Below are 144,179 nucleotides of genomic sequence, written 5' to 3' on the forward strand. Positions count from 1 at the left end.
GTATTTTGTTTAGAAATGCTATTTTTAGGAATGAAATGCTTTATTTTTGAAAGAAAATGAAATTTTTGCAAGGATAATTAGTGATACTTCAGTGATAACTTTTTATTTCTGGTATGTGTAGTGATATTCGTGTGAAAATTTTTAATGTTTTGACAGAAATTGATATTTCGGGTGGAACTGTCCTTATTTTGTAGAGTAAAACTGGTGTTCTGGAAACAATGTGTCATATTATGCTCCTAAGTATCATTTAGTAGAGAGAATATCATCTTTTGGGAATTAAAAACCATATGTTGTTTAGAACATACTATTCTCAGGAATGAAAAGCATTTTCTTAGGTAAGAAATATGTATTTTTGCCAGAATACGGAGTGATACTTAAGAGAGAACTTTTTATTTCTGGAAGAAGTGGTGATATTCATGTGTAAATGGTAAAAATTTTAACAGAAGCTGTCATTTTGGGTGGAAATGTCCATAATTTGTAAAGGAAAACGGGTATTCTGGAAGAAATGCATCCTATAATGCTACAGTGCATCATTTTCTAGAGAAAATATCTTCTTTTGGTTATGAAAACAGGTATTAGGTTTAGAAAATGCTATTTTTAGTGAAGAAAATTCATATTTTCAAAAGTAACTCAAATATTTGCCAGGATAAATGGTGATGCTTTAGAGAGAACTTATTATTTCTGGTCTATGTAGTGAAAGTCGTGTGTAAATTTCAAAAATTAGAACAGAAATTGATCTTTAGGGGGAAAGTGTCCTTATTTGAAAGAGGAATTCCGGTATTCTGTAAACAATGTATCATATTATGCTGCAAATATTCATTTTTTAGAGGAACTGTCTTCTTTTGAGGATGAAACCCAGTATTTTGGGGAGAAAATGATATTTTTAGGGCTGAAAAGCATTGTATTTGTTAAGAAAAATGTATTTTTGCAAGGATAAGAAGTGATACTCAAGAACGTACCTTTTTTTTTTTTTTTCCTGGGATAAGTACTGCTATTAATGTCAAAGTTCTCTAAATCTTGACAGAAATTGATATTTTGGGTGGAAATGTCCTTATTTTGTAGAGGAATATAGGAATTAATGAAACACTGTAATTTATTATGCTCCAAAGGAACATTCTGTAGAGATAATGTCTACCTTTGGGGATGAAAACCAGTATTTTGTTTAGAAAATGCTATTTTTAGGAATGAAAAGCATTAGTTTGGTAAGAAAATGAAATATTTGAAAGGATAATTAGTGATACTTATGAGATTCCTTTTTATTTCTGAGATAAGCAAGGATATTAGTGTGAAAGTTTTCTACATTATGACACAACTTGATATTTCTGGTGGGAATGTCCTTATTTTGTAGAGGAATTAGGGAATTCTTGAATCACTGTATTCTATTAGGCTCCAAAGCATCATTCTGTAGGGATAAAGTCTTTCTTTGTGTATGAAAACCAGTATTTTGTTTAGAAATGCTATTTTTAGGAATGAAATGCTTTATTTTTGAAAGAAAATGAAATTTCTGCAAGGATAATTAGTGATACTTCAGTGATAACTTTTTATTTCTGGTATGTGTAGTGATATTCGTGTGAAAATTTTTAATGTTTTGACAGAAATTGATATTTCGGGTGGAACTGTCCTTATTTTGTAGAGTAAAACTGGTGTTCTGGAAACAATGTGTCATATTATGCTCCTAAGTATCATTTAGTAGAGAGAATATCTTCTTTTGGGAATTAAAAACCATATGTTGTTTAGAACATACTATTCTTAGGAATGAAAAGCATTTTCTTAGGTAAGAAATATGTATTTTTGCCAGAATACGGAGTGATACTTAAGAGAGAACTTCTTATTTCTGGAAGAAGTGGTGATATTCATGTGTAAATGGTAAAAATTTTAACAGAAACTGTCATTTTGGGTGGAAATGTCCATAATTTGTAGAGGAAAACGGGTATTCTGGTAGAAATGCATCCTATAATGCTACAGTGCATCATTTTCTAGAGAAAATATCTTCTTTTGGTTATGAAAACAGGTATTAGGTTTAGAAAATGCTATTTTTAGTGAAGAAAATTCATATTTTCAAAAGAAACTCAAATATTTGCCAGGATAAATGGTGATGCTTTAGAGAGAACTTATTATTTCTGGTCTATGTAGTGAAAGTCGTGTGTAAATTTCAAAAATTAGAACAGAAATTGATCTTTAGGGGGGAAGTGTCCTTATTTGAAAGAGGAATTCCGGTATTCTGTAAACAATGTATCATATTATGCTGCAAATATTCATTTTTTAGAGGAACTGTCTTCTTTTGAGGATAAAACCCAGTATTTTGGGGAGAAAATGATATTTTTAGGGCTGAAAAGTATTGTATTTGTTAAGAAAAATGTATTTTTGCAAGGATAAGAAGTGATACTCAAGAATGTACCTTTTATTTTTTTTCTGGGATAAGTACTGCTATTAATGTCAAAGTTCTCTAAATCTTGACAGAAATTGATATTTTGGGTGGAAATGTCCTTATTTTGTAGAGGAATACAGGAATTCATGAAACACTGTATTCTATTATGCTCCAAAGGAACATTCTGTAGAGATAATGTCTACCTTTGGGGATGAAAACCAGTATTTTGTTTAGAAAATGCTATTTTTAGGAATGAAAAGCATTAGTTTGGTAAGAAAATGAAATATTTGAAAGGATAATTAGTGATACTTATGAGATTCCTTTTTATTTCTGGGATAAGCAAGGATATTAGTGTGAAAGTTTTCTACATTATGACACAACTTGATATTTCTGGTGGGAATGTCCTTATTTTGTAGAGGAATTTGGGAATTCTTGAATCACTGTATTCTATTAGGCTCCAAAGCATCATTCTGTAGGGATAAAGTCTTTCTTTGTGTATGAAAACCAGTGTTTTGTTTAGAAATGCTATTTTTAGGAATGAAATGCTTTATTTTTGAAAGAAAATGAAATTTTTGCAAGGATAATTAGTGATACTTCAGTGATAACTTTTTATTTCTGGTATGTGTAGTGATATTCGTGTGAAAATTTTTAATGTTTTGACAGAAATTGATATTTCGGGTGGAACTGTCCTTATTTTGTAGAATAAAACTGGTGTTCTGGAAACAATGTGTCATATTATGCTCCTAAGTATCATTTAGTAGAGAGAATATCTTCTTTTGGGAATTAAAAACCATATGTTGTTGTCATGGTTTTGTAATTTTGTAATTTTGCTATCAGTATTCCACATCATAACATCATGTCAAGTATGGATACTTCTGTTGAATGTGCAGTCCACAGAAGAAGACTACATATCCCAGAGAACAACAGGAGTGACAATAAGTTACGGGACCAGGACTCTATATAATCTCGTTCCCAGGCTGGAGTGCCCTCCTTCTTCTCTCGAACTTCTCGGAGAGTGGGAAGCGTTCCAGCCGTGTCGCCTAGAGTTCACAGTAGGCCTCTCGGTTTTCGGAGACTCTCTCTCTCTCTGTTTCGTTCGATTTTGTTAGCCTTAATTATATTATATTGTGTTATCTTGTATTTCGATATCATATTTAGTAAAATAAGTTTTTCCTCCTTAGATTGTTGCTGTTTTATCCCACTCCCCTTTTCCCCCTCCTTTCCAGGCCCCCGGGGGGGGGGCGTGGGGTGGCTTCCCCTGTCACGGGCATAGGTAAATCTAAGTAACCCGTGACAGATTTTTGGTGGAGGATGCGGGCATAGAGCTTTTTAGCTTTTAGAACAACTCTCTCTTTGCTCTTAAAGAGCTTCGTTACGGGAGTGTTGGGAGTGTTATCTTTCCATAGCTGCTCACGGAGAACGTGACCTTGAAATACCAGACAAATTGTCAACATTAAGGGCTGCTGCACATTCTCAGCATTGCTATCTAACTTTTGTGTAGAAAACAAAGGGATTTCTTTCTCCCTTAGAGCAAAGCTAGCTAGCTCTGACTTTTACAGAGCCTGCCAGCTATGAATCCACTCTTCATCCCAGTTGCTCTGTTTAAGGGATTGAAAGCAATTATGATCTTCTTAAAGTATTGGTCAACTATTAACACCATAATTTGGTGTTGTGGAATTGTGCAGATATATAGCCTAATAAGGTGGATACTGATGGAGACACCTGCCTGGTACTTTTACGAGATGTGGTATGGTCAGAATTTTGGCATCTACACCTCAGATGGAATTGTGAATCTTACAAACACTTGCATCCCAGATGGAACAGGCAATTTTACAAACACCACCATGTTTAATTCATTGTACAGGCTAAAAAAACCCTTTTTATTTAGGTTGTACTCTCAGATTTCCACACGCTTTTCAATAACTGAGATAGGGTTCATACTTGCATTCATGTTATCACTATCAATGCATGCATATATGTTCCTATGCATTCGTTCTATGCGGAAGTCTCCTCCAGAACCAGAGAATGATGACTGGCAGGGAATATGGAAAGGTTTATGAAAAGTCTGAGAAGCATGGGGACCCGCAGTGTCATGGGATTTCACTCTTGAACACCTAAGGGACCCTAAGAAATTAAGTGAGTATTTGGGTCAGAGATCTAAGGAGGTAAACCTTATGTGGGGTTTGGCTTATGCATACCGTGCTTTGTATCATACTATTCTGGAGAGAGAGAGTTTCCGATCTGAGATTCAAGCCCAAGTTAATTCTGATCAGTCACAGGAGGCATCAGTAGCAATATCAGTTGCCCCTGTGGAAGGCAAGAAATGGAAACGGGTGTCCATGCGTCTAGAACGAAAAGAAGGAGAAGCACAGGGGGGGGCAGCAGAAGACCCAGGTGCCGGGCATGGAGCAGTACCGAAAAAAGCAAAGGCAAAAACCAAGAGGCATGAAGAAGAGACTGATGATGAGGAGGAAATCACCTATTGTCGACCTCTGAAGCTGACTGAAATCCAAGGCTCAAGAAAGGAGTTCACACGGCGTCAAGATGAAGGTATCCTTGCTTGGTTGCTTCGCTGCTGGGACAACGGGGCCAACAGCTTGTCTCTAGATGGTAATGAAGCTCGCCAACTAGGAAGCATTGCCCAAGATGCAGGTATCGACAGAGGGATTAGCAGATGTTCGGATGGAGCTGCCACTCTCTGGTTGCGGCTGTTAGAAGCCGTGAGAGAAAGGTACCCCTATAAGGATGCTTTGAAGCCTAAATTTGATAGTTGGAATACCGTCCAAAAAGGTATTCAGCGCCTGAGGGAATTGGCCATGGCGAAAATGTTGTACAGCCCTGATCCAAGCGAACTTGACCCTGAGAGAGTGAGGGCCGATCCTGACATGTGGCAGAAAATCACAAGTACAGCACCAGAGAGAATTGCACAGTCATTGGTATCAGGATCTAAAGGATTCGTGGACAGATGGCCCCGAGTTGTTGAGCTGATTATAATGCTTCAAACCATCGATCAGCAGCTCCCCCAACTGCATGCCGCAGTTTCTGCCATCTCACGGCTAGAAAACCGAGTAGATGAAATGTGCAAGAAATTGTTTCCATCAACTAATTGTAATGATCCTGTAATAGTATCAGAAACAACTGATGAAGGTCAATCCTCGTACGGGCCACCAGGTCTAATGAAGGATCTGATCAAACTAGTCCAGTCCTACTCCCCACCTGCATCATCAAAAGTCTCAGCTGTTAAACGCACACGCTTCCCAGCTCGAGCAAAGAACAACAGTACGATTGCACCGCGTGTTTCCATGTGGCGCTACCTACGTGACCGTGGAGAAGACATGAGGAAGTGGCATGATCAGCCCACGTCTGCACTACGAGCACGGGTGAAAGAACTACTAGACATACCAACCACCAGTGGAGTTGCTCCAGTCATCACAGGTAACCAATAGAGGGGCCCTGCCCTCAGTCAGGGGAGGGAAAGGGATAATAGAGTTTATTGGACTGTGTGGATTCGATGGCCTGGCACATCAGAACCACAGGAATATAAGGCGCTGGTGGATACCGGTGCACAGTGCACCCTAATGCCCTCCAGTCATGAAGGGACAGAATCAATCCATATTTCTGGAGTGACTGGGGGCTCTCAAGAATTGACTGTGCTGGAGGCTGAAATAAGCCTCACTGGCAAAGACTGGCAAAAACATCCTATTGTGACTGGCCCAGGGGCTCCATGTATACTGGGTATTGATTACCTCAGAAGGGGGCATTTCAAGGATCCTAAGGGGTATCGATGGGCCTTTGGGATAGCTGCTGTAGACATGGACAACATTAAGCAGCTGTCTGTTTTGCCTGGCCTGTCAGAGGACCCGTCTGTTGTGGGGCTGCTACGAGTAAAAGAGCAGCAGGTACCGATTGCTACAAAGACAGTGCACAGACGGCAGTATCGCACCAACAGGGATTCCTTGCTCCCCATTCATGATTTGATTCGCCAGTTGGAGAATCAGGGAGTGATCAGTAAAACTCACTCACCTTTTAACAGTCCCATATGGCCAGTGCGTAAAGCCAGTGGAGAATGGAGGCTGACAGTAGACTACCGTGGCCTGAATGAGGTCACACCCCCATTGAGCGCTGCTGTGCCAGACATGTTGGAACTCCAGTACGAGCTGGAGTCAAAAGCAGCCAAATGGTATGCCACCATTGACATTGCCAATGCCTTCTTTTCTATTCCTTTGGCCGCAGAATGCAAGCCACAGTTTGCCTTCACCTGGAGGGGCATTCAGTATACTTGGAACCGTTTGCCCCAGGGGTGGAAACACAGCCCAACCATTTGCCATGGGTTGGTCCAAACTGTACTGGAACAGGGTGGTGCTCCTGAACACCTGCAGTACATTGATGACATTGTTGTGTGGGGCGATACAGCAGAAGAAGTTTTCACAAAAGGAGAGCAGATAATCCGGATTCTTCTACAAGCTGGCTTTGCTATTAAGCGAAGCAAAGTAAAAGGACCTGCCCAGGAAATTCAGTTCTTAGGTATAAAGTGGCAGGATGGACGTCGTCACATCCCAGCAGATGTGATCGACAAAATCACCGCCATGTCTCCACCAACTAGCAAGAAAGAGACACAATCTTTCCTGGGTGCAGTAGGCTTTTGGAGGATGCACATTCCAAACTACAGCCTCATTGTAAGCCCCCTTTATCAGGTAACGCGGAAGAAGAATGATTTTGAATGGGGCCCTGAGCAGCAGCAGGCTTTTGAACAGATTAAACAAGAGATAGCCCGTGCTGTAGCCCTGGGGCCAGTACGGACTGGACAGGATGTAAAGAACATCCTCTACACTGCTGCTGGAGAGAAAGGCCCCACTTGGAGTTTGTGGCAAAGAGCCTCAGGAGAGACCCGAGGCCGACCCCTGGGATTCTGGAGTCGATCATATAAGGGGTCTGAAGAGTGCTACACTCCAACTGAGAAGGAGATCTTAGCCGCGTATGAGGGGGTTCGGGCTGCTTCCGAAGTAGTCGGGACTGAAACACAGCTCCTTTTGGCACCTCGACTGCCAGTGCTGAACTGGATGTTCAAAGGACAGGTTCCCTCCACCCATCATGCTACCGATGTCACCTGGAGCAAGTGGATTACGCTGATTACACAGCGAGCGCGAATGGGAAACCTCAATCGTCCAGGAATCCTAGAGGTAATCATGGACTGGCCTGAAGATAAAAAGTTTGGAACATCACCAGCAGAAGAGGTATCACGTGCTAAAGAGGCCCCACCATACAACGAATTACCAGAAAATGAAAAGAAATATGCCCTATTCACTGACGGATCATGTCGCATTGTAGGGAAGCATCGCAAATGGAAAGCTGCTGTGTGGAGCCCCACACGACAGGTTGCAGAGGCCACTGAAGGTAAGGGAGAATCAAGTCAGTTTGCAGAGGTAAAAGCTGTCCAGCTGGCCTTAGATGTTGCTGAACGGGAGAGGTGGCCAATGCTGTATCTTTATACTGACTCATGGATGGTGGCAAATGCCTTATGGGGGTGGTTACAGCGGTGGGAACAAAATAACTGGCAACGGAGGGGAAAATCTGTTTGGGCCGCTGAACTATGGAAGGACATTGCTTCCCGAACAAAGAATATGGTTGTAAAGGTGCGTCATGTGGATGCACGTGCCCAAAAGTCGGGCTACTGAAGAACAACAAAACAACCATCAGGTAGATAAAGCTGCTAGAATTGAGGTGGCTCAAATCGACTTGGATTGGCAGAATAAGGGCGAATTATTTCTAGCTCGATGGGCTCATGAGACCTCAGGCCATCAAGGAAGAGACGCAACATATAAGTGGGCCAGAGACCGAGGGGTGGACTTAACCATGGACGCTATTGCGCAGGTTATTCATGATTGTGAAACATGTGCCATAATTAAACAAGCCAGAAGGATGAAACCTCTCTGGGAGGAAGGGCGATGGCAAAAGTATAAATATGGGGAGGCGTGGCAGGTTGATTATATCACCTTGCCACGATCTCGCAGTGGTAAGTGTTATGTACTCACTATGGTAGAGGCAACCACTGGGTGGCTTGAAACATACGCAGTACCCCATGCAACTGCTCGAAACACCATATTAGGTCTTGAGAAACAAGTCCTGTGGCGACATGGCACCCCAGAAAGAATTGAATCTGATAATGGGACACATTTCAAAAATTCTCTTATAAATACTTGGGCCAAAGATCATGGCATTGAGTGGATTTATCATATTCCCTACCATGCACCAGCTTCTGGTAAAATTGAACGATATAATGGGTTGTTGAAAACTATGTTGAAAGCAATGGGTGGTGGAACATTTAAGCACTGGGAGAAAAATCTGGCAGAAGCCACTTGGCTGGTCAATACTAGAGGATCTGTCAATCGTGATGGTCCTAGTCAATCTAGCCCCCTACACACTGTAGAAGGAGATAAGGTCCCTGTTATACATGTAAAGAACATGTTGGGAAAAGCTGTTTGGGTCCTTCCAGCTTCTGGAAAGGGCAAACCTATTCGTGCAACTGTCTTTGCCCAGGGACCTGGGTGCACTTGGTGGGTAATGCAGAAGGATGGGGATGTTCAATGTGTGCCACAAGGGAATTTGATGCTGGGGGAGTGCAGTCAATAATTTTATGTATCTATATATATATATATATATATGTTTGCATGTGTAGTGTATTTTAGTTATTATAGTACATTTAGTTATGTTACATGCAATTCTACTATTTAGCTATCACAATTTTACATATGTGTATATATATGTATATATATGTATATATTAACCATGATGTAATAATGTAGAATAAGGGGTGGAATGTCATGGTTTTGTAATTTTGTAATTTTGCTATCAGTATTCCACATCATAACATCATGTCAAGTATGGATACTTCTGTTGAATGTGCAGTCCACAGAAGAAGACTACATATCCCAGAGAACAACAGGAGTGACAATAAGTTACGGGACCAGGACTCTATATAATCTCGTTCCCAGGCTGGAGTGCCCTCCTTCTTCTCTCGAACTTCTCAGAGAGTGGGAAGCGTTCCAGCCGTGTCGCCTAGAGTTCACAGTAGGCCTCTCGGTTTTCGGAGACTCTCTCTCTCTCTGTTTCGTTCGATTTTGTTAGCCTTAATTATATTATATTGTGTTATCTTGTATTTCGATATCATATTTAGTAAAATAAGTTTTTCCTCCTTAGATTGTTGCTGTTTTATCCCACTCCCCTTTTCCCCCTCCTTTCCAGGCCCCCGGGGGGGGGGGCGTGGGGTGGCTTCCCCTGTCACGGGCATAGGTAAATCTAAGTAACCCGTGACAGTTGTTTAGAACATACTATTCTCAGGAATGAAAAGCATTTTCTTAGGTAAGAAATATGTATTTTTGCCAGAATACGGAGTGATACTTAAGAGAGAACTTTTTATTTCTGGAAGAAGTGGTGATATTCATGTGTAAATGGTAAAAATTTTAACAGAAACTGTCATTTTGGGTGGAAATGTCCATAATTTGTAGAGGAAAATGGGTATTCTGGTAGAAATGCATCCTATAATGCTACAGTGCATCATTTTCTAGAGAAAATATCTTCTTTTGGTTATGAAAACAGGTATTAGGTTTAGAAAATGCTATTTTTAGTGAAGAAAATTCATATTTTCAAAAGAAACTCAAATATTTGCCAGGATAAATGGTGATGCTTTAGAGAGAACTTATTATTTCTGGTCTATGTAGTGAAAATCGTGTGTAAATTTCAAAAATTAGAACAGAAATTGATCTTTAGGGGGGAAGTGTCCTTATTTGAAAGAGGAATTCCGGTATTCAATAAACAGTGTATCATATTATGCTGCAAATATTCATTTTTTAGAGGAACTGTCTTCTTTTGAGGATGAAACTCAGTATTTTGGGGAGAAAATGATATTTTTAGGGCTGAAAAGCATTGTATTTGTTAAGAAAAATGTATTTTTGCAAGGATAAGAAGTGATACTCAAGAACGTACCTTTTATTTTTTTTCTGGGATAAGTACTGCTATTAATGTCAAAGTTCTCTAAATCTTGACAGAAATTGATATTTTGGGTGGAAATGTCCTTATTTTGTAGAGGAATACAGGAATTAATGAAACACTGTATTCTATTATGCTCCAAAGGAACATTCTGTAGAGATAATGTCTACCTTTGGGGATGAAAGCCAATATTTTGTTTAGAAAATGCTATTTTTAGGAATGAAAAGCATTAGTTTGGTAAGAAAATGAAATATTTGAAAGGATAATTAGTGATACTTATGAGATTCCTTTTCATTTCTGAGATAAGCAAGGATATTAGTGTGAAAGTTTTCTACATTATGACACAACTTGATATTTCTGGTGGGAATGTCCTTATTTTGTAGAGGAATTAGGGAATTCTTGAATCACTGTATTCTATTATCGTCCAAAGGAAAATTCTGTAGAGATAATGTCTACCTTTGGGGATGAAAACCAGTATTTTGTTTAGAAAATGCTATTTTTAGGAATGAAATGCTTTATTTTTGAAAGAAAATGAAATTTTTGCAAGGATAATTAGTGATACTTCAGTGATAACTTTTTATTTCTGGTATGTGTAGTGATATTCGTGTGAAAATTTTTAATGTTTTGACAGAAATTGATATTTCGGGTGGAACTGTCCTTATTTTGTAGAGTAAAACTGGTGTTCTGGAAACAATGTGTCATATTATGCTCCTAAGTATCATTTAGTAGAGAGAATATCTTCTTTTGGGAATTAAAAACCATATGTTGTTTAGAACATACTATTCTCAGGAATGAAAAGCATTTTCTTAGGTAAGAAAAATGTATTTTTGCCAGAATACGGAGTGATAGATAAGAGAGAACTTTTTATTTCTGGAAGAAGTGGTGATATTCATGTGTAAATGGTAAAAATTTTAACAGAAACTGTCATTTTGGGTGGAAATGTCCATAATTTGTAGAGGAAAACGGGTATTCTGGTAGAAATGCATCCTATAATGCTACAGTGCATCATTTTCTAGAGAAAATATCTTCTTTTGGTTATGAAAACAGGTATTAGGTTTAGAAAATGCTATTTTTAGTGAAGAAAATTCATATTTTCAAAAGTAACTCAAATATTTGCCAGGATAAATGGTGATGCTTTAGAGAGAACTTATTATTTCTGGTCTATGTAGTGAAAGTCGTGTGTAAATTTCAAAAATTAGAACAGAAATTGATCTTTAGGGGGGAAGTGTCCTTATTTGAAAGAGGAATTCCGGTATTCTGTAAACAGTGTATCATATTATGCTGCAAATATTCATTTTTTAGAGGAACTGTCTTCTTTTGAGGATGAGACCCAGTATTTTGGGGAGAAAATGATATTTTTAGGGCTGAAAAGCATTGTATTTGTTAAGAAAAATGTATTTTCGCAAGGATAAGAAGTGATACTCAAGAATGTACCTTTTATTTTTTTTCTGGGATAAGTACTGCTATTAATGTCAAAGTTCTCTAAATCTTGACAGAAATTGATATTTTGGGTGGAAATGTCCTTATTTTGTAGAGGAATACAGGAATTCATGAAACACTGTATTCTATTATGCTCCAAAGGAACATTCTGTAGAGATAATGTCTACCTTTGGGGATGAAAACCAGTATTTTGTTTAGAAAATGCTATTTTTAGGAATGAAAAGCATTAGTTTGGTAAGAAAATGAAATATTTGAAAGGATAATTAGTGATACTTATGAGATTCCTTTTTATTTCTGAGATAAGCAAGGATATTAGTGTGAAAGTTTTCTACATTATGACACAACTTGATATTTCTGGTGGGAATGTCCTTATTTTGTAGAGGAATTTGGGAATTCTAGAATCACTGTATTCTATTAGGCTCCAAAGCATCATTCTGTAGGGATAAAGTCTTTCTTTGTGTATGAAAACCAGTATTTTGTTTAGAAATGCTATTTTTAGGAATGAAATGCTTTATTTATGAAAGAAAATGAAATTTTTGCAAGGATAATTAGTGATACTTCAGTGATAACTTTTTATTTCTGGTATGTGTAGTGATATTCGTGTGAAAATTTTTAATGTTTTGACAGAAATTGATATTTCGGGTGGAACTGTCCTTATTTTGTAGAGTAAAACTAGTGTTCTGGAAACAATGTGTCATATTATGCTCCTAAGTATCATTTAGTAGAGAGAATATCTCTGGCTAAAGGCGACAATATCTCATCTCTGGATAAAGGCGACAATATGTCATCTCTGCCTAAAGGCGACAATATCTCATCTCTGCCTAAAGGCGACAATTTCTCATCTCTGGCTAAAGGCGACAATATCTCATCCCTGGCTAAAGGCAACAGTATCTCATCTCTGCCTAAAGGCGACAGTATCTCATCTCTGGTTGAATTCGACAGTATCTCAACTCTGACTAAAGGCGACAATATCTCATCTCTGGCAAAAGATGACAATATCTCATCTATGGCTAAAGGCGACAATATCTCATCTCTGGTTAAAGGCGACAATATCTCATCTCTGGCTAAAGGCGACAATATCTCATCTCTGGCTAAAGGCGACAATATCTCATCTCTGGCCAAAGGCGACAATATCTCATCTCTGGCTATAGGCGACAATTTCTCATCTCCGGCTAAAGGCGACAATATCTCATCTCTGGCTAAAGGCGACAATATCTCATTTCTGCCTAAAGGCGACACTATCTCTGGCTAAAGGCGACAATATCTCTGTCTAAAGGCGACAATATCTCATCTCTGGCTAAAGGCGACAATATCTCATATCTGGCCAAAGGCGACAATATCTCATCTCTGCCTAAAGGCGACACTATCTCTGGCTAAAGGCGACAATATCTCTGGCTTAAGGCGACAATATCTCATCTCTGGCTAAAGGCGACAATATCTCATCTCTGGCTAAAGGCAACAATATCTCATCTGAAGCGAAATGAGGCAATATCTCATCTCTGGCTAAAGGCGACAATATCTCATCTCTACCTACAGGCGACAATATATCATCTCTGGCTAAAGGCGACAGTATCTCATCTCTGGCTAAAGGCGACAATATCTCATCTCTGGCTAAAGGCGACAATATCTCATCTCTGGCTAAAGGCGACAGTATCTCATCTGTGGCTAAAGGCGACAATAACTCATCTCTGCCTAAAGGCGACAATATCTCAGCTCTGGCTAAAGGCAACAATACCTCATCTCTGGCTAAATGCGACAATATCTCATCTCTGGCTAAAGGCGACAATATCTCATTTCAGGTTAAAGGCGACAATATCTCATCTCTGGCTAAAGGCGACAATATCTCATCTCTGGCTAAGGCGACAGTATCTCAACTCTGGCTAAAGGCGACAATATCTCATCCCTGGCTAAAAGCAAAAGTATCTCATCTCTGCCTAAAGGCGACAGAATCTCATCTCTGGCTTAAGTCGGCAGTATCTCAACTCTTACTAAAGGCGACAATATCTCATCTCTGGCTAAAGGTGACAATATCTCATCTATGGCTAAAGGCGACAATATCTCATCTCTGGTTAAAGGCGACAATATCTCATCTCTGGGTAAAGGCGACAATATTTCATCTCTGGGTAAAGGCAACAATATCTCATCTCTGGCTAATGGCGACTATATCTCATCTCTGGCCAAAGGCGACAATATCTCATCTCTGGCTAAAGGCGACAATTTCTCATCTCTGGCTAAAGGCGACAATATCTCATCTCTGGCTAAAGGCGACAATATCTCATCTCTGCCTAAAGGCAACAATATCTCATCTATGCCTAAAGGCGGCAATGTCTCATCTCTGGCTAAAGGCGACTATATCTCATCTCTGGCTAAAGGCGACAATATCTCTGGCTAAAGGCGACAATATCTCATCTCTTGCGAAATGAGGCAATATCTCACCTCTGGCTAAAGGCGACAATATCTCATCTCTGGCTAAATGTGACAATATCTCATCTCTGGATAAAGGCAACAATATCTCATCTCTGGCTAAAGGCGACAGTATCTCATCTCTGGCTAAAGGCAACAATATCTCATCTCTGGCTAAAGGCGACAGTATCTCATCTCTGGCTAAAGGCTACAATACCTCATCTCTGGCTAAAGGCGACAATATCTCATCTCTGGCTAAAGGCGACAATATCTCATCCCTGGCTAAAGGCAACAGTATCTCATCTCTGGCTAAAAGCGACAATATCTCTGGCTAAAGGCGACAATATCTCATCTCTGCCTAAAAGCGACAATATCTCATCTCTGCCTAAAGGCGACACTATCTCTTTCTAAAGGCGACAATATCTCTGCCTAAAGGCGACAATATCTCATCTCTACCTAAAAGCGACAATATCTCATCTCTGGCTAAAGGCGACAATATAACATCTCTGTCTAAAGGCGACACTATCTCTGGCTAAAGGCGACAATATCTCCGGCTAAAGGCGACAATATCTCATCTCTGGCTAAAGGCGACAATATCTCATCTCTGGCTAAAGGCGACAATACCTCATCTCTGGCTAAAGGCGACAATATCTCATCTCTGCCTATAGGCGACAATATCTCATCTCTGCCTATAGGCGACAATAGCTCATCTCTGCCTAAAGTAGACAATACCTCATCTCTGGCTAATAGCGACAATATCTCTGGCTAAAGGCGACAATATCTCGTCTCTGCCTAAAGGCGACAATATCTCATCTCTTGCTAAAGGCGACAATATCTCTGGCTAAAGGCGACAATATCTCATCTCTGGCTAAAGGCGACATGATCTATGTCTGGCTAAAGGCGACAATACATCATCTCTGGCTAAAGGCGACAATATCTCATCTCTGGCTAAAGGCGACAATATCTCATTTCAGGTTAAAGGCGACAGTATCTCATCTCTGGCTAAAGGCGACAATATCTCATCTCTGGCTAAATGCGACAGTATCTCAACTCTGGCTAAAGGCGACAATATCTCATCTCAGGCTAGAGGCGACAATATCTCATCTCTGCCTAAAGGCGACAATACCTCATCTCTGGCTAAAGGCGACAATATCTCATCTCTGGCTAAAGGCGACAGTATCTCATCTCTTGCTATAGGCGACAATATCTCATCTCTGCCTATAGGCGACAATATCTCATCTCTGCCTAAAGGCGACAGTATCTCATCTCTGGCCAAAGGCGGCAATATCTCATCTCTGGCTAAAGGCGACAATACCTCATTACTGGCTAAACGCGACAATATCTCATCTCTGGCTAAAGGCGACAATATCCAATCTCTGGCTAAAGGCGACAATATCTCTGGCTAAAGGCGACAATATCTCTGGCTAAAGGCAACAATATCTCTGGATGAAGGCGACAATATTTCTGGATAAAGGCGACAATATCTCATCTCTGGCTAAAGGCTACAATATCATCTCTGGCTAAAGGCGACAATACCTCATCTCTGGCTAAAGGCGACAATATCTCATCTCTGGCTAAAGGCGACAATATCTCGTCTCTGGCTATAGGCGACAATATCTCATCTCTGGCTAAAGGCGACAATATCTCATCTCTGGCTAAAGGCGACAATACCTCATTACTGGCTAAAGGCGACAATATCTCATCTCTGGCTAAAGGCGACAAAATCTCATCTCTGGCTAAAGGCAACAATATCTCTGGCTAAAGGCGGCAGAATCTCTGGCTAAAAGCAACAATATCTCTGGCTAAAGGCGACAATATCTCTGGCTGAAGGCGACAATACCTCATCTCTGGCTAAATGAGGCAAAATCTCAGGCTAAAGGAGACAATATCTCTGGCTAAAGGCGACAATATCTCATCACTGGTTAATGGCAACAATATCTCATCTCTGGCTAAAGGCGACAACATCTCATCTCTGGCTTAAGTTGACAGTATCTCATCTCTGGCTAAAGGCGACAATATCTCATCTCAGGTTAAATGCGACAATATCTCATCTCTGGCTAAAGGCGACAAAATCTCATCTCTGCCTAAAGGCGACAATATCTCATCTCTGGCTAAAGGCGACAATATCTCATCTCTGCCTAAAAGCGTCAATATCTCATCTCTGGTTAAAGGCGACAATATCTCATCTCTGGCTAAAGGCGAAAATATCTCACTCTGGCTAAAGGCTACAAAATCTCATCTCTGCCTAAAGGCGACAATACCTCATATCTTCCTAAAGTAGACAATACCTCATCTCTGGCTAATAGCGACAATATCTCTGGCTAACTGCGACAATATCTCATCTCTGGCTAAATGCGACAATATCTCATCTCTTGCTATAGGCGACAATATCTCTGGCTAAAGGCGACAATATCTCATCTCTAGCTAAAGGCGACAATTTCTCTGGCTAAAGATGACAATATCTCATCTCTGGCTAAGGGCGGCAATATCTCATCTCAGGTTAACGGTGACAATAACTCATCTCGGGCTAAAGGCGACAATAGCTCATCTCTGGATAAAGGCGACAATATCTCATCTCTGGATAAAAGTGACAATACCACATCTCTGGCTAAAGGCGACAATGTCTCATCTCTGGCTAATTGCGACAATATCTCATCTCTGGCTAAAGGCGACAATACCACATCTCTGGCTAAAGGCGACAATGTCTCATCTCTGGCTAAAGGCGACAATATCTCATCTCTGGCTAAATGTGACAATATCTCATCTCTGGCTAAAGGCGACAATAACTCTGGCTAAAGGCGGCAATATCTCTGGCTAAAGGAAACAATATCTCTGGCTAAAGGCGAAAATATATCTGGCTAAAGCCGACAATATGTCATCTCTGGATAAAGGCGAAAAAATCTCATCTCTGGCTAAAGGCGACAATATCTCATATCTGGCCAAAGGCGACAGTATTTCATCTCTGCCTAAAGGCGACACTATCTCTGGCTAATGGTGACAATATCTCTGGCTAAAGGCGACAATATCTAATCTCTGGCTAAAGGCGACAATATCTCATCTCTGGCTAAAGGCGACAATATCTCATCTCAAGAGAAATGAGGCAATATCTCATCTCTGGCTAAAGGCGGCAGTATCTCATCTCTGTCTAAAGGCGACAATATCTGATCTCAGGCGAAATGAGGCAATATCTATGGCTAAAGGCGACAATATCTCATCTCTGGCTAAAAACGACAGTATTTCAACTCTGGCTAAAGGCGACAATATCTCATCCCTGGCTAAAGGCAACAGTATCTCATCTCTGCCTAAAGGCGACAGAATCTCATCTCTGGCTTAAGTCGGCAGTATCTCGACTCTTACTAAAGGCGACAATATCTCATCTCTGGCTAAAGGTGACAATATCTCATCTATGGCTAAAGGCGACAATATCTCATCTCTGGTTAAAGGCGACAATATCTCATCTCTGGGTAAAGGCGACAATATCTCATCTCTGGGGAAAGGCAACAATATCTCATCTCTGGCTAATGGCGACAATATCTCATCTCTGGGTAAAGGCGACAATATCTCATCTCTTGCTAAAGGCGACAATATCTCTGGCTAAAGGCGACAATATCTCATCTCTGGCTAAAGGCGACATGATCTATGTCTGGCTAAAGGCGACAATACATCATCTCTGGCTAAAGGCGACAATATCTCATCTCTGGCTAAAGGCGACAATATCTCATTTCAGGTTAAAGGCGACAGTATCTCATCTCTGGCTAAAGGCGACAATATCTCATCTCTGGCTAAAGGCGACAGTATCTCAACTCTGGCTAAAGGCGACAATATCTCATCTCAGGCTAGAGGCGACAATATCTCATCTCTGCCTAAAGGCGACAATACGTCATCTCTGGCTAAAGGCGACAATATCTCATCTCTGGCTAAAGGCGACAGTATCTCATCTCTTGCTATAGGCGACAATATCTCATCTCTGCCTAAAGGCGACAATATCTCATCTCTTCCTAAAGGCGACAGTATCTCATCTCTGGCCAAAGGCGGCAATATCTCATCTCTGGCTAAAGGCGACAATACCTCATTACTGGCTAAACGCGACAATATCTCATCTCTGGCTAAAGGCGACAATATCCAATCTCTGGCTAAAGGCGACAATATCTCTGGCTAAAGGCGACAATATCTCTGGCTAAAGGCAACAATATCTCTGGATAAAGGCGACAATATTTCTGGATAAAGGCGACAATATCTCATCTCTGGCTAAAGGCTACAATATCATCTCTGGCTAAAGGCGACAATATCTCATCTCTGGCTAAAGGCGACAAAATCTCATCTCTGTCTAAAGGCAACAATATCTCTGGCTAAAGGCGGCAGAATCTCTGGCTAAAAGCAACAATATCTCTGGCTAAAGGCGACAATATCTCTGGCTGAAGGCGACAATACCTCATCTCTGGCTAAATGAGGCAAAATCTCAGGCTAAAGGAGACAATATCTCTGGCTAAAGGCGACAATATCTCATCACTGGTTAATGGCAACAATATCTCATCTCTGGCTAAAGGCGACAACATCTCATCTCTGGCTTAAGTTGACAGTATCTCATCTCTGGCTAAAGGCGACAATATCTCATCTCAGGTTAAATGCGACAATATCTCATCTCTGGCTAAAGGCGACAAAATCTCATCTCTGCCTAAAGGCGACAATATCTCATCTCTGGCTAAAGGCGACAATATCTCATCTCTGCCTAAAAGCGTCAATATCTCATCTCTGGTTAAAGGCGACAATATCTCATCTCTGGCTAAAGGCGAAAATATCTCACTCTGGCTAAAGGCTACAAAATCTCATCTCTGCCTAAAGGCGACAATACCTCATATCTTCCTAAAGTAGACAATACCTCATCTCTGGCTAATAGCGACAATATCTCTGGCTAACTGCGACAATATCTCATCTCTGGCTAAATGCGACAATATCTCATCTCTTGCTATAGGCGACAATATCTCTGGCTAAAGGCGACAATATCTCATCTCTAGCTAAAGGCGACAATTTCTCTGGCTAAAGATGACAATATCTCATCTCTGGCTAAAGGCGACAATATCTCATCTCTGGCTAAAGGCGACAATATCTCATCTCTGCCTAAAGGCGACAATATCTCATCAATGCCTAAAGGCGGCAATATCTCATCTCTGGCTAAAGGCGACAATATCTCATCTCTGGCTAAAGGCGACAATATCTCTGGCTAAAGGCGACAATATCTCATCTCTTGCGAAATGAGGCAATATCTCACCTCTGGCTAAAGGCGACAATATCTCATCTCTTGCTAAATGTGACAATATCTCATCTCTGGATAAAGGCAACAATATCTCATCTCTGGCTAAAGGCGACAGTATCTCATCTCTGGCTAAAGGCTACAATACCTCATCTCTGGCTAATGGCGACAATATCTCATCTCTGGGTAAAGGCGACAATATCTCATCTCTGGCTAAAGGCGACAATTTCTCATCTCTGGCTAAAGGCGACAATATCTCATCAATGCCTAAAGGCGGCAATATCTCATCTCTGGCTAAAGGCGACAATATCTCATCAATGCCTAAAGGCGGCAATATCTCATCTCTGGCTAAAGGCGACAATATCTCATCTCTGGCTAAAGGCGACAATATCTCTGGCTAAAGTCGACAATATCTCATCTCTTGCGAAATGAGGCAATATCTCACCTCTGGCTAAAGGCGACCATATCTCATCTCTTGCTAAATGTGACAATATCTCATCTCTGGATAAAGGCAACAATATCTCATCTCTGGCTAAAGGCGACAGTATCTCATCTCTGGCTAAAGGCTACAAAACCTCATCTCTGGCTAAAGGCGACAATATCTCATCTCTGGCTAAAGGCGACAATATCTCATCTGTGGCCAAAAGGCGACAATATGTCATCTCTGGCTAAAGGCGACAATATCTCATCTCTGCCTAAAGGCGACAATATCTCATCTCTGGCTAATGGCGACAATATCTCATCTCTGGCTAAAGGCGACAATATCTCATCTCTGGCTAAAGGCAACAATATCTCATCTCTGGCTACAGGCGATAATATCTCATCTCTGGCTAGAGGCGGCAATATCTCTGGCTAAAGGAGACAATATCTCTGGGTAAGGCGACAATATCTCTGGCTAAAGGCGACAATATCTCTTGCTAAATTCGGCAATAGCTCATCTCTGCCTAAAGTAGACAATACCTCATCTCTGGCTAAAGGCGACAATATCTCATCCCTGGCTAAAGGCAACAGTATCTCATCTCTGGCTACAGGCGACAATATCTCATCTCTGGCTAAAAGCGACAATATCTCTGGCTAAAGGTGACAATATCTCATCTCTGGCTAAAGGCGACAGTATCTCATCTCTGCCTAAAGGCGACACTATCTCTGGCTAAAGGCGACAATATCTCTGGCTAAAGGCGACAATATCTCATCTCTACCTAAAAGCGACAATATCTCATCTCTGCCTAAAGGCGACACTATCTCTGGCTAAAGGCGACAATATCTCTGGCTAAAGGCGACAATATCGCATCTCTGGCTAAAGGCGACAATATCTCATCTCAGGCTAAAGGCGACAATACCTCATCTCTGGCTAAAGGCGACAATATCTCATCTCTGGCTAAAGGCGACAATATCTCATCTGTGGCCAAAAGGCGACAATATGTCATCTCTGGCTAAAGGCGACAATATCTCATCTCTGCCTAAAGGCGACAATATCTCATCTCTGGCTAAAGGCGACAATATCTCATCTCTGGCTAAAGGCGACAATATCTCATCGCTGCCTAAAGGCGACAATATCTCATCTCTTGCTAAAGGCGACAATATCTCTGGCTAAAGGCGACAATATCTCATCTCTGGCTAAAGGCGACATGATCTATGTCTGGCTAAAGGCGACAATATATCATCTCTGGCTAAAGGCGACAATATCTCATGTCTGGCTAAAGGCGACAATATCTCATTTCAGGTTAAAGGCGATAGTATCTCATCTCTGGCTAAAGGCGACAATATCTCATCTCTGGCTAAAGGCGACAGTATCTCAACTCTGGCTAAAGGCGACAATATCTCATCTCAGGCTAGAGGCGACAATATCTCATCTCTGCCTAAAGGCGACAATACCTCATCTCTGGCTAAAGGCGACAATATCTCATCTCTGGCTAAAGGCGACAGTATCTCATCTCTTGCTATAGGCGACAATATCTCATCTCTGCCTAAAGGCGACAATATCTCATCTCTGCCTAAAGGCGACAGTATCTCATCTCTGGCTAAAGGCGGCAATATCTCATCTCTGGCTAAAGGCGACAATACCTCATTACTGGCTAAACGCGACAATATCTCATCTCTGGCTAAAGGCGACAATATCCAATCTCTGGCTAAAGGCGACAATATCTCTGGCTAAAGGCGACAATATCTCATCTCTGGCTACAGGCGATAATATCTCATCTCTGGCTAGAGGCGGCAATATCTCTGGCTAAAGGAGACAATATCTCTGGGTAAGGCGACAATATCTCTGGCTAAAGGCGACAATATCTCTTGCTAAATTCGGCAATAGCTCATCTCTGCCTAAAGTAGACAATACCTCATCTCTGGCTAAAGGCGACAATATCTCATCCCTGGCTAAAGGCAACAGTATCTCATCTCTGGCTACAGGCGACAATATCTCATCTCTGGCTAAAAGCGACAATATCTCTGGCTAAAGGTGACAATATCTCATCTCTGGCTAAAGGCGACAGTATCTCATCTCTGCCTAAAGGCGACACTATCTCTGGCTAAAGGCGACAATATCTCTGGCTAAAGGCGACAATATCTCATCTCTACCTAAAAGCGACAATATCTCATCTCTGCCTAAAGGCGACACTATCTCTGGCTAAAGGCGACAATATCTCTGGCTAAAGGCGACAATATCGCATCTCTGGCTAAAGGCGACAATATCTCATCTCAGGCTAAAGGCGACAATACCTCATCTCTGGCTAAAGGCGACAATATCTCATCTCTGCCTATAGGCGACAATATCTCATCTCTGCCTAAAGGCGACAATAGCTAATCTCTGCCTAAAGTAGACAATACCTCATCTCTGGCTAATAGCGACAATATCTCTGGCTAAAGGCGACAATATCTCATCGCTGCCCAAAGGCGACAATATCTCATCTCTTGCTAAAGGCGACAATATCTCTGGCTAAAGGCGACAATATCTCATCTCTGGCTAAAGGCGACATGATCTATGTCTGGCTAAAGGCGACAATACATCATCTCTGGCTAAAGGCGACAATATCTCATGTCTGGCTAAAGGCGACAATATCTCATTTCAGGTTAAAGTCGATAGTATCTCATCTCTGGCTAAAGGCGACAATATCTCATCTCTGGCTAAAGGCGACAGTATCTCAACTCTGGCTAAAGGCGACAATATCTCATCTCAGGCTAGAGGCGACAATATCTCATCTCTGCCTAAAGGCGACAATACCTCATCTCTGGCTAAAGGCGACAATATCTCATCTCTGGCTAAAGGCGACAGTATCTCATCTCTTGCTATAGGCGACAATATCTCATCTCTGCCTAAAGGCGACAATATCTCATCTCTGCCTAAAGGCGACAGTATCTCATCTCTGGCTAAAGGCGGCAATATCTCATCTCTGGCTAAAGGCGACAATACCTCATTACTGGCTAAACGCGACAATATCTCATCTCTGGCTAAAGGCGACAATATCCAATCTCTGGCTAAAGGCGACAATATCTCTGGCTAAAGGCGACAATATCTCTGGCTAAAGGCAACAATATCTCTGGATAAAGGCTACAATATCATCTCTGGCTAAAGGCGACAATACCTCATCTCTGGCTAAAGGCGACAATATCTCATCTCTGGCTAAAGGCGACAATATCTCGTCTCTGGCTATAGGCGACAATATCTCATCTCTGGCTAAAGGCGACAATATCTCATCTCTACATAAAGGCGACAATATCTCATCTCTGGCTAAAGGCGACAATATCTCATCTCTAGCTAATGGCGACAAAATCTCATCTCTGGCTAAAGGCAGCAATATCTCTGGCTAAAGGCGGCAGAATCTCTGGCTAAAAGCAACAATATCTCTGGCTAAAGGCGGCAATATCTCTGGCTAATGGCGACAATATCTCATCTCTGGCTAAAGGCGACAATACCTCATCTCTGGCTAAATGAGGCAAAATCTTTGGCTAAAGGAGACAATATCTCTGGCTAAAGGCGACAATATCTAATCACTGGTTAATGGAAACAATATCTCATCTCTGGCTAAAGGCGACAACATCTCATCTCTGGCTTAAGTTGACAGTATCTCATCTCTGGCTAAAGGCGACAATATCTCATCTCAGGTTAAATGCGACAATATCTCATCTCTGGCTAAAGGCGACAAAATCTCATCTCTGCCTAAAGGCGACAATATCTCATCTCTGGCTAAAGGCGACAATATCTTACCTCTGGCTAAAGGCGACAATATCTCATCTCTTGCTAAATGCGACAATATCTCATCTCTGGATAAAGGCAACAATATCTCATCTCTGGCTAAAGGCGACAGTATCTCATCTCTGGCTAAAGTCTACAATACCTCATCTCTGGCTAAAGGCGACAAAATCTCATCTCTGGCTAAAGGCGACAATATCTCATCTGTGGCCAAAAGGCGACAATATGTCATCTCTGGCTAAAGGCGACAATATCTCATCTCTGGCTAAAGGCGACAATATCTCATTTCAGGTTAAAGGCGACAGTATCTCATCTCTGGCTAAAGGCGACAATATCTCATCTCTGGCTAAAGGCGACAGTATCTCAACTCTGGCTAAAGGCGACAATATCTCATCTCAGGCTAGAGGCGACAATATCTCATCTCTGCCTAAAGGCGACAATACCTCATCTCTGGCTAAAGGCGACAGTATCTCATCTCTTGCTATAGGCGACAATATCTCATCTCTGCCTAAAGGCGACAGTATCTCATCTCTGGCTAAAGGCGGCAATATCTCATCTCTGGCTAAAGGCGACAATACCTCATTACTGGCTAAACGCGACAATATCTCATCTCTGGCTAAAGGCGACAATATCCAATCTCTGGCTAATGGCGACAATATCTCTGGCTAAAGGCGACAATATCTCTGGCTAAAGGCAACAATATCTCTGGATAAAGGCGACAATATTTCTGGATAAAGGCGACAATATCTCATCTCTGCCTAAAGGCGACAATAGCTCATCTCTGCCTAAAGTAGACAATACCTCATCTCTAGCTAATAGCGACAATATCTCTGGCTAAAGGCGACAATATCTCGTCTCTGCATAAAGGCGACAATATCTCATCTCTTGCTAAAGGCGACAATATCTCTGGCTAAAGGCGACAATATCTCATCTCTGGCTAAAGGCGACATGATCTATGTCTGGCTAAAGGCGACAATACATCATCTCTGGCTAAAGGCGACAATATCTCATCTCTGGCTAAAGGCGACAATAACTCATTTCAGGTTAAAGGCGACAGTATCTCATCTCAGGCTAGAGGCGACAATATCTCATCTCTGCACAAAGGCGACAATACCTCATCTCTGGCTAAAGGCGACAATATCTCATCTCTGGCTAAAGGCGACAGTATCTCATCTCTTGCTATAGGCGACAATATCTCATCTCTGCCTAAAAGCGACAATATCTCATCTCTGCCTAAAGGCGACAGTATCTCATCTCTGGCCAAAGACGGCAATATCTCATCTCTGGCTAAAGGCGACAATACCTCATTACTGGCTAAACGCGACAATATCTCATCTCTTGCTAAAGGCGACAATATCTCTGGCTAAAGGCGACAATATCTCTGGCTAAAGGCAACAATATCTCTGGATAAAAGCGACAATATTTCTGGATAAAGGCGACAATATGTCATCTCTGGCTAAAGGCGACAATATCATCTCTGGCTAAAGGCGACAATACCTCATCTCTGGCTAAAGGCGACAATATCTCATCTCTGGCTAAAGGCGACAATACCTCATTACTGGCTAAACGCGACAATATCTCATCTCTGGCTAAAGGCGACAATATCCAATCTCTGCCTAAAGGCGACAGTATCTCAAATCTGGCTAAAGGCGACAATATCTCATCTCTGGCTAAAGGCGACAATATCTCATCTCTGGCTAAAGGCGACAGTATCTCAACTCTGGCTAAAGGCGACAATATCTCATCCCTGGCTAAAGGCAACAGTATCTCATCTCTGCCTAAAGGCGACAGAATCTCATCTCTGGCTTAAGTCGGCAGTATCTCAACTCTTACTAAAGGCGACAATATCTCATCTCTGGCTAAAGGTGACAATATCTCATCTATGGCTAAAGGCGACAATATCTCATCTCTGGTTAAAGACTACAATATCTCATCTCTGGGTAAAGGCGACAATATCTCATCTCTGGGGAAAGGCAACAATATCTCATCTCTGGCTAATGGCGACAATATCTCATCTCTGGGTAAAGGCGACAATATCTCATCTCTGCCTAAAGGCGACAATATCTCATCTCTGGCTAAAGGCGACAATATCTCATCTCTGGCTAAAGGCGACAATATCTCATCTCTGCCTAAAGGCGACAATATCTCATCAATGCCTAAAGGCGACAATATCTCATCTCTGGCTAAAGGCGACAATATCTCATCTCTGGCTAAAGGCGACAATATATCTGGCTAAAGGCGACAATATCTCATCTCTTGCGAAATGAGGCAATATCTCACCTCTGGCTAAAGGCGACAATATCTCATCTCTTGCTAAATGTGGCAATATCTCATCTCTGGATAAAGGCAACAATATCTCATCTCTGGCTAAAGGTGACAGTATCTCATCTCTGGCTAAAGGCTACAATACCTCATCTCTGGCTAAAGGCGACAATATCTCATCTCTGGCTAAAGGCGACAATAACTCATCTGTGGCCAAAAGGCGACAATATGTCATCTCTGGCTAAAGGCGACAATATCTCATCTCTGGATAAAGACGACAATATCTCATCTCTGGCTAAAGGCGACAATATCTCATCTCTGGCTAAAGGCGACGATATTTCATCTCTGCCTAAAGGCAACAATATCTCATCTCTGGCTACAGGCGACAATATCTCATCTCTGGCTAAAAGCGACAATATCTCTTGCTAAATTCGGCAATAGCTCATCTCTGCCTAAAGTAGACAATACCTCATCTCTGGCTAAAGGCGACAATATCTCATCCCTGGCTAAAGGCAACAGTATCTCATCTCTGGCTACAGGCGACAATATCTCATCTCTGGCTAAAAGCGACAATATCTCTGCCTAAAGGCGACAATATCTCATCTCTGGCTAAAGGCGACAGTATCTCATCTCTGCCTAAAGGCGACACTATCTCTGGCTAAAGGCGACAATATCTCTGGCTAAAGGCGACAATTTCTCATCTCTGGCTAAAGGCGACAATATCTCATCTCTGGCTAAAGGCGACAATATCTCATCTCTGCCTAAAGGCGACAATATCTCATCAATGCCTAAAGGCGGCAATATCTCATCTCTGGCTAAAGGCGACAATATCTCATCTCTGGCTAAAGGCGACAATATATCTGGCTAAAGGCGACAATATCTCATCTCTTGCTAAATGTGACAATATCTCATCTCTGGATAAAGGCAACAATATCTCATCTCTGGCTAAAGGCGACAGTATCTCATCTCTGGCTAAAGGCTACAATACCTCATCTCTGGCTAAAGGCGACAATATCTCATCTCTGGCTAAAGGCGACAATATCTCATCTGTGGCCAAAAGGCGACAATATGTCATCTCTGCCTAAAGGCGACAATATCTCATCTCTGGCTAAAGGCGACAATATCTCATCTCTGGCTAAAGGCGACAATATCTCATCTCTGGCTAAAGGCAACACTATCTCATCTCTGGCTACAGGCGACAATATCTCATCTCTGGCTAGAGGCGGCAATATCTCTGGCTAAAGGAGACAATATCTCTGGGTAAGGCGACAATATCTCTGGCTAAAGGCGACAATATCTCTTGCTAAATTCGGCAATAGCTCATCTCTGCCTAAAGTAGACAATACCTCATCTCTGGCTAAAGGCGACAATATCTCATCCCTGGCTAAAGGCAACAGTATCTCATCTCTGGCTACAGGCGACAATATCTCATCTCTGGCTAAAAGCGGCAATATCTCTGGCTAAAGGTGACAATATCTCATCTCTGGCTAAAGGCGACAGTATCTCATCTCTGCCTAAAGGCGACACTATCTCTGGCTAAAGGCGACAATATCTCTGGCTAAAGGCGACAATTTCTCATCTCTGGCTAAAGGCGACAATATCTCATCTCTGCCTAAAGGCGACACTATCTCTGGCTAAAGGCGACAATATCTCTGGCTAAAGGGGACAATATCGCATCTCTGGCTAAAGGCGACAATATCTCATCTCTGGCTAATGGCGACAATACCTCATCTCTGGATAAAGGCGACAATATCTCATCTCTGCCTATAGGCGACAATATCTCATCTCTGCCTAAAGGCGACAATATCTCATCTCTGCCTAAAGTAGACAATACCTCATCTCTGGCTAATAGCGACAATATCTCTGGCTAAAGGAGACAATATCTCATCTCTGCCTAAAGGCGACAATATCTCATCTCTTGCTAAAGGCGACAATATCTCTGGCTAAAGGCGACAATATCTCATCTCTGGCTAAAGGCGACATGATCTATGTCTGGCTAAAGGCGACAATACATCATCTCTGGCTAAAGGCGACAATATCTCATGTCTGGCTAAAGGCGACAATATCTCATTTCAGGTTAAAGGCGACAGTATCTCATCTCTGGCTAAAGGCGACAATATCTCATCTCTGGCTAAAGGCGACAGTATCTCAACTCTGGCTAAAGGCGACAATATCTCATCTCAGGCTAGAGGCGACAATATCTCATCTCTGCCTAAAGGCGACAATACCTCATCTCTGGCTAAAGGCGACAATATCTCATCTCTGGCTAAAGGCGACAGTATCTCATCTCTTGCTATAGGCGACAATATCTCATCTCTGCCTAAAGGCGACAATATCTCATCTCTGCCTAAAGGTGACAGTATCTCATCTCTGGCTAAAGGCGGCAATATCTCATCTCTGGCTAAAGGCGACAATACCTCATTACTGGCTAAACGCGACAATATCTCATCTCAGGCTAAAGGCGACAATATCCAATCTCTGGCTAAAGGCGACAATATCTCTGGCTAAAGGCGACAATATCTCTGGCTAAAGGCAACAATATCTCTGGATAAAGGCGACAATATTTCTGGATAAAGGCGACAATATCTCATCTCTGGCTAAAGGCGACAATATCATCTCTGGCTAAAGGCGACAATACCTCATCTCTGGCTAAAGGCGACAATATCTCATCTCTGGCTAAAGGCGACAATATCTCGTCTCTGGCTATAGGCGACAATATCTCATCTCTGGCTAAAGGCGACAATATCTCATCTCTACCTAAAGGCGACAATATCTCATCTCTGGCTAAAGGCGACAATATCTCATCTCTAGCTAAAGGCGACAAAATCTCATCTCTGGCTAAAGGCAACAATATCTCTGGCTAAAGGCGGCAGAATCTCTGGCTAAAAGCAACAATATCTCTGGCTAAAGGCGACAATATCTCTGGCTAAAGGCGACAATATCTCATCTCTGGCTAAAGGCGACAATACCTCATCTCTGGCTAAATGAGGCAAAATCTTTGGCTAAAGGAGACAATATCTCTGGCTAAAGGCGACAATATCTAATCACTGGTTAATGGCAACAATATCTCATCTCTGGCTAAAGGCGACAACATCTCATCTCTGGCTTAAGTTGACAGTATCTCATCTCTGGCTAAAGGCGACAATATCTCATCTCAGGTTAAATGCGACAATATCTCATCTCTGGCTAAAGGCGACAATGTATCTGGCTAAAGGCAACAATATCTCATCTCTTGCGAAATGAGGCAATATCTCACCTCTGGCTAAAGGCGACAATATCTCATCTCTTGCTAAATGTGACAATATCTCATCTCTGGATAAAGGCAACAATATCTCATCTCTGGCTAAAGGCGACAGTATCTCATCTCTGGCTAAAGGCTACAATACCTCATCTCTGGCTAAAGGCGACAATATCTCATCTCTGGCTAAAGGCGACAATATCTCATCTGTGGCCAAAAGGCGACAATATGTCATCTCTGGCTAAAGGCGACAATATCTCATCTCTGCCTAAAGGCGACAATATCTCATCTCTGGCTAAAGGCGACAATATCTCATCTCTGGCTAAAGGCGACAATATCTCATCTCTGGCTAAAGGCGACAGCATCTCATCTCTGGCTAAAGGCTACAATACCTCATCTCTGGCTAAAGGCGACAATATCTCATCTCTGGCTAAAGGCGACAATATCTCATCTGTGGCCAAAAGGCGACAATATGTCATCTCTGGCTAAAGGCGACAATATCTCATCTCTGCCTAAAGGCGACAATATCTCATCTCTGGCTAAAGGCGACAATATCTCATCTCTGGCTAAAGGCGACAATATCTCATCTCTGGCTAAAGGCAACAATATCTCATCTCTGGCTACAGGCGACAATATCTCATCTCTGACTAGAGGCGGCAATATCTCTGGCTAAAGGAGACAATATCTCTGGGTAAGGCGACAATATCTCTGGCTAAAGGCGACAATATCTCTTGCTAAATTCGGCAATAGCTCATCTCTGCCTAAAGTAGACAATACCTCATCTCTGGCTAAAGGCGACAATATCTCATCCCTGGCTAAAGGCAACAGTATCTCATCTCTGGCTACAGGCGACAATATCTCATCTCTGGCTAAAAGCGACAATATCTCTGGCTAAAGGTGACAATATCTCATCTCTGGCTAAAGGCGACAGTATCTCATCTCTGCCTAAAGGCGACACTATCTCTGGCTAAAGGCGACAATATCTCTGGCTAAAGGCGACAATATCTCATCTCTACCTAAAAGCGACAATATCTCATCTCTGGCTAAAGGCGACAATATCTCATCTCTGCCTAAAGGCGACACTATCTCTGGCTAAAGGCGACAATATCTCTGGCTAAAGGCGACAATATCGCATCTCTGGCTAAAGGCGACAATATCTCATCTCTGGCTAAAGGCGACAATACCTCATCTCTGGCTAAAGGCGACAATATCTCATCTCTGCCTATAGGCGACAATATCTCATCTCTGCCTAAAGGCGACAATAGCTCATCTCTGCCTAAAGTAGACAATACCTCATCTCTGGCTAATAGCGACAATATCTCTGGCTAAAGGCGACAATATCTCATCTCTGCCTAAAGGCGACAATATCTCATCTCTTGCTAAAGGCGACAATATCTCTGGCTAAAGGCGACAATATCTCATCTCTGGCTAAAGGCGACATGATCTATGTCTGGCTAAAGGCGACAATACATCATCTCTGGCTAAAGGCGACAATATCTCATGTCTGGCTAAAGGCGACAATATCTCATTTCAGGTTAAAGGCGACAGTATCTCATCTCTGGCTAAAGGCGATAATATCTCATCTCTGGCTTAAGGCGACAGTATCTCAACTCTGGCTAAAGGCGACAATATCTCATCTCAGGCTAGAGGCGACAATATCTCATCTCTGCCTAAAGGCGACAATACCTAATCTCTGGCTAAAGGCGACAATATCTCATCTCTAGCTAAAGGCGACAGTATCTCATCTCTTGCTATGGGCGACAATATCTCATCTCTGCCTAAAGGCGACCATATCTCATCTCTGCCTAAAGGCGACAGTATCTCATCTCTGGCTAAAGGCGGCAATATCTCATCTCTGGCTAAAGGCGACAATACCTCATTACTGGCTAAACGCGACAATATCTCATCTCAGGCTAAAGGCGACAATATCCAATCTCTGGCTAAAGGCGACAATATCTCTGGCTAAAGGCGACAATATCTCTGGCTAAAGGCAACAATATCTCTGGATAAAGGCGACAATATTTCTGGATAAAGGCGACAATATCTCATCTCTGGCTAAAGGCGACAATATCATCTCTGGCTAAAGGCGACAATACCTCATCTCTGGCTAAAGGCGATAATATCTCATCTCTGGCTAAAGGCGACAATGTCTCGTCTCTGGCTATAGGCGACAATATCTCATCTCTGGCTAAAGGCGACAATATCTCATCTCTACCTAAAGGCGACAATATCTCATCTCTGGCTAAAGGCGACAATATCTCATCTCTAGCAAAAGGCGACAAAATCTCATCTCTGGTTAAAGGCAACAATATCTCTGGCTAAAGGCGGCAGAATCTCTGGCTAAAAGCAACAATATCTCTGGCTAAAGGCGACAATATCTCTGGCTAAAGGCGACAATATCTCATCTCTGGCTAAAGGCGACAATACCTCATCTCTGGCTAAATGAGGCAAAATCTTTGGCTAAAGGAGACAATATCTCTGGCTAAAGGCGACAATATCTAATCACTGGTTAATGGCAACAATATCTCATCTCTGGCTAAAGGCGACAACATCTCATCTCTGGCTTAAGTTGACAGTATCTCATCTCTGGCTAAATGCGACAATATTTCATCTCTGGCTAAAGGCGACAAAATCTCATCTCTGCCTAAAGGCGACAATATCTCATCTCTGGCTAAAGGCGACAATATCTCAACTCTGCCTAAAAGCGACAATATCTCATCTCTGGTTAAAGGCGACAATATCTCATCTCTGGCTAAAGGCGAAAATATCTCACTCTGGCTAAAGGCGACAAAATCTCATCTCTGCCTCAAGGCGACAATACCTCACCTCGTCCTAATGTAGACAATACCTCATCTCTGGCTAATAGCGACAATATCTCTGGCTAAAGGCGACAATATCTCATCTCTGGCTAAAGATGACAATATCTCATCTCTTGCTAAAGGCGACAATATCTCTGGCTAAAGGCGACAATATCTCATCTCTGCCTAAAGGCGACAATATCTCATCTCTGCCTAAAGTAGACAATATCTCTGGCTAATGGCGACAATATCTCATCTCTGGCTAAAGGCGACAATATCTCATCTCTAGCTAAAGGCGACAATTTCTCTGGCTAAAGACGACAATATCTCATCTCTGGCTAAGGGCGGCAATATCTCATCTCTGGTTAACGGCGACAATATCTCATCTCGGGCTAAAGGCGACAAGAGCTCATCTCCTGATAAAGGCGACAATATCTCATCTCTGGATAAAGGCGACAATTCCACATCTCTGGCTAAAGGCGACAGTGTCTCATCTCTGGCTAATGGCGACAATATCTCATCTCTGGCTAAAGGCGACAATACCACATCTCTGGCTAAAGACGACAATGTCTCATCTCTGGCTAAAGGCGACAATATCTCATCTCTGGCTAAATGTGAGAATATCTCATCTCTGGATAAAGGCGACAATAACTCTGGCTAAAGGCGGCAATATCTCTGGCTAAAGGAAACAATATCTCTGGCTAAAGGCGAAAATATATCTGGCTAAAGCCGACAATATGTCATCTCTGGCTAAAGGCGAAAATATCTCATCTCTGGCTAAAGGCGACAATATCTCATATCTGGCCAAAGGCGACAGTATTTCATCTCTGCCTAAAGGCGACACTATCTCTGGCTAATGGTGACAATATCTCTGGCTAAAGGCGACAATATCTAATCTCTGGCTAAAGGCGACAATATCTCATCTCTGGCTAAAGGCGACAATATCTCATCTCAGGAGAAATGAGGCAATATCTCATCTCTGGATAAAGGCGGCAGTATCTCATCTCTGGCTAAAGGCGACAATATCTGATCTCAGGCGAAATGAGGCAATATCTATGGCTAAAGGCGACAATATCTCATCTCTACCTAAAGGCGACAATATCTCATCTCTGGCTAAAGGCGACAATATCTCATCTCTACCTAAATGCGAGAATATCTCATCTCTGGCGAAAGGCGACAGTATCTCATCTCTGGCTAAAGGCGACAATATCTCATCTCTGGCTAAAGGCGACAATAACTCATCTCTGCCTAAAGGCGACAATATCTCATCTCTGGATAAACGCGACAATACCTCATCTCTGGCTAAAGGCGACAATATCTCATCTCTGGCTAAAGGCGACAATATCTCATCTCTGGCTATCGGCGACAATATCTCATCTCTGCCTAAAGGCGACAATATCTCATCTCTGCCTAAAGGCGACAATATCTCATCTCTGGCTAAATGCGACAATAACTCATCTCTGGCTAAAGGCAACAATACCTCATTACTGGATAAACGCGACAATATCTCATCTCTCGGTAAACGCGACAATATCTCATCTCTGGCTAAAGGCGACAATATCTCTGGCTAAAGCCGACAATATCTGTGGCTAAAGGCAACAATATCTCTGGAGAAAGGCGACAATATCTCTGGCTAAAGTCGACAATATCTCATCTCTGGCTAAAGGCGACAATATCATCTCTGGCTAAAGGCGACAATACCTCATCTCTGGCTAAAGGCGACAATATCTAATCTCTGGCTAAAGGCGACAATATCTCATCTCTGGATAAAGGCGACAATATGTCATCTCTGCCTAAAGGCGACAATATCTCATCTCTGCCTAAAGGCGACAATATTTCATCTCTGGCTAAAGGCGACAATACCTCATTACTGTCTAAAGGCGACAATATCTCTGGCTAAAGGCCACAGAATCTCTGGCTAAAGGCAACAATATCTCATCTCTGGCTAAAGGCGACAATACCTCATCTCTGGCTAAATGAGGCAAAATCTCTGGCTAAAGGTGACAATATCTCTGGCTAAAGGCGACAATATCTCATCTCTGGTTAATGGCGACAATATCTCATCTCTGCCTAAAAGCGACAATATCTCTGGCTAAAGGCGACAATATCTCTTGCTAAAGGCGAAAATATATCTGGCTAAAGGCAACAATATCTCTGGCAAAGTCGGCAAAACCTCATATCTGCCTAACGTAGACAATACCTCACCTCTGGCTAAAGGCAACAGTATCTCATCTTTGGTAAAGGCGACAACATCTCATTTCTGGCTTAAGGTGACAGTATCTCATCTCTGGCTAAAGGCGACAATATCTAATCTCAGGTTAAATGCGACAATATCTCATCTCTGGCTAAAGGCGACAATATCTCATCTCTGGCTAAAGGCGACAATATCTCATCTCAGGTGAAATGAGGCAATATCTCTGGCTAAAGGCGACAATATCTCTGGCTAAAGGCGACAATATCTCATCTCTGCCTAAAGGCGACACTATCTCTGGCTAATGGTGACAATATCTCTGGCTATAGGCGACAATATCTAATCTCTGGCTAAAGGCGACAATATCTCATCTCTGGCTAAAGGCGATAATATCTCATCTCAGGAGAAATGAGGCAATATCTCATCTCTGGATAAAGGCGGCAGTATCTCATCTCTGGCTAAAGGCGACAATATCTGATCTCAGGCGAAATGAGGCAATATCTATGGCTAAAGGCGACAATATCTCATCTCTACCTAAAGGCGACAATATCTCATCTCTGGCTAAAGGCGACAATAACTCATCTCTACCTAAATGCGAGAATATCTCATCTCTGGCGAAAGGCGACAGTATCTCATCTCTGGCTAAAGGCGACAATATCTCATCTCTGGCTAAAGGCGACAATAACTCATCTCTGCCTAAAGGCGACAATATCTCATCTCTGGATAAACGCGACAATACCTCATCTCTGGCTAAAGGCGACAATATCTCATCTCTGGCTAAAGGCGACAATATCTCACCTCTGCCTAAAGGCGACAATATCTCATCTCTGGCTAAAGGCGACAATATCTCATCTCTGGCTATCGGCGACAATATCTCATCTCTGCCTAAAGGCGACAATATCTCATCTCTGCCTAAAGGCGACAATATCTCATCTCTGGCTAAATGCGACAATAACTCATCTCTGGCTAAAGGCAACAATACCTCATTACTGGATAAACGCGACAATATCTCATCTCTCGGTAAACGCGACAATATCTCATCTCTGGCTAAAGGCGACAATATCTCTGGCTAAAGCCGACAATATCTGTCGCTAAAGGCAACAATATCTCTGGAGAAAGGCGACAATATCTCTGGCTAAAGTCGACAATATCTCATCTCTGGCTAAAGTCGATAATATCATCTCTGGCTAAAGGCGACAATACCTCATCTCTGGCTAAAGGCGACAATAACTAATCTCTGGCTAAAGGCGACAATATCTCATCTCTGGATAAAGGCGACAATATGTCATCTCTGCCTAAAGGCGACAATATCTCATCTCTGCCTAAAGGCGACAATATCTCATCTCTGGCTAAAGGCGACAATACCTCATTACTGTCTAAAGGCGACAATATCTCTGGCTAAAGGCCACAGAATCTCTGGCTAAAGGCAACAATATCTCATCTCTGCCTGAAGGCGACAATATCTCATCTCTGGCTAAAGGCGACAATACCTCATCTCTGGCTAAATGAGGCAAAATCTCTGGCTAAAGGTGACAATATCTCTGGCTAAAGGCGACAATATCTCATCTCTGGTTAATGGCGACAATATCTCATCTCTGCCTAAAAGCGACAATATCTCTGGCTAAAGGCGACAATATCTCTTGCTAAAGGCGAAAATATATCTGGCTAAAGGCAACAATATCTCTGGCAAAGTCGGCAAAACCTCATATCTGCCTAACGTAGACAATACCTCACCTCTGGCTAAAGGCAACAGTATCTCATCTTTGGTAAAGGCGACAACATCTCATTTCTGGCTTAAGGTGACAGTATCTCATCTCTGGCTAAAGGCGACAATATCTAATCTCAGGTTAAATGCGACAATATCTCATCTCTGGCTAAAGGCGACAATATCTCATCTCTGGCTAAAGGCGACAATATCTCATCTCAGGTGAAATGAGGCAATATCTCTGGCTAAAGGCGACAATATCTCTGGCTAAAGGCGACAATATCTCATCTCTGCCTAAAGGCAACAATACCTAATCTCAGCCTAAAGTAGACAATACCTCATCTCTGGCTAATAGCGACAATATCTCTGGCTAAAGGCGACAATATGTCATCTCTGGCTAAAGGCGACAATATCTCATCTCTTGCTAAAGGCGACAATATCTCTGGCTAATGGCGACAATATCTCATCTCTGACTAAAGGCGACAATATCTCATCTCTGCCTGAAGTAGACAATATCTCTGGCTAAAGGCGACAATATCTCATCTCTGGCTAAAGGCGACAATATCTCATCTCTGCCTAAAGGCGACAATATTTCATCTCTGCCTAAAGTAGACAATACCTCATCTCTGGCTAAAGGGGACAATATCTCATCTCTGCCTAAAGGCGACAATATCTCATCTCTGGCTAATGGCGACAATAACTCATCTCTGGATAAAGGCGACAGTATTTCAACTCTGGCTAAAGGCGTCAATATCTCATCTCTGGCTAAAGGTGACATTATCTCATCTCTGGCTAAATGCGGCAATATCTCATCTCTGGCTAAAGGCGACAATATCTCATCTCTGGCTAAAGGTGACAATATCTCATGTCTGGCTAAAGGCGGCAATATCTCTGGCTAAAGGCGACAATATCTCTGGCTAAAGGCGACAGTATCTCATCTCTGGCTTAAGGCGACATTACCTCATCTCTGGCGAAAATATCTCATCTCTAGCAAAAGGCGACAATATCTCATCTCTGGATAAATGTGACAATATCTCTGGATAAAGGCGACAATATCTCTGGCTAAAGGCGACAATATGTCATCTCTGGCTAAAGGCGACAATATCATCTCTGGCTAAAGGCGACAATACCTCATCTCTGGCTAAAGGCGACAATATCTCACCTCTGCCTAAAGGCGACAATATCTCATCTCTGGCTAAAGGCGACAATATCTCATCTCTGGCTAAAGGCGACAATATCTCATCTGTGGTTAAAGGCGACAATATCTCATCTCTGGCTAAAGGCGAAAATATCTCATCTCTGGCTGAAGGCGACAGTATCTCATCTCTGTCTAAAGGCGACAATATCTCATCTCAGGTGAAATGAGGCAATATCTCTGGCTAAAGGCGACAATATCTCATCTCTGGCTAAAGGCGACAATATCTCATCTCTTGCTAAAGGCGACAATATCTCTGGCTAATGGCGACAATATCTCATCTCTGGCTAAATGCGACAATATCTCATCTCTGCCTAAAGTAGACAATATCTCTGGCTAAAGGCGACAATTTCTCATCTCTGGCTAAAGGCGACGATATCTCATCACTGCCTAAAGGCGACAATATTTCATCTCTGCCTAAAGTAGACAATACCTCATCTCTGGCTAAAGGGGACAATATCTCATCTCTGCCTAAAGGCGACAATATCTCATCTCTGGCTAATGGCGACAATACCTCATCTCTGGATAAAGGCGACAGTATTTCAACTCTGGCTAAAGGCGTCAATATCTCATCTCTGGCTAAAGGTGACATTATCTCATCTCGGCTAAATGCGGCAATATCTCATCTCTGGCTAAAGGCGACAATACCTCATCTCTGGCTAAATGAGGCAAAATCTCTGGCTAAAGGAGACAATATCTCTGGCTAAAGGCGACAATATCTCATCTCTGGTTAATGGCGACAATATCTCATCTCTGCCTAAAAGCGACAATATCTCTGGCTAAAGGCGACAATATCTCTTGCTAAAGGCGAAAATATATCTGGCTAAAGGCAACAATATCTCTGGCAAAGTCGGCAAAACCTCATATCTGCCTAACGTAGACAATACCTCACCTCTGGCTAAAGGCAACAATATCTCATCTTTGGTAAAGGCGACAACATCTCATTTCTGGCTTAAGGTGACAGTATCTCTTCTCTGGCTAAAGGCGACAATATCTAATCTCAGGTTAAATGCGACAATATCTCATCTCTGGCTAAAGGCGACAATATCTCATCTCAGGTGAAATGAGGCAATATCTCTGGCTGAAGGCGACAATATCTCTGGCTAAAGGCGACAATATCTCATCTCTGCCTAAAGGCAACAATACCTCATCTCAGCCTAAAGTAGACAATACCTCATCTCTGGCTAATAGCGACAATATCTCTGGCTAAAGGCGACAATATCTCATCTCTGGCTAAAGGCGACAATATCTCATCTCTTGCTAAAGGCGACAATATCTCTGGCTAATGGCGACAATATCTCATCTCTGCCTAAAGGCGACAATATCTCATCTCTGCCTAAAGTAGACAATATCTCTGGCTAAAGGCGACAATATCTCAACTCTGGCTAAAGGCGACGATATCTCATCTCTGCCTAAAGGCGACAATATTTCATCTCTGCCTAAAGTAGACAATACCTCATCTCTGGCTAAAGGGGACAATATCTCATCTCTGCCTAAAGGCGACAATATCTCATTTCTGGCTAATGGCGACAATACCTCATCTCTGGATAAAGGCGACAATATCTCATCTCTGGCTAAAGGCGACAATATCTCATCTCTGGCTAAAGGTGACATTATCTCATCTCGGCTAAATGCGGCAATATCTCATCTCTGGCTAAAGGCGACAATATCTCATCTCTGGCTAAAGGCGACAATATCTCATGTCTGGCTAAAGGCGGCAATATCTCTGGCTAAAGGCGACAATATCTCTGGCAAAAGGCGACAATATCTCATCTCTGGATAAAGGTGACAATATCTCTGGATAAAGGCGACAATATCTCTGGCTAAAGGCGACAATATCTCATCTCTGGCTAAAGGCGAGAATATCATCTCTGGCTAAAGGCGACAATACCTCATCTCTGGCTAAAGGCGACAATATCTCACCTCTGCCTAAAGGCGACAATATCTCATCTCTGGCTAAAGGCGACAATACCTCATCTCTGGCTAAAGGGGACAATATCTCATCTCTGCCTAAAGGCGACAATATCTCATCTCTGGCTAATGGCGACAATACCTCATCTCTGGATAAAGGCGACAGAATTTCAACTCTGGCTAAAGGCGACAATATCTCATCTCAGGTGAAATGAGGCAATATCTCTGGCTAAAGGCGACAATATCTCATCTCTGGCTAAAGGCGACAATATCTCATCTCTGCCTAAAGGCGACAATACCTCATCTCTGCCTAAAGTAGACAATACCTCATTTCTGGCTAATAACGACAATATCTCTGGCTAAAGGCGACAATATCTCATCTCTTGCTAAAGGCGACAGTATCTCATCTCTGGCTAAAAGCTACAATACCTCATCTCTGGCTAAAGGCGACAATATCTCATCTCTGGCTAAAGGCGACAATATCTCATCTGTGGCCAAAAGGCGACAATATGTGATCTCTGGCTAAAGGCAACAATATCTCATCTCTGCCTAAAGGCGACAATATCTCATCTCTGGCTAAAGGCGACAATATCTCATCTCTGGCTAAAGGCGACAATATCTCATCTCTGGCTAAAGGCAACAATATCTCATCTCTGGCTACAGGCGACAATATCTCATCTCTGGCTAGAGGCGGCAATATCTCTGGCTAAAGGAGACAATATCTCTGGGTGAGGCGACAATATCTCTGGCTAAAGGCGACAATATCTCTTGCTAAATTCGGCAATAGCTCATCTCTGCCTAAAGTAGACAATACCTCATCTCTGGCTAACGGCGACAATATCTCATCCCTGGCTAAAGGCAACAGTATCTCATCTCTGGCTACAGGCGACAATATCTCATCTCTGGCTAAAAGCGACAATATCTCTGGCTAAAGGTGACAATATCTCATCTCTGGCTAAAGGCGACAATATCTCATCTCTGCCTAAAGGCGACACTATCTCTGGCTAAAGGCGATAATATCTCTGGCTAAAGGCGACAATATCTCTGGCTAAAGGCGACAATATCGCATCTCTGGCTAAAGGCGACAATATCTCATCTCTGGCTAAAGGCGATAACACCTCATCTCTGGCTAAAGGCGACAAAATCTCATCTCTTCCTATAGGCGACAATATCTCATCTCTGCCTAAAGGCGACAATAGCTCATCTCTGCCTAAAGTAGACAATACCTCATCTCTGGCTAATAGCGACAATATCTCTGGCTAAAGGCGACAATATCTCTTCTCTGCCTAAAGGCGACAATATCTCATCTCTTGCTAAAGGCGACAATATCTCTGGCTAAAGGCGACAATATCTCTTGCTAAGGGCGAAAATATATCTGGCTAAAGGCGACAATATCTCATCTCTGGCTAAAGGCGAAAATATCTCATCTCTGGCTAAAGGCGAGAATATCTCATATCTGGCCAAAGTCGACAATATCTCATCTATGGCGAAAGGCGACAATATCTCATATCTGGCCAAAGGCAACAATATCTCATCTCTGGCTAAAGGCGACAATATCTCATCTCTGCCTAAAGGCGACACTATCTCTGGCTAAAGGTGACAATATCTCTGGCTAAAGGCGACAATATCGCATCTCTGGCTAAAGGCGACAATATCTCATCTCTGGCTAAAGGCGACAATACCTCATCTCTGGCTAAAGGCGACAATATCTCATCTCTGCCTATAGGCGACAATATCTCATCTCTGCCTAAAGGCGACAATAGCTCATCTCTGCCTAAAGTAGACAATACCTCATCTCTGGCTAATAGCGACAATATCTCTGGCTAAAGGCGACAATATCTCATCTCTGCCTAAAGGCGACAATATCTCATCTCTTGCTAAAAACGACAATATCTCTGGCTAAAGGCGACAATATCTCATCTCTGGCTAAAGGCGACATGATCTATCTCTGGCTAAAGGCGACAATACATCATCTCTGGCTAAAGGCGACAATATCTCATCTCTGGCTAAAGGCGACAATATCTCATCTCTGGCTAAAGGCGACAGTATCTCAACTCTGGCTAAAGGCGACAATATCTCATCTCAGGCTAGAGGCGACAATATCTCATCTCTGCCTAAGGGCGACAATACCTCATCTCTGGCTAAAGGCGACAATATCTCATCTCTGGCTAAAGGCGACAATATCTCATCTCTTGCTATAAGCGACAATATCTAATCTCTGCCTAAAGGCGACAATATCTCATCTCTGCCTAAAGGCGACAGTATCTCATCTCTGGCTAAATGCGGCAATATCTCATCTCTGGCTAAAGGCGAAAATACCTCATTACTGGCTAAACGCGACAATATCTCATCTCTGGCTAAAGGCGACAATATCCAATCTCTGGCTAAAGGCGACAATATCTCTGGCTAAAGGCGACAATATCTCTGGCTAAAGGCTACAATATCTCTGGATAAAGGCGACAATATTTCTGGATAAAGGCGACAATATCTCATCTCTTGCTAAAGGCGACAATATCATCTCTGGCTAAAGGCGACAATACCTCATCTCTGGCTAAAGGCGACAATATCTCATCTCTGGCTAAAGGCGACAATATCTCGTCTCTGGCTATAGGCGACAATATCTCATCACTGCCTAAAGGCGACAATATCTCATCTCTGGCTAAAGGCGACAATACCTCATTACTGGCTAAAGGCGACAATATCTCATCTCTGGCTAAAGGCGACAAAATCTCATCTCTGGCTAAAGGCAACAATATCTCTGGCTAAAGGCTACAGAATCTCTGGCTAAAAGCAACAATATCTCTGGCTAAAGGCGACAATATCTCATCTCTTGCTAAAGGCGACAGTATCTCATCTCTGGCTAAAAGCTACAATACCTCATCTCTGGCTAAAGGCGACAATATCTCATCTCTGGCTAAAGGCGACAATATCTCATCTGTGGCCAAAAGGCGACAATATGTGATCTCTGGCTAAAGGCAACAATATCTCATCTCTGCCTAAAGGCGACAATATCTCATCTCTGGCTAAAGGCGACAATATCTCATCTCTGGCTAAAGGCGACAATATCTCATCTCTGGCTAAAGGCAACAATATCTCATCTCTGGCTACAGGCGACAATATCTCATCTCTGGCTAGAGGCGGCAATATCTCTGGCTAAAGGAGACAATATCTCTGGGTAAGGCGACAATATCTCTGGCTAAAGGCGACAATATCTCTTGCTAAATTCGGCAATAGCTCATCTCTGCCTAAAGTAGACAATACCTCATCTCTGGCTAACGGCGACAATATCTCATCCCTGGCTAAAGGCAACAGTATCTCATCTCTGGCTACAGGCGACAATATCTCATCTCTGGCTAAAAGCGACAATATCTCTGGCTAAAGGTGACAATATCTCATCTCTGGCTAAAGGGGACAATATCTCATCTCTGCCTAAAGGCGACACTATCTCTGGCTAAAGGCGATAATATCTCTGGCTAAAGGCGACAATATCTCTGGCTAAAGGCGACAATATCGCATCTCTGGCTAAAGGCGACAATATCTCATCTCTGGCTAAAGGCGATAACACCTCATCTCTGGCTAAAGGCGACAAAATCTCATCTCTTCCTATAGGCGACAATATCTCATCTCTGCCTAAAGGCGACAATAGCTCATCTCTGCCTAAAGTAGACAATACCTCATCTCTGGCTAATAGCGACAATATCTCTGGCTAAAGGCGACAATATCTCTTCTCTGCCTAAAGGCGACAATATCTCATCTCTTGCTAAAGGCGACAATATCTCTGGCTAAGGGCGACAATATCTCTTGCTAAGGGCGAAAATATATCTGGCTAAAGGCGACAATATCTCATCTCTGGCTAAAGGCGAAAATATCTCATCTCTGGCTAAAGGCGAGAATATCTCATATCTGGCCAAAGTCGACAATATCTCATCTATGGCGAAAGGCGACAATATCTCATATCTGGCCAAAGGCAACAATATCTCATCTCTGGCTAAAGGCGACAATATCTCATCTCTGCCTAAAGGCGACACTATCTCTGGCTAAAGGCGACAATATCTCTGGCTAAAGGCGACAATATCGCATCTCTGGCTAAAGGCGACAATATCTCATCTCTGGCTAAAGGCGACAATACCTCATCTCTGGCTAAAGGCGACAATATCTCATCTCTGCCTATAGGCGACAATATCTCATCTCTGCCTAAAGGCGACAATAGCTCATCTCTGCCTAAAGTAGACAATACCTCATCTCTGGCTAATAGCGACAATATCTCTGGCTAAAGGCGACAATATCTCATCTCTGCCTAAAGGCGACAATATCTCATCTCTTGCTAAAAACGACAATATCTCTGGCTAAAGGCGACAATATCTCATCTCTGGCTAAAGGCGACATGATCTATCTCTGGCTAAAGGCGACAATACATCATCTCTGGCTAAAGGCGACAATATCTCATCTCTGGCTAAAGGCGACAATATCTCATCTCTGGCTAAAGGCGACAGTATCTCAACTCTGGCTAAAGGCGACAATATCTCATCTCAGGCTAGAGGCGACAATATCTCATCTCTGCCTAAAGGCGACAATACCTCATCTCTGGCTAAAGGCGACAATATCTCATCTCTGGCTAAAGGCGACAATATCTCATCTCTTGCTATAAGCGACAATATCTAATCTCTGCCTAAAGGCGACAATATCTCATCTCTGCCTAAAGGCGACAGTATCTCATCTCTGGCTAAATGCGGCAATATCTCATCTCTGGCTAAAGGCGAAAATACCTCATTACTGGCTAAACGCGACAATATCTCATCTCTGGCTAAAGGCGACAATATCCAATCTCTGGCTAAAGGCGACAATATCTCTGGCTAAAGGCGACAATATCTCTGGCTAAAGGCAACAATATCTCTGGATAAAGGCGACAATATTTCTGGATAAAGGCGACAATATCTCATCTCTTGCTAAAGGCGACAATATCATCTCTGGCTAAAGGCGACAATACCTCATCTCTGGCTAAAGGCGACAATATCTCATCTCTGGCTAAAGGCGACAATATCTCGTCTCTGGCTATAGGCGACAATATCTCATCACTGCCTAAAGGCGACAATATCTCATCTCTGGCTAAAGGCGACAATACCTCATTACTGGCTAAAGGCGACAATATCTCATCTCTGGCTAAAGGCGACAAAATCTCATCTCTGGCTAAAGGCAACAATATCTCTGGCTAAAGGCTACAGAATCTCTGGCTAAAAGCAACAATATCTCTGGCTAAAGGCGACAATATCTCTGGGTAAGGCGACAATATCTCATCTCTGGCTAAAGGCGACAATACCTCATCTCTGGCTAAATGAGGCAAAATCTCTGGCTAAAGGAGACAATATCTCTGGCTAAAGGCGACAATATCTCATCTCTGGTTAATGGCAACAATATCTCATCTCTGGCTAATGGCGACAACATCTCATCTCTGGCTTAAGTTGACAGTATCTCATCTCTGGCTAAAAGCGACAATATCTCATCTCAGGTTAAATGCGACAATATCTCATCTCTGGCTAAAGGCGACAAAATCTCATCTCTGCCTAAAGGCGACAATATCTCATCTCTGGCTAAAGGCGACAATATCTCATCTCTGCCTAAAAGCGACAATATCTCATCTCTGGTTAAAGGCGACAATATCTCATCTCTGGCTAAAGGCGAAAATATCTCACTCTGGCTAAAGGCGACAAAATCTCATCTCTGCCTAAAGGCGACAATACCTCACCTCGTCCTAAAGTAGACAATACCTCATCTCTGGCTAATAGCGACAATATCTCTGGCTAAAGGCGACAATATCTCATCTCTGGCTAAAGACGACAATATCTCATCTCTTGCTAAAGGCGACAATATCTCTGGCTAAAGGCGACAACATCTCATCTCTGGCTAAAGGCGACATGATCTATCTCTGGCTAAAGGCGACAATATCTCATCTCTGCCTAAAGGCGACAATATCTCATCTCTAGCTAAAGGCGACAATTTCTCTGGCTAAAGACGACAATATCTCATCTCTGGCTAAGGGCGGCAATATCTCATCTCTGGTTAACGGCGACAATATCTCATCTCGGGCTAAAGGCGACAATAGCTCATCTCCTGATAAAGGCGACAATATCTCATCTCTGGATAAAGGCGACAATACCACATCTCTGGCTAAAGGCGACAATGTCTCATCTCTGGCTAATGGCTACAATATCTCATCTCTGGCTAAAGGCGACAATACCACATCTCTGGCTAAAGGCGACAATGTCTCATCTCTGGCTAAAGGCGACAATATCTCATCTCTGGCTAAATGTGAGAATATCTCATCTCTGGCTAAAGGCGACAATAACTCTGGCTAAAGGCGGCAATATCTCTGGCTAAAGGAAACAATATCTCTGGCTAAAGGCAAAAATATATCTGGCTAAAGGCGACAATATGTCATCTCTGGCTAAAGGTGACAATATCTGTGGCTAAAGGCAACAATATCTCTGGATAAAGGCGACAATATCTCTGGCTAAAGGCGACAATATCTCATCTCTGGCTAAAGGCGACAATATCATCTCTGGCTAAAGGCGACAATACCTCATCTCTGGCTAAAGGCGACAATATCTCATCTCTGGCTAAAGGCGACAATATCTCATCTCTGGATAAAGGCGACAATATGTCATCTCTGCCTAAAGGCGACAATATCTCATCTCTGCCTAAAGGCGAGAATATCTCATCTCTGGCTAAAGGCGACAATACCTCATTACTGTCTACAGGCGACAATATCTCTGGCTAAAGGCGGCAGTATCTCTGGCTAAAGGCAACAATATCTCTGGCTAAAGGCCGCAGAATCTCTAGCTAAAGGCAACAATATCTCATCTCTGGCTGAAGGCGACAATATCTCATCTCTGGTTAAAGGCGACAATACCTCATCTCTGGCTAAATGAGGCAAAATCTCTGGCTAAAGGAGACAATATCTCTGGCTGAAGGCGACAATATCTCATCTCTGGTTAATGGCGACAATATCTCATCTCTGCCTAAAAGCGACAATATCTCTGGCTAAAGGCGACAATATCTCTTGCTAAAGGCGACAATATATCTGGCTAAAGGCAACAATATCTCTGGCTAAAGTCGGCAAAACCTCATCTCTGCCTAACGTAGACAATACCTCACCTCTGGCTAAAGGCAACAGTATCTCATCTTTGGTAAAGGCGACAACATCTCATTTCTGGCTTAAGGTGACAGTATCTCATCTCTGGCTAAAGGCGACAATATCTCATCTCAGGTTAAATGCGACAATATCTCATCTCTGGCTAAAGGCGACAATATCTCATCTCTGGCTAAAGGCGACAATATCTCATCTCAGGTGAAATGAGGCAATATCTCTGGCTAAAGGCGACAATATCTCATCTCTGCCTAAAGGCAACAATACCTCATCTCAGCCTAAAGTAGACAATACCTCATCTCTGGCTAATAGCGACAATATCTCTGGCTAAAGGCGACAATATCTCATCTCTGGCTAAAGGCGACAATATCTCATCTCTTGCTAAAGGCGACAATATCTCTGGCTAATGGCGACAATATCTCATCTCTGCCTAAAGGCGACAATATCTCATCTCTGCCTAAAGTAGACAATATCTCTGGCTAAAGGCGACAATATCTCATCTCTGGCTAAAGGCGACAATATCTCATCTCTGCCTAAAGGCGACAATATTTCATCTCTGCCTAAAGTAGACAATACCTCATCTCTGGCTAAAGGGGACAATATCTCATCTCTGCCTAAAGGCGACAATATCTCATCTCTGGCTAATGGCGACAATACCTCATCTCTGGATAAAGGCGACAGAATTTCAACTCTGGCTAAAGGCGTCAATATCTCATCTCTGGCTAAAGGTGACATTATCTCATCTCTGGCTAAATGCGGCAATATCTCATCTCTGGCTAAAGGCGACAATATCTCATCTCTGGCTAAAGGTGACAATATCTCATGTCTGGCTAAAGGCGGCAATATCTCTGGCTAAAGGCGACAATATCTCTGGCTAAAGGCGACAGTATCTCATCTCTGGCTAAAGGTGACATTACCTCATCTCTGGCGAAAATATCTCATCTCTGGCAAAAGGCGACAATATCTCATCTCTGGATAAAGGTGACAATATCTCTGGATAAAGGCGACAATATCTCTGGCTAAAGGCGACAATATCTCATCTCTGGCTAAAGGCGACAATATCATCTCTGGATAAACGCGACAATACCTGATCTCTGGCTAAAGGCGACAATATCTCACCACTGCCTAAAGGCGACAATATCTCATCTCTGGCTGAAGGCGACAATATCTCATCTCTGGCGAAAGGCGACAATATCTCATCTGTGGTTAAAGGCGACAATATCTCATCTCTGGCTAAAGGCGAAAATATCTCATCTCTGGCTGAAGGCGACAGTATCTCATCTCTGGCTAAAGGCGACAATATCTCATCTCTGCCTAAAGGCAACAATACCTCATCTCAGCCTAAAGTAGACAATACCTCATCTCTGGCTAATAGCGACAATATCTCTGGCTAAAGGCGACAATATCTCATCTCTGGCTAAAGGCGACAATATCTCATCTCTTGCTAAAAGCGACAATATCTCTGGCTAATGGCGACAATATCTCATCTCTGGCTAAAGGCGACAATATCTCATCTCTGCCTAAAGTAGACAATATCTCTGGCTAAAGGCGACAATATCTCATCCCTGGCTAAAGGCGACGATATCTCATCTCTTCCTAAAGGCGACAATATTTCATCTCTGCCTAAAGTAGACAATACCTCATCTCTGGCTAAAGGCGACAATATAACATCTCTGCCTAAAGGCGACAATATCTCATCTCTGGCTAATGGCGACAATACCTCATCTCTGGCTAAAAGCGACAGTATTTAAACTCTGGCTAAAGGCGTCAATATCTCATCTCTGGCTAAAGGTGACATTATCTCATCTCTGGCTAAATGCGGCAATATCTCATCTCTGGCTAAAGGCGACAATATCTCATCTCTGGCTAAGGGCGACAATATCTCATGTCTGGCTAAAGGCGGCAATATCTCTGGCTAAAGGCGACAATATCTCATCTCTGGCTAAAGGCGACATTACCTCATCTCTGGCGAAAATATCTCATCTCTGGCAAAAGGCGACAATATCTCATCTCTGGATAAAGGTGACAATATCTGTGGATAAAGGCGACAATATCTCTGGCTAAAGGCGACAATATCTCATCTCTGGCTAAAGGCGACAATATCATCTCTGGCTAAAGGCGACAATACCTCATCTCTGGCTAAAGGCGACATTATCTCACCTCTGCCTAAAGGCGACAATATCTCATCTCTGGCTAAAGGCGACAATATCTCATCTCTGGCTGAAGGCGACAATATCTCATCTCTGCCTAAAGGCAGCAATATCTCATCTCTGGCTAAAGGCGAAAATATCTCATCTCTGGCTGAAGGCAACAGTATCTCATCACTGGCTAAAGGCGACAATATCTCATCTCAGGTGAAATGAGGCAATATATCTGGCTAAAGGCGACAATATCTCATCTCTGGCTAAAGGCGACAATATCTCATCTCTGCCTAAAGGCGACAATACCTCATCTCTGCCTAAAGTAGACAATACCTCATTTCTGGCTAATAACGACAATATCTCTGGCTAAAGGCGACAATATCTCATCTCTGGCTAAAGGCGACAATATCTCATCTCTTGCTAAAGGCGACAATATCTCTGGCTAAAGGCGACAATATCTCATCTCTGGCTAAAGGCGACATGATCCATCTCTGGCTAAACGCGACAATATCTCATCTCTGCCTAAAGGCGACAATATCTCATCTCTGCCTAAAGTAGAAAATATCTCTGGCTAAAGGCGACAATATCTCATCTCTGGATAAAGGCGACAATATGTCATCTCTGCCTAAAGGCGACAATATTTCATCTCTGCCTAAAGTAGACAATACCTCGTCTCTGGATAAAGGGGACAATATCTCATCTCTGGCTAAAGGCGACAATATCTCATCTCTGGCTAAAGGCGAAAATATCTCACTCTGGCTAAAGGCGAAAAAATTTCATCTCTGCCTAAAGGCGACAATACCTCATCTCTTCCTAAAGTAGACAAAACCTCATCTCTGGCTAATAGCGACAATATCTCTGGCTAAAGGCGACAAAATCTCATCTCTGGCTAAAGGCGACAATATTTCATCTCTGCCTAAAGTAGACAATACCTCGTCTCTGGATAAAGGGGACAATATCTCATCTCTGGCTAAAGGCGACAATATCTCATCTCTGGCTAAAGGCGAAAATATCTCACTCTGGCTAAAGGCGACAAAATCTCATCTCTGCCTAAAGGCGACAATACCTCATCTCTTCCTAAAGTAGACAATACCTCATCTCTGGCTAATAGCGACAATATCTCTGGCTAAAGGCGACAATATCTCATCTCTGGCAAAAGGCGACAATATCTCATCTCTGGATAAAGGTGACAATATCTCTGGATAAAGGCGACAATATCTCTGGCTAAAGGCGACAATATCTCATCTCTGGCTAAAGGCGACAATATCATCTCTGGATAAACGCGACAATACCTGATCTCTGGCTAAAGGCGACAATATCTCACCTCTGCCTAAAGGCGAAAATATCTCATCTCTGGCTGAAGGCGACAATATCTCATCTCTGGCTAAAGGCGACAATATCTCATCTGTGGTTAAAGGCGACAATATCTCATCTCTGGCTAAAGGCGAAAATATCTCATCTCTGGCTGAAGGCGACAGTATCTCATCTCTGGCTAAAGGCGACAATATCTCATCTCTGCCTAAAGGCAACAATACCTCATCTCAGCCTAAAGTAGACAATACCTCATCTCTGGCTAATAGCGACAATATCTCTGGCTAAAGGCGACAATATCTCATCTCTGGCTAAAGGCGACAATATCTCATCTCTTGCTAAAGGCGACAATATCTCTGGCTAATGGCGACAATATCTCATCTCTGGCTAAAGGCGACAATATCTCATCTCTGCCTAAAGTAGACAATATCTCTGGCTAAAGGCGACAATATCTCATCCCTGGCTAAAGGCGACGATATCTCATCTCTGCCTAAAGGCGACAATATTTCATCTCTGCCTAAAGTAGACAATACCTCATCTCTGGCTAAAGGCGACAATATCACATCTCTGCCTAAAGGCGACAATATCTCATCTCTGGCTAATGGCGACAATACCTCATCTCTGGCTAAAAGCGACAGTATTTCAACTCTGGCTAAAGGCGTCAATATCTCATCTCTGGCTAAAGGTGACATTATCTCATCTCTGGCTAAATGCGGCAATATCTCATCTCTGGCTAAAGGCGACAATATCTCATCTCTGGCTAAATGCGACAATATCTCATGTCTGGCTAAAGGCGGCAATATCTCTGGCTAAAGGCGACAATATCTCTGGCTAAAGGCGACAGTATCTCATCTCTGGCTAAAGGCGACATTACCTCATCTCTGGCGAAAATATCTAATCTCTGGCAAAAGGCGACAATATCTCATCTCTGGATAAAGGTGACAATATCTCTGGATAAAGGCGACAATATCTCTGGCTAAAGGCGACAATATCTCATCTCTGGCTAAAGGCGACAATATCATCTCTGGCTAAAGGCGACAATACCTCATCTCTGGCTAAAGGCGACATTATCTCACCTCTGCCTAAAGGCGACAATATCTCATCTCTGGCTAAAGGCGACAATATCTCATCTCTGGCTGAAGGCGACAATATCTCATCTCTGCCTAAAGGCGGCAATATCTCATCTCTGGCTAAAGGCGAAAATATCTCATCTCTGGCTGAAGGCAACAGTATCTCATCACTGGCTGAAGGCGACAATATCTCATCTCAGGTGAAATGAGGCAATATATCTGGCTAAAGGCGACAATATCTCATCTCTGGCTAAAGGCGACAATATCTCATCCCTGCCTAAAGGCGACAATACCTCATCTCTGCCTGAAGTAGACAATACCTCATTTCTGGCTAATAACGACAATATCTCTGGCTAAAGGCGACAATATCTCATCTCTGGCTTCAGGCGACAATATCTCATCTCTTGCTAAAGGCGACAATATCTCTGGCTAAAGGCGACAATATCTCATCTCTGGCTAAAGGCGACATGATCCATCTCTGGCTAAACGCGACAATATCTCATCTCTGCCTAAAGGCGACAATATCTCATCTCTGCCTAAAGTAGACAATATCTCTGGCTAAAGGCGACAATATCTCATCTCTGGATAAAGGCGACAATATGTCATCTCTGCCTAAAGGCGACAATATTTCATCTCTGCCTAAAGTAGACAATACCTCGTCTCTGGATAAAGGGGACAATATCTCATCTCTGGCTAAAGGCGACAATATCTCATCTCTGGCTAAAGGCGAAAATATCTCACTCTGGCTAAAGGCGACAAAATCTCATCTCTGCCTAAAGGCGACAATACCTCATCTCTTCCTAAAGTAGACAATACCTCATCTCTGGCTAATAGCGACAATATCTCTGGCTAAAGGCGACAAAATCTCATCTCTGGCTAAAGGCGACAATATTTCATCTCTGCCTAAAGTAGACAATACCTCGTCTCTGGATAAAGGGGACAATATCTCATCTCTGGCTAAAGGCGACAATATCTCATCTCTGGCTAAAGGCGAAAATATCTCACTCTGGCTAAAGGCGACAAAATCTCATCTCTGCCTAAAGGCGACAATACCTCATCTCTTCCTAAAGTAGACAATACCTCATCTCTGGCTAATAGCGACAATATCTCTGGCTAAAGGCGACAATATCTCATCTCTGGCTAAAGGCGACAATATCTCATCTCTTGCTAAAGGCGACAATATCTCTGGCTAAAGGCGACAATATCTCATCTCTGGCTAAAGGCGACATGATCTATCTCTGGCTAAAGGCGACAATATCTCATCTCTGCGTAAAGGCGACAATATTTCGTCTCTGCCTAAAGTAGACAATATCTCTTGCTAAAGGCGACAATATCTCATCTCTGGCTAAAGGCGACAATATCTCATCTCTAGCTAAACGCGAAAATTTCTCTGGCTAAAGACGACAATATCTCATCTCTGGCTAAGGGCGGCAATATCTCATCTCTGGTTAACGGCGACAATATCTCATCTCGGGCTAAAGGCGACAATAGCTCATCTCCTGATAAAGGCGACAATATCTCATCTCTGGATAAAGGCGACAATACCACATCTCTGGCTAAAGGCGACAATGTCTCATCTCTGGCTAATGGCGACAATATCTCATCTCTGCCTAAAGTAGACAATATTTCTGGCTAAAGGCGACAATATCTCATCTCTGGCTAAAGGCGACAATATCTCATCTCTGCCTAAAGGCGACAATATTTCATCTCTGCCTAAAGTAGATAATACCTCATCTCTGGCTAAAGGGGACAATATCTCATCTCTCCCTAAAGGCGACAATATCTCATCTCTGGCTAATGGCGACAATACCTCATCACTGGATAAAGGCGACAGTATTTCAACTCTGGCTAAAGGCGTCAATATCTCATCTCTGGCTAAAGGTGACATTATCTCATCTCTGGCTAAATGCGGCAATATCTCATCTCTGGCTAAAGGCGACAATATCTCATCTCTGGCTAAAGGTGACAATATCTCATGTCTGGCTAAAGGCGGCAATATCTCTGGCTAAAGGCGACAATATCTCTGGCTAAAGGCGACAGTATCTCAACTCTGGCTAAAGGCGACATTACCTCATCTCTGGCGAAATTATCTCATCTCTGGCAAAAGGCGACAATATCTCATCTCTGGATAAAGGTGACAATATATCTGGATAAAGGCGACAATATCTCTGGCTAAAGGCGACAATATGTCATCTCTGGCTAAAGGCGACAATATCATCTCTGGCTAAAGGCGACAATACCTCATCTCTGGCTAAAGGCGACAATATCTCACCTCTGCATAAAGGCGACAATATCTCATCTCTGGCTAAAGGCGACAATATCTCATCTCTGGCTAAAGGCGACAATATCTCATCTGTGGTTAAAGGCGACAATATCTCATCTCTGGCTAAAGGCGAAAATATCTCATCTCTGGCTGAAGGCGACAATATCTCATCTCTGGCTAAAGGCGAAAATATCTCACTCTGGCTAAAGGCGACAAAATCTCATCTCTGCCTAAAGGCGACAATACCTCATCTCTTCCTAAAGTAGACAATACCTCATCTCTGGCTAATAGCGACAATATCTCTGGCTAAAGGCGACAAAATCTCATCTCTGGCTAAAGGCGACAATATTTCATCTCTGCCTAAAGTAGACAATACCTCGTCTCTGGATAAAGGGGACAATATCTCATCTCTGGCTAAAGGCGACAATATCTCATCTCTGGCTAAAGGCGAAAATATCTCACTCTGGCTAAAGGCGACAAAATCTCATCTCTGCCTAAAGGCGACAATACCTCATCTCTTCCTAAAGTAGACAATACCTCATCTCTGGCTAATAGCGACAATATCTCTGGCTAAAGGCGACAATATCTCATCTCTGGCTAAAGGCGACAATATCTCATCTCTTGCTAAAGGCGACAATATCTCTGGCTAAAGGCGACAATATCTCATCTCTGGCTAAAGGCGACATGATCTATCTCTGGCTAAAGGCGACAATATCTCATCTCTGCGTAAAGGCGACAATATTTCGTCTCTGCCTAAAGTAGACAATATCTCTTGCTAAAGGTGACAATATCTCATCTCTGGCTAAAGGCGACAATATCTCATCTCTAGCTAAACGCGAAAATTTCTCTGGCTAAAGACGACAATATCTCATCTCTGGCTAAGGGCGGCAATATCTCATCTCTGGTTAACGGCGACAATATCTCATCTCGGGCTAAAGGCGACAATAGCTCATCTCCTGATAAAGGCGACAATATCTCATCTCTGGATAAAGGCGACAATACCACATCTCTGGCTAAAGGCGACAATGTCTCATCTCTGGCTAATGGCGACAATATCTCATCTCTGCCTAAAGTAGACAATATTTCTGGCTAAAGGCGACAATATCTCATCTCTGGCTAAAGGCGACAATATCTCATCTCTGCCTAAAGGCGACAATATTTCATCTCTGCCTAAAGTAGATAATACCTCATCTCTGGCTAAAGGGGACAATATCTCATCTCTCCCTAAAGGCGACAATATCTCATCTCTGGCTAATGGCGACAATACCTCATCACTGGATAAAGGCGACAGTATTTCAACTCTGGCTAAAGGCGTCAATATCTCATCTCTGGCTAAAGGTGACATTATCTCATCTCTGGCTAAATGCGGCAATATCTCATCTCTGGATAAAGGCGACAGTATCTCATCTCTGGCTAAAGGTGACAATATCTCATGTCTGGCTAAAGGCGGCAATATCTCTGGCTAAAGGCGACAATATCTCTGGCTAAAGGCGACAGTATCTCAACTCTGGCTAAAGGCGACATTACCTCATCTCTGGCGAAATTATCTCATCTCTGGCAAAAGGCGACAATATCTCATCTCTGGATAAAGGTGACAATATATCTGGATAAAGGCGACAATATCTCTGGCTAAAGGCGACAATATGTCATCTCTGGCTAAAGGCGACAATATCATCTCTGGCTAAAGGCGACAATACCTCATCTCTGGCTAAAGGCGACAATATCTCACCTCTGCCTAAAGGCGACAATATCTCATCTCTGGCTAAAGGCGACAATATCTCATCTCTGGCTAAAGGCGACAATATCTCATCTGTGGTTAAAGGCGACAATATCTCATCTCTGGCTAAAGGCGAAAATATCTCATCTCTGGCTGAAGGCGACAGTATCTCATCTCTGGCTAAATGCGACAATATCTCATCTCAGGTGAAATGAGGCAATATCTCTGGCTAAAGGCGACAATATCTCATTTCTGGCTAAAGGCGACAATATCTCATCTCTTGCTAAAGGCGACAATATCTCTGGCTAATGGCGACAATATCTCATCTCTGGCTAAAGGCTACAATATCTCATCTCTGCCTAAAGTAGACAATATCTCTGGCTAAAGGCGACAATATCTCATCTCTGGCTAAAGGCGACGATATCTCATCTCTGCCTAAAGGCGACAATATTTCATGTCTGCCTAAAGTAGACAATACCTCATCTCTGGCTAAAGGGGACAATATCTCATCTCTGCCCAAAGGCGACAATATCTCATCTCTGGCTAATGGCGACAATACCTCATCTCTGGCTAAAGGCGACAGTATTTCAACTCTGGCTAAAGGCGTCAATATCTCATCTCTGGCTAAAGGTGACATTATCTCATCTCTGGCTAAATGCGGCAATATCTCATCTCTTGCTAAAGGCGACAATATCTCTGGCTAAAGGCGACAATATCTCATCTCTGGCTAAAGGCGACATGATCTATCTCTGGCTAAAGGCGACAATATCTCATCTCTACCTAAAGGCGACAATATCTCATCTCTGCCTAAAGTAGAAAATATCTCTTGCTAAAGGCGACAATATCTCATCTCTGGCTAAAGACGACAATATCTCATCTCTGGCTAAGGGCGGCAATATCTCATCTCTGGTTAACGGCGACAATATCTCATCTCGGGCTAAAGGCGACAATAGCTCATCTCCTGATAAAGGCGACAATATCTCATCTCTGGATAAAGGCGACAATACCACATCTCTGGCTAAAGGCGACAATGTATCATCTCTGGCTAATGGCGACAATATCTCATCTCTGGCTAAAAGCGACAATACCACACTTCTGGCTAAAGGCGACAATGTCTCATCTCTGGCTAAAGGCGACAATATCTCATCTCTGGCTAAAGGCGAAAATATCTCATCTCTGGCTAAAGGCGACAATATCTCATATCTGGCCAAAGGCGACAGTATTTCATCTCTGCCTAAAGGCGACACTATCTCTGGCTAATGGTGACAATATCTCTGGCTAAAGGCGACAATATTTAATCTCTGGCTAAAGGCGACAATATCTCATCTCTGGCTAAAGGCGACAATATCTCATCTCAGGAGAAATGAGGCAATATCTCATCTCTGGCTAAAGGCGGCAGTATCTCATCTCTGGCTATAGGCGACAATATCTCATCTCTACCTAAAGGCGACAGTATGTCATCTCTGGCTAAAGGCGACAATATCTCATCTCAGGAGAAATGAGGCAATATCTCATCTCTGGCTAAAGGCGGCAGTATCTCATCTCTGGCTAAACGCGTGAATATCTGATATCAGGCGAAATGAGGCAATATCTATGGCTAAAGGCGACAATATCTCATCTCTGGCTATAGGCGACAATATCTCATCTCTACCTAAAGGCGACAGTATGTCATCTCAGGCTAAAGGTGACAATATCTCATCTCTGGCTAAAGGCAACAATATCTCATCTCTTGCTAAAGGCGACAATATCTCATCTCTGGCTAAAGGCGACAGTATCTCATCTCTGGCTAAAGGCGACAATATCTCATCTCTGGCTAAAGGCGACAATAACTCATCTCTGGCTAAAGGCGACAATATCTCATTCCTGCCTAAAGGCAACAATACATCATCTCTGGCTAAAGGCGACAATATCTCATCTCTGGCTAAAGGCGACAATATCTCATCTCTGCCTAAAGGCGACAATATCTCATCTCTGGCTAAATGCGACAATATCTCATCTCTGGCTAAAGGCAACAATACCTCATTACTGGATAAACGCGACAATATTTCATCTCTCGGTAAACGCGACAATATCTCATCTCTGGCTAAAGGCGACAATATCTCTGGCTAAAGGCGACAATATCTGTGGCTAAAGGCAACAATATCTCTGGATAAAGGCGACAATATCTCTGGCTAAAGGCGACAATATCTCATCTCTGGCTAAAGGCGACAATATCATCTCTGGCTAAAGGCGACAATACCTCATCTCTGGCTAAAGGCGACAATATCTCATCTCTGGATAAAGGTGACAATATGTCATCTCTGCCAAAAGGCGACAATATATCATCTCTGCCTAATGGCGACAATATCTCATCTCTGGCTAAAGGCGACAATACCTCATTACTGTCTAAAGGCGACAATATCTCTGGCTAAAGGCGGCAGTATCTCTGGCTAAAGGCAACAATATCTCTGGCTAAAGGCGGCAGAATCTCTGGCTAAAGGCAACAATATCTCATCTCTGCCTGAAGGCGACAATAACTCATCTCTGGCTAAAGGCGACAATATCTCATTCCTGCCTAAAGGCAACAATACATCATCTCTGGCTAAAGGCGACAATATCTCATCTCTGGCTAAAGGCGACAATATCATCTCTGGCTAAAGGCGACAATACCTCATCTCTGGCTAAAGGCGACAATATCTCATCTCTGGATAAAGGTGACAATATGTCATCTCTGCCAAAAGGCGACAATATATCATCTCTGCCTAATGGCGACAATATCTCATCTCTGGCTAAAGGCGACAATACCTCATTACTGTCTAAAGGCGACAATATATCTGGCTAAAGGCGACAGTATTTCATCTCTGGCTAAAGGCGACATGATCCATCTCTGGCTAAACGCGACAATATCTCATCTCTGCCTAAAGGCGACAATATCTCATCTCTTCCTAAAGTAGACAATATCTCTGGCTAAAGGCGACAATATCTCATCTCTGGATAAAGGCGACAATATGTCATCTCTGCCTAAAGGCGACCATATTTCATCTCTGCCTAAAGTAGACAATACCTCATCTCTGGATAAAGGGGACAATATCTCATCTCTGGCTAAAGGCGACAATATCTCATCTCTGGCTAAAGGCGAAAATATCTCACTCTGGCTAAAGGCGACAAAATCTCATCTCTGCCTTTAAGGCGACAATACCTCATCTCTTCCTAAAGTAGACAATACCTCATCTCTGGCTAATAGCGACAATATCTCTGGCTAAAGGCGACAATATCTCATCTCTGGCTAAAGGCGACAATATCTCATCTCTTGCTAAAGGCGACAATATCTCTGGCTAAAGGCGACAATATCTCATCTCTACCTAAAGGCGACAGTATGTCATCTCTGGCTAAAGGCGACAATATCTCATCTCTACCTAAAGGCGACAATATCTCATCTCTGCCTAAAGTAGAAAATATCTCTTGCTAAAGGCGACAATATCTCATCTCTGGCTAAAGGCGACAATATCTCATCTCTAGCTAAAGGCGACAATTTCTCTGGCTAAAGACGACAATATCTCATCTCTGGCTAAGGGCGGCAATATCTCATCTCTGGTTAACGGCGACAATAACACATCTCTGGCTAAAAGCGACAATATCTCATTTCTGGCTAAAGGCAACAATACCTCATCTCTGGCTAAAGGCGACAATATCTCATCTCTGGCTAAAGGCGACAATATCTCATCTCTGCCTATAGGCGACAATATCTCATCTCTGGCTAAATGCGACAATATCTCATCTCTGGCTAAAGGCAACAATACCTCATTACTGGATAAACGCGACAATATCTCATCTCTGGGTAAACGCGACAATATCTCATCTCTGGCTAAAGGCGACAATATCTCTGGCTAAAGGCGACAATATCTGTGGCTAAAGGCAACAATATCTCTGGATAAAGGCGACAATATCTCTGGCTAAAGGCGACAATATCTCATCTCTGCCTAAAGGCGACAATATCATCTCTGGCTAAAGGCGACAATACCTCATCTCTGGCTAAAGGCGACAATATCTCATCTCTGGATAAAGGTGACAATATGTCATCTCTGCCTAAAGGCGAAAATATCTCATCTCTGCCTAATGGCGACAATATCTCATCTCTGGCTAAAGGCGACAATACCTCATTACTGTCTAAAGGCGACAATATCTCTGGCTAAAGGCGGCAGTATCTCTGGCTAAAGACAACAATATCTCTGGCTAAAGGCGGCAGAATCTCTGGCTAAAGGCAACAATATCTCATCTCTGCCTGAAGGCGACAATATCTCATCTCTGGCTAAAGGCGACAATACCTCATCTCTGGCTAAATGAGGCAAAATCTCTGGCTAAAGGAGACAATATCTCTGGCTAAAGGCGACAATATCTCATCTCTGGTTAATGGCGACAATATCTCATCTCTGCCTAAAGGCGACAATATCACTGGCTAAAGGCGACAATATCTCTTGCTAAAGGCGACAATATCTCTGGCTAAAGGCAACAATATCTCTGGCTAAAGTCAGCAAAACCTCATCTCTGCCTAACGTAGACAATACCTCACCTCTGGCTAAAGGCAACAGTATCTCATCTTTGGTAAAGGCGACAACATCTCATTTCTGGCTTAAGGTGACAGTATCTCATCTCTGGCTAAAGGCGACAATATCTCATCTCAGGTTAAATGCGACAATATCTCATCTCTGGCTAAAGGCGACAATATCTCATCTCAGGTGAAATGAGGCAATATCTCTGGCTAAAGGCGACAATATCTCTGGCTAAAGGCGACAATAACTCATCTCTGCCTAAAGGCAACAATACCTCATCTCAGCCTAAAGTAGACAATACCTCATCTCTGGCTAAAAGCGACAATATCTCTGGCTAAAGGCGACAATATCTCATCTCTGGCTAAAGGCGACAATATCTCATCTCTTGCTAAAGGCGACAATATCTCTGGCTAAAGGCGACAATATCTCATCTCTGCCTAAAGGCGACAATATCTCAACTCTGCCTAAAGTAGACAATATCTCTGGCTAAAGGCGACAATATCTCATCTCTGGCTAAAGGCGACAATATCTCATCTCTGCCTAAAGGCGACAATATTTCATCTCTGCCTAAAGTAGACAATACCTCATCTCTGGCTAAAGGGGACAATATCTCATCTCTGCCTAAAGGCGACAATATCTCATCTCTGGCTAATGGCGACAATACCTCATCTCTGGCTAAAGGCGACAGTATTTCAACGCTGGCTAAAGGCGTCAATATCTCATCTCTGGCTAAAGGTGACATTATCTCATCTCTGGCTAAAAGCGGCAATATCTCATCTCTGGCTAAAGGCGAAAATTTCTCACTCTGGCTAAAGGCGACAAAATCTCATCTCTGCCTTTAAGGCGACAATACCTCATCTCTTCCTAAAGTAGACAATACCTCATCTCTGGCTAATAGCGACAATATCTCTGGCTAAAGGCGACAATATCTCATCTCTGCCTAAAGGCGACAATATCTCATCTCTTGCTAAAGGCGACAATATCTCTGGCTAAAGGCGACAATATCTCATCTCTGGCTAAAGGCGACATGATCTATCTCTGGCTAAAGGCGACAATATCTCATCTCTACCTAAAGGCGACAATATCTCATCTCTGCCTAAAGTAGACAATATCTCTTGCTAAAGGCGACAATATCTCATCTCTGGCTAAAGGCGACAATATCTCATCTCTAGCTAAAGGCGACAATTTCTCTGGCTAAAGACGTCAATATCTCATCTCTGGCTAAGGGCGGCAATATCTCATCTCTGGTTAACGGCGACAATATCTCATCTCGGGCTAAAGGCGACAATAGCTCATCTCCTGATAAAGGCGACAATATCTCATCTCTGGATAAAGGCGACAATACCACATCTCTGGCTAAAGGCGACAATGTATCATCTCTGGCTAATGGCGACAATATCTCATCTCTGGCTAAAGGCGACAATACCACGTCTCTGGCTAAAGGCGACAATGTCTCATCTCTGGCTAAAGGCGACAATATCTCATCTCTGGCTAAAGGCGAAAATATCTCATCTCTGGCTAAAGGCGACAATATCTCATATCTGGCCAAAGGCGACAGTATTTCATCTCTGCCTAAAGGCGACAGTATTTCATCTCTGCCTAAAGGCGACACTATCTCTGGCTAATGGTGACAATATCTCTCGCTAAAGGCGACAATATTTAATCTCTGGCTAAAGGCGACAATATCTCATCTCTGGCTAAAGGCGACAATATCTCATCTCAGGAGAAATGAGGCAATATCTCATCTCTGGCTAAAGGCGGCAGTATCTCATCTCTGGCTAAAGGCGACAATATCTGATCTCAGGCAAAATGAGGCAATATCTATGGCTAAAGGTGACAATATCTCATCTCTGGCTATAGGCGACAATATCTCATCTCTACCTAAAGGCGACAATATCTCATCTCTGGCTAAAGGCGACAATATCTCATCTCTGGCTAAAGGCGACAATACCTCATTACTGTCTAAAGGCGACAATATATCTGGCTAAAGGCGACAGTATTTCATCTCTGGCTAAAGGCGACATGATCCATCTCTGGCTAAACGCGACAATATCTCATCTCTGCCTAAAGGCGACAATATCTCATCTCTTCCTAAAGTAGACAATATCTCTGGCTAAAGGCGACAATATCTCATCTCTGGATAAAGGCGACAATATGTCATCTCTGCCTAAAGGCGACCATATTTCATCTCTGCCTAAAGTAGACAATACCTCATCTCTGGATAAAGGGGACAATATCTCATCTCTGGCTAAAGGCGACAATATCTCATCTCTGGCTAAAGGCGAAAATATCTCACTCTGGCTAAAGGCGACAAAATCTCATCTCTGCCTTTAAGGCGACAATACCTCATCTCTTCCTAAAGTAGACAATACCTCATCTCTGGCTAATAGCGACAATATCTCTGGCTAAAGGCGACAATATCTCATCTCTGGCTAAAGGCGACAATATCTCATCTCTTGCTAAAGGCGACAATATCTCTGGCTAAAGGCGACAATATCTCATCTCTACCTAAAGGCGACAATATCTCATCTCTGCCTAAAGTAGAAAATATCTCTTGCTAAAGGCGACAATATCTCATCTCTGGCTAAAGGCGACAATATCTCATCTCTAGCTAAAGGCGACAATTTCTCTGGCTAAAGACGACAATATCTAATCTCTGGCTAAGGGCGGCAATATCTCATCTCTGGTTAACGGCGACAATATCTCATCTCGGGCTAAAGGCGACAATAGCTCATCTCCTGATAAAGGCGACAATATCTCATCTCTGGATAAAGGCGACAATACCACATCTCTGGCTAAAGGCGACAATATCTCATCTCTGGATAAAGGTGACAATATGTCATCTCTGCCAAAAGGCGACAATATATCATCTCTGCCTAATGGCGACAATATCTCATCTCTGGCTAAAGGCGACAATACCTCATTACTGTCTAAAGGCGACAATATCTCTGGCTAAAGGCGGCAGTATCTCTGGCTAAAGGCAACAATATCTCTGGCTAAAGGCGGCAGAATCTCTGGCTAAAGGCAACAATATCTCATCTCTGCCTGAAGGCGACAATATCTCATCTCTGGCTAAAGGCGACAATACCTCATCTCTGGCTAAATGAGGCAAAATCTCTGGCTAAAGGAGACAATATCTCTGGCTAAAGGCGACAATATCTCATCTCTGGTTAATGGCGACAATATCTCATCTCTGCCTAAAGGCGACAATATCTCTGGATAAAGGCGACAATATCTCTTGCTAAAGGCGACAATATCTCTGGCTAAAGGCAACAATATCTCTGGCTAAAGTCGGCAAAACCTCATCTCTGCCTAACGTAGACAATACCTCACCTCTGGCTAAAGGCAACAGTATCTCATCTTTGGTAAAGGCGACAACATCTCATTTCTGGCTTAAGGTGACAGTATCTCATCTCTGGCTAAAGGCGACAATATCTCATCTCAGGTTAAATGCGACAATATCTCATCTCTGGCTAAAGGCGACAATATCTCATCTCTGGCTAAAGGCGACAATATCTCATCTCAGGTGAAATGAGGCAATATCTCTGGCTAAATGCGACAATATCTCTGGCTAAAGGCGACAATATCTCATCTCTGCCTAAAGGCAACAATACCTCATCTCAGCCTAAAGTAGACAATACCTCATCTCTGGCTAATAGCGACAATATCTCTGGCTAAAGGCGACAATATCTCATCTCTGGCTAAAGGCGACAATATCTCATCTCTTGCTAAAGGCGACAATATCTCTGGCTAATGGCGACAATATCTCATCTCTGCCTAAAGGCGACAATATCTCTGGCTAAAGGCGACAATATCTCATCTCTGGCTAAAGGCGACAATATCTCATCTCTGCCTAAATGCGACAATATTTCATCTCTGCCTAAAGTAGACAATACCTCATCTCTGGCTAAAGGGGACAATATCTCATCACTGCCTAAAGGCGACAATATCTCATCTCTTGCTAAAGGCGACAATATCTCTGGCTAAAGGCGACAATATTTCATCTCTGGCTAAAGGCGACATGATCCATCTCTGGCTAAACGCGACAATATCTCATCTCTGCCTAAAGGCGACAATATCTCATCTCTGCCTAAAGGCGACAATATCTCTGGCTAAAGGCGACAATATCTCATCTCTGGATAAAGGCGACAAAATCTCATCTCTGCCTAAAGGCGACAATATCTCATCTCTGGATAAAGGCGACAATAACACATCTCTGGCTAAAAGCGACAATATCTCATTTCTGGCTAAAGGCAACAATACCTCATCTCTGGCTAAAGGCGACAATATCTCATCTCTGGCTAAAGGCGACAATATCTCATCTCTGCCTAAAGGCGACAATATCTCATCTCTGGCTAAATGCGACAATATCTCATCTCTGGCTAAAGGCAACAATACCTCATTACTGGATAAACGCGACAATATCTCATCTCTGGGTAAACGCGACAATATCTCATCTCTGGCTAAAGGCGACAATATCTCTGGCTAAAGGCGACAATATCTGTGGCTAAAGGCAACAATATCTCTGGATAAAGGCGACAATATCTCTGGCTAAAGGCGACAATATCTCATCTCTGCCTAAAGGCGACAATATCATCTCTGGCTAAAGGCGACAATACCTCATCTCTGGCTAAAGGCGACAATATCTCATCTCTGGATAAAGGTGACAATATGTCATCTCTGCCTAAAGGCGAAAATATCTCATCTCTGCCTAAATGCGACAATATTTCATCTCTGCCTAAAGTAGACAATACCTCATCTCTGGCTAAAAGGGACAATATCTCATCACTGCCTAAAGGCGACAATATCTCATCTCTTGCTAAAGGCGACAATATCTCTGGCTAAAGGCGACAATATTTCATCTCTGGCTAAAGGCGACATGATCCATCTCTGGCTAAACGCGACAATATCTCATCTCTGCCTAAAGGCGACAATATCTCATCTCTGCCTAAAGGCGACAATATCTCTGGCTAAAGGCGACAATATCTCATCTCTGGATAAAGGCGACAAAATCTCATCTCTGCCTAAAGGCGACAATATCTCATCTCTGGATAAAGGCGACAATAACACATCTCTGGCTAAAAGCGACAATATCTCATTTCTGGCTAAAGGCAACAATACCTCATCTCTGGCTAAAGGCGACAATATCTCATCTCTGGCTAAAGGCGACAATATCTCATCTCTGCCTAAAGGCGACAATATCTCATCTCTGGCTAAATGCGACAATATCTCATCTCTGGCTAAAGGCAACAATACCTCATTACTGGATAAACGCGACAATATCTCATCTCTGGGTAAACGCGACAATATCTCATCTCTGGCTAAAGGCGACAATATCTCTGGCTAAAGGCGACAATATCTGTCGCTAAAGGCAACAATATCTCTGGATAAAGGCGACAATATCTCTGGCTAAAGGCGACAATATCTCATCTCTGCCTAAAGGCGACAATATCATCTCTGGCTAAAGGCGACAATACCTCATCTCTGGCTAAAGGCGACAATATCTCATCTCTGGATAAAGGTGACAATATGTCATCTCTGCCTAAAGGCGAAAATATCTCATCTCTGCCTAATGGCGACAATATCTCATCTCTGGCTAAAGGCGACAATACCTCATTACTGTCTAAAGGCGACAATATCTCTGGCTAAAGGCGGCAGTATCTCTGGCTAAAGACAACAATATCTCTGGCTAAAGGCGGCAGAATCTCTGGCTAAAGGCAACAATATCTCATCTCTGCCTGAAGGCGACAATATCTCATCTCTGGCTAAAGGCGACAATACCTCATCTCTGGCTAAATGAGGCAAAATCTCTGGCTAAAGGAGACAATATCTCTGGCTAAAGGCGACAATATCTCATCTCTGGTTAATGGCGACAATATCTCATCTCTGCCTAAAGGCGACAATATCACTGGCTAAAGGCGACAATATCTCTTGCTAAAGGCGACAATATCTCTGGCTAAAGGCAACAATATCTCTGGCTAAAGTCAGCAAAACCTCATCTCTGCCTAAAGTAGACATTACCTCACCTCTGGCTAAAGGCAACAGTATCTCATCTTTGGTAAAGGCGACAACATCTCATTTCTGGCTTAAGGTGACAGTATCTCATCTCTGGCTAAAGGCGACAATATCTCATCTCAGGTTAAATGCGACAATATCTCATCTCTGGCTAAAGGCGACAATATCTCATCTCTGGCTAAAGGCGACAATATCTCATCTCAGGTGAAATGAGGCAATATCTCTGGCTAAAGGCGACAATATCTCTGGCTAAAGGCGACAATAACTCATCTCTGCCTAAAGGCAACAATACCTCATCTCAGCCTAAAGTAGACAATACCTCATCTCTGGCTAAAAGCGACAATATCTCTGGCTAAAGGCGACAATATCTCATCTCTGGCTAAAGGCGACAATATCTAATCTCTGGCTAAAGGCGACAATATCTCTGGCTAAAGGCGACAATATCTCATCTCTGCCTAAAGGCGACAATATCTCAACTCTGCCTAAAGTAGACAATATCTCTGGCTAAAGGCGACAATATCTCATCTCTGGCTAAAGGCGACAATATCTCATCTCTGCCTAAAGGCGACAATATTTCATCTCTGCCTAAAGTAGACAATACCTCATCTCTGGCTAAAGGGGACAATATCTCATCTCTGCCTAAAGGCGACAATATCTCATCTCTGGCTAATGGCGACAATACCTCATCTCTGGCTAAAGGCGACAGTATTTCAACGCTGGCTAAAGGCGTCAATATCTCATCTCTGGCTAAAGGTGACATTATCTCATCTCTGGCTAAAAGCGGCAATATCTCATCTCTGGCTAAAGGCGAAAATTTCTCACTCTGGCTAAAGGCGACAAAATCTCATCTCTGCCTTTAAGGCGACAATACCTCATCTCTTCCTAAAGTAGACAATACCTCATCTCTGGCTAATAGCGACAATATCTCTGGCTAAAGGCGACAATATCTCATCTCTGCCTAAAGGCGACAATATCTCATCTCTTGCTAAAGGCGACAATATCTCTGGCTAAAGGCGACAATATCTCATCTCTGGCTAAAGGCGACATGATCTATCTCTGGCTAAAGGCGACAATATCTCATCTCTACCTAAAGGCGACAATATCTCATCTCTGCCTAAAGTAGACAATATCTCTTGCTAAAGGCGACAATATCTCATCTCTGGCTAAAGGCGACAATATCTCATCTCTAGCTAAAGGCGACAATTTCTCTGGCTAAAGACGTCAATATCTCATCTCTGGCTAAGGGCGGCAATATCTCATCTCTGGTTAACGGCGACAATATCTCATCTCGGGCTAAAGGCGACAATAGCTCATCTCCTGATAAAGGCGACAATATCTCATCTCTGGATAAAGGCGACAATACCACATCTCTGGCTATAGGCGACAATGTATCATCTCTGGCTAATGGCGACAATATCTCATCTCTGGCTAAAGGCGACAATACCACGTCTCTGGCTAAAGGCGACAATGTCTCATCTCTGGCTAAAGGCGACAATATCTCATCTCTGGCTAAAGGCGAAAATATCTCATCTCTGGCTAAACGCGACAATATCTCATATCTGGCCAAAGGCGACAGTATTTCATCTCTGCCTAAAGGCGACAGTATTTCATCTCTGCCTAAAGGCGACACTATCTCTGGCTAATGGTGACAATATCTCTGGCTAAAGGCGACAATATTTAATCTCTGGCTAAAGGCGACAATATCTCATCTCTGGCTAAAGGCGACAATATCTCATCTCAGGAGAAATGAGGCAATATCTCATCTCTGGCTAAAGGCGGCAGTATCTCATCTCTGGCTAAAGGCGACAATATCTGATCTCAGGCAAAATGAGGCAATATCTATGGCTAAAGGTGACAATATCTCATCTCTGGCTATAGGCGACAATATCTCATCTCTACCTAAAGGCGACAATATCTCATCTCTGGCTAAAGGCGACAATATCTCATCTCTGGCTAAAGGCGACAATATCTCATCTCTACCTAAATGCGACAATATCTCATCTCTGGCTAAAGGCGACAGTATCTCATCTCTGGCTAAAGGCGACAATATCTCATCTCTGGCTAAAGGCGACAATACCTCATTACTGTCTAAAGGCGACAATATATCTGGCTAAAGGCGACAGTATTTCATCTCTGGCTAAAGGCGACATGATCCATCTCTGGCTAAACGCGACAATATCTCATCTCTGCCTAAAGGCGACAATATCTCATCTCTTCCTAAAGTAGACAATATCTCTGGCTAAAGGCGACAATATCTCATCTCTGGATAAAGGCGACAATATGTCATCTCTGCCTAAAGGCGACCATATTTCATCTCTGCCTAAAGTAGACAATACCTCATCTCTGGATAAAGGGGACAATATCTCATCTCTGGCTAAAGGCGACAATATCTCATCTCTGGCTAAAGGCGAAAATATCTCACTCTGGCTAAAGGCGACAAAATCTCATCTCTGCCTTTAAGGCGACAATACCTCATCTCTTCCTAAAGTAGACAATACCTCATCTCTGGCTAATAGCGACAATATCTCTGGCTAAAGGCGACAATATCTCATCTCTGGCTAAAGGCGACAATATCTCATCTCTTGCTAAAGGCGACAATATCTCTGGCTAAAGGCGACAATATCTCATCTCTACCTAAAGGCGACAATATCTCATCTCTGCCTAAAGTAGAAAATATCTCTTGCTAAAGGCGACAATATCTCATCTCTGGCTAAAGGCGACAATATCTCATCTCTAGCTAAAGGCGACAATTTCTCTGGCTAAAGACGACAATATCTCATCTCTGGCTAAGGGCGGCAATATCTCATCTCTGGTTAACGGCGACAATATCTCATCTCGGGCTAAAGGCGACAATAGCTCATCTCCTGATAAAGGCGACAATATCTCATCTCTGGATAAAGGCGACAATACCACATCTCTGGCTAAAGGCGACAATGTATCATCTCTGGCTAATGGCGACAATATCTCATCTCTGGCTAAAGGCGACAATACCACATCTCTGGCTAAAGGCGACAATGTCTCATCTCTGGCTAAAGGCGACAATATCTCATCTCTGGCTAAAGGCGAAAATATCTCATCTCTGGCTAAAGGCGACAATATCTCATATCTGGCCAAAGGCGACAGTATTTCATCTCTGCCTAAAGGCGACACTATCTCTGGCTAATGGTGACAATATCTCTGGCTAAAGGCGACAATATTTAATCTCTGGCTAAAGGCGACAATATCTCATCTCTGGCTAAAGGCGACAATATCTCATCTCAGGAGAAATGAGGCAATATCTCATCTCTGGCTAAAGGCGGCAGTATCTCATCTCTGGCTAAACGCGAGAATATCTGATATCAGGCGAAATGAGGCAATATCTATGGCTAAAGGCGACAATATCTCATCTCTGGCTATAGGCGACAATAACTCATCTCTACCTAAAGGCGACAGTATGTCATCTCTGGCTAAAGGGGACAATATCTCATCTCTGGCTAAAGGCAACAATATCTCATCTCTTGCTAAAGGCGACAATATCTCATCTCTGGCTAAAGGCGACAGTATCTCATCTCTGGCTAAAGGCGACAATATCTCATCTCTGGCTAAAGGCGACAATAACTCATCTCTGGCTAAAGGCGACAATATCTCATTCCTGCCTAAAGGCAACATTACATCATCTCTGGCTAAAGGCGACAATATCTCATCTCTGGCTAAAGGCGACAATATCTCATCTCTGCCTAAAGGCGACAATATCTCATCTCTGGCTAAATGCGACAATATCTCATCTCTGGCTAAAGGCAACAATACCTCATTACTGGATAAACGCGACAATATCTCATCTCTGGGTAAACGCGACAATATCTCATCTCTGGCTAAAGGCGACAATATCTCTGGCTAAAGGCGACAATATCTGTGGCTAAAGGCAACAATATCTCTGGATAAAGGCGACAATATCTCTGGCTAAAGGCGACAATATCTCATCTCTGGCTAAAGGCGACAATATCATCTCTGGCTAAAGGCGACAATACCTCATCTCTGGCTAAAGGCGACAATATCTCATCTCTGGATAAAGGTGACAATATGTCATCTCTGCCAAAAGGCGACAATATATCATCTCTGCCTAATGGCGACAATATCTCATCTCTGGCTAAAGGCGACAATACCTCATTACTGTCTAAAGGCGACAATATCTCTGGCTAAAGGCGGCAGTATCTCTGGCTAAAGGCAACAATATCTCTGGCTAAAGGCGGCAGAATCTCTGGCTAAAGGCAACAATATCTCATCTCTGCCTGAAGGCGACAATATCTCATCTCTGGCTAAAGGCGACAATACCTCATCTCTGGCTAAATGAGGCAAAATCTCTGGCTAAAGGAGACAATATCTCTGGCTAAAGGCGACAATATCTCATCTCTGGTTAATGGCGACAATATCTCATCTCTGCCTAAAGGCGACAATATCTCTGGATAAAGGCGACAATATCTCTTGCTAAAGGCGACAATATCTCTGGCTAAAGGCAACAATATCTCTGGCTAAAGTCGGCAAAACCTCATCTCTGCCTAACGTAGACAATACCTCACCTCTGGCTAAAGGCAACAGTATCTCATCTTTGGTAAAGGCGACAACATCTCATTTCTGGCTTAAGGTGACAGTATCTCATCTCTGGCTAAAGGCGACAATATCTCATCTCAGGTTAAATGCGACAATATCTCATCTCTGGCTAACTGCGACAATATCTCATCACTGGCTAAAGGCGACAATATCTCATCTCTGGCTAAAGGCGACAATATCTCATCTCAGGTGAAATGAGGCAATATCTCTGGCTAAATGCGACAATATCTCTGGCTAAAGGCAACAATATCTCATCTCTGCCTAAAGGCAACAATACCTCATCTCAGCCTAAAGTAGACAATACCTCATCTCTGGCTAATAGCGACAATATCTCTGGCTAAAGGCGACAATATCTCATCTCTGGCTAAAGGCGACAATATCTCATCTCTTGCTAAAGGCGACAATATCTCTGGCTAATGGCGACAATATCTCATCTCTGCCTAAAGGCGACAACATCTCTGGCTAAAGGCGACAATATCTCATCTCTGGCTAAAGGCGACAATATCTCATCTCTGCCTAAAGGCGACAATATTTCATCTCTGCCTAAAGTAGACAATACCTCATCTCTGGCTAAAGGGGACAATATCTCATCACTGCCTAAAGGCGACAATATCTCATCTCTTGCTAAAGGCGACAATATCTCTGGCTAAAGGCGACAATATCTCATCTCAGGTGAAATGAGGCAATATCTCTGGCTAAGGGCGACAATATCTCTGGCTAAAGGCGACAATAACTCATCTCTGCCTAAAGGCAACAATACCTCATCTCTGCCTAAAGTAGACAATACCTCATCTCTGGCTAAAAGCGACAATATCTCTGGCTAAAGGCGACAATATCTCATCTCTGGCTAAAGGCGACAATATCTCATCTCTTGCTAAAGGCGACAATATCTCTGGCTAAAGGCGACAATATCTCATCTCTGCCTAAAGGCGACAATATCTCAACTCTGCCTAAAGTAGACAATATCTCTGGCTAAAGGCGACAATATCTCATCTCTGGCTAAAGGCGACAATATCTCATCTCTGCCTAAAGGCGACAATATTTCATCTCTGCCTAAAGTAGACAATACCTCATCTCTGGCTAAAGGGGACAATATCTCATCTCTGCCTAAAGGCGACAATATCTCATCTCTGGCTAATGGCGACAATACCTCATCTCTGGCTAAAGGCGACAGTATTTCAACGCTGGCTAAAGGCGTCAATATCTCATCTCTGGCTAAAGGTGACATTATCTCATCTCTGGCTAAAAGCGGCAATATCTCATCTCTGGCTAAAGGCGAAAATTTCTCACTCTGGCTAAAGGCGACAAAATCTCATCTCTGCCTTTAAGGCGACAATACCTCATCTCTTCCTAAAGTAGACAATACCTCATCTCTGGCTAATAGCGACAATATCTCTGGCTAAAGGCGACAATATCTCATCTCTGCCTAAAGGCGACAATATCTCATCTCTTGCTAAAGGCGACAATATCTCTGGCTAAAGGCGACAATATCTCATCTCTGGCTAAAGGCGACATGATCTATCTCTGGCTAAAGGCGACAATATCTCATCTCTACCTAAAGGCGACAATATCTCATCTCTGCCTAAAGTAGACAATATCTCTTGCTAAAGGCGACAATATCTCATCTCTGGCTAAAGGCGACAATATCTCATCTCTAGCTAAAGGCGACAATTTCTCTGGCTAAAGACGTCAATATCTCATCTCTGGCTAAGGGCGGCAATATCTCATCTCTGGTTAACGGCGACAATATCTCATCTCGGGCTAAAGGCGACAATAGCTCATCTCCTGATAAAGGCGACAATATCTCATCTCTGGATAAAGGCGACAATACCACATCTCTGGCTAAAGGCGACAATGTATCATCTCTGGCTAATGGCGACAATATCTCATCTCTGGCTAAAGGCGACAATACCACGTCTCTGGCTAAAGGCGACAATGTCTCATCTCTGGCTAAAGGCGACAGTATCTCATCTCTGGCTAAAGGCGAAAATATCTCATCTCTGGCTAAAGGCGACAATATCTCATATCTGGCCAAAGGCGACAGTATTTCATCTCTGCCTAAAGGCGACAGTATTTCATCTCTGCCTAAAGGCGACACTATCTCTGGCTAATGGTGACAATATCTCTGGCTAAAGGCGACAATATTTAATCTCTGGCTAAAGGCGACAATATCTCATCTCTGGCTAAAGGCGACAATATCTCATCTCAGGAGAAATGAGGCAATATCTCATCTCTGGCTAAAGGCGGCAGTATCTCATCTCTGGCTAAAGGCGACAATATCTGATCTCAGGCAAAATGAGGCAATATCTATGGCTAAAGGTGACAATATCTCATCTCTGGCTATAGGCGACAATATCTCATCTCTACCTAAAGGCGACAATATCTCATCTCTGGCTAAAGGCGACAATATCTCATCTCTGGCTAAAGGCGACAATATCTCATCTCTACCTAAATGCGACAATATCTCATCTCTGGCTAAAGGCGACAGTATCTCATCTCTGGCTAAAGGCGACAATATCTCATCTCTGGCTAAAGGCGACAATACCTCATTACTGTCTAAAGGCGACAATATATCTGGCTAAAGGCGACAGTATTTCATCTCTGGCTAAAGGCGACATGATCCATCTCTGGCTAAACGCGACAATATCTCATCTCTGCCTAAAGGCGACAATATCTCATCTCTTCCTAAAGTAGACAATATCTCTGGCTAAAGGCGACAATATCTCATCTCTGGATAAAGGCGACAATATGTCATCTCTGCCTAAAGGCGACCATATTTCATCTCTGCCTAAAGTAGACAATACCTCATCTCTGGATAAAGGGGACAATATCTCATCTCTGGCTAAAGGCGACAATATCTCATCTCTGGCTAAAGGCGAAAATATCTCACTCTGGCTAAAGGCGACAAAATCTCATCTCTGCCTTTAAGGCGACAATACCTCATCTCTTCCTAAAGTAGACAATACCTCATCTCTGGCTAATAGCGACAATATCTCTGGCTAAAGGCGACAATATCTCATCTCTGGCTAAAGGCGACAATATCTCATCTCTTGCTAAAGGCGACAATATCTCTGGCTAAAGGCGACAATATCTCATCTCTACCTAAAGGCGACAGTATGTCATCTCTGGCTAAAGGCGACAATATCTCATCTCTACCTAAAGGCGACAATATCTCATCTCTGCCTAAAGTAGAAAATATCTCTTGCTAAAGGCGACAATATCTCATCTCTGGCTAAAGGCGACAATATCTCATCTCTAGCTAAAGGCGACAATTTCTCTGGCTAAAGACGACAATATCTCATCTCTGGCTAAGGGCGGCAATATCTCATCTCTGGTTAACGGCGACAATATCTCATCTCGGGCTAAAGGCGACAATAGCTCATCTCCTGATAAAGGCGACAATATCTCATCTCTGGATAAAGGCGACAATACCACATCTCTGGCTAAAGGCGACAATGTATCATCTCTGGCTAATGGCGACAATATCTCATCTCTGGCTAAAGGCGACAATACCACATCTCTGGCTAAAGGCGACAATGTCTCATCTCTGGCTAAAGGCGACAATATCTCATCTCTGGCTAAAGGCGAAAATATCTCATCTCTGGCTAAAGGCGACAATATCTCATATCTGGCCAAAGGCGACAGTATTTCATCTCTGCCTAAAGGCGACACTATCTCTGGCTAATGGTGACAATATCTCTGGCTAAAGGCGACAATATCTCATCTCTGGCTAAAGGCGACAATATCTCATCTCAGGAGAAATGAGGCAATATCTCATCTCTGGCTAAAGGCGGCAGTATCTCATCTCTGGCTAAACGCGAGAATATCTGATATCAGGCGAAATGAGGCAATATCTATGGCTAAAGGCGACAATATCTCATCTCTGGCTATAGGCGACAATATCTCATCTCTACCTAAAGGCGACAGTATGTCATCTCTGGCTAAAGGCGACAATATCTCATCTCTGGCTAAAGGCAACAATATCTCATCTCTTGCTAAAGGCGACAATATCTCATCTCTGGCTAAAGGCGACAGTATCTCATCTCTGGCTAAAGGCGACAATATCTCATCTCTGGCTAAAGGCGACAATAACTCATCTCTGGCTAAAGGCGACAATATCTCATTCCTGCCTAAAGGCAACAATACATCATCTCTGGCTAAAGGCGACAATATCTCATCTCTGGCTAAAGGCGACAATATCTCATCTCTGCCTAAAGGCGACAATATCTCATCTCTGGCTAAATGCGACAATATCTCATCTCTGGCTAAAGGCAACAATACCTCATTACTGGATAAACGCGACAATATCTCATCTCTGGGTAAACGCGACAATATCTCATCTCTGGCTAAAGGCGACAATATCTCTGGCTAAAGGCGACAATATCTGTGGCTAAAGGCAACAATATCTCTGGATAAAGGCGACAATATCTCTGGCTAAAGGCGACAATATCTCATCTCTGGCTAAAGGCGACAATATCATCTCTGGCTAAAGGCGACAATACCTCATCTCTGGCTAAAGGCGACAATATCTCATCTCTGGATAAAGGTGACAATATGTCATCTCTGCCAAAAGGCGACAATATATCATCTCTGCCTAATGGCGACAATATCTCATCTCTGGCTAAAGGCGACAATACCTCATTACTGTCTAAAGGCGACAATATCTCTGGCTAAAGGCGGCAGTATCTCTGGCTAAAGGCAACAATATCTCTGGCTAAAGGCGGCAGAATCTCTGGCTAAAGGCAACAATATCTCATCTCTGCCTGAAGGCGACAATATCTCATCTCTGGCTAAAGGCGACAATACCTCATCTCTGGCTAAATGAGGCAAAATCTCTGGCTAAAGGAGACAATATCTCTGGCTAAAGGCGACAATATCTCATCTCTGGTTAATGGCGACAATATCTCATCTCTGCCTAAAGGCGACAATATCTCTGGATAAAGGCGACAATATCTCTTGCTAAAGGCGACAATATCTCTGGCTAAAGGCAACAATATCTCTGGCTAAAGTCGGCAAAACCTCATCTCTGCCTAACGTAGACAATACCTCACCTCTGGCTAAAGGCAACAGTATCTCATCTTTGGTAAAGGCGACAACATCTCATTTCTGGCTTAAGGTGACAGTATCTCATCTCTGGCTAAAGGCGACAATATCTCATCTCAGGTTAAATGCGACAATATCTCATCTCTGGCTAACTGCGACAATATCTCATCACTGGCTAAATGCGACAATATCTCATCTCTGGCTAAAGGCGACAATATCTCATCTCAGGTGAAATGAGGCAATATCTCTGGCTAAATGCGACAATATCTCTGGCTAAAGGCGACAATATCTCATCTCTGCCTAAAGGCAACAATACCTCATCTCAGCCTAAAGTAGACAATACCTCATCTCTGGCTAATAGCGACAATATCTCTGGCTAAAGGCGACAATATCTCATCTCTGGCTAAAGGCGACAATATCTCATCTCTTGCTAAAGGCGACAATATCTCTGGCTAATGGCGACAATATCTCATCTCTGCCTAAAGGCGACAATATCTCTGGCTAAAGGCGACAATATCTCATCTCTGGCTAAAGGCGACAATATCTCATCTCTGCCTAAAGGCGACAATATTTCATCTCTGCCTAAAGTAGACAATACCTCATCTCTGGCTAAAGGGGACAATATCTCATCACTGCCTAAAGGCGACAATATCTCATCTCTTGCTAAAGGCGACAATATCTCTGGCTAAAGGCGACAATATTTCATCTCTGGCTAAAGGCGACATGATCCATCTCTGGCTAAACGCGACAATATCTCATCTCTGCCTAAAGGCGACAATATCTCATCTCTGCCTAAAGGCTACAATATCTCTGGCTAAAGGCGACAATATCTCATCCCTGGATAAAGGCGACAAAATCTCATCTCTGCCTAAAGGCGACAATATCTCATCTCTGGCTAAAGGCGACAATAACTCATCTCTGGCTAAAAGCGACAATATCTCATTTCTGGCTAAAGGCAACAATACCTCATCTCTGGCTAAAGGCGACAATATCTCATCTCTGGCTAAAGGCGACAATATCTCATCTCTGCCTAAAGGCGACAATATCTCATCTCTGGCTAAATGCGACAATATCTCATCTCTGGCTAAAGGCAACAATACCTCATTACTGGATAAACGCGACAATATCTCATCTCTGGGTTAACGCGACAATATCTCATCTCTGGCTAAAGGCGACAATATCTCTGGCTAAAGGCGACAATATCTGTGGCTAAAGGCAACAATATCTCTGGATAAAGGCGACAATATCTCTGGCTAAAGGCGACAATATCTCATCTCTGCCTAAAGGCGACAATATCATCTCTGGCTAAAGGCGACAATACCTCATCTCTGGCTAAAGGCGACAATATCTCATCTCTGGATAAAGGTGACAATATGTCATCTCTGCCTAAAGGCGAAAATATCTCATCTCTGCCTAATGGCGACAATATCTCATCTCTGGCTAAAGGCGACAATACCTCATTACTGTCTAAAGGCGACAATATCTCTGGCTAAAGGCGGCAGTATCTCTGGCTAAAGACAACAATATCTCTGGCTAAAGGCGGCAGAATCTCTGGCTAAAGGCAACAATATCTCATCTCTGCCTGAAGGCGACAATATCTCATCTCTGGCTAAAGGCGACAATACCTCATCTCTGGCTAAATGAGGCAAAATCTCTGGCTAAAGGAGACAATATCTCTGGCTAAAGGCGACAATATCTCATCTCTGGTTAATGGCGACAATATCTCATCTCTGCCTAAAGGCGACAATATCTCTGGCTAAAGGCGACAATATCTCTTGCTAAAGGCGACAATATCTCTGGCTAAAGGCAACAATATCTCTGGCTAAAGTCAGCAAAACCTCATCTCTGCCTAACGTAGACAATACCTCACCTCTGGCTAAAGGCAACAGTATCTCATCTTTGGTAAAGGCGACAACATCTCATTTCTGGCTTATGGTGACAGTATCTCATCTCTGGCTAAAGGCGACAATATCTCATCTCAGGTTAAATGCGACAATATCTCATCTCTGGCTAAAGGCGACAATATCTCATCTCTGGCTAAAGGCGACAATATCTCATCTCAGGTGAAATGAGGCAATATCTCTGGCTAAAGGCGACAATATCTCTGGCTAAAGGCGACAATAACTCATCTCTGCCTAAAGGCAACAATACCTCATCTCAGCCTAAAGTAGACAATACCTCATCTCTGGCTAAAAGCGACAATGTCTCTGGCTAAAGGAGACAATATCTCATCTCTGGCTAAAGGCGACAATATCTCATCTCTTGCTAAAGGCGACAATATCTCTGGCTAAAGGCGACAATATCTCATCTCTGCCTAAAGGCGACAATATCTCAACTCTGCCTAAAGTAGACAATATCTCTGGCTAAAGGCGACAATATCTCATCTCTGGCTAAAGGCGACAATATCTCATCTCTGCCTAAAGGCGACAATATTTCATCTCTGCCTAAAGTAGACAATACCTCATCTCTGGCTAAAGGGGACAATATCTCATCTCTGCCTAAAGGCGACAATATCTCATCTCTGGCTAATGGCGACAATACCTCATCTCTGGCTAAAGGCGACAGTATTTCAACGCTGGCTAAAGGCGTCAATATCTCATCTCTGGCTAAAGGTGACATTATCTCATCTCTGGCTAAAAGCGGCAATATCTCATCTCTGGCTAAAGGCGAAAATATCTCACTCTGGCTAAAGGCGACAAAATCTCATCTCTGCCTTTAAGGCGACAATACCTCATCTCTTCCTAAAGTAGACAATACCTCATCTCTGGCTAATAGCGACAATATCTCTGGCTAAAGGCGACAATATCTCATCTCTGCCTAAAGGCGACAATATCTCATCTCTTGCTAAAGGCGACAATATCTCTGGCTAAAGGCGACAATATCTCATCTCTGGCTAAAGGCGACATGATCTATCTCTGGCTAAAGACGACAATATCTCATCTCTACCTAAAGGCGACAATATCTCATCTCTGCCTAAAGTAGACAATATCTCTTGCTAAAGGCGACAATATCTCATCTCTGGCTAAAGGCGACAATATCTCATCTCTAGCTAAAGGCGACAATTTCTCTGGCTAAAGACGTCAATATCTCATCTCTGGCTAAGGGCGGCAATATCTCATCTCTGGTTAACGGCGACAATATCTCATCTCGGGCTAAAGGCGACAATAGCTCATCTCCTGATAAAGGCGACAATATCTCATCTCTGGATAAAGGCGACAATACCACATCTCTGGCTAAAGGCGACAATGTATCATCTCTGGCTAATGGCGACAATATCTCATCTCTGGCTAAAGGCGACAATACCACGTCTCTGGCTAAAGGCGACAATGTCTCATCTCTGGCTAAAGGCGACAATATCTCATCTCTGGCTAAAGGCGAAAATATCTCATCTCTGGCTAAAGGCGACAATATCTCATATCTGGCCAAAGGCGACAGTATTTCATCTCTGCCTAAAGGCGACAGTATTTCATCTCTGCCTAAAGGCGACACTATCTCTGGCTAATGGTGACAATATCTCTGGCTAAAGGCGACAATATTTAATCTCTGGCTAAAGGCGACAATATCTCATCTCAGGAGAAATGAGGCAATATCTCATCTCTGGCTAAAGGCGGCAGTATCTCATCTCTGGCTAAAGGCGACAATATCTGATCTCAGGCAAAATGAGGCAATATCTATGGCTAAAGGTGACAATATCTCATCTCTGGCTATAGGCGACAATATCTCATCTCTACCTAAAGGCGACAATATCTCATCTCTGGCTAAAGGCGACAATATCTCATCTCTGGCTAAAGGCGACAATATCTCATCTCTACCTAAATGCGACAATATCTCATCTCTGGCTAAAGGCGACAGTATCTCATCTCTGGCTAAAGGCGACAATATCTCATCTCTGGCTAAAGGCGACAATAACTCATCTCTGGCTAAAAGCGACAATATCTCATTTCTGGCTAAAGGCAACAATACCTCATCTCTGGCTAAAGGCGACAATATCTCATCTCTGGCTAAAGGCGACAATATCTCATCTCTGCCTAAAGGCGACAATATCTCATCTCTGGCTAAATGCGACAATATCTCATTTCTGGCTAAAGGCAACAATACCTCATTACTGGATAAACGCGACAATATCTCATCTCTGGGTAAACGCGACAATATCTCATCTCTGGCTAAAGGCGACAATATCTCTGGCTAAAGGCGGCAATATCTGTGGCTAAAGGCAACAATATCTCTGGATAAAGGCGACAATATCTCTGGCTAAAGGCGACAATATCTCATCTCTGGCTAAAGGCGACAATATCATCTCTGGCTAAAGGCGACAATATCTCATCTCTGGCTAAAGGCGACAATAACTCATCTCTGGCTAAAAGCGACAATATCTCATCTCTGCCTAAAGGCGACAATATCTCATCTCTGGCTAATGGCGACAATACCTCATCTCTGGCTAAAGGCGACAGTATTTCAACGCTGGCTAAAGGCGTCAATATCTCATCTCTGGCTAAAGGTGACATTATCTCATCTCTGGCTAAAAGCGGCAATATCTCATCTCTGGCTAAAGGCGAAAATATCTCACTCTGGCTAAAGGCGACAAAATCTCATCTCTGCCTTTAAGGCGACAATACCTCATCTCTTCCTAAAGTAGACAATACCTCATCTCTGGCTAAATGAGGCAAAATCTCTGGCTAAAGGAGACAATATCTCTGGCTTAAGGCGACAATATCTCATCTCTGGTTAATGGCGACAATATCTCATCTCTGCCTAAAGGCGACAATATCTCTGGCTAAAGGCGACAATATCTCTTGCTAAAGGCGACAATATCTCTGGCTAAAGGCAACAATATCTCTGGCTAAAGTCAGCAAAACCTCATCTCTGCCTAACGTAGACAATACCTCACCTCTGGCTAAAGGCAACAGTATCTCATCTTTGGTAAAGGCGACAACATCTCATTTCTGGCTTAAGGTGACAGTATCTCATCTCTGGCTAAAGGCGACAATATCTCATCTCAGGTTAAATGCGACAATATCTCATCTCTGGCTAGAGGCGACAATATCTCATCTCTGGCTAAAGGCGACAATATCTCATCTCAGGTGAAATGAGGCAATATCTCTGGCTAAAGGCGACAATATCTCTGGCTAAAGGCGACAATAACTCATCTCTGCCTAAAGGCAACAATACCTCATCTCAGCCTAAAGTAGACAATACCTCATCTCTGGCTAAAAGCGACAATATCTCTGGCTAAAGGCGACAATATCTCATCTCTGGCTAAAGGCGACAATATCTCATCTCTTGCTAAAGGCGACAATATCTCTGGCTAAAGGCGACAATATCTCATCTCTGCCTAAAGGCGACAATATCTCATCTCTGCCTAAAGTAGACAATATCTCTGGCTAAAGGCGACAATATCTCATCTCTGGCTAAAGGCGACAATATCTCATCTCTGCCTATAGGCGACAATATTTCATCTCTGCCTAAAGTAGACAATACCTCATCTCTGGCTAAAGGGGACAATATCTCATCTCTGCCTAAAGGCGACAATATCTCATCTCTGGCTAATGGCGACAATACCTCATCTCTGGCTAAAGGCGACAGTATTTCAACGCTGGCTAAAGGCGTCAATATCTCATCTCTGGCTAAAGGTGACATTATCTCATCTCTGGCTAAAAGCGGCAATATCTCATCTCTGGCTAAAGGCGAAAATATCTCACTCTGGCTAAAGGCGACAAAATCTCATCTCTGCCTTTAAGGCGACAATACCTCATCTCTTCCTAAAGTAGACAATACCTCATCTCTGGCTAATAGCGACAATATCTCTGGCTAAAAGCGACAATATCTCATCTCTGCCTAAAGGCGACAATATCTCATCTCTTGCTAAAGGCGACAATATCTCTGGCTAAAGGCGACAATATCTCATCTCTGCCTAAAGGCGACAATATCTCATCTCTTGCTAAAGGCGACAATATCTCTGGCTAAAGGCGACAATATCTCATCTCTGGCTAAAGGCGACATGATCTATCTCTGGCTAAAGGCGACAATATCTCATCTCTACCTAAAGGCGACAATATCTCATCTCTGCCTAAAGTAGACAATATCTCTTGCTAAAGGCGACAATATCTCATCTCTGGCTAAAGGCGACAATATCTCATCTCTAGCTAAAGGCGACAATTTCTCTGGCTAAAGACGTCAATATCTCATCTCTGGCTAAGGGCGGCAATATCTCATCTCTGGTTAACGGCGACAATATCTCATCTCGGGCTAAAGGCGACAATAGCTCATCTCCTGATAAAGGCGACAATATCTCATCTCTGGATAAAGGCGACAATACCACATCTCTGGCTAAAGGCGACAATGTCTCATCTCTGGCTAATGGCGACAATATCTCATCTCTGGCTAAAGGCGACAATACCACGTCTCTGGCTAAAGGCGACAATGTCTCATCTCTGGCTAAAGGCGACAATATCTCATCTCTGGCTAAAGGCGAAAATATCTCATCTCTGGCTAAAGGCGACAATATCTAATATCTGGCCAAAGGCGACAGTATTTCATCTCTGCCTAAAGGCGACACTATCTCTGGCTAATGGTGACAATATCTCTGGCTAAAGGCGACAATATTTAATCTCTGGCTAAAGGCGACAATATCTCATCTCTGGCTAAAGGCGACAATATCTCATCTCAGGAGAAATGAGGCAATATCTCATCTCTGGATAAAGGCGGCAGTATCTCATCTCTGGCTAAAGGCGACAATATCTGATCTCAGGCGTAATGAGGCAATATCTATGGCTAAAGGCGACAATATCTCATCTCTGGCTATAGGCGACAATATCTCATCTCTACCTAAAGGCGACAATATCTCATCTCTGGCTAAAGGCGACAATATCTCATCTCTGGCTAAAGGCGACAATATCTCATCTCTACCTAAATGCGACAATATCTCATCTCTGGCTAAAGGCGACAGTATCTCATCTCTGGCTAAAGGCGACAATATCTCATCTCTGGCTAAAGGCGACAATAACTCATCTCTGGCTAAAAGCGACAATATCTCATTTCTGGCTAAAGGCAACAATACCTCATCTCTGGCTAAAGGCGACAATATCTCATCTCTGGCTAAAGGCGACAATATCTCATCTCTGCCTAAAGGCGACAATATCTCATCTCTGGCTAAATGCGACAATATCTCATCTCTGGCTAAAGGCAACAATACCTCATTACTGGATAAACGCGACAATATCTCATCTCTGGGTTAACGCGACAATATCTCATCTCTGGCTAAAGGCGACAATATCTCTGGCTAAAGGCGACAATATCTGTGGCTAAAGGCAACAATATCTCTGGATAAAGGCGACAATATCTCTGGCTAAAGGCGACAATATCTCATCTCTGCCTAAAGGCGACAATATCATCTCTGGCTAAAGGCGACAATACCTCATCTCTGGCTAAAGGCGACAATATCTCATCTCTGGATAAAGGTGACAATATGTCACCTCTGCCTAAAGGCGAAAATATCTCATCTCTGCCTAATGGCGACAATATCTCATCTCTGGCTAAAGGCGACAATACCTCATTACTGTCTAAAGGCGACAATATCTCTGGCTAAAGGCGGCAGTATCTCTGGCTAAAGACAACAATATCTCTGGCTAAAGGCGGCAGAATCTCTGGCTAAAGGCAACAATATCTCATCTCTGCCTGAAGGCGACAATATCTCATCTCTGGCTAAAGGCGACAATACCTCATCTCTGGCTAAATGAGGCAAAATCTCTGGCTAAAGGAGACAATATCTCTGGCTAAAGGCGACAATATCTCATCTCTGGTTAATGGCGACAATATCTCATCTCTGCCTAAAGGCGACAATATCTCTGGCTAAAGGCGACAATATCTCTTGCTAAAGGCGACAATATCTCTGGCTAAAGGCAACAATATCTCTGGCTAAAGTCAGCAAAACCTCATCTCTGCCTAACGTAGACAATACCTCACATCTGGCTAAAGGCAACAGTATCTCATCTTTGGTAAAGGCGACAACATCTCATTTCTGGCTTAAGGTGACAGTATCTCATCTCTGGCTAAAGGCGACAATATCTCATCTCAGGTTAAATGCGACAATATCTCATCTCTTGCTAAAGGCGACAATATCTCATCTCTGGCTAAATGCGACAATATCTCATCTCAGGTGAAATGAGGCAATATCTCTGGCTAAAGGCGACAATATATCTGGCTAAAGGCGACAATATCTCATCTCTGCCTAAAGGCAACAATACCTCATCTCAGCCTAAAGTAGACAATACCTCATCTCTGGCTAATAGCGACAATATCTCTGGCTAAAGGCGACAATATCTCATCTCTGGCTAAAGGCGACAATATCTCATCTCTTGCTAAAGGCGACAATATCTCTGGCTAAAGGCGACAATATCTGATCTCTGCCTAAAGGCGACAATATCTCATCTCTGCCTAAAGTAGATAATATCTCTGGCTAAAGGCGACAATATCTCATCTCTGGCTAAAGGCGACAATATCTCTGGCTAAAGGCGACAATATCTGTGGCTAAAGGCAACAATATCTCTGGATAAAGGCGACAATATCTCTGGCTAAAGGCGACAATAGCTCATCTCTGCCTAAAGGCGACAATATCATCTCTGGCTAAAGGCGACAATACCTCATCTCTGGCTAAAGGCGACAATATCTCATCTCTGGATAAAGGTGACAATATGTCATCTCTGCCTAAAGGCGAAAATATCTCATCTCTGCCTAATGGCGACAATATCTCTTCTCTGGCTAAAGGCGACAATACCTCATTACTGTCTAAAGGCGACAATATCTCTGGCTAAAGGCGGCAGTATCTCTGGCTAAAGACAACAATATCTCTGGCTAAAGGCGGCAGAATCTCTGGCTAAAGGCAACAATATCTCATCTCTGCCTGAAGGCGACAATATCTCATCTCTGGCTAAAGGCGACAATACCTCATCTCTGGCTAAATGAGGCAAAATCTCTGGCTAAAGGAGACAATATCTCTGGCTAAAGGCGACAATATCTCATCTCTGGTTAATGGCGACAATATCTCATCTCTGCCTAAAGGCGACAATATCTCTGGCTAAAGGCGACAATATCTCTTGCTAAAGGCGACAATATCTCTGGCTAAAGGCAACAATATCTCTGGCTAAAGTCAGCAAAACCTCATCTCTGCCTAACGTAGACAATACCTCACCTCTGGCTAAAGGCAACAGTATCTCATCTTTGGTAAAGGCGACAACATCTCATTTCTGGCTTAAGGTGACAGTATCTCATCTCTGGCTAAAGGCGACAATATCTCATCTCAGGTTAAATGCGACAATATCTCATCTCTTGCTAAAGGCGACAATATCTCATCTCTGGCTAAAGGCGACAATATCTCATCTCAGGTGAAATGAGGCAATATCTCTGGCTAAAGGCGACAATATATCTGGCTAAAGGCGACAATATCTCATCTCTGCCTAAAGGCAACAATACCTCATCTCAGCCTAAAGTAGACAATACCTCATCTCTGGCTAATAGCGACAATATCTCTGGCTAAAGGCGACAATATCTCATCTCTGGCTAAAGGCGACAATATCTCATCTCTTGCTAAAGGCGACAATATCTCTGGCTAAAGGCGACAATATCTGATCTCTGCCTAAAGGCGACAATATCTCATCTCTGCCTAAAGTAGACAATATCTCTGGCTAAAGGCGACAATATCTCATCTCTGGCTAAAGGCGACAATATCTCATCTCTGCCTAAAGTAGACAATATTTCATCTCTGCCTAAAGTAGACAATACCTCATCTCTGGCTAAAGGGGACAATATCTCATCTCTGCCTAAAGGCGACAATATCTCATCTCTGGCTAATGGCGACAATACCTCATCTCTGGCTAAAGGCGACAGTATTTCAACGCTGGCTAAAGGCGTCAATATCTCATCTCTGGCTAAAGGTGACATTATCTCATCTCTGGCTAAAAGCGGCAATATCTCATCTCTGGATAAAGGCGACAATATCTCATCTCTGGCAAATGGCGACAATATCTCATCTCTGCCTAAAGGCGACAATATCTCTGGCTAAAGGCGACAATATCTCTTGCTAAAGGCGACAATATCTCTGGGTAAAGGCAACAATATCTCTGGCTAAAGTCGGCAAAATCTCATCTCTGCCTAACGTAGACAATACCTCACCTCTGGCTAAAGGCAACAGTATCTCATCTTTGGAAAGGCGACAACATCTCATTTCTGGCTTAAGGTGACAGTATCTCATCTCTGGCTAAAGGCGACAATATCTCATCTCAGGTGAAATGAGGCAATATCTCATCTCTGGCTAAAGGCGACAATATCTCATCTCTGGCTAAAAGCGACAATATCTCATCTCAGGTGAAATGAGGCAATATCTCTGGCTAAATGCGACAATATCTCTGGCTAAAGGCGACAATATCTCATCTCTGCCTAAAGGCAACAATACCTCATCTCAGCCTAAAGTAGACAATACCTCATCTCTGGCTAATAGCGACAATATCTCTGGCTAAAGGCGACAATATCTCATCTCTGGCTAAAGGCGACAATATCTCATCTCTGGCTAAAGGCGACAATATCTGATCTCTGCCTAAAGGCGACAATATCTCATCTCTGCATAAAGTAGACAATATCTCTGGCTAAAGGCGACAATATCTCATCTCTGGCTAAAGGCGACAATATCTCATCTCTGCCTAAAGGCGACAATATTTCATCTCTGCCTAAAGTAGACAATACCTCATCTCTGGCTAAAGGGGACAATATCTCATCTCTGCCTAAAGGCGACAATATCTCATCTCTGGCTAATGGCGACAATACCTCATCTCTGGCTAAAGGCAACAGTATTTCAACGCTGGCTAAAGGCGTCAATATCTCATCTCTGGCTAAAGGTGACATTATCTCATCTCTGGCTAAAAGCGGCAATATCTCATCTCTGGCTAAATGCGACAATATCTCATCTCTGGCTAAAGGCGACAATATCTCATGTCTGGCTAAAGGCGGCAATATATCTGGCTAAAGGCGACAATATCTCTGGCTAAAGGCGACAGTGTCTCATCTCTGGCTAAAGGCGACATTACCTCATCTCTGGCGAAAATATCTCATCTCTGGCAAAAGGCGACAATATCTCATCTCTGGATAAAGGTGACAATATCTCTGGATAAAGGCGACAATATCTCTGGCTAAAGGCGACAATCTCATCTCTGGCTAAAGGCGACAATACCTCATCTCTGGCTAAAGGCGACAATATCTCACCTCTGCCTAAAGGCGACAATATCTCATCTCTGGCTAAAGGCGACAATATCTCATCTCTGGCTAAAGGCGACAATATCTCATCTGTGGTTAAAGGCGACAATATCTCATCTCTGGCTAAAGGCGAAAATATCTCATCTCTAGCTGAAGGCGACAGTATCTCATCTCTGGCTAAAGGCGACAATATCTCATCTCAGGTGAAATGAGGCAATATCTCTGGCTAAAGGCGACAATATCTCATCTCTGGCCAAAGGCGACAATATCTCGTCTCTTGCTAAAGGCGACAATATCTCTGGCTAATGGCAACAATATCTCATCTCTGGCTAAAGGCGACAATATCTCATCTCTGCCTAAAGGCGACAATAATTCATCTCTGCCTAAAGTAGACAATACCTCATCTCTGGCCAAAGGGGACAATATCTCATCTCTGGCTAAAGGCGACAATATCTCATCTCTGGCTAAAGGCGACAATATCTCATCTCAGGTGAAATGAGGCAATATCTCTGGCTAAATGCGACAATATCTCTGGCTAAAGGCGACAATATCTCATCTCTGCTTAAAGGCAACAATACATCATCTCAGCCTAAAGTAGGCAATATCTCATCTCTGGCTAAAGGCGACAATATCTCTGGCTAAAGGCGACAATATCTCATATCTGGCTAAAGGCGACAATATCTCATCTCTTGCTAAAGGCGACAATATCTCTGGCTAATGGCGACAATATCTCATCTCTGCCTAAAGGCGACAATATCTCTGGCTAAAGGCGACAATATCTCATCTCTGGCTAAAGGCGACAATATCTCATCTCTGCCTAAAGGCGACAATATTTCATCTCTGCCTAAAGTAGACAATACCTCATCTCTGGCTAAAGGGGACAATATCTCATCTCTGCCTAAAGGCGACAATATCTCATCTCTGGCTAATGGCGACAATACCTCATCTCTGGCTAAAGGCGACAGTATTTCAACGCTGGCTAAAGGCGTCAATATCTCATCTCTGGCTAAATGTGACATTATCTCATCTCTGGCTAAAAGCGGCAATATCTCATCTCTGGCTAAAGGCGACAATATCTCATCTCTGGCTAAAGGCGACAATATCTCATGTCTGGCTAAAGGCGGCAATATCTCTGGCTAGAGGCGACAATATCTCTGGCTAAAGGCGACAGTATCTCATCTCTGGCTAAAGGCGACATTACCTCATCTCTGGCGAAAATATCTCATCTCTGGCAAAAGGCGACAATATCTCATCTCTGGATAAAGGTGACAATACCTCATCTCTGGCTAAAGGCGACAATATCTCACCTCTGCCTAAAGGCGACAATATCTCATCTCTGGCTAAAGGCGACAATATCTCATCTCTGGCTAACTGCGACAATATCTCATCTGTGGTTAAAGGCGACAATATCTCATCTCTGGCTAAAGGCGAAAATATCTCATCTCTGGCTGAAGGCGACAGTATCTCATCTCTGGCTAAAGGCGACAATATCTCATCTCAGGTGAAATGAGGCAATATCTCTGGCTATAGGCGACAATATCTCATCTCTGGCCAAAGGCGACAATATCTCATCTCTTGCTAAAGGCGACAATATCTCTGGCTAATGGCAACAATATCTCATATCTGGCTAAAGGCGACAATATCTCATCTCTGCCTAAAGTAGACAATATCTCTGGCTAAAGGCGACAATATCTCATCTCTGGCTAAAGGCGACAATATCTCATCTCTGCCTAAAGGCGACAATATTTCATCTCTGCCTAAAGTAGACAATACCTCATCTCTGGCTAAAGGGGACAATATCCCATCTCTGGCTAAAGGCGACAGTGTCTCATCTCTGGCTAATGGCGACAATACCTCATCTCTGGATAAAGGCGACAGTATTTCAACTCTGGCTAAAGGCGTCAATATCTCACCTCTGGCTAAAGGTGACATTATCTCATCTCTGGCTAAATGCGGCAATATCTCATCTCTGGCTAAAGGCGACAATGTCTCATCTCTGGCTAAAGGCGAGAATATCTCATGTCTGGCTAAAGGCGGCAATATCTCTGGCTAAAGGCGACAATATCTCTGGCTAAAGGCGACAGTATCTCATCTCTGGCTAAAGGCGACATTACCTCATCTCTGGCGAAAATATCTCATCTCTGGCAAAAGGCGACAATATCTCATCTCTGGATAAAGGTGACAATATCTCTGGATAAAGGCGACAATATCTCTGGCTAAAGGCGACAATATCTCATCTCTGGCTAAAGGCGACAATATCATCTCTGGCTAAAGGCGACAATACCTCATCTCTGGCTAAAGGCGACAATATCTCACCTCTGCCTAAAGGCGACAATATCTCATCTCTGGCTAAAGGCGACAATATCTCATCTCTGGCTAAAGGCGACAATATCTCATCTGTGGTTAAAGGCGACAATATATAATCTCTGGCTAAAGGCGAAAATATCTCATCTCTGGCTGAAGGCGACAGTATCTCATCTCTGGCTAAAGGCGAGAATATCTCATCTCAGGTGAAATGAGGCAATATCTCTGGCTAAAGGCGACAATATCTCATCTCTGGCTAAAGGCGACAATATCTCATCTCTGCCTAAAGGCGACAATACCTCATCTCTGCATAAAGTAGACAATACCTCATCTCTGGCTAATAACGACAATATCTCTGGCTAAAGGCGACAATATCTCATCTTTGGCTAAAGGCGACATGATCTATCTCTGGCTAAACGCGACAATATCTCATCTCTGCCTAAAGGCGACAATATCTCATCTCTGCCTAAAGTAGACAATATCTCTGGCTAAAGGCGACAATATCTCATCTCTGGATAAAGGCGACAATATGTCATCTCTGCCTAAAGGCGACAATATTTCATCTCTGCCTAAAGTAGACAATACCTCATCTCTGGATAAAGGGGACAATATCTCATCTCTGGCTAAAGGCGACAATATCTCATCTCTGGCTAAAGGCAACAATACCTCATCTCTGGCTAAAGGCGACAGTATCTCAACTCTGGCTAAAGGCGACAATATCTCATCTCTGGCTAAAGGTGTCAATATCTCATCTCTGGCTAAAGGCGACAATATCTCATCTCTGGCTAAAGGCGACAATATCTCATCTCTGGCTAAAGGCGACAATATCTCATCTCTGCCTAAAGGGGTCAATATCTCATCTCTGCCTAAAGGCGACAATATCTCAGCTCTGGCTAAAGGCAACAATACATCATCTCTGGCTAAAGGCGACAATACCTGATCTCTGGCTAAAGGCGACAATATCTCATCTCTGGCTAAAGGCGGCAATATCTCTGGATAAAGGCGACAATATCTCTGGATAAAGGCGACAATATCTCATCTCTGGCTAAAGGCGACAATATCTCATCTCTGGCTAAAGGTGACAATATCTCATCTCTGTCTAAAGGCGACAATACCTCATCTCTGGCTAAACGCGATAATATCTCATCTCTGGCTAAAGACGACAATATCTCATCTTTGGCTAAAGGCGACAATATATCTGGCTAAAGGCGACAATATCTCATCTCTAGCTAAAGGCGACAATACCTCATCTCTGGGTAAATGAGGCAAAATCTCTTGCTAAAGGAGACAATATCTCTGGCTAAAGGCGACAATATCTCATCTCTGCCTAAAAGCGACAATATCTCATCTTTGGCTAAAGGCGACAATAGCTCATCTCTGGCTAAAGGCGACAATATCATCTCTGGCTAAATGTGACAATGTCTCATCTCTGGCTAAAGGCGACAATCTCTCTGGCTAAAGGCGACAATATCTCTTGCTAAAGGCGACAATATCTCATCTCTGGCTAAAGGCGACAATATCTCATCTCTGCCTAAAGGCGACAATACCTCATCTCTGCCTAAATTAGACAATACCTCATCTCTGGCTAATAGCGACAATATCTCTGGCTAAAGGCGACAGTATCTCATCTCTGGCTAATGGCGACAATACCTCATCTCTGGCTAAAGGCGACAGTATTTCAACGCTGGCTAAAGGCGTCAATATCTCATCTCTGGCTAAATGTGACATTATCTCATCTCTGGCTAAAAGCGGCAATATCTCATCTCTGGCTAAAGGCGACAATATCTCATCTCTGGCTAAAGGCGACAATATCTCATGTCTGGCTGAAGGCGGCAATATCTCTGGCTAGAGGCGACAATATCTCTGGCTAAAGGCGACAGTATCTCATCTCTGGCTAAAGGCGACATTACCTCATCTCTGGCGAAAATATCTCATCTCTGGCAAAAGGCGACAATATCTCATCTCTGGATAATGGTGACAATATCTCTGGATAAAGGCGACAATATATCTGGCTAAAGGCGGCAATATCATCTCTGCTAAAGGCGACAATACCTCATCTCTGGCTAAAGGCGACAATATCTCACCTCTGCCTAAAGGCGACAATATCTCATCTCTGGCTAAAGGCGACAATATCTCATCTCTGGCTAACTGCGACAATATCTCATCTGTGGTTAAAGGCGACAATATCTCATCTCTGGCTAAAGGCGAAAATATCTCATCTCTGGCTGAAGGCGACAGTATCTCATCTCTGGCTAAAGGCGACAATATCTCATCTCAGGTGAAATGAGGCAATATCTCTGGCTAAAGGCGACAATATCTCATCTCTGGCCAAAGGCGACAATATCTCATCTCTTGCTAAAGGCGACAATATCTCTGGCTAATGGCAACAATATCTCATATCTGGCTAAAGGCGACAATATCTCATCTCTGGCTAAAGGCGACAATATCTCTGGCTAAAGGCGACAATATCTCATCTCTGGCTAAAGGCGACAATATCTCATCTCTGCCTAAAGGCGACAATATTTCATCTCTGCCTAAATTAGACAATACCTCATCTCTGGCTAAAGGGGACAATATCTCATCTCTGGCTAAAGGCGACAATATCACATCTCTGGCTAATGGCGACAATACCTCATCTCTGGATAAAGGCGACAGTATTTCAACTCTGACTAAAGGCGTCAATATCTCACCTCTGGCTAAAGGTGACATTATCTCATCTCTGGCTAAATGCGGCAATATCTCATCTCTGGCTAAAGGCGACAATATCTCATCTCTGGCTAAAGGCGACAATATCTCATGTCTGGCTAAAGGCGGCAATATCTCTGGCTAAAGGCGACAATATCTCTGGCTAAAGGCGACAGTATCTCATCTCTGGCTAAAGGCGACATTACCTCATCTCTGGCGAAAATATCTCATCTCTGGCAAAAGGCGACAATATCTCATCTCTGGCTAAAGGCGACATTACCTCATCTCTGGCGAAAATATCTCATCTCTGGCTAAAGGCGACAATATCTCATCTCTGGATAAAGGCGACAATATCTCTGGCTAAAGGCGACAATATCTCTGGCTAAAGGCGACAATATCTCATCTCAGGTGAAATGAGGCAATATCTCTGGCTAAATGCGGCAATATCTCTGGCTAAAGGCGACAATATCTCATCTCTGCCTAAAGGCAACAATACATCATCTCAGCCTAAAGTAGGCAATATATCATCTCTGGCTAAAGGCGACAATATCTCTGGCTAAAGGCGACAATATCTCATCTCTGGCTAAGGGCGACAATATCTCATCTCTTGCTAAAGGCGACAATATCTCTGGCTAATGGCGACAATATCTCATCTCTGCCTAAAGGCGACAATATCTCTGGCTAAAGGCGACAATATCTCATCTCTACCTAAAGGCGACAATATCTCATCTCTGCCTAAAGGCGACAATATTTCATCTCTGCCTAAAGTAGACAATACCTCATCTCTGGCTAAAGGGGACAATACCTCATCTCTGCCTAAAGGCGACAATATCTCATCTCTGGCTAATGGCGACAATACCTCATCTCTGGCTAAAGGCGACAGTATTTCAACGCTGGCTAAAGGCGTCAATATCTCATCTCTGGCTAAATGTGACATTATCTCATCTCTGGCTAAAAGCGGCAATATCTCATCTCTGGCTAAAGGCGACAATATCTCATCTCTGGCTAAAGGCGACAATATCTCATGTCTGGCTAAAGGCGGCAATATCTCTGGCTAGAGGCGACAATATCTCTGGCTAAAAGCTACAGTATCTCATCTCTGGCTAAAGGCGACATTACCTCATCTCTGGCGAAAATATCTCATCTCTGGCAAAAGGCGACAATATCTCATCTCTGGATAAAGGTGACAATATCTCTGGATAAAGGCGACAATATCTCTGGCTAAAGGCGACAATATCATCTCTGGCTAAAGGCGACAATACCTCATCTGTGGCTAAAGGCGACAATATCTCACCTCTGCCTAAATGCGACAATATCTCATCTCTGGCTAAAGGCGACAATATCTCATCTCTGGCTAACTGCGACAATATCTCATCTGTGGTTAAAGGCGACAATATCTCATCTCTGGCTAAAGGCGAAAATATCTCATCTCTGGCTGAAGGCGACAGTATCTCATCTCTGGCTAAAGGCGACAATATCTCATCTCAGGTGAAATGAGGCAATATCTCTGGCTAAAGGTGACAATATCTCATCTTTGGCCAAAGGCGACAATATCTCATCTCTTGCTAAAGGCGACAATATCTCTGGCTAATGGCAACAATATCTCATATCTGGCTAAAGGCGGCAATATCTCATCTCTGCCTAAAGTAGACAATATCTCTGGCTAAAGGCGACAATATCTCATCTCTGGCTAAAAGCGACAATATCTCATCTCTGCCTAAAGGCGACAATATTTCATCTCTGCCTAAAGTAGACAATACCTCATCTCTGGCTAAAAGGGACAATATCTCATCTCTGGCTAAAGGCGACAGTATCTCATCTCTGGCTAATGGCGACAATACCTCATCTCTGGATAAAGGCGACAGTATTTCAACTCTTGCTAAAGGCGTCAATATCTCACCTCTGGCTAAAGGTGACATTATCTCATCTCTGGCTAAATGCGGCAATATCTCATCTCTGGCTAAAGGCGACAATGTCTCATCTCTGGCTAAAGGCGAGAATATCTCATGTCTGGCTAAAGGCGGCAATATCTCTGGCTAAAGGCGACAATATCTCTGGCTAAAGGCGACAGTATCTCATCTCTGGCTAAAGGCGACATTACCTCATCTCTGGCGAAAATATCTCATCTCTGGCAAAAGGCGAAATTATCTCATCTCTGGATAAAGGTGACAATATCTCTGGATAAAGGCGACAATATCTCTGGCTAAAGGCGACAATATCTCCTCTCTGGCTAAAGGCGACAATATCATCTCTGGCTAAAGGCGACAATACCTCATCTCTGGCTAAAGGCGACAATATCTCACCTCTGCCTAAAGGCGACAATATCTCATCTCTGGCTGAAGGCGACAGTATCTCATCTCTGGCTAAAGGCGAGAATATCTCATCTCAGGTGAAATGAGGCAATATCTCTGGCTAAAGGCGACAATATCTCATCTCTGGCTAAAGGCGACAATATCTCATCTCTGCCTAAAGGCGACAATACTTCATCTCTGCCTAAAGTAGACAATACCTCATCTCTGGCTAATAACGACAATATCTCTGGCTAAAGGCGACAATGTCTCATCTCTGGCTAAAGGCGACAATATCTCATCTCTTGCTAAAGGCGACAATATCTCTGGCTAAAGGCGACAATATCTCATCTTTGGCTAAAGGCGACATGATCTATCTCTGGCTAAACGCGACAATATCTCATCTCTGCCTAAAGGCGACAATATCTCATCTCTGCCTAAAGTAGACAATATCTCTGGCTAAAGGCGACAATATCTCATCTCTGGATAAAGGCGACAATATGTCATCTCTGCCTAAAGGCGACAATATTTCATCTCTGCCTAAAGTAGACAATACCTCATCTCTGGATAAAGGGGACAATATCTCATCTCTGGCTAAAGGCGACAATATCTCATCTCTGGCTAAAGGCAACAATACCTCATCTCTGGCTAAAGGCGACAGTATCTCAACTCTGGCTAAAGGCGACAATATCTCATCTCTGGCTAAAGGTGTCAATATCTCATCTCTGGCTAAAGGCGACAATACCTCATCTCTGGCTAAAGGCCACAATATCTCATCTCTGGCTAAATGCGACAATATCTCATCTCTGCCTAAAGGGGACAATATCTCATCTCTGCCTAAAGGCGACAATATCTCAGCTCTGGCTAAAGGCAACAATACATCATCTCTGGCTAAAAGCGACAATACCTGATCTTTGGCTAAAGGCGACAATATCTCATCTCTGGGTAAAGGCGACAATATCTCATCTCTGGCTAAAGGCGGCAATATCTCTGGATAAAGGCGACAATATCTCTGGATAAAGGCGACAATATCTCATCTCTGGCTAAAGGCGACAATATCTCATCTCTGGCCAAAGGCGACAATATCTCATCTCTTGCTAAAGGCGACAATATCTCTGGCTAATGGCAACAATATCTCATATCTGGCTAAAGGCGACAATATCTCATCTCTGCCTAAAGTAGACAATATCTCTGGCTAAAGGCGACAATATCTCATCTCTGGCTAAAGGCGACAATATCTCATCTCTGCCTAAAGGCGACAATATTTCATCTCTGCCTAAAGTAGACAATACCTAATTTCTGGCTAAAGGGGACAATATCTCATCTCTGGCTAAAGGCGACAATATCTCATCTCTGGCTAATGGCGACAATACCTCATCTCTGGATAAAGGCGACAGTATTTCAACTCTGACTAAAGGCGTCAATATCTCACCTCTGGCTAAAGGTGACATTATCTCATCTCTGGCTAAATGCGGAAATATCTCATCTCTGGCTAAAGGCGACAATATCTCATCTCTGGCTAAAGGCGACAATATCTCATGTCTGGCTAAAGGCGGCAATATCTCTGGCTAAAGGCGACAATATCTCTGGCTAAAGGCGACAGTATCTCATCTCTGGCTAAAGGCGACATTACCTCATCTCTGGCGAAAATATCTCATCTCTGGCAAAAGGCGAAATTATCTCATCTCTGGATAAAGGTGACAATATCTCTGGATAAAGGCGACAATATCTCCGGCTAAAGGCGACAATATCTCTTCTCTGGCTAAAGGCGACAATATCATCTCTGGCTAAAGGTGACAATACCTCATCTCTGGCTAAAGGCGACAATATCTCACCTCTGCCTAAAGGCGACAATATCTCATCTCTGGCTAAAGGCGACAATATCTCATCTCTGGCTAAAGGCGACAATATCTCATCTGTGGTTAAAGGCGACAATATCTCATCTCTGGCAAAAGGCGAAAATATCTCATCTCTGGCTGAAGGCGACAGTATCTCATCTCTGGCTAAAGGCGAGAATATCTCATCTCAGGTGAAATGAGGCAATATCTCTGGCTAAAGGCGACAATATCTCATCTCTGGCTAAAGGCGACAATATCTCATCTCTGCCTAAAGGCGACAATACCTCATCTCTGCCTAAAGTAGACAATACCTCATCTCTGGCTAATAACGACAATATCTCTGGCTAAAGGCGACAATGTCTCATCTCTGGCTAAAGGCGACAATATCTCATCTCTTGCTAAAGGCGACAATATCTCTGGCTAAAGGCGACAATATCTCATCTTTGGCTAAAGGCGACATGATCTATCTCTGGCTAAACGCGACAATATCTCATCTCTGCCTAAAGGCGACAATATCTCATCTCTGCCTAAAGTAGACAATATCTCTGGCTAAAGGCGACAATATCTCATCTCTGGATAAAGGCGACAATATGTCATCTCTGCCTAAAGGCGACAATATTTCATCTCTGCCTAAAGTAGACAATACCTCATCTCTGGATAACGGGGACAATATCTCATCTCTGGCTAAAGGCGACAATATCTCATCTCTGGCTAAAGGCAACAATACCTCATCTCTGGCTAAAGGCGACAGTATCTCAACTCTGGCTAAAGGCGACAATATCTCATCTCTGGCTAAAGGTGTCAATATCTCACCTCTGGCTAAAGGCGACAATACCTCATCTCTGGCTAAAGGCGACAATATCTCATCTCTGGCTAAAGGAGACAATATCTCATCTCTGCCTAAAGGGGACAATATCTCATCTCTGCCTAAAGGCGACAATATCTGAGCTCTGGCTAAAGGCAACAATACATCATCTCTGGCTAAAGGCGACAATACCTGATCTCTGGCTAAAGGCGACAATATCTCATCTCTGGCTAAAGGCGACAATATCTCATATCTGGCCAAAGGCGGCAATATCTCTGGATAAAGGCGACAATATCTCTGGATAAAGGCGACAATATCTCATCTCTGGCTAAAGGCGACAATATCTCATCTCTGGCTAAAGGTGTCAATATCTCATCTCTGGCTAAAGGCGACAATACCTCATCTCTGTCTAAACGCGACAATATCTCATCTCTGGCTAAAGGCGACAATATCTCATCTCTAGCTAAAGGCGACAATACCTCATCTCTGGCTAAATGAGGCAAAATCTCTTGCTAAAGGAGACAATATCTCTGGCTAAAGGCGACAATATCTCATCTCTGCCTAAAAGCGACAATATCTCATCTCTGGCTAAAGGCGACAATAGCTCATCTGTGGCTAAAGGCGACAATATCTCATCTCTTGCTAAAGGCGACAATACCACATCTCTGGCTAAAGGCGACAATGTCTCATCTCTGGCTAAAGGCGACAATATCATCTCTGGCTAAATGTGACAATGTCTCATCTCTGGCTAAAGGCGACAATAACTCTGGCTAAAGGCGGCAATCTCTCTGGCTAAAGGCGACAATATCTCTTGCTAAAGGCGACAATATCTCATCTCTGGCTAAAGGCGACAATATCTCATCTCTGCCTAAAGGCGACAATACCTCATCTCAGCCTAAATTAGACAATACCTCATCTCTGGCTAATAGCGACAATATCTCGGGCTAAAGGCGACAGTATCTCATCTCTGGCTAAATGAGGCAAAATCTCTGGCTAAAGGAGAAAATATCTCTGGCTAAAGGCGACAATATCTCATCTCTGCCTAAAAGCGACAATATCTCATCTCTGGCTAAAGGCGAAAATAGCTCATCTCTGGCTAAAGGCGACAATATCTCATCTCTGGCTAAAGGAGACAATACCACATCTATGGCTAAAGGCGACAATGTCTCATCTCTGGCTAAAGGCGACAATATCATCTCTGGCTAAATGTGACAATATCTCATCTCTGGCTAAAGGTGACAATAACTCTGCCTAAATGCGGCAATATCTCTGGCTAAAGGCGACAATATCTCTGGCTAAATGCGACAATAACTCATCTCTGGCTAAAGGCGACAATACCTCATCTCTGGCTAACTGCGACAATATCTCATCTCTGGCTAAAGGCGACAATATCTCTGGCTAAAGGCGACAATATCTCTGGCTAAAGGCAACAATATCTCTGGCTAAAGGCGACAATATCTCTGGCTAAATGCGACAATATCTCATCTCTGGCTAAAGGCGACAATATCGTCTCTGGCTAAAGGCGACAATACCTCATCTATGGCTAAAGGCGACAATATCGCCTCTGGCTAAAGGCGACAATACCTCATCTCTGGCAAAAGGCGACAATATCTGATCTCTGGCTAAAGGCGACAATATCTCATCTCTGCCTAAAGGAGACAATATCTCATCTCTGCCTAAAGGCGACAATATCTCATCTCTGGCTAAAGGCGAAAATACCTCATTACTGGCTAAAGGCGACAATATCTCATCTCTGGCTAAAGGCGACAATACCTCATCTCTGGGTATATGAGGCAAAATCTCTGGCTAAAGGAGACAATATCTCTGGCTAAAGGCGACAATATCTCATCTCTGGCTAATGGCGACAATATCTCATCTCTGCCTAAAGGCGAAAATATCTCTGGCTAAAGGCGACAATATCTCTTGTTAAAGGCGGCAATATCTCTGGCTAAAGTCGGCAAAACCTCATCTCTGCCTAAAGTAGACAATACCTCACCTCTGGCTAAAGGCAACTGTATCTCATCTTTGCTAAAGGCGACAATATCTCATCTCAGGTTAAATGCGACAATATCTCATCTCTGGCTATAGGCGACAATATCTCATCTCTGCCTAAAGGGGACAATATCTCATCTCTGCCTAAAGGCAACAATATCTCATCTCTGGTTAAAGGCGGCAATATCTCATCTCTGGCTAAAGGCGAAAATATCTCATCTCTGGCTAAAGGCGACAATACCTCATCTCTGGCTAAAGGCGACAATATCTCATCTCTGGCTAAAGGCGACAATATCTCATCTCTGGCTATAGGCGACAATATCTCATCTCTGCCTAAGGGCGACAATATCTCATCTCTGCCTAAAGGCGACAATATCTCATCTCTGGCAAAAGGCGACAATATCTCATGTCTGGCTAAAGGCGACAATATCTCATTTCAGGCTAAAGTAGACAATACCTCATCTCTGGCTAATAGCGACAATATCTCTGGCTAAAGGCGACAATATCTCATCTCTTGCTAAAGGCGACAATATCTCTGCCTAAAGGCGACAATATCTCATCTCTGCCTAAAGGCGACAATATCTCATCTCTGCCTAAAGTAGACAATATCTCTGGCTAAAGGCAACAATATCTCATCTCTGGCTAAAGGCGACAATATCTCATCTCTGGCTAAAGGCGACAATATCTCATCTCTGGCTATAGGCGACAATAGCTCATCTCTGCCTAAAGGCGACAATATCTCATCTCTGCCTAAAGTAGACAATATCTCTGGCTAAAGGCAACAATACCTCATCTCTGGAAAAAGGCGACAATATCTCATCTCTGGCTAAAGGCGACAATATCTCATCTCTGGCTATAGGCGACAATATCTCATCTCTGCCTAAGGGCGACAATATCTCATCTCTGCCTAAAGGCGACAATATCTCATCTCTGGCTAAAGGCGACAATATCTCATCTCTGGCAAAAGGCGACAATATCTCATGTCTGGCTAAAGGGGACAATATCTCATCTCAGGCTAAAGTAGACAATACCTCATCTCTGGCTAATAGCGACAATATCTCTGGCTAAAGGCGACAATATCTCATCTCTGGCTATAGGCGACAATATCTCATCTCTTGCTAAAGGCGACAATATCTCTGGCTAAAGGCGACAATATCTCTTGCTAAAGGCGGCAATATCTCTGGCTAAAGTCGGCAAAACCTCATCTCTGCCTAAAGTAGACAATACCTCACCTCTGGCTAAAGGCAACTGTATCTCATCTCGGGCTAAAGGTGACAATATCTCATCTCAAGTTAAATGCGACAATATCTCATCTCTGGCTATAGGCGACAATACCTCATCTCTGGCTAAAGGGGACAATATGTCATCTCTGCCTAAAGGCGACAATATCTCATCTCTGGCTAATGGCGACAATACCTCATCTCTGCCTAAAGGCGACAGTATTTAAACTCTAACTAAAGGCGACAATATCTCATCTCTGGCTAAAGGTGACATTATCTCATCTCTGGCTAAAGGCGGCAATATCTCATCTCTGGCTAAAGGCGACAATATCTCATCTCTGGCTAAAGGCGACAATATCTCATGTCTGGCTAAAGGCAGCAATATATCTGGCTAAAGGCGACAATATCTCTGGCTAAAGGCGACAGTATGTCATCTCTGGCTAAAGGCGAAAATATCTCATCTCTGGCTAAAGGCGACAATATCTCATTTCTGGCTAAAGGCGACAATATATCAACTCTGGCTAAAGGCGACAATATCTCATCTCTGGCTAAAGGCAACAATATCTCATCTCTGGCTAAAGGCGACAATACCTCATCTCTGGCTAACTGCGACAATATCTCATCTCTGGCTAAAGGCGACAATATCTCTGGCTAAAGGCGACAATATCTCTGGCTAAATGCAACAATATCTCTGCCTACATGCGACAATATCTCTGGCTAAATGCGACAATATCTCATCTCTGGCTAAAGGCGACAATATCGTCTCTGGCTAAAGGCGACAATACCTCATCTCTGGCTAAAGGCGACAATATCGTCTCTGGTTAAAGGCGACAATACCTCATCTCTGGCTAAAGGCGACAATATCTCATCTCTGGCTAAAGGCGACAATATCTCATCTCTGGCTATAGGCGACAATATCACATCTCTGCCTAAAGGCGACAATATCTCATCTCTGCCTAAAGGCGACAATATCTCATCTCTGGCTAAAGGCGACAATATCTCTGGCTAAAGGCGACAATATCTCATCTCTGCCTAAAGGCGACAATATCTTATCTCTGCCTAAAGTAGACAATATCTCTGGCTAAAGGCGACAATATCTCATCTCTGGCTAAAGGCGACAATATCTCATCTCTGCATAAAGGCGACAATATTTCATCTCTGCCTAAAGTAGACAATACCTCATCTCTGCCTAAAGGGGACAATATGTCATCTCTGCCTAAAGGCGACAATATCTCATCTCTTGCTAAAGGCGACAATACCTCATCTCTGGCTAAAGGCGACAGTATTTAAACTCTGGCTAAAGGCGACAATATCTCATCTCTGGCTAAAGATGACATTATCTCATACCTGGCTAAAGGCGGCAATATCTCATCTCTGGCTAAAGGCGACAATATCTCATCTCTGGCTAAAGGCGACAATATCTCATGTCTGGCTAAAGGCGGCAATATATCTGGCTAAAGGCGACAATATCTCTGGCTAAAGGCGACAGTATCGCATCTCTGGCTAAAGGCGACATTACCTCATCTCTGGCGACAATATCTCATCTCTGGCAAAAGGCGACAATATCTCATCTCTGGCTAAAGGTGACAATATCTCTGGATAAAGGCGACAATATGTCATCTCTGCCTAAAAGCAACAATATCTCATCTCTGGCTAATTGCGACAATAGCTCATCTCTGGCTAAAGGCGACAATATCTCATCTCTGGCTAAAGGCGACAATACCACATCTCTGGCTAAAGGCGACAATGTCTCATCTCTGGCTAAAGGCGACAATATCATATCTGGCTAAATGTGACAATATCTCATCTCTGGCTAAAGGCGATAATAACTCTGGTTAAAGGCGGCAATATCTCTGGCTAAAGGCGACAATATCTCTGGCTAAAGGCGACAATATCTCATGTCTGGCTAAAGGCGACAATATCTCATCTCTGCCTAAAGGCGACAATACCTCATCTCTGCCTAAAGTAGACAATACCTCATCTCTGGCTAAATGAGGAAAAATCTCTGGCTAAAGGAGACAATATCTCTGGCTAAAGGCAACAATATCTCATCTCATGTTAATGGCGACAATACCTCATCTCTGCCTAAAGGCGACAATATCTCTGCCTAAAGGCAACAATATCTCATCTCTGGCTAAAGGCGACAATACCTCATCTCTGGCTAACTGCGACAATATCTCATCTCTGGCTAAAGGCGACAATATCTCTGGATAAAGGCGACAATATCTCTGGCTAAAGGCAACAATATCTCTGGCTAAAGGCGACAATATCTCATCTCTGGCTAAAGGCGACAATATCTCATCTCTGGCTAAAGGCGACAATATCTCATCTCTGGCTAAAGGCGACAATATCTCATCTCTACCTAAAGGCGACAATATCTCATCTCTGGCTAAAGGCGACAATATCTCATCTCTGGCTAAATGAGGCAAAATCTCAACTCTGGCTAAAGGAGGCAATATCGTCTCTGGCTAAAGGCGACAATATCTCATCTCTGGCTAAAGGCGACAATACCTCATCTCTGGCTAACTGCGACAATATATCATCTCTGGCTAAAGGCGACAATATCTCTGGCTAAAGGCGACAATATCTCTGGCTAAATGCAACAATATCTCTGGCTAAAGGCGGCAATATCTCTGGCTAAAGCCGACAATATCTCATCTCTGGCTAAAGGCGACAATTTCGTCTCTGGCTAAAGGCGACAATACCTCATCTCTGGCTAAAGGCGACAATATCTCATCTCTGGCTAAAGGCGACAATATCTCATCTCTGGCTATAGGCGACAATATCTCATCTCTGCCTAAAGGCGACAATATCTCATCTCAGGCTAAAGGCGACAATATCACATCTCTGGCTAAAGGCGACAATACCTCATTACTGGCTAAAGGCGACAATATCTCATCTCTGGCTAAAGGCGACAATACCTCATCTCTGGCTAAATGAGGCAAAATCTCTGGCTAAAGGAGACAATATCGTCTCTGGCTAAAGGCGACAATACCTCATCTCTGGCTAAAGGCGACAATATCTCATCTCTGGCTAAAGGCGACAATATCTCATCTCTGGCTATAGGCGACAATAGCTCATCTCTGCCTAAAGGCGACAATATCTCATCTCAGGCTAAAGGCGACAATATCACATCTCTGGCTAAAGGCGACAATACCTCATTACTGGCTAAAGGCGACAATATCTCATCTCTGGCTAAAGGCGACAATACCTCATCTCTGGCTAAATGAGGCAAAATCTCTGGCTAAAGGAAACAATATCTCTGGCTAAAGGCATCAATATCTCATCTCTGGCTAATGGCGACAATATCTCACCTCTGCCTAAAGGCGACAATATCTAATCTCTGGCTAAAGGCGACAATATCTCATCTCTGCCTAAAGGCGACAAAATCTCATCTCTGGCTAAAGGCGACAATATCTCATCTCTGGCTAAAGGCGACAATTTCTCTGGCTAAAGGCGACAATATCTCTGGCTAATGGCAACAATATCTCTGGCTAAAGGCGACATTATCTCTGGCTAAAGGCGACAATATCTCATCTCCGGCTAAAGGCGACAATATCGCCTCTGGCTAAAGGCGAAAATACCTCATCTCTGGCTAAAGGCGACAATATCTCTTGCTAAAGGCGACAATATCTCTTGCTAAAGGCGGCAATATCTCTGGCTAAAGTCGGCAAAAACTCATCTCTGCCTAAAGTAGACAATACGTCATCTCTGACTAAAGGCAACGGTATCTCATCTCTGGCTAAAGGCGACAATATCTCATCTCTGGCTAAAGGCGACAATATCTCACCTCTGGCTAAAGGCGACAATATCTCATCTCTGCCTAAAGGCGGCACTATTTCTGGCTAATGGTGACAATATCTCTAGCTAAAGGCGACAATATCTCATCTCTGGCTAAAGGCGATAATATCTCATCTCAGGCGAAATGAGGCAATAACTATGGCTAAAGGCGGCAATATCTCTGGCTAAAGGTGACAATATCTCATCTCTACCTAAAGGCGACAATATCTCATCTCTGGCTAAAGGCGACAATATCGTCTCTGGTTAAAGGCGACAATACCTCATCTCTGGCTAAAGGCGACAATATCTCATCTCTGGCTAAAGGCGACAATATCTCATCTCTGGCTATAGGCGACAATATCTCATCTCTGCCTAAAGGCGACAATATCTCTGGCTAAAGGCGACAATATCTCTTGCTAAAGGCGGCAATATCTCTGGCTAAAGGCGGCAATATCTCTGGCTAAAGTCGGCAAAACCTCATCTCTGCCTAAAGTAGACAATACCTCACCTCTGGCTAAAGGCAACTGTATCTCATCTCGGGCTAAAGGTGACAATATCTCATCTCAGGTTAAATGCGACAATATCTCATCTCTGGCTATAGGCGACAATACCTCATCTCTGGCTAAAGGGGACAATATGTCATCTCTGCCTAAAGGCGACAATATCTCATCTCTTGCTAAAGGCGACAATACCTCATCTCTGCCTAAAGGCGACAGTATTTAAACTCTAACTAAAGGCGACAATATCTCATCTCTGGCTAAAGGTGACATTATCTCATCTCTGGCTAAAGGCGGCAATATCTCATCTCTGGCTAAAGGCGACAATATCTCATCTCTGGCTAAAGGCGACAATATCTCATGTCTGGCTAAAGGCAGCAATATATCTGGCTAAAGGCGACAATATCTCTGGCTAAAGGCGACAGTATGTCATCTCTGGCTAAAGGCGACAATATCTCATCTCTGGCTAAAGGCGACAATATCTCATCTCTACATAAAGGCGAAAATATCTCATCTCTGGCTAAAGGCGACAATATCTCATTTCTGGCTAAAGGCGAGAATATATCAACTCTGGCTAAAGGCGACAATATCTCATCTCTGGCTAAAGGCAACAATATCTCATCTCTGGCTAAAGGCGACAATACCTCATCTCTGGCTAACTGCGACAATATCTCATCTCTGGCTAAAGGCGACAATATCTCTGGCTAAAGGCGACAATATCTCTGGCTAAATGCAACAATATCTCTGCCTACATGCGACAATATCTCTGGCTAAATGCGACAATATCTCATCTCTGGCTAAAGGCGACAATATCGTCTCTGGCTAAAGGCGACAATACCTCATCTCTGGCTAAAGGCGACAATATCGTCTCTGGTTAAAGGCGACAATACCTCATCTCTGGCTAAAGGCGACAATATCTCATCTCTGGCTAAAGGCGACAATATCTCATCTCTGGCTATAGGCGACAATATCACATCTCTGCCTAAAGGCGACAATATCTCATCTCTGCCTAAAGGCGACAATATCTCATCTCTGGCTAAAGGCGACAATATCTCTGGCTAAAGGCGACAATATCTCATCTCTGCCTAAAGGCGACAATATCTTATCTCTGCCTAAAGTAGACAATATCTCTGGCTAAAGGCGACAATATCTCATCTCTGGCTAAAGGCGACAATATCTCATCTCTGCATAAAGGCGACAATATTTCATCTCTGCCTAAAGTAGACAATACCTCATCTCTGCCTAAAGGGGACAATATGTCATCTCTGCCTAAAGGCGACAATATCTCATCTCTTGCTAAAGGCGACAATACCTCATCTCTGGCTAAAGGCGACAGTATTTAAACTCTGGCTAAAGGCGACAATATCTCATCTCTGGCTAAAGGCGACAATATCTCATCTCTGGCTAAAGGCGACAATATCTCATGTCTGGCTAAAGGCGGCAATATATCTGGCTAAAGGCGACAATATCTCTGGCTAAAGGCGACAGTATCGCATCTCTGGCTAAAGGCGACATTACCTCATCTCTGGCGACAATATCTCATCTCTGGCAAAAGGCGACAATATCTCATCTCTGGCTAAAGGTGACAATATCTCTGGATAAAGGCGACAATATGTCATCTCTGCCTAAAAGCAACAATATCTCATCTCTGGCTAATTGCGACAATAGCTCATCTCTGGCTAAAGGCGACAATATCTCATCTCTGGCTAAAGGCGACAATACCACATCTCTGGCTAAAGGCGACAATGTCTCATCTCTGGCTAAAGGCGACAATATCATATCTGGCTAAATGTGACAATATCTCATCTCTGGCTAAAGGCGATAATAACTCTGGTTAAAGGCGGCAATATCTCTGGCTAAAGGCGACAATATCTCTGGCTAAAGGCGACAATATCTCATGTCTGGCTAAAGGCGACAATATCTCATCTCTGCCTAAAGGCGACAATACCTCATCTCTGCCTAAAGTAGACAATACCTCATCTCTGGCTAAATGAGGAAAAATCTCTGGCTAAAGGAGACAATATCTCTGGCTAAAGGCAACAATATCTCATCTCATGTTAATGGCGACAATACCTCATCTCTGCCTAAAGGCGACAATATCTCTGCCTAAAGGCAACAATATCTCATCTCTGGCTAAAGGCGACAATACCTCATCTCTGGCTAACTGCGACAATATCTCATCTCTGGCTAAAGGCGACAATATCTCTGGATAAAGGCGACAATATCTCTGGCTAAAGGCAACAATATCTCTGGCTAAAGGCGACAATATCTCATCTCTGGCTAAAGGCGACAGTATCTCATCTCTGGCTAAAGGCGACAATATCTCATTTCTGGCTAATGGCGACAATATCTCATCTCTACCTAAAGGCGACAATATCTCATCTCTGGCTAAAGGCGACAATATCTCATCTCTGGCTAAATGAGGCAAAATCTCAACTCTGGCTAAAGGAGGCAATATCGTCTCTGGCTAAAGGCGACAATATCTCATCTCTGGCTAAAGGCGACAATACCTCATCTCTGGCTAACTGCGACAATATATCATCTCTGGCTAAAGGCGACAATATCTCTGGCAAAAGGCGACAATATCTCTGGCTAAATGCAACAATATCTCTGGCTAAAGGCGGTTATATCTCTGGCTAAAGCCGACAATATCTCATCTCTGGCTAAAGGCGACAATTTCGTCTCTGGCTAAAGGCGACAATACCTCATCTCTGGCTAAAGGAGACAATATAGTCTCTGGCTAAAGGCGACAATACCTCATCTCTGGCTAAAGGTGACAATATCTCATCTCTGGCTAAAGGCGACAATATCTCATCTCTGGCTATAGGCGACAATATCTCATCTCTGCCTAAAGGCGACAATATCTCATCTCAGGCTAAAGGCGACAATATCACATCTCTGGCTAAAGGCGACAATACCTCATTACTGGCTAAAGGCGACAATATCTCATCTCTGGCTAAAGGCGACAATACCTCATCTCTGGCTAAATGAGGCAAAATCTCTGGCTAAAGGAGACAATATCGTCTCTGGCTAAAGGCGACAATACCTCATCTCTGGCTAAAGGCAACAATATCTCATCTCTGGCTAAAGGCGACAATATCACATCTCTGGCTAAAGGCGACAATACCTCATTACTGGCTAAAGGCGACAATATCTCATCTCTGGCTAAAGGCGACAATACCTCATCTCTGGCTAAATGAGGCAAAATCTCTGGCTAAAGGAAACAATATCTCTGGCTAAAGGCATCAATATCTCATCTCTGGCTAATGGCGACAATATCTCACCTCTGCCTAAAGGCGACAATATATAATCTCTGGCTAAAGGCGACAATATCTCATCTCTGCCTAAAGGCGACAAAATCTCATCTCTGGCTAAAGGCGACAATATCTCATCTCTGGCTAAAGGCGACAATTTCTCTGGCTAAAGGCGACAATATCTCTGGCTAATGGCAACAATATCTCTGGCTAAAGGCGACATTATCTCTGGCTAAAGGCGACAATATCTCATCTCCGGCTAAAGGCGACAATATCGCCTCTGGCTAAAGGCGAAAATACCTCATCTCTGGCTAAAGGCGACAATATCTCTTGCTAAAGGCGACAATATCTCTTGCTAAAGGCGGCAATATCTCTGGCTAAAGTCGGCAAAAACTCATCTCTGCCTAAAGTAGACAATACGTCATCTCTGACTAAAGGCAACGGTATCTCATCTCTGGCTAAAGGCGACAATATCTCATCTCTGGCTAAAGGCGACAATATCTCACCTCTGGCTAAAGGCGACAATATCTCATCTCTGCCTAAAGGCGACACTATTTCTGGCTAATGGTGACAATATCTCTAGCTAAAGGCGACAATATCTCATCTCTGGCTAAAGGCGACAATAACTTATTACTGGTTAAAGGCGACAATATCTCATCTCTGGCTAAAGGCGACAATACCTCATCTCTGGCTAAATGAGGCAAAATCTCTGGCTAAAGGAGACAATATCTCTGGCTAAAGGCGACAATATCTCATCTCTGGCTAATGGCGACAATATCTCATCTCTGCCTAAAGGCGACAATATCTCTGGCTAAAGGCGACAATATCTCTTGCTAAAGGCGGCAATATCTCTGGCTAAAGGCGGCAATATCTCTTGCTAAAGTCGGCAAAACCTCATCTCTGCCTAAAGTAGACAATACCTCACCTCTGGCTAAAGGCAACTGTATCTCATCTCGGGCTAAATGTGACAATATCTCATCTCAGGTTAAATGCGACAATATCTCATCTCTGGCTATAGGCGACAATATCTCATCTCTGCCTAAAGGGGACAATATCTCATCTCTGCCAAAAGGCGACAATATCTCATCTCTGGTTAAAGGCGGCAATATCTCATCTCTGGCTTAAGGCGAAAATATCTCATCTCTGGCTAACTGCGACAATATCTCATCTCTGGCTAAAGGCGACAATATCTCATCTCTGGCTAAAGGCGACAATACCTCATCTCTGGAAAAAGGCGACAATATCTCATCTCTGGCTAAAGGCGACAATATCTCATCTCTGGCTATAGGCGACAATATCTCATCTCTGCCTAAGGGCGACAATATCTCATCTCTGCCTAAAGGCGACAATATCTCATCTCTGGCTAAAGGCGACAATATCTCATCTCTGGCAAAAGGCGACAATATCTCATATCTGGCTAAAGGGGACAATATCTCATCTCAGGCTAAAGTAGACAATACCTCATCTCTGGCAAATAGCGACAATATCTCTGGCTAAATGCGACAATATCTCATCTCTGGCTATAGGCGACAATATCTCATCTCTTGCTAAAGGCGACAATATCTCTGGCTAAAGGCGACAATATCTCATCTCTGCCTAAAGGCGACAATATCTTATCTCTGCCTAAAGTAGACAATATCTCTGGCTAAAGGCGACAATATCTCATCTCTGGCTAAAGGCGACAATATCTCATCTCTAGCTAAAGGCGACAATTTCTCTGCCTAAAGGCGACAATATCTCATCTCTGGCTAAAGGCGACAATATCTCATCTCTGCATAAAGGCGACAATATTTCATCTCTGCCTAAAGTAGACAATACCTCATCTCTGCCTAAAGGGGACAATATGTCATCTCTGCCTAAAGGCGACAATATCTCATCTCTGGCTAAAGGCGACAATATCTCAACTCTGGCTAAAGGCGAAAGTATTTAAACTCTGGCTAAAGGCGACAATATCTCATCTCTGGCTAAAGGTGACATTATCTCATCTCTGGCTAAAGGCGGCAATATCTCATCTCTGGCTAAAGGTGACAATATCTCATCTCTGGCTAAAGGCGACAATATCTCATGTCTGGCTAAAGGCAGCAATATATCTGGCTAAAGGCGACAATATCTCTGGCTAAAGGCGACAGTATCGCATCTCTGGCTAAAGGCGACATTACCTCATCTCTGGCGACAATATCTCATCTCTGGCAAAAGGCGACAATATCTCATCTCTGGCTAAAGGTGACAATATCTCTGGATAAAGGCTACAATATGTCCTCTCTGCCTAAAAGCAACAATATCTCATCTCTGGCTAATTGCGACAATAGCTCATCTCTGGCTAAAGGCGACAATATCTCATCTCTGGCTAAAGGCGACAATACCACATCTCTGGCTAAAGGCGACAATGTCTCATCTCTGGCTAAAGGCGACAATATCATCTCTGGCTAAATGTGACAATATCTCATCTCTGGCTAAAGGCGACAATAACTCTGGCTAAAGGCGGCAATATCTCTGGCTAAAGGCGACAATATCTCTGGCTAAAGGCGACAATATCTCATGTCTGGCTAAAGGCGACAATATCTCATCTCTGCCTAAAGGCGACAATACCTCATCTCTGCCTAAAGTAGACAATACCTCATCTCTGGCTAAATGAGGCAAAATCTCTGGCTAAAGGAGACAATATCTCTGGCTAAAGGCAACAATATCTCATCTCATGTTAATGGCGACAATACCTCATCTCTGCCTAAAGGCGACAATATCTCTGCCTAAAGGCGACAATATCTCATCTCTGGCTAAAGGCGACAATACCTCATCTCTGGCTAACTGCGACAATATCTCATCTCTGGCTAAAGGCGACAATATCTCTGGATAAAGGCGACAATATCTCTGGCTAAAGGCAACAATATCTCTGGCTAAAGGCGACAATATCTCATCTCTGGCTAAAGGCGACAATATCTCATCTCTGGCTAAAGGCGACAATATCTCATCTCTGGCTAAAGGCGACAATATCTCATCTCTACCTAAAGGCGACAATATCTCATCTCTGGCTAAAGGCGACAATATCTCATCTCTGGCTAAATGAGGCAAAATCTCAACTCTGGCTAAAGGAGGCAATATCGTCTCTGGCTAAAGGCGACAATATCTCATCTCTGGCTAAAGGCGACAATACCTCATCTCTGGCTAACTGCGACAATATATCATCTCTGGCTAAAGGCGACAATATCTCTGGCTAAAGGCGACAATATCTCTGGCTAAAGGCGGCAATATCTCTGGCTAAAGCCGACAATATCTCATCTCTGGCTAAAGGCGACAATTTCGTCTCTGGCTAAAGGCGACAATACCTCATCTCTGGCTAAAGGAGACAATATAGTCTCTGGCTAAAGGCGACAATACCTCATCTCTGGCTAAAGGCGACAATATCTCATCTCTGGCTAAAGGCGACAATATCTCATCTCTGGCTATAGGCGACAATATCTCATCTCTGCCTAAAGGCGACAATATCTCATCTCAGGCTAAAGGCGACAATATCACATCTCTGGCTAAAGGCGACAATACCTCATTACTGGCTAAAGGCGACAATATCTCATCTCTGGCTAAAGGCGACAATACCTCATCTCTGGCTAAATGAGGCAAAATCTCTGGCTAAAGGAGACAATATCGTCTCTGGCTAAAGGCGACAATACCTCATCTCTGGCTAAAGGCGACAATATCTCATGTCTGGCTAAAGGCGACAATATCTCATCTCTGGCTATAGGCGACAATATCTCATCTTTGCCTAAAGGCGACAATATCTCATCTCAGGCTAAAGGCGACAATATCACATCTCTGGCTAAAGGCGACAATACCTCATTACTGGCTAAAGGCGACAATATCTCATCTCTGGCTAAAGGCGACAATACCTCATCTCTGGCTAAATGAGGCAAAATCTCTGGCTAAAGGAAACAATATCTCTGGCTAAAGGCATCAATATCTCATCTCTGGCTAATGGCGACAATATCTCACCTCTGCCTAAAGGCGACAATATCTAATCTCTGGCTAAAGGCGACAATATCTCATCTCTGCCTAAAGGCGACAAAATCTCATCTCTGGCTAAAGGCGACAATATCTCATCTCTGGCTAAAGGCGACAATATCTCTGGCTAAAGGCGACAATATCTCTGGCTAATGGCAACAATATCTCTGGATAAAGGCGACATTATCTCTGGCTAAAGGCGACAATATCTCATCTCCGGCTAAAGGCGACAATATCGCCTCTGGCTAAAGGCGAAAATACCTCATCTCTGGCTAAAGGCGACAATATCTCTTGCTAAAGGCGACAATATCTCTTGCTAAAGGCGGCAATATCTCTGGCTAAAGTCGGCAAAACCTCATCTCTGCCTAATGTAGACAATACGTCATCTCTGACTAAAGGCAACGGTATCTCATCTCTGGCTAAAGGCGACAATATCATCTCTGGCTAAATGTGACAATATCTCATCTCTGGCTAAAGGCGACAATAACTCTGGCTAAAGGCGGCAATATCTCTGGCTAAAGGCGACAATATCTCTGGCTAAAGGCGACAATATCTCATGTCTGGCTAAAGGCGACAATATCTCATCTCTGCCTAAAGGCGACAATACCTCATCTCTGCCTAAAGTAGACAATACCTCATCTCTGGCTAAATGAGGCAAAATCTCTGGCTAAAGGAGACAATATCTCTGGCTAAAGGCAACAATATCTCATCTCATGTTAATGGCGACAATACCTCATCTCTGCCTAAAGGCGACAATATCTCTGCCTAAAGGCGACAATATCTCATCTCTGGCTAAAGGCGACAATACCTCATCTCTGGCTAACTGCGACAATATCTCATCTCTGGCTAAAGGCGACAATATCTCTGGATAAAGGCGACAATATCTCTGGCTAAAGGCAACAATATCTCTGGCTAAAGGCGACAATATCTCATCTCTGGCTAAAGGCGACAATATCTCATCTCTGGCTAAAGGCGACAATATCTCATCTCTGGCTAAAGGCGACAATATCTCATCTCTACCTAAAGGCGACAATATCTCATCTCTGGCTAAAGGCGACAATATCTCATCTCTGGCTAAATGAGGCAAAATCTCAACTCTGGCTAAAGGAGGCAATATCGTCTCTGGCTAAAGGCGACAATATCTCATCTCTGGCTAAAGGCGACAATACCTCATCTCTGGCTAACTGCGACAATATATCATCTCTGGCTAAAGGCGACAATATCTCTGGCTAAAGGCGACAATATCTCTGGCTAAAGGCGGCAATATCTCTGGCTAAAGCCGACAATATCTCATCTCTGGCTAAAGGCGACAATTTCGTCTCTGGCTAAAGGCGACAATACCTCATCTCTGGCTAAAGGAGACAATATAGTCTCTGGCTAAAGGCGACAATACCTCATCTCTGGCTAAAGGCGACAATATCTCATCTCTGGCTAAAGGCGACAATATCTCATCTCTGGCTATAGGCGACAATATCTCATCTCTGCCTAAAGGCGACAATATCTCATCTCAGGCTAAAGGCGACAATATCACATCTCTGGCTAAAGGCGACAATACCTCATTACTGGCTAAAGGCGACAATATCTCATCTCTGGCTAAAGGCGACAATACCTCATCTCTGGCTAAATGAGGCAAAATCTCTGGCTAAAGGAGACAATATCGTCTCTGGCTAAAGGCGACAATACCTCATCTCTGGCTAAAGGCGACAATATCTCATGTCTGGCTAAAGGCGACAATATCTCATCTCTGGCTATAGGCGACAATATCTCATCTTTGCCTAAAGGCGACAATATCTCATCTCAGGCTAAAGGCGACAATATCACATCTCTGGCTAAAGGCGACAATACCTCATTACTGGCTAAAGGCGACAATATCTCATCTCTGGCTAAAGGCGACAATACCTCATCTCTGGCTAAATGAGGCAAAATCTCTGGCTAAAGGAAACAATATCTCTGGCTAAAGGCATCAATATCTCATCTCTGGCTAATGGCGACAATATCTCACCTCTGCCTAATGGCGACAATATCTCACCTCTGCCTAAAGGCGACAATATCTAATCTCTGGCTAAAGGCGACAATATCTCATCTCTGGCTAAAGGCGACAATATCTCTGGCTAAAGGCGACAATATCTCTGGCTAATGGCAACAATATCTCTGGATAAAGGCGACATTATCTCTGGCTAAAGGCGACAATATCTCATCTCCGGCTAAAGGCGACAATATCGCCTCTGGCTAAAGGCGAAAATACCTCATCTCTGGCTAAAGGCGACAATATCTCTTGCTAAAGGCGACAATATCTCTTGCTAAAGGCGGCAATATCTCTGGCTAAAGTCGGCAAAACCTCATCTCTGCCTAATGTAGACAATACGTCATCTCTGACTAAAGGCAACGGTATCTCATCTCTGGCTAAAGGCGACAATATCTCATCTCTGGCTAAAGGCGACAATATCTCACCTCTGGCTAAAGGCGACAATATCTCATCTCTGCCTAAAGGCGACACTATTTCTGGCTAATGGTGACAATATCTCTAGCTAAAGGCGACAATATCTCATCTCTGGCTAAAGGCGACAATATCTCATCTCAGGCGAAATGAGGCAATAACTATGGCTAAAGGCGGCAATATCTCTGGCTAAAGCCGACAATATCTCATCTCTGGCTAAAGGCGACAATTTCGTCTCTGGCTAAAGGCGACAATACCTCATCTCTGGCTAAAGGAGACAATATAGTCTCTGGCTAAAGGCGACAATACCTCATCTCTGGCTAAAGGCGACAATATCTCATCTCTGGCTAAAGGCGACAATATCTCATCTCTGGCTATAGGCGACAATATCTCATCTCTGCCTAAAGGCGACAATATCTCATCTCAGGCTAAAGGCGACAATATCACATCTCTGGCTAAAGGCGACAATACCTCATTACTGGCTAAAGGCGACAATATCTCATCTCTGGCTAAAGGCGACAATACCTCATCTCTGGCTAAATGAGGCAAAATCTCTGGCTAAAGGAGACAATATCGCCTCTGGCTAAAGGCGACAATACCTCATCTCTGGCTAAAGGCGACAATATCTCATCTCTGGCTAAAGGCGACAATATCTCATCTCTGGCTATAGGCGACAATATCTCATCTTTGCCTAAAGGCGACAATATCACATCTCTGGCTAAAGGCGACAATACCTCATTACTGGCTAAAGGCGACAATATCTCATCTCTGGCTAAATACGACAATACCTCATCTCTGGCTAAATGAGGCAAAATCTCTGGCTAAAGGAAACAATATCTCTGGCTAAAGGCATCAATATCTCATCTCTGGCTAATGGCGACAATATCTCACCTCTGCCTAAAGGCGACAATATCTAATCTCTGGCTAAAGGCGACAATATCTCATCTCTGCCTAAAGGCGACAAAATCTCATCTCTGGCTAAAGGCGACAATATCTCATCTCTGGCTAAAGGCGACAATATCTCATCTCTGGCTATAGGCGACAATATCTCTGGCTAATGGCAACAATATCTCCGGATAAAGGCGACATTATCTCTGGCTAAAGGCGACAATATCTCATCTCCGGCTAAAGGCGACAATATCGCCTCTGGCTAAAGGCGAAAATACCTCATCTCTGGCTAAAGGCGACAATATCTCTTGCTAAAGGCGACAAAATCTCTTGCTAAAGGCGGCAATATCTCTGGCTAAAGTCGGCAAAACCTCATCTCTGCCTAATATAGACAATACGTCATCTCTGACTAAAGGCAACGGTATCTCATCTCTGGCTAAAGGCGACAATATCTCATCTCTGGCTAAAGGCGACAATATCTCACCTCTGGCTAAAGGCGACAATATCTCATCTCTGCCTAAAGGCGACACTATTTCTGGCTAATGGTGACAATATCTCTAGCTAAAGGCGACAATATCTCATCTCTGGCTAAAGGCGACAATATCTCATCTCAGGCGAAATGAGGCAATAACTATGGCTAAAGGCGGCAATATCTCTGGCTAAAGGCGACAATATCTCATCTCTACCTAAAGGCGACAATATCTCATCTCTGGCTAAAGGCGACAATATCTCATCTCTACCCAAAGGCGACAATATCTCATCTCTGGCTAAAGGCGACAATACCTCATCTCTGGCTAAATGAGGCAAAATCTCTGGCTAAAGGAGACAATATCTCTGGCTAAAGGCAACAATATCTCATCTCATGTTAATGGCGACAAAACCTCATCTCTGCCTAAAGGCGACAATATCTCTGCCTAAAGGCGACAATATCTCATCTCTGGCTAAAGGCGACAATACCTCATCTCTGGCTAACTGCGACAATATCTCATCTCTGGCTAAAGGCGACAATATCTCTAGATAAACGCGACAATATCTCTGGCTAAAGGCAACAATATCTCTGGCTAAAGGCGACAATATCTCATCTCTGGCTAAAGGCGACAATATCTCGTCTCTGGCTAAAGGCGACAATATCTCATCTCTACCTAAAGGCGACAATATCTCATCTCTGGCTAAAGGCGACAATATCTCATCTCTGGCTAAATGCGACAATATCTCAACTCTGGCTAAAGGCGACAATATCTCATCTCTGGCTAAAGGCGACAATATCTCATCTCTGGCTAAAGGCGACAATACCTCATCTCTGGCTAACTGCGACAATATCTCATCTCTGGCTAAAGGCGACAATATCTCTGGCTAAAGGCGACAATATCTCTGGCTAAATGCAACAATATCTCTGGGAAAAGGCGGCAATATCTCTGGCTAAAGCCGACAATATCTCATCTCTGGCTAAAGGCGACAATATCGTCTCTGGCTAAAGGCGACAATACCTCATCTCTGGCTATAGGAGACAATATAGTCTCTGGCTAAAGGCGACAATACCTCATCTCTGGCTAAAGGCGACAATATCTCATCTCTGGCTAAAGGCGACAATATCTCATCTCTGGCTATAGGCGACAATATCTCATCTCTGCCTAAAGGCGACAATATCTCATCTCAGGCTAAAGGCGACAATATCACATCTCTGGCTAAAGGCGACAATACCTCATTACTGGCTAAAGGCGACAATATCTTATCTCTGGCTAAAGGCGACAATACCTCATCTCTGGCTAAATGAGGCAAAATCTCTGGCTAAAAGAGACAATATCGTCTCTGGCTAAAGGCGACAATACCTCATCTCTGGCTAAAGGCGACAATATCTCATCTCTGGCTAAAGGCGACAATATCTCATCTCTGGCTATAGGCGACAATATCTCATCTCTGCCTAAAGGCGACAATATCTCATCTCAGGCTAAAGGCGACAATATCACATCTCTGGCTAAAGGCGACAATACCTCATTACTGGCTAAAGTCGACAATATCTCATCTCTGGCTAAAGGCGACAATACCTCACCTCTGGCTAAATGAGGCAAAATCTCTGGCTAAAGGAAACAATATCTCTGGCTAAAGGCGTCAATATCTCATCTCAGGCTAATGGCGACAATATCTCACCTCTGCCTAAAGGCGACAATATCTAATCTCTGGCTAAAGGCGACAATATCTCATCTCTGCCTAAAGGCGACAAAATCTCATCTCTGGCTAAAGGCGACAATATCTCATCTCTGGCTAAAGGCGACAATATCTCTGGCTAAAGGCGACAATATCTCTGGCTAATGGCAACAATATCTCTGGATAAAGGCGACATTATCTCTGGCTAAAGGCGACAATATCTCATCTCCGGCTAAAGGCGACAATATCGCCTCTGGCTAAAGGCGAAAATACCTCATCTCTGGCTAAAGGCGACAATATCTCTTGCTAAAGGCGACAATATCTCTTGCTAAAGGCGGCAATATCTCTGGCTAAAGTCGGCAAAACCTCATCTCTGCCTAAAGTATACAATACGTCATCTCTGACTAAAGGCAACGGTATCTCATCTCTGGCTAAAGGCGACAATATCTCATCTCTGGCTAAAGGCGACAATATCTCACCTCTGGCTAAAGGCGACAATATCTCATCTCTGCCTAAAGGCGACACTATTTCTGGCTAATGGTGACAATATCTCTAGCTAAAGGCGACAATATCTCATCTCTGGCTAAAGGCGACAACATCTCATCTCAGGCGAAATGTGGCAATAACTATGGCTAAAGGCAGCAATATCTCTGGCTAAAGGCGACAATATCTCATCTCTACCTAAAGGCGACAATATCTCATCTCTGGCTAAAGGCGACAATATCTCATCTCTACATAAAGGCGACAATATCTCATCTCTGGCTAAAGGCTACAATACCTCATCTCTGGCTAAATGAGGCAAAATCTCTGGCTAAAGGAGACAATATCTCTGGCTAAAGGCAACAATATCTCATCTCATGTTAATGGCGGCAATACCTCATCTCTGCCTAAAGGCGACAATATCTCTGCCTAAAGGCGACAATATCTCATCTCTGGCTAAAGGCGACAATACCTCATCTCTGGCTAACTGCGACAATATCTCATCTCTGGCTAAAGGCGACAATATCTCTGGATAAACGCGACAATATCTCTGGCTAAAGGCAACAATATCTCTGGCTAAAGGCGACAATATCTCATCTCTGGCTAAAGGCGACAATATCTCATCTCTGGCTAAAGGCGACAATATCTCATCTCTACCTAAAGGCGACAATATCTCATCTCTGGCTAAAGGCGACAATATCTCATCTCTGGCTAAATGAGGCAAAATCTCAACTCTGGCTAAAGGAGGCAATATCGTCTCTGGCTAAAGGCGACAATATCTCAACTCTGGCTAAAGGCGACAATATCTCATCTCTGGCTAAAGGCGACAATATCTCATCTCTGGCTAAAGGCGACAATACCTCATCTCTGGCTAACTGCGACAATATCTCATCTCTGGCTAAAGGCGACAATATCTCTGGCTAAAGGCGACAATATCTCTGGCTATATGCAAAAATATCTCTAGCTAAAGGCGACAATATCTCTGGCTAAAGCCGACAATATCTCATCTCTGGCTAAAGGCGACAATATCGTCTCTGGCTAAAGGCGACAATACCTCATCTCTGGCTAAAGGAGACAATATAGTCTCTGGCTAAAGGCGACAATACCTCATCTCTGGCTAAAGGCGACAATATCTCATCTCTGGCTATAGGCGACAATATCTCATCTCTGCCTAAAGGCGACAATATCTCATCTCTGGCTAAAGGCGACAATATCTCATCTCTACCTAAAGGCGACAATATCTCATCTCTGGCTAAAGGAGACAATATAGTCTCTGGCTAAAGGCGACAATACCTCATCTCTGGCTAAAGGCGACAATATCTCATCTGAGGCTAAAGGCGACAATATCACATCTCTGGCTAAAGGCGACAATACCTCATTACTGGCTAAAGGCGACAATATCTCATCTCTGGCTAAAGGCGACAATATCTCTTGCTAAAGGCGACAATATCTCTTGCTAAAGGCGGCAATATCTCTGGCTAAAGTCGGCAAAACCTCATCTCTGCCTAAAGTAGACAATACGTCTTCTCTGACTAAAGGCGACAACATCTCATATCTGACTTTAGGCGACGGTATCTCATCTCTGGCTATAGGCGACAATATCTCATCTCAGGTTAAATGCGACAATATCTCATCTCTGGCTAAAGGCGACAATATCTCATCTCTGCCTAAATGTGACAATTTCTCATCTCTGGCTAAAGGCGACAATATCTCATCTCTGCCTAAAGGCGACAATATCTCATCTCTGGCTAATGGCGAAAATATCTCATCTCTGGCTAAAGGCGACAGTATCTCATCTCTGGCTAAAATCGACAATATTTCATCTCAGGCGAAATGAGGCAATATCTCATCTCTGGCTAAAGTCGGCAATATCTCATCTCTTGCTAAAGGCGACAATATCTCATCTCTGGTTAAAGGCGACAATATCTCATCTCTGGCTAAAGGCGATAATACCTCATCTCTGGCTAAAGGCGACAATATCTCATCTCTGGCTAAATGCGACAATATGTCAACTCCGGCTATAGGCGACAATATCTCATCTCTGGCTAAAGGCGACAATACCTCATCTCTGGCTAACTGCGACAATATCTCATCTCTGGCTAAAGGCGACAATATCTCTGGCTAAAGGCGACAATATCTCTGGCTAAATGCAACAATATCTCTGGCTAAAGGCGACAATATCTCTGGCTAAAGCCGACAATATCTCATCTCTGGCTAAAGGCGACAATATCGTCTCTGGCTAAAGGCGACAATACCTCATCTCTGGCTAAAGGAGACAATATAGTCTCTAGCTAAAGGCGACAATACCTCATCTCTGGCTAAAGGCGACAATACCTCATCTCTGGCTAAAGGCGACAATATCACATCTCTGGCTAAAGGCGACAATACCTCATTACTGGCTAAAGGCGACAATATCTCATCTCTGGCTAAAGGTGACAATACCTCATCTCTGGCTAAATGAGGCAAAATCTCTGGCTAAAGGAGGCAATATCGTCTCTGGCTAAAGGCGACAATACCTCATCTCTGGCTAAAGGCGACAATATCTCATCTCTGGCTAAAGGCGACAATATCTCATCTCTGCCTAAAGGCGACAATATCTCATCTCAGGCTAAAGGCGACAATATCACATCTCTGGCTAAAGGCGACAATACCTCATTACTGGCTAAAGGCGACAATATCTCATCTATGGCTAAAGGCGACAATACCTCATCTCTGGCTAAATGAGGCAAAATCTCTGGCTAAAGGAAAAAATATCTCTGGCTAAAGGCGTCAGTATCTCATCTCTGGCTAATGGCTACAATATCTCACCTCTGCCTAAAGGCGACAATATCTAATCTCTGGCTAAAGGCGTCAATATCTCATCTCTGCCTAAAGGCGACAAAATCTCATCTCTGGCTAAAGGCGACAATATCTCATCTCTGGCTAAAGGCGACAATATCTCTGGCTAAAGGCGACAATATCTCTGGCTAATGGCAACAATATCTCTGGATAAAGGCGACATTATCTCTGGCTAAAGGCGACAATGTCTCATCTCCGGCTAAAGGCAACAATATCGCGTCTGGCTAAAGGCGAAAATACCTCATCTCTGGCTAAAGGCGACAATATCTCTTGCTAAATGCGACAATATCTCTTGCTAAAGGCGGCAATATCTCTGGCTAAAGTCGGCAAAACCTCATCTCTGCCTAAAGTAGACAATACCTCATCTCTGACTAAAGGCACCGGTATCTCATCTCTGGCTAAAGGCGACAACATCTCATATCTGACTTTAGGCGACGGTATCTCATCTCTGGCTATAGGCGACAATATCTCATCTCAGGTTAAATGCGACAATATCTCATCTCTGGCTAAAGGCGAAAATATCTCATCTCTGCCTAAAGGCGACAATTTCTCATCTCTGGCTAATGGCGACAATACCTCATCTCTGGCTAAAGGCGACAATATCTCATCTATGGCTAATGGCGACAATATCTCATCTCTGGCTAAAGGCGACAGTATCTCATCTCTGGCTAAAGGCGACAATATCTCAACTCTGGCCAAAGGCGACAATGTCTCATCTCTGGCTAAAGGCAACAATACCACATCTCTGGCTAAAGGCGACAATGTCTCATCTCTGGTTAAAGGCGACAATATCTCTGGCGAAATGAGGCAATATCTCATCTCTGGGTAAAGGCAACAATATCTCATCTCTGGCTAAAAGCGACAATGTCTCATCTCTTGCGAAATAAGGCAATATCTCATCTCTGGCTAAAGGCGACAATATCTCTGGCTAAAGGCGACAGTATCTCTGGCTAAAGGCAACAATATCTCTGGCTAAAGGCGACAATAGATCTGGCTAAAGGCGACAATATCTCATCTCTTCGGAAATGAGGCAAAATCTCATCTCTGGCTAAAGGCGACAATGTCTCATCTCTGGTTAAAGGCGACAATATCTCTGGCGAAATGAGGCAATATCTCATCTCTGGCTAAAGGCGACAATATCTCATCTCTGCCTAATGGCGACAATATCTTTGGCTATAGGAGACAATATCTCTGGCTAAAGGCGACAATATCTCATCTCTGGCTAAAGGCGACAATATCTCATTTCTGGCTAAAGACGACAATATCTCATCTCTGGCTAAAGGCGACAATATCTCATCTCTGGCTAAAGGCGACAATATCTCTGGCTAAAGGCGACAATATCTCTGGATAAACGCGACAATATCTCTGGCTAAAGGCAACAATATCTCTGGCTAAAGGCGACAATATCTCATCTCTGGCTAAAGGCGACAATATCATCTCTGGCTAAAGGCGACAATACCTCATCTCTGGCTAAAGGCGACAATATCTCATCTCTGCCTAAAGGCGACAATATCTCTGGCTAAAGGCAACAATATCTCTGGCTAAAGGCGACAATATCTCATCTCTGGCTAAAGGCGACAATATCATCTCTGGCTAAAGGCGACAATATCTCATCTCTGGCTAAAGGCGACAATATCTCATCTCTACATAAAGGCGACAATATCTCATCTCTGGCTAAAGGCTACAATACCTCATCTCTGGCTAAATGAGGCAAAATCTCTGGCTAAAGGAGACAATATCTCTGGCTAAAGGCAACAATATCTCATCTCATGTTAATGGCGGCAATACCTCATCTCTGCCTAAAGGCGACAATATCTCTGCCTAAAGGCGACAATATCTCATCTCTGGCTAAAGGCGACAATACCTCATCTCTGGCTAACTGCGACAATATCTCATCTCTGGCTAAAGGCGACAATATCTCTGGATAAACGCGACAATATCTCTGGCTAAAGGCAACAATATCTCTGGCTAAAGGCGACAATATCTCATCTCTGGCTAAAGGCGACAATATCTCATCTCTGGCTAAAGGCGACAATATCTCATCTCTACCTAAAGGCGACAATATCTCATCTCTGGCTAAAGGCGACAATATCTCATCTCTGGCTAAATGAGGCAAAATCTCAACTCTGGCTAAAGGAGGCAATATCGTCTCTGGCTAAAGGCGACAATATCTCAACTCTGGCTAAAGGCGACAATATCTCATCTCTGGCTAAAGGCGACAATATCTCATCTCTGGCTAAAGGCGACAATACCTCATCTCTGGCTAACTGCGACAATATCTCATCTCTGGCTAAAGGCGACAATATCTCTGGCTAAAGGCGACAATATCTCTGGCTATATGCAAAAATATCTCTAGCTAAAGGCGACAATATCTCTGGCTAAAGCCGACAATATCTCATCTCTGGCTAAAGGCGACAATATCGTCTCTGGCTAAAGGCGACAATACCTCATCTCTGGCTAAAGGAGACAATATAGTCTCTGGCTAAAGGCGACAATACCTCATCTCTGGCTAAAGGCGACAATATCTCATCTCTGGCTATAGGCGACAATATCTCATCTCTGCCTAAAGGCGACAATATCTCATCTCTGGCTAAAGGCGACAATATCTCATCTCTACCTAAAGGCGACAATATCTCATCTCTGGCTAAAGGAGACAATATAGTCTCTGGCTAAAGGCGACAATACCTCATCTCTGGCTAAAGGCGACAATATCTCATCTGAGGCTAAAGGCGACAATATCACATCTCTGGCTAAAGGCGACAATACCTCATTACTGGCTAAAGGCGACAATATCTCATCTCTGGCTAAAGGCGACAATATCTCTTGCTAAAGGCGACAATATCTCTTGCTAAAGGCGGCAATATCTCTGGCTAAAGTCGGCAAAACCTCATCTCTGCCTAAAGTAGACAATACGTCTTCTCTGACTAAAGGCGACAACATCTCATATCTGACTTTAGGCGACGGTATCTCATCTCTGGCTATAGGCGACAATATCTCATCTCAGGTTAAATGCGACAATATCTCATCTCTGGCTAAAGGCGACAATATCTCATCTCTGCCTAAATGTGACAATTTCTCATCTCTGGCTAAAGGCGACAATATCTCATCTCTGCCTAAAGGCGACAATATCTCATCTCTGGCTAATGGCGAAAATATCTCATCTCTGGCTAAAGGCGACAGTATCTCATCTCTGGCTAAAATCGACAATATTTCATCTCAGGCGAAATGAGGCAATATCTCATCTCTGGCTAAAGTCGGCAATATCTCATCTCTTGCTAAAGGCGACAATATCTCATCTCTGGTTAAAGGCGACAATATCTCATCTCTGGCTAAAGGCGATAATACCTCATCTCTGGCTAAAGGCGACAATATCTCATCTCTGGCTAAATGCGACAATATGTCAACTCCGGCTATAGGCGACAATATCTCATCTCTGGCTAAAGGCGACAATACCTCATCTCTGGCTAACTGCGACAATATCTCATCTCTGGCTAAAGGCGACAATATCTCTGGCTAAAGGCGACAATATCTCTGGCTAAATGCAACAATATCTCTGGCTAAAGGCGACAATATCTCTGGCTAAAGCCGACAATATCTCATCTCTGGCTAAAGGCGACAATATCGTCTCTGGCTAAAGGCGACAATACCTCATCTCTGGCTAAAGGAGACAATATAGTCTCTAGCTAAAGGCGACAATACCTCATCTCTGGCTAAAGGCGACAATACCTCATCTCTGGCTAAAGGCGACAATATCACATCTCTGGCTAAAGGCGACAATACCTCATTACTGGCTAAAGGCGACAATATCTCATCTCTGGCTAAAGGTGACAATACCTCATCTCTGGCTAAATGAGGCAAAATCTCTGGCTAAAGGAGGCAATATCGTCTCTGGCTAAAGGCGACAATACCTCATCTCTGGCTAAAGGCGACAATATCTCATCTCTGGCTAAAGGCGACAATATCTCATCTCTGCCTAAAGGCGACAATATCTCATCTCAGGCTAAAGGCGACAATATCACATCTCTGGCTAAAGGCGACAATACCTCATTACTGGCTAAAGGCGACAATATCTCATCTATGGCTAAAGGCGACAATACCTCATCTCTGGCTAAATGAGGCAAAATCTCTGGCTAAAGGAAAAAATATCTCTGGCTAAAGGCGTCAGTATCTCATCTCTGGCTAATGGCTACAATATCTCACCTCTGCCTAAAGGCGACAATATCTAATCTCTGGCTAAAGGCGTCAATATCTCATCTCTGCCTAAAGGCGACAAAATCTCATCTCTGGCTAAAGGCGACAATATCTCATCTCTGGCTAAAGGCGACAATATCTCTGGCTAAAGGCGACAATATCTCTGGCTAATGGCAACAATATCTCTGGATAAAGGCGACATTATCTCTGGCTAAAGGCGACAATGTCTCATCTCCGGCTAAAGGCAACAATATCGCGTCTGGCTAAAGGCGAAAATACCTCATCTCTGGCTAAAGGCGACAATATCTCTTGCTAAATGCGACAATATCTCTTGCTAAAGGCGGCAATATCTCTGGCTAAAGTCGGCAAAACCTCATCTCTGCCTAAAGTAGACAATACCTCATCTCTGACTAAAGGCACCGGTATCTCATCTCTGGCTAAAGGCGACAACATCTCATATCTGACTTTAGGCGACGGTATCTCATCTCTGGCTATAGGCGACAATATCTCATCTCAGGTTAAATGCGACAATATCTCATCTCTGGCTAAAGGCGAAAATATCTCATCTCTGCCTAAAGGCGACAATTTCTCATCTCTGGCTAATGGCGACAATACCTCATCTCTGGCTAAAGGCGACAATATCTCATCTATGGCTAATGGCGACAATATCTCATCTCTGGCTAAAGGCGACAGTATCTCATCTCTGGCTAAAGGCGACAATATCTCAACTCTGGCCAAAGGCGACAATGTCTCATCTCTGGCTAAAGGCAACAATACCACATCTCTGGCTAAAGGCGACAATGTCTCATCTCTGGTTAAAGGCGACAATATCTCTGGCGAAATGAGGCAATATCTCATCTCTGGGTAAAGGCAACAATATCTCATCTCTGGCTAAAAGCGACAATGTCTCATCTCTTGCGAAATAAGGCAATATCTCATCTCTGGCTAAAGGCGACAATATCTCTGGCTAAAGGCGACAGTATCTCTGGCTAAAGGCAACAATATCTCTGGCTAAAGGCGACAATAGATCTGGCTAAAGGCGACAATATCTCATCTCTTCGGAAATGAGGCAAAATCTCATCTCTGGCTAAAGGCGACAATGTCTCATCTCTGGTTAAAGGCGACAATATCTCTGGCGAAATGAGGCAATATCTCATCTCTGGCTAAAGGCGACAATATCTCATCTCTGCCTAATGGCGACAATATCTTTGGCTATAGGAGACAATATCTCTGGCTAAAGGCGACAATATCTCATCTCTGGCTAAAGGCGACAATATCTCATTTCTGGCTAAAGACGACAATATCTCATCTCTGGCTAAAGGCGACAATATCTCATCTCTGGCTAAAGGCGACAATATCTCTGGCTAAAGGCGACAATATCTTTGGCTAAAAGCGACAATATCTCGTCTCTGGCTAAAGGCGACAATATCTCATCTCAGGTTAAAGGCGACAATATCTCATCTCTGGCTAAAGGCGACAATATCTCATCTCTGGCTAAAGGCGACAATATCTCATCTCTGGCTAGAGGCGACAATATCTCATCTCTGGTTAAAGGAGACAACATCTCATCTCTGGCTAAAGGCGAAAATATCTCATCTCTGGCTAAAGGCGACAATATCTCATCTCTGGCTAAAGGCGACAATATCTCATCTCAGGTGAAATGAGGCAATATCTCTGGCTAAAGGCGACAATATCTCTGGCTAAAGGCGACAATATCTCATCTCTGGCTAATGGCGACAATATCTCATCTCTGCCTAAATGCGACAATATCTCTTGCTAAATGCGACAATATCTCTTGCTAAAGGCGACAATATCTCTGGCTAAAGGCGGCAATATCTCTGGCTAAAGTCGGCAAAACCTCATCTCTGCCTATAGTAGACAATACCTCATTCTGGCTAAAGGCAACTGTATCTCATCTCTGGCTAAATGCGACAACATCTCATCTCTGGCTTAAGGCGACAGTGTCTCATCTCTGCCTAAAGGCGACAATATCTCATCTCTAGTTAAATGCGAAAATATCTCATCTCTGGCTTAAGGCGACAGTGTCTCATCTCTGGCTAGAGGCAGCAATATCTCATCTCTGGCCAAAGGCGGCAATATCTCATCTCTGGCTAAAGGCAACAATATCTCATCTCTGGTTAAAGGCGACAATATCTCATCTCTGGCTAAAGGCGAAAATACCTCATCTCTGGCTAAAGGCGACAATATCTCATCTCTGGCCAAAGGCGACAATATCTCATCTCTGGCTGAAAGCTACAATATCTCTGGCTAAAGGCGACAATATCTCTGGCTAAGGGCATCAATATCTCAGGCTAAAGGCGACAATAGATCTGGCTAAAGGCGACAATATCTCATATCTTCCGAAATGAGGCAATATCTCATCTCTGGCTAAAGGCGACAATATCTCATACCTGGCCAAAGGCGACAATATCTCATTTCTGGCTAAAGGTGACAATATCTCATCTCTGGCTAAAGGCAACAATATCTTATCTCTGCATAAAGGCGACAATATGTCATCTCTGCCTAAAGTCGACAATATCTCATCTCTGGTTAAATGCGAAAATATCTCATCTCTGGCTTAAGGCGACAGTGTCTCATCTCTGGCTAAAGGCAGCAATATCTCATCTCTGGCTAAAGGCAACAATATCTCATCTCTTGCTAAAGGTGAAAATATCTCATCTCTGGCTAAAGGCAACAATACCACATCTCTGGCTAAAGGCGACAATGTCTCATCTCTGGTTAAAGGCGACAATATCTCATCTTTGGCTAAAGGAGAAAATATCTCATCTCTGGCTGAAGGCGACAATATCTCTGGAGAAATGAGGCAATATCTCATCTCTGGCTAAAGGCGACAATATCTCATCTCTGCCTAAAGGCGACAATATCTTTGGCTATAGGAGACAATATCTCTGGCTAAAGGCGACAATATCTCATCTCTGGCTAAAGGCGACAATATCTCATTTCTGGCTAAAGACGACAATATCTCATCTCTGGCTAAAGGCGACAATATCTCATCTCTGGCTAAAGGCGACAATATCTTTGGCTAAAGGCGACAATATCTTTGGCTAAAAGCGACAATATCTCGTCTCTGGCTAAAGGCGACAATATCTCATCTCAGGTTAAAGGCGACAATATCTCATCTCTGGCTAAAGGCGACAATATCTCATCTCTGGCTAAAGGCGACAATATCTCATCTCTGGCTAGAGGCGACAATATCTCATCTCTGGTTAAAGGAGACAACATCTCATCTCTGGCTAAAGGCGAAAATATCTCATCTCTGGCTAAAGGCGACAATATCTCATCTCTGGCTAAAGGCGACAATATCTCATCTCAGGTGAAATGAGGCAATATCTCTGGCTAAAGGCGACAATATCTCTGGCTAAAGGCGACAATATCTCATCTCTGGCTAATGGCGACAATATCTCATCTCTGCCTAAATGCGACAATATCTCTTGCTAAATGCGACAATATCTCTTGCTAAAGGCGACAATATCTCTGGCTAAAGGCGGCAATATCTCTGGCTAAAGTCGGCAAAACCTCATCTCTGCCTATAGTAGACAATACCTCATCTCTGGCTAAAGGCAACTGTATCTCATCTCTGGCTAAATGCGACAACATCTCATCTCTGGCTTAAGGCGACAGTGTCTCATCTCTGCCTAAAGGCGACAATATCTCATCTCTGGTTAAATGCGAAAATATCTCATCTCTGGCTTAAGGCGACAGTGTCTCATCTCTGGCTAAAGGCAGCAATATCTCATCTCTGGCCAAAGGCGGCAATATCTCATCTCTGGCTAAAGGCAACAATATCTCATCTCTGGTTAAAGGCGACAATATCTCATCTCTGGCTAAAGGCGAAAATACCTCATCTCTGGCTTAAGGCGACAGTATCTCATCTCTGGCTAAAGGCGACAATATCTCATCTCAGGTGAAATGAGGCAATATCTCTGGCTAAAGGCGACAATATCTCTGGCTAAAGGCGACAATATCTCATCTCTGGCTAATGGCGACAATATCTCATCTCTGCCTAAATGCGACAATATCTCTTGCTAAATGCGACAATATCTCTTGCTAAAGGCGACAATATCTCTGGCTAAAGGCGGCAATATCTCTGGCTAAAGTCGGCAAAACCTCATCTCTGCCTATAGTAGACAATACCTCATTCTGGCTAAAGGCAACTGTATCTCATCTCTGGCTAAATGCGACAACATCTCATCTCTGGCTTAAGGCGACAGTGTCTCATCTCTGCCTAAAGGCGACAATATCTCATCTCTAGTTAAATGCGAAAATATCTCATCTCTGGCTTAAGGCGACAGTGTCTCATCTCTGGCTAGAGGCAGCAATATCTCATCTCTGGCCAAAGGCGGCAATATCTCATCTCTGGCTAAAGGCAACAATATCTCATCTCTGGTTAAAGGCGACAATATCTCATCTCTGGCTAAAGGCGAAAATACCTCATCTCTGGCTAAAGGCGACAATATCTCATCTCTGGCCAAAGGCGACAATATCTCATCTCTGGCTGAAAGCTACAATATCTCTGGCTAAAGGCGACAATATCTCTGGCTAAGGGCATCAATATCTCAGGCTAAAGGCGACAATAGATCTGGCTAAAGGCGACAATATCTCATATCTTCCGAAATGAGGCAATATCTCATCTCTGGCTAAAGGCGACAATATCTCATACCTGGCCAAAGGCGACAATATCTCATTTCTGGCTAAAGGTGACAATATCTCATCTCTGGCTAAAGGCAACAATATCTTATCTCTGCATAAAGGCGACAATATGTCATCTCTGCCTAAAGTCGACAATATCTCATCTCTGGTTAAATGCGAAAATATCTCATCTCTGGCTTAAGGCGACAGTGTCTCATCTCTGGCTAAAGGCAGCAATATCTCATCTCTGGCTAAAGGCAACAATATCTCATCTCTTGCTAAAGGTGAAAATATCTCATCTCTGGCTAAAGGCAACAATACCACATCTCTGGCTAAAGGCGACAATGTCTCATCTCTGGTTAAAGGCGACAATATCTCATCTTTGGCTAAAGGAGAAAATATCTCATCTCTGGCTGAAGGCGACAATATCTCTGGAGAAATGAGGCAATATCTCATCTCTGGCTAAAGGCGACAATATCTCATCTCTGCCTAAAGGCGACAATATCTTTGGCTATAGGAGACAATATCTCTGGCTAAAGGCGACAATATCTCATCTCTGGCTAAAGGCGACAATATCTCATTTCTGGCTAAAGACGACAATATCTCATCTCTGGCTAAAGGCGACAATATCTCATCTCTGGCTAAAGGCGACAATATCTTTGGCTAAAGGCGACAATATCTTTGGCTAAAAGCGACAATATCTCGTCTCTGGCTAAAGGCGACAATATCTCATCTCAGGTTAAAGGCGACAATATCTCATCTCTGGCTAAAGGCGACAATATCTCATCTCTGGCTAAAGGCGACAATATCTCATCTCTGGCTAGAGGCGACAATATCTCATCTCTGGTTAAAGGAGACAACATCTCATCTCTGGCTAAAGGCGAAAATATCTCATCTCTGGCTAAAGGCGACAATATCTCATCTCTGGCTAAAGGCGACAATATCTCATCTCAGGTGAAATGAGGCAATATCTCTGGCTAAAGGCGACAATATCTCTGGCTAAAGGCGACAATATCTCATCTCTGGCTAATGGCGACAATATCTCATCTCTGCCTAAATGCGACAATATCTCTTGCTAAATGCGACAATATCTCTTGCTAAAGGCGACAATATCTCTGGCTAAAGGCGGCAATATCTCTGGCTAAAGTCGGCAAAACCTCATCTCTGCCTATAGTAGACAATACCTCATCTCTGGCTAAAGGCAACTGTATCTCATCTCTGGCTAAATGCGACAACATCTCATCTCTGGCTTAAGGCGACAGTGTCTCATCTCTGCCTAAAGGCGACAATATCTCATCTCTGGTTAAATGCGAAAATATCTCATCTCTGGCTTAAGGCGACAGTGTCTCATCTCTGGCTAAAGGCAGCAATATCTCATCTCTGGCCAAAGGCGGCAATATCTCATCTCTGGCTAAAGGCAACAATATCTCATCTCTGGTTAAAGGCGACAATATCTCATCTCTGGCTAAAGGCGAAAATACCTCATCTCTGGCTAAAGGCGACAATATCTCATCTCTGGCCAAAGGCGACAATATCTCATCTCTGGCTGAAAGCTACAATATCTCTGGCTAAAGGCGACAATATCTCTGGCTAAGGGCATCAATATCTCAGGCTAAAGGCGACAATAGATCTGGCTAAAGGCGACAATATCTCATATCTTCCGAAATGAGGCAATATCTCATCTCTGGCTAATGGCGACAATATCTCATATCTGGCCAAAGGCAACAATATCTCATTTCTGGCTAAAGGTGACAATATCTCATCTCTGGCTAAACGCAACAATATCTTATCTCTGCATAAAGGCGACAATATCTCATCTATGGCTAAAGGCGACAATTTCTCATCTCTGGCTAAAGGCGACAATATCTCTGTCGAAATGAGGCAATATCTCATCTCTGGCTTAAGGCGACAGTATCTCAACTCTGGCTAAAGGCGACAACATCTCATCTCTGGATAAAGGTGACAATATCTCATCTCTGGCTAAAGGCGACAATATCTCATCTCTGGCTAAAGGCAACAATATCGTCTCTGGCTAAAGGCGACAATACCTCCTCTCTGGCTAAAGGCGACAATATCTCATCTCTGGCTAAAGGCGACAATACCTCATCTCTGGCTGAATGAGACAAAATCTCTGGCTTATGGAGACAATATCTCTGGCTAAAGGCAACAATATCTCATCTCTGGCTAATGGCGACAATATCTCATCTCTGCCTAAAGGCGACAATATCTCTGGCTAAAGGCGGCAATATCTCATGCTAAAGGCGACAATATCTCTGGCTAAAGGCGGCAATATCTCTGGCTAAAGTCGGCAAAACCTCATCTCTGCCTAAAGTAGACATTACCTCACCTCTGGCTAAAGGCAACAGTATCTCATCTCTGGCTAATGGCGACAACATCTCATCTCTGGCTTAAGGCAACAGTATCTCATCTCTGGCTAAAGGCGACAATATCTCATCTCAGGTTAAATGCGACAATATCTCATCTCTGTCTATAGGCGACAATATCTCATCTCTGGCTAATGGTGAAAATATCTCATCTCTGGCTAAAGGCGACAATATCTCATCTCTGCCTAAAGGCGACAATACCTCATCTCTGGTAAAAGGCGACAATATCTCATCTCTGGCTAAAGGCGAAAATATCTCATCTCTGGCTAACTGCGACAATATCTCATCTCTGGCTAAAGGCGTCAATATCTCATCTCTGGCCAAAGGCGAAAATATCTCATCTCTGGCTAAAGGCGACAATATCTCATCTCTGCCTAAAGGCGACAATATCTCATCTCAGGCGAAATGAGGCAATATCTCATCTCTGGCTAAAGGTAGCAATATCTCATCTCCGGCTAAAGGCGACAATATCTCATCTCTGGTTAAATGCGACAATATCTCATCTCTGGCTAAAGGCGAAAATACCTCATCTCTGGCTAAAGGCGACAATATCTCATCTCTGGCCAAATGCGACAATATCTCATCTCTGGCTGAAGGCTACAATATTGTTGCAGAACGGCGGGAGAAAAGCAGACGACCACACCTGTCATTGACATATGGTCAGCTATTCTCGTTTATTCCTTGGCTGCGTGTACCTTTATAATACGGATAGTTAGCTCATACATATTGCAAAAGTGGAGCTCATCATTGGTTCCCAATTACATACCATCCCCGAGTATCTTTGCAGCTTGTTGTTATCATCCTGAAAGTTACTCCCTTGCCGAGTTCACAAAACCATGGCTAGTTTCTCACCATCCCAGGGCATCCTGTTGATCTCACTGTCCTTGCAGGTGGCATGGCTGCTTGATTAACAGCACCGTGTTTATGACCCTTCTCAGCTAGCTGTAGAAAACACTCCCTACACAATATCCCTGGCTAAAAGCGACAATGTCTCATCTCTTGCGAAATGAGGCAATATCTCATCTCTGGCTAAAGGCGACAATATCTCATCTCCGGCTAAAGGCGACAATATCTCTGGCTAAAGGCGACAATATCTCTGGCTAAAGGCAACAATATCTCTGGCAAAAGGCGACAATAGATCTAGCTAAAGGCGACAATATCACATCTCGTCCGAAATGAGGCAATATCTCATCTCTGGCTAAAGGCGACAATATCTCATCTCTGGCTAAAGGCGACAATATCTCAACTCTGGCTAAAGGTGACAATATCTCATCTCTGACTAAAGGCAACAATATCTCATCTCTGCCTAAAGGCAACAATATGTCATCTCTGCCTAAAGGCGACAATATCTAATCTGTGGCTAAAGGCGAAAATACCTCATCTCTGGCTAAAGTTGACATTATCTCATCTCTGGCTAAAGGCAACAATATCTCTGGCGAAATGAGGCAATATCTCATCTCTAGCTAAAGGCGACAATATCTCATCTCTGGCTAAAGGTGAAAATATCTCATCTCTGGCTAAAGGCAACAATATCTCTGGCTAAAGGCGACAATATCTCTGGCTAAAGGCAACAATATCTCTGGCTAAAGGCGACAATAGATCTGGCTAAAGGCGACAATAGATCTGGCTAAAGGCGACAATATATCATCTCTTCCGAAATGAGGAAATATCTCATCTCTGGCTGAAGGCGACAATATCTCTGGCTAAAGGCGACAATATCTCTGGCTAAAGGCAACAATATCTCTGGCTAAAGGCGACAATAGATCTGGCTAAAGGCGACAATATCTCATCTCTTCCGAAATGAGGCAATATCTCATCTCTGGCTAAAGGCGACAATATCTCTGGCTAAAGGCGACAATATCTCTGGCTAAAGGCAACAATATATCTGGCTAAAGGCGACAATAGATCTGGCTAAAGGCGACAATATCTTTGGCTAAAGGCGACAATATTTCGTCTCTGGCTAAAGGCGACAATATCTCATATCTGTCCAAAGGCGACAATATCTCATCTCTTGCGAAAGGTGAAAATATCTCATCTCTGGCTAAAGACAACAATACCACATCTCTGGCTAAAGGCGAGAATGTCTCATATCTGGCCAAAGGCGACAGTATCTCATCTCTTGCTAAAGGTGAAAATATCTCATCTATGGCTAAAGGCAACAATACCACATCTCTGGCTAAAGGCGACAATGTCTCATCTCTGGCTAAAGGCGACAATATCTCATCTCTGGCTAAAGGCGACAATATTTCATCTCTGGCTAAAGGCGACAATATCTCTGGCGAAATGAGGCAATATCTCATCTCTGGCTAAAGGCGACAATATCTCATCTCTGCCTAAAGGCTACAATATCTCTGGCTAAAGGCGACAATATCTTTGGCTATAGGAGACAATATCTCTGGCTAAAGGCGACAATATCTCATGTCTGGCTAAAGGCGACAATATCTCATTTCTGGCTAAAGGCGACAATATCTCATCTATGGCTAAAGGCGACAATATCTCTGGCTAAAGGCGACAATATCTTTGGCTAAAGGCGACAATATCTCGTCTCTGGCTAAAGGCGACAATATCTCATCTCAGGTTAAATGCGACAATATCTCATCTCTGGCTAAAGGCGACAATATCTCATCTCTGCCTAAAGGCGACAATATCTCATCTCTGGCTAAATGCGACAATATCTCATCTCTGCCTAAAGGCGACAATATCTCATCTCTGGTTAAAGGCGACAATATCTCATCTCTGGCTAAAGGCGAAAATATCTCATCTCTGGCTAAAGGCGACAATATCCCATCTCTGGCTAAAGGCGACAATATCTCTGGCTAAATGCGACAATATCTCTTGCTAAAGGCGACAATATCTCTGGCTAAAGGTGGCAATATCTCTGGCTAAAGTCGGCAAAACCTCATCTCTGCCTAAAGTAGACAGTACCTCATCTCTGGCTAAAGGCAACAGTATCTCATCTCTGGCTAAAGGCGACAACATCTCATCTCTGGCTTAAGGCGACAGTATCTCATCTCTGGCGAAAGGCGACAATATCTCATCTCAGGTTAAATGCGACAATATCTCATCTCTGGCTAAAGGCGACAACATCTCATCTCTGGCTTAAGGCGACAGTATCTCATCTCTGGCTAAAGGCGACAATATCACATCTCTGCCTAAAGGCGACAATATCTCATCTCTGGTTAAAGGCGACAATATCTCATCTCTGGCTAAAGGCGAAAATATCTCATCTCTGGCTAAAGGCGACAATACCTCATCTCTGGCTAAAGGCGAAAATATCTCATCTCTGGCTAAAGGCGACAATATCTCATCTCTGGCTAAAGGCGAAAATACCTCATCTCTGGCTAAAGGCGACAATATCTCATCTCTGGCCAAATGCGACAATATCTCATCTCTGGCTGAAGGCTACAATATCTCTGGCTAAAAGCGACAATGTCTCATCTCTTGCGAAATGAGGCAATATCTCATCTCTGGCTAAAGGCGACAATATCTCATCTCCGGCTAAAGGCGACAATATCTCTGGCTAAAGGCGACAATATCTCTGGCTAAAGGCAACAATATCTCTAGCCAAAGGCGACAATAGATCTGGCTAAAGGCGACAATATCTCATCTCTTCCGAAATGAGGCAATATCTCATCTCTGGCTAAAGGCGACAATATCTCATCTCTGGCTAAAGGCGACAATATCTCATCTCTGGCTAAAGGTGACAATATCTCATCTCTGACTAAAGGCAACAATATCTCATCTCTGCCTAAAGGCGACAATATGTCATCTCTGCCTAAAGGCGACAATATCTCATCTCTGCCTAAAGGCGAAAATATCTCATCTCTGGCAAAAGTTGACATTATCTCATCTCTGGCTAAAGGCAACAATATCTCTGGCGAAATGAGGCAATATCTCATCTCTGTCTAAAGGCGACAATATCTCATCTCTGGCTAAAGGTGAAAATATCTCATCTCTGGCTAAAGGCGACAATATCTTTGGCTAAAGGAGACAATATCTCTGGCTAAAGGCGACAATATCTCATCTCTGGCTAATGGCGACAATGTCTCATCTCTGGCCAAAGGCGACAATATCTCATCTCTGGCTGAAGGCTACAATATCTCTGGCTAAAAGCGACAATGTCTCATCTCTTGCGAAATGAGGCAATATCTCATCTCTGGCTAAAGGCGACAATATCTCTGGCTAAAGGCGACAATATCTCTGGCTAAAGGCAACAATATCTCTGGCTAAAGGCGACAATAGATCTGGCTAAAGGCGACAATATCTTTGGCTAAAGGCGACAATATCTCATCTCTTGCTAAAGGCGACAATATCTCATCTCTGGTTAAAGGCGACAATATCTCATCTCTGGCTAAAGGCGAAAATATCTCATCTCTGGCTCAGGGCGACAATATTTGATCTCTTGCTAAAGGCGACAATATCTCATCTCAGGTGAAATGAGGCAATATCTCTGGCTAAAGGCGGCAGTATCTCTGGCTAAAGGCGACAATATCTCTGGCTAATGGCGACAATATCTCATCTCTGCCTAAAGGCGACAATATCTATGGCAAAATGCGACAATATCTCTTGCTAAAGGCGGCAATATCTCTGGCTAAAGGCGGCAATATCTCTGGCTTAAGTCGGCAAAAACTCATCTCTGCCTAAAGTAGACAATAACTCATCTCTGGCTAAAGGCAACAGTATCTCATCTCTGGCTAAAGGCGACAATATCTCATCTCAGGTTAAATGCGACAATATCTCATCTCTGGCTAAAGGTGACAATATCTCATCTCTGCCTAAAGGCGACAATATCTCATCTCTGCCTAAAGGCGACAGTATCTCATCTCTGGTTAAAGGCGACAATATCTCATCTCTCGCTAAAGGCGACAATATCTCATCTCTGGCTAATGGCTACAATATCTCATCTCTGCCTAAAGGCGACAATATCTCTGGTTAAAGGCGGCAATATCTTTTGCTAAAGGCGACAATATCTCTGGCTAAAGGCGGCAATATCTCTGGCTAATGTCGGTAAAACCTCATCTCTGCCTAATGTAGACAATACCTCACCTCTGGCTAAAGGCAACAGTATCTCATCTCTGGCTAAACACGACAACGTCTCATTTCTGGCTTAAGGCGACAGTATCTCATCTCTGGCTAAAGGCGACAATATCTCATCTCTGGCTAAAGGCGACAATATCTCATCTCTGGCTATAGGCGACAATATCTCATCTCTGCCTAAAGGCGACAATATCTCATCTCTGGCTAGAGGCGACAATATCTCATCTCTGGCTAAAGGCGACAATACCTCATATCTGGTAAAAGTTGACAATATCTCATCTCTGGCTAAAGGCGAAAATATCTCATCTCTGGCTAACTGCGACAATAACTCATCTATGGCTATAGGCGACAATATCTCATCTCTGCCTAAGGGCGACAATATCTCATCTCTGCCTAAAGGCGACAATATCTCATCTCTGGCTAAAGGCGACAATAACTCATCTCTGGCTAAAGGCAACAATACCTCATTACTGGCTAAACGCGACAATATCTCATCTCTGGCTAAAGGCGACAATATCTCATCTCTGGCTAAGGGCGACAATATCTCTGGCTAAAGGCGATAGTATCTCTGGCTAAAGGCAACAATATCTCTGCCTAAAGGCGACAATATCTCTGGCTAAAGGCTTCATTATCTCTTGCTAAAGGCGACAATATCTCTGGCTAAATGCGACAATATCTCTGGCGAAAGGCGACAACATCTCATCTCTGGCTAAAGGCGACAATACCTCATTACTGGCTAAAGGCGACAATATCTCATCTCTGCCTAAAGGCGACAATACCTCATCTCTGGCTAAATGAGGCAAAATCTCTGGTTAAAGGCGGCAATATCTCTGGCTAAATGCGGCAATATCTCATCTCTGCCAAAAGGCGACCATATCTCTGGCTAAAGGCGACAATATCTCTTGCTAAAGGTGACAATGTCTCTGGCTAAAGGCGGCAATATCTCTGGCTAATGTCGGCAAAACCTCATCTCTGCCTAAAGTAGACAATACCTCATCTCTGACTAAAGGGAACTGTATCTCATCTCTGGCTAAAGGCGACAATATCTCATCTCAGCCTAAAGGCGACAATACCTCATCTATGGTTAAAGGCGACAATATCTCATCTCTGGCTAAAGGTGAAAATATCTCATCTCTGGCTAACTGCGACAATATCTCATCTCTGGCTAAAGGCGACATTATCTCATCTCTGGCTAAAGGCGACAATATCTCATCTCTGCCTAAAGGCGACAATACCTCATCTCTGGCTAAAGGCGACAATATCTCATCTCTGGCTAAAGGCGACAATATCTCATCTCTGGCTATAGGCGACAATATCTCATCTCTGCCTAAGGGCGACAATATCTCATCTCTGCCTAAAGGCGACAATATCTCATCTCTGGCTAAAGGCGACAATATCTCATCTCTGGCTAAAGGCAACAATTCCTCATTACTGGCTATAGGCGACAATATCTCATCTCTGGCTAAAGGCGACAATATCTCATCTCTAGGTAAATGCGACAGTATCTCTGGATAAAGGCGACAATATCTCTGGGTAAAGGCGACAGTATCTCTGGCTAAAGGCGACAATATCTCTGGCTAAAGGCGACAATATCTCATCTCTGGCTAAAGGCGACAATATCGTCTCTGGCTAAAGGCGACAATACCTCATCTCTGGCTAAAGGCGACAATATCTCATCTCTGGCTATAGGCGACAATATCTCATCTCTGCCTAAGGGCGACAATATCTCATCTCTGCCTAAAGGCGACAATATCTCATCTCTGGCTAAATGCAACAATTCCTCATTACTGGCAAAAGGCGACAATATCTCATCTCTGGCTAAAGGCGACAATATCTCATCTCTGGCTAAAGGCGACAATATCTCTGGCTAAAGGCAACAATATCTCTGGCTAAAGACGACAATATCTCATCTCTGGCTAAAGGCGGCAATATCGTCTCTGGCTAAAGGTGACAATACCTCATCTTTGGCTAAAGGCAACATTATCTCATCTCTGGCTAAAGGCGACAATATCTCAACTCTGGCTATAGGCGACAATATCCAATCTCTGCCTAAAGGCGACAATATCTCATCTCTGGCTATAGGCGACAATATCTCATCTCTGGCTAAAGGCTACAATACCTCATTACTGGCTAAAGGTGATAATATCTCATCTCTGTCTAAAGGGGACAATATCTCATCTCTGACTAAAGGCGACAATATCTCTGGCTAAAGACGAAAATTTCTCATCTCTGGCTAAAGGCGACAATATCTCATCTCTGCCTAAAGGCGACAATATCTCATCTCTGGCTAAAGGAGGCAAAATCTCTGGCTAAAGGCGACAATATCTCTGGCTAAAAGCGACAATATCTCATCTCTGGCTAATGGCGACAATATCTCATCTCTGGCTAAAGGCGACAATATCTCATCTCTGGCTAAAGGCGACAATATCTCATCTCTGGCTAAAGGCGACAATATCTCATCTCTGCCTAAAGGCGACAATATCTCTGGCTAAAGGCGACAATATCTTTGTCTAAAGGCGACAATATCTCATCTCTGGCTAATGGCGACAATATCTCATCTCTGGCTGAAGGCGACAATATCTCATATCTGTCCAAAGGCGACAATATCTCATCTCTTGCTAAAGGTGAAAATATCTCATCTCTGGCTAAAGGCAACAATACCACATCTCTAGCTAAAGGCGACAATGTCTCATATCCGGCCAAAGGCGACAATATCTCATCTCTTGCTAAAGGTGAAAATATCTCATCTCTGGCTAAAGGCAACAATACCACATCTCTGGCTAAAGGCGACAATGTCTCATCTCTGGCTAAAGGCGACAATATCCCTGGCTAAAACGAAAATATCTCACCTCTGGCTAAAGGCGACAATATCTCATCTCTGCCTAAAGGCGACAATAACTCATCTCTGGCTAAATGAGGCAAAATCTCTGGCTAAAGGCGACAATATCTCATTTCTGGCTAAAGGCGACAATATCTCATCTCTGGCTAAAGGCAACATTATCTCATCTCTGGCTAAAGGCGACAATATCTCAACTCTGGCTATAGGCGACAATATCTCATCTCTGCCTAAAGGCGACAATATCTCATCTCTGGCTATAGGCGACAATATCTCATCTCTGGCTAAAGGCGACAATACCTCATTACTGGCTAAAGGTGATAATATCTCATCTCTGGCTAAAGGGGACAATATCTCATCTCTGACTAAAGGCGACAATATCTCTGGTTAAAGACGAAAATACCTCATCTCTGGCTAAAGGCGACAATATCTCATCTCTGCCTAAAGGCGACAATATCTCATCTCTGCCTAAAGGCAACAATATCTCTGGCTAAAGGCGACAATATCTCTGGCTAAAGGCGACAATATCTCATCTCTGGCTAATGGCGACAATATCTCATCTCTGGCTAAAGGCGACAATATCTCATTTCTGGCTAAAGGCGACAATATCTCATCTCTGGCTAAAGGCGACAATATCTCATCTCTGGCTAAAGGCGAAAATATCTCTGGCTAAAGGCGACAATATCTCATCTCTGGCTAATGGCGACAATATCTCATCTCTGGCTAAAGGCAACAATATCTCATCTCTGGCTAAAGCCGACAATATCTCATCTCTGGTTAAAGGCGACAATATCTCATCTCTGGCTAAAAGCGACAATATCTCATCTCTGGCTAAAGGCGAAAATATCTCTGGCTAAACGCGACAATATCTTTGGCTAAAGGCGACAATATCTCGTCTCTGGCTAAAGGCGACAATAACTCATCTCTGGCTAAAGGCGACAATATCTCATCTCTGCCTAAAGGCGACAATATATCATCTCTGGCTAAAGGCGACAATATCTCATCTCTGCCTAAAGGCGACAATATCTCATCTCTGGTTAAAGGCGACAATATCTCATCTCTGGCTAAAGGAGACAATATCTCTGGCTGAAGGCGACAATATCTCCGGCTAAAGGCAACAATATCTCTGGCTAAATGCGACAATATCTCATCTCTGGTTAAAGGCGACAATATCTCATCTCTGGCTAAAGGAGACAATATCTCTGGCTAAAGGCGACAATATCTCTGGCTAAAGGCAACAATATCTCTGGCTAAAGGCGACAATAGATCTGGCTAAAGGCGACAATAGATCTGGCTAAAGGCGACAATATCTCATCTCTTCCGAAATGAGGCAATATCTCATCTCTGGCTGAAGGCGACAATATCTCATATCTGTCCAAAGGCGACAATATCTCATCTCTTGCTAAAGGTGAAAATATCTCATCTCTGGCTAAAGGCAACAATACCACATCTCTAGCTAAAGTCGACAATGTCTCATATCCGGCCAAAGGCGACAATATCTCATCTCTTGCTAAAGGTGAAAATATCTCATCTCTGGCTAAAGGCAACAATACCACATCTCTGGCTAAAGGCGACAATGTCTCATCTCTGGCTAAAGATGACAATATCTCATCTCTGGCTAAAGGCGACAATACCTCATCTCTGGCTAAAGGCGACAATATCTCTGGCTAAAACGAAAATATCTCATCTCTGGCTAAAGGAGACAATATCTCATCTCTGCCTAAAGGCGACAATACCTCATCTCTGGCTAAATGAGGCAAAATCTCTGGCTAAAGGCGACAATATCTCTGGCTAAAGGCGAAAATATCTCATCTCTGGCTAATGGCGACAATATCTCATCTATGTCTAAAGGCGACAATATCTCATTTCTGGCTAAAGGCGACAATATCTCATCTCTGGATAAAGGCGACAATATCTCATCTCTGGCTAAAGGCGACAATATCTCTGGCTAAAGGCGACAATATCTTTGGCTAAAGGCGACAATATCTCGTCTCTGGCTAAAGGCGACAATATCTCATCTCAGGTTAAATGCGACAATATCTCGTCTCTGGCTAAAGGCGACAATATCTCATCTCAGGTTAAATGCGACAATATCTCATCTCTGGCTAAAGGCGACAATATCTCATCTCTGCCTAAAGGCGACAATACCTCATCTCTGGCTAAATGCGACAATATCTCATCTCAGGTTAAATGCGACAATATCTCATCACTGGTTAAAGGCGACAATATCTCATCTCTGCCTAAAGGCGACAATATCTTATCTCTTGCTAAAGGCGACAATATCTCATCTCTGCCTAAATGCGACAATATCTCATCTCTGGTTAAAGGCGACAATATCTCATCTCTGGTTAAAGGAGACAATATCTCTGGCTAAAGGCAACAATAGATCTGGCTAAAGGCAACAATATCTCTGGCTAAAGGTGACAATAGATCTGGCTAAAGGCGACAATAGATCTGGCTAAAGGCAACAATATCGCATCTCTTCCGAAATGAGGCAATATCTCATCTCTGGCTAAAGGCGACAATATCTCGGGCTAAAGGCGACAATATCTCTGGCTAAAGGCAACAATATCTCTGGCTAAAGGCGACAATAGATCTGGCTAAAGGCGACAATATCTCATCTCTTCCGAAATGAGGCAATATCTCATCTCTGGCTAAAGGCGAAAATATCTCATATCTGTCCAAAGGCGACAATATCTCATCTCTTGCTAAAGGTGAAAATATCTCATTTCTGGCTAAAGGGGACAATACCACATCTCTGGCTAAAGGCGACAATGTCTCATATCTGGCCAAAGGCGACAATATCTCAACGCTTGCTAAAGGTGAAAATATCTCATCTCTGGCTAAAGGCGACAATGTCTCATATCTGGCCAAAGGCGACAATATCTCATCTCTTGCTAAAGGTGAAAATATCTCATCTCTGGTTAAAGGCAACAATACCACATCTCTGGCTAAAGGCGACAATGTCTCATCTCTGGCTAAAGGCGACAATATCTCATCTCTGGCTAAAGGCGACAATATCTCATCTCTGCCTAAAGGCGACAATATCTCTGGCTAAAGGCGACAATATCTTTGGCTATAGGAGACAATATCTCTGGCTAAAGGCGACAATATCTCATCTCTGGCTAAAGGCGACAATATCTCATTTCTGGCTAAAGGCGACAATATCTCATCTCTGCCTAAAGGCGACAATACCTCATCTCTGGCTAAATGAGGCAAAATCTCTGGCTAAAGGCGACAATATATCTGGCTAAAGGCGAAAATATCTCATCTCTTCCGAAATGAGGCAATATCTCATCTCTGGCTAAAGGCGACAATATCTCATATCTGTCCAAAGCCGACAATATCTCATCTCTTGTTAAAGGTGAAAATATCTCATCTCTGGCTAAGGGCAACAATACCACATCTCTGGCTAAAGGCGACAATGTCTCATATCTGGCCAAAGGCGACAATATCTCATCTCTTGCTAAAGGTGAAAATATCTCATCTCTGGCTAAAGGCAACAATACCACATCTCTGGCTAAAGGCGACAATGTCTCATCTCTGGCTAAAGATGACAATATCTCATCTCTGGCTAAAGGCAACAATACTACATCTCTAGCTAAAGGCGACAATGTCTCATATCTGGCCAAAGGCGACAATATCTCATCTCTTGCTAAAGGTGAAAATATCTCATCTCTGGCTAAAGGCAACAATACCACATCTCTGGCTAAATGCGACAATGTCTCATTTCTGGCTAAAGGCGACAATATCTCATCTCTGGCTAAAGGCGACAATACCTCATCTCTGGATAAAGGCGACAATATGTCTGGCTAAAACGAAAATATCTCATCTCTGGCTAAAGGCGACAATATCTCATCTCTGCCTAAAGGCGACAATACCTCATCTCTGGCTAAATGAGGCAAAATCTCTGGCTAAAGGCGAAAATATCTCTGGCTAAAGGCGAAAATATCTCATCTCTGGCTAATGGCGACAATATCTCATCTCTGGCTAAAGGCGACAATATCTCATTTCTGGCTAAATGCGACAATATCTCATCTCTGGCTAAAGGCGACAATATCTCATCTCTGGCTAAAGGCGAAAATATCTCTGGCTAAAGGCAACAATATCTTTGGCTAAAGGCGACAATATCTCGTCTCTGGCTAAAGGCGACAATATCTCATCTCAGGTTAAATGCGACAATATCTCATCTCTGGCTAAAGGCGACAATATCTCATCTCTGCCTAAAGGCGACAATATCTCATCTCTGCCTAAAGGCGACAATATCTCATCTCTGCCTAAAGGCGACAATACCTCATCTCTGGCTAAAGGTGACAATATCTCATCTCTGCCTAAAGGCGACAATATCTCATCTCTTGCTAAAAGCGACAATATCTCATCTCTGCCTAAATGCGACAATATCTCATCTCTGGTTAAAGGCGACAATATCTCATCTCTGGCTAAAGGAGACAATATCTCTGGCTAAAGGCGACAATATCTCTGGCTAAAGGCAACAATATCTCTGGCTAAAGGCGACAATAGATCTGGCTAAAGGCGACAATAGGTCTGGCTAAAGGCAACAATATCTCATCTCTTCCGAAATGAGGCAATATCTCATCTCTGGCTAAAGGCGACAATATCTCTGGCTAAAGGCGACAATATCTCTGGCTAAAGGCAACAATAGATCTGGCTAAAGGCGACAATAGATCTGGCTAAAGGCGACAATATCTCATCTCTTCCGAAATGAGGCAATATCTCATCTCTGGCTGAAGGCGACAATATCTCATATCTGTCCAAAGGCGACAATATCTCATCTCTTGCTAAAGGTGAAAATATCTCATCTCTGGCTAAAGGCAACAATACCACATCTCTGGCTAAAGGCGACAATGTCTCATATCTGGCCAAAGGCGACAATATCTCATCTCTTGCTAAAGGTGAAAATATCTCATCTCTGGCTAAAGGCGACAATGTCTCATATCTGGCCAAATGCGACAATATCTCATCTCTTGCTAAAGGTGAAAATATCTCATCTCTGGTTAAAGGCAACAATACCACATCTCTGGCTAAAGGCGACAATGTCTCATCTCTGGCTAAAGGCGACAATATCTCATCTCTGGCTAAAGGCGACAATATCTCATCTCTGCCTAAAGGCGACAATATCTCTGGCTAAAGGCGACAATATCTTTGGCTATAGGAGACAATATCTCTGGCTAAAGGCGACAATATCTCATCTCTGGCTAAAGGCGACAATATCTCATTTCTGGCTAAAGGCGACAATATCTCATCTCTGCCTAAAGGCGACAATACCTCATCTCTGGCTAAATGAGGCAAAATCTCTGGCTAAAGGCGACAATATATCTGGCTAAAGGCGAAAATATCTCATCTCTTCCGAAATGAGGCAATATCTCATCTTTGGCTAAAGGCGACAATATCTCATATCTGTCCAAAGGCGACAATATCTCATCTCTTGTTAAAGGTGAAAATATCTCATCTCTGGCTAAAGGCAACAATACCACATCTCTGGCTAAAGGCGACAATGTCTCATATCTGGCCAAAGGCGACAATATCTCATCTCTTGCTAAAGTTGAAAATATCTCATCTCTGGCTAAAGGCAACAATACCACATCTCTGGCTAAAGGCGACAATGTCTCATCTCTGGCTAT

Source organism: Coturnix japonica, chromosome 16, assembly GCF_054131305.1.
Source record: "Coturnix japonica strain WE chromosome 16, WE-NBRP24, whole genome shotgun sequence".
NCBI lineage: Eukaryota > Metazoa > Chordata > Aves > Galliformes > Phasianidae > Coturnix > Coturnix japonica.